At 38.0% G+C, this 144,179-nt stretch overlaps 2 protein-coding genes across 6 annotated transcripts; one reads left to right on the top strand and one right to left on the bottom strand.

Moving 5' to 3' along the window:
* Positions 1 to 44,471: 44,471 nt before the first annotated feature.
* On the bottom strand, positions 44,472 to 80,686 carry LOC124157956 (ninein-like). Of its 3 annotated transcripts, XM_046533065.1 has the most exons (24): positions 80,525 to 80,686; positions 79,725 to 80,013; positions 78,766 to 78,926; positions 78,558 to 78,678; positions 76,470 to 76,783; positions 75,935 to 76,063; positions 75,626 to 75,765; positions 74,765 to 75,058; positions 73,188 to 73,328; positions 72,131 to 72,293; positions 69,449 to 69,562; positions 68,763 to 68,953; positions 66,235 to 66,371; positions 66,063 to 66,154; positions 62,381 to 62,509; positions 61,719 to 61,781; positions 56,758 to 56,834; positions 55,704 to 56,379; positions 52,207 to 52,363; positions 49,936 to 50,045; positions 49,727 to 49,843; positions 48,918 to 49,002; positions 48,374 to 48,474; positions 44,472 to 46,397 (listed from the first exon to the last, which is right to left on the bottom strand). In XM_046533065.1, exons 2-24 carry the CDS (start codon positions 79,984 to 79,986, stop codon positions 46,302 to 46,304), a joined length of 3,870 nt encoding a protein of 1,289 aa, XP_046389021.1. In that variant the 5' UTR covers positions 79,987 to 80,013; positions 80,525 to 80,686; the 3' UTR covers positions 44,472 to 46,301. The 3 variants fall into 3 exon arrangements, with proteins under 3 accessions (XP_046389021.1, XP_046389022.1, XP_046389023.1); XM_046533066.1 differs by lacking the exon at positions 61,719 to 61,781; XM_046533067.1 differs by lacking the exon at positions 48,374 to 48,474 and having other exon boundaries at positions 46,310 to 46,397.
* Positions 80,687 to 85,361: 4,675 nt separating this feature from the next.
* LOC124157954 (trafficking protein particle complex subunit 13) lies at positions 85,362 to 135,271 on the top strand. 3 transcript variants are annotated; one of them, XM_046533064.1, is made up of 11 exons: positions 85,362 to 85,624; positions 85,763 to 85,931; positions 86,016 to 86,100; positions 87,801 to 87,943; positions 90,913 to 91,030; positions 116,452 to 116,548; positions 118,127 to 118,362; positions 129,671 to 129,771; positions 132,735 to 132,767; positions 132,913 to 133,027; positions 134,370 to 135,271. In XM_046533064.1, exons 1-11 carry the CDS (start codon positions 85,582 to 85,584, stop codon positions 134,472 to 134,474), a joined length of 1,245 nt encoding a protein of 414 aa, XP_046389020.1. In that variant the 5' UTR covers positions 85,362 to 85,581; the 3' UTR covers positions 134,475 to 135,271. The 3 variants fall into 3 exon arrangements, with proteins under 3 accessions (XP_046389020.1, XP_046389018.1, XP_046389019.1); XM_046533062.1 differs by adding an exon at positions 105,550 to 105,558 and having other exon boundaries at positions 132,735 to 133,027; XM_046533063.1 differs by having other exon boundaries at positions 132,735 to 133,027.
* The last annotated feature ends 8,908 nt before the right edge of the window (positions 135,272 to 144,179 follow it).

Below are 144,179 nucleotides of genomic sequence, written 5' to 3'. Positions count from 1 at the left end.
CTTAAATTTGGTCAGTGAAAACCACTTACACATTTACAGGAGCGTTGAGCAAATTATAGACGACAGTTTTCCAACTATAGGCCAAGTTTACTTGGAAAACTGTAGCCTATACCTCGCCTATACTTATATCTACGCTGTATTTGGGGAGTATTTTTTCCCAGACGACTTGAAAGACATGAGAGTCCATCGTTTACCATCGTACTGCGGTAGACGTGTCACGAGAAGAAAATGAAGGAAGTAGAATGCAAAACTCAACACACTTAAAAAATGTCTTTATTTCCTCTTAATACTAAGGATATCAACGGTGCCTCGGTTAATAAAATTATAGGTGATACTCGCTTGGACGACTAATTGCATGTCTATATTTTCCATTGTTCTATCCTCGTATGGATTTGCGGTAAGAGTTATAAATCGTTGGAAAGTTTTGCCTTTGCATGAATATGGACGTATATTCTGTTACTAAGCGTAATATTTTAAAGACAGTGTGCTGTGTAGGGATCCTCTTGCAAGCTGGAGATTAATCACCCCCTTCCAAAAACCCTAGAGGTGGCTCGCCGGGTATTATGTAGATGTAGAGTATAGTCTGCGAGCCCCATCCAAGGCCAATGGGCGAGTAATTTTATGTTATGTTCCCTAGGCTAGGCGCGCGGCTAGGAATCAAGGCTAGGGGGGGTTTGAGGAGCAACTAATACCGGGGGACCGAAGGAAATTGAATACGGGAGTTGCGGGTACACTCCCCCAGAAAATGTTTAAGATAAATGGTTTTTATATAAATACTAACTGACCCAGCGAACTTCATACCGCCTAACAATCAATGAACTTACAGTTTAGTTGCACCATTTATAAATCAAGAGCGGTTGTATCATTTTTAATCATATTAATTTATTATAATAAAATAAGGATACAAATTCAATAAAACTACGTAAATGAGTATCAAAATTGCTTGTCAGAAAGGCATTTTCGTTATTGAATCTACATTGGGTGGATCGGAGCACGTTTACGCGGACTTTTTTCAATGAATTTTCTTATGTTTTAGCTTAAGAAATTTTGGGCATTGTGGTTTTATACAGCAGTTAATGAAATAAAAATTATACGCATTCAGTTGCTGGCTATTTGCGTTATTAACCGTAAAAAAAATATTTTCAGGTCCAAGTCTGTTGCGTAAACTTGGCCCGTTCACGGGGCAGGTTAACGCAACGCCAGACCGACGCTTGACGGATGCTCAAAATCGTGTAAGAAAGTCCCCTATGAAGCAGCATTCGTATCAAATGACTTTAGGCGCGCCAGTTATAGTAGAGTTTTACGGCTTTCTGAGGGATATTTTATTAATTCTTACACTATTGTGTAAACAACATGAATGCAATTGAATAAAATGGATTACATTTTTTAATTAAAATTTATCTGAGTTCTGAGGGGGGGTTTATCCCCCAAATTCCCGCCGCTGCACTAGACTATATGCTGCATAGGATTCAATGCTACCACAATACCCCGTGAACATGCATGGCGGAGGTTGGCTTTCGCCACGAGAGCATGATCTCCTCTATTTCAAAGCACTGGAACGCTAAACAGAATCCTGATAATAAGGTGAAGGACCGCAAACAGATTCGTAGACAGTATCATAACTATTTTTCAAAGAGAAAGTTGAGCGTAATACCGCGGTCAACAAGTCAATGTTGAGCTATTTGCTCGGATGGATTATTATTGGTGTCTATGGCCTTACAACGGATGGATGGGAATAGAATCAAATAAAAATGAATGCGCCGAAGGAAAATTTAAAAACTTACAGATTTGTGACAGCTGTACTACATTTTCCAAGTTCCTTTCGCTGCCATCACGTGACAAGGGGACAGCATTTTATAATTTTAATAATCACAAAAAAGAGAGGTCTCGTGGTTTTCTTGAATCCATTTATCAGTATGAAACTTTTCTTCACATCTCAAATTAATGGTAAGTACTGAAGTTTTAATGTTGGCCTCAGGCCTTTGGTCAACGAGAATCGCTTCTGTTTCTATTTATGTACTTTGACTTTCTCTGTGTGGACCGCGAAAATTTTTTTCGATGTCACTATAAATGTGATCACGAAGCAAAATCAAATCGACGCACACTGTATGGAAATCCTTAAATCAGGGCACATCAGATAAAATAAGTTTTTTTTGCGACAATTTCTCGCAGTTCGTCGTATGAAGAAATTTGTGCTCATGAACAGTGTATGAGACGGTGAGATGAGTGAACAATTGTATGTTGGCAAGCGTGCGTCGCCGGATTAACTCGACGACCGGCTCATCACAAGAGCCGCGTCAGCAGGGGAGCCAACTGCACATTTCGTCTCGTAATTGTTGTGATCGTAGTTGACGTTTTTTTTCTCGATTTTTTTTTTACTGCGATTAAGACTAGACGTCATGGCACGAGTCACGTGATCCGGCGAGTTAACGTTCGCGCGCAGGCGCAGTAGAGGAAAATCTTCTCCCGTCCCCCAATGCCATCGCAGCACCTCGTTCGGTATTTCCCGACTCTTTGGGCGACGACCGCGACTTTCACGGTTGGCGGATACGGATGCAATTACAAAGCGCTTTTCTCTCTCTCTCTCTCTCTCTCTCTCTCTCTCTCTCTCTCTCTCTCTCGGCGCGACTGCCCTTGGAACATTCGAAAAAAGGGAGAATGTACGCGAATTATTTTTTTACCTTCTGCGTGTAAGAGAAGGAAGGACATGTAATTCAAGGCCACGGGAGATTATTCCAAAAAAGAACGAAACCGAGTTATGGAGGGAAAATGGAAAATCGAGTTTTTATCAATAAACTGAAGCGCCAGAAAATATTCCGTATTGGCGCGTAAATGAAGGCGGGATTTAGTCTGGAGTGCACGTGTGACTAGGCGTCTTGAAGCGCGCTAAAATTCTTTTAAACTTCCTAGTCTATCCCGTCACCGACTTCAATGGGACATAAAATTAATTTACAATGCCACTTTGACAGTCTTGATATTGTTTTCTTCTTCACCGTGAGAGTACCTTCCCGCCGCACCCGTTCGACCTCCCTACTCCACATGCCAATTCCCAGGCTATCATTAATTGAGTGCTCTCTCTATTCTAACGACTTCCGTCCGGATAAATCTCTCCTGACTAATATTGATCCGTATTTGATGTCAATTAAAAATTGTACTTACTTGGAATCACCCCATTTAACGCATAATGATCATATTACAAATGCCTTAGAAGTGCCTTGTCTAAATTTTACTAGCTACGAAACAAATGTCCGGTAAAAAAAAAACATTTGTCATGTTCTTTTTCATTAAAAAATTTCTTTAAGGTATAATCTGCTGGGCAGTGCATGCATGAACACATTCACGTGTGCACTCGTTTTGCAAAAAAATAATAATTCGGGTAATATTGTCTAAAATATATTATGAGCACTCATTTCCGTTGTTTTTGGCCCTAAAATTGTTGACACTAAGGCATTTGTATTAGTTCAAAGTGCTCAAATTATTTTTGCCAGAAGTGGAAATATGTCAAGTGGATGTGATAAATATAAATATAATTTAAGGAGTGAGTCTCAGTGCTCTCATTGTCGATTCTCTTATGAGATAGTAATCTTTTAGCATATACGTCTTTCCTCTCTTTCTCATACTTTATCATCTGTTCCATACAGTCGATTCCATCCTTGGGCTTCTTCAGCCGTTCTTCCCTACCACTTGTCCGTCGAAGTTTGGCTTCATCAGGCCATTGTAATTCAAGGTGTGGCCGATTAAAACTTACCACATCAGTCAAGCTCGAAAAACCTTAACTTAGCAGCTATAATGAACCAGTCCGATGCTTGAAATATCTCACCAATCATGCCTCAGACTACACTTCAATCGATTCGAGAGGACTTTCGTGAGTATATGTGACTCCCGTTGAACATTATCGCTGTGGTTAATTTCAAAATAGGTTAGGACTGTTCCCAATCAAGGACTAGGCACTATATCAAGTTACGCTGTTTGCAGTTGATGGGATTCAGCAGACTATCCTTTTCGCGTTTTTCAACCCCTTAGTCAAGACATGTATTTGTGAACAATGCTTAAGCTGCTCTGTCTTCTTCTTTACTCTATCACTCTCCTTAGAACTTCCTCGCATGGTCGATCCATTCGATTTTCGTCATTTCACGTCAATTAAACATACTCACCAGTAATTATGTAGGTATGCTTGAAACCTAACTAACAGTTGAGACAGGAATTTCTTTATAGAAACGAACATTTACCGACTTGCGTGGGAATAAAATCCCGAAAAGCTCATAATCTTGGGGCAGATTATTGTAACTTTAATGGAAGTTTTAAATTAAAGTATAGTAATGAAAGTATGAATTAACTGTAGAACTGAGACATTGTCCCTTACGTGCAACACTAACATAAAACAATTAAATTTATTTAAGGTTCTATGGTACACAGCAACAACATTTAAGTTGTACATCCAAAAATATGTTACTAAAATTAATTAAGAAAAGTGAGCAATATTATTCACACTGACGTCCCAAAATGACAATAGGTTGTAGAATTGACAACAAAATTGAGTTATTGCATAATATCTGAGAGAAAAAAGGATGCTCACTGGCACACCAGCATACCGTGAAATATTTCTAAAATATATACTCTCCATACATATTCTTTGTACTGTCCGGAAGAAGTTCCACAATTTATCTCCAGCAACTTGAAATTGATTGTGGAAGCTAAGATGAAATTGGTCACGTGCGGCTAAGTTTAAGATGAAATGCATTCCCTCAATGTTGGTGATTCTTATTCTTATTGATTTTTATAACAATTCTTGATTCAAGAACTCACACAATTCTCCATTCATCACGCAGAACAATTTCCTTCTCCGTCGGGCTGCATCTGATCCGCATTCAATGTGTCACGCAAGTCGATGCTGGCCAAATATTCTATAGAAGGTCCTGTGTTTGTCTGAAGGTCCGACTCAGTACGATGTAAAACGTAGAGTTTACCTCTCTTATTACTCATTTGTGTCAGTGACAGTGCTCCTTGCATATTTTTCTTTTATCATTGGAACGAGATCAATTCATGGCTTCAGTCTACATTTTTTCATCCGTTGATTGGCAACGGTATTGGAGCTTACTGAAAAGATCGCCAAATTAAAATGCACCAGCGGGCTTCCCCCGCTCTTTTCAATGCAGATCCACAGAGGGATAGGAGCGCTTCTAATTTTAAAATGTAGAAAAAATGCAGGGTCTTACGTACAAATTTTATTGGAATGTTCATGTACAAATCGATGTCAAAGGACCTCTTTAAACACAACATTGGAAGTAATTACACTATCCTCAGTTAAACGCACATGATGACTCATACTTACGTATCAACAGGAGACTTGAATGTGGAATCAGCCGCATTTTGATAAAAGTTATTTTAAAAATACGAGATATTGTTGCAAATGAACAAATGTATCAGTTTGTGCGCCGTTAACGTCAGGAATATTTAACGGTTTTTGTTTTTTTTGCTTTTTTTGTTTTTTTTATTATTTAAAAACCAATTTTAGGAAACAATAGCAATATTTAGGAAGTAAGATAATTCGTCGCATGTTCTCTGATAAATTCTGTGCTTTTCGGTACCTCATTTGTAGAGTTTGGTGGCGTATAAGTTGAGAAAAATGTATCTATACAGTAGAAATAGTATAAAAGATTTTCTGGAAATGCACTTGTCTAGGAAAGCCAAACTATTTCGAAAATAGATGAAGAAAGGTAGTAGTGTGATTTGATTCGCTGTGAAACATAATCAAGACCGCCCATCACTTTAACTTGAACAATCTAATTTCCAGAAATATCACTTGTTTCAAGCACACGATATCCACTGAAAATTTGCACGTTATACAAAATTTACCCTTTTCACGGACGATCTGTTTCTCGAACATGAAAATTTTACATCCTTATTTTCTTTGATGTAAAGTTTTAATCTACAGATATTTACGACACTTAAAAAATGTCGATTCTAAACTCCCTCAAAATTTCGAGATGAAAACGTGTGTTTATTTTCTGTCACTGCGCGTCTAGCATAGCCATTGTTTACAGTTTCTCCAGTGACTCTCCTTCGCATTCAATTCAGGTCGAAGGTGTTGCTCTACAACTCACTCTCACTGGCTGGATCTTTCGGCTCGGATGTTTCTTCAACTGCTCAGGTTAGAAAAATTCCACCTCTTACGTATTTCTGATTGTGCCGTAGGAGAATGACGCAATAAATGTGCATAGACCAGGGAATACTTTTTCAGAGTAATTGCAGGACTAAAGTCAACCGATGAGCGCGTGCAATTAACACTAAATTAAGAAGACAAATGCGAATATACAGAAAAGCAATTTGCCCTAAAACATCAATTCAATCGAATGCTAAAAACTCACACCTAATCGGCAAAACGCTTGTACGTGGCCAAATGTCGTCCACTGGGGAAAAGTATTAAATAAAAATAAAATTGAACGCAGTAAAATGCTGAAAATATAAACTTATATTGGCAGGATTTTTTTTGCTTTTGTTAATTTTTTATGATCTTATTGGATTGTTTTTCATACTTTTTGCTCATTTTTTCCGTTTATTTTTATGATTTTAAGTATAATTCTTTAAATCCATTCATCAATGAATATATTTACTTTTTTCGAAGGTGCTGCCCTGCTTTTCTCTCTGATTATCTTGTTACATTATCATCGCATTATTCGTCTATCTGACCGCTTGTTGGCTTCCTCTCTGAGCACTTTCTTCCTTGACTGCTGGAGAGGCTTCCCTGATTCTATGTTTTAACCAATTAATGCATCAATTAGGAAATCAGATGGGTCAAGCGCTTTTTTATTATTCTCAGTCCGTGGTCGAGCGGCTCCTTAACAGATCAGAGTGCTCAAAGTATTGAGCTGACGCGAATCGTGCGACTTGCTCAAACTGAACCAAGGCCTATGATCTATGCCCATGAGTCACAGAATTGCAGACGTGCATTCTCATCGCGAACTCCAAGGCACATGACCAACCGGTCTTTTCGTTGGGTGACCACGCGGCGACGGCGGATTGAAAAGGTCAAAGGCCACAGAGCCCAGGCAACAGACCACGTCCACCAGGTGAATCACTGTCATGAATCCGTGGGTTTCCCTTCACCCTCTTCTGGGAAGAAATTTTTGTCACTCGTGGAAATGAGTCTCTCTTCTCACAGACGAAGAGCTGCTCATCGAGTTCAAAAGCAAATTTCAGTGTAATATTAGTTTTCCCAGTGGCGCATGTCCATCTGGGTCAAGGTACTGTCGTGGGCAGCAGAATTTGCATGTTTTAAGAGTAAGTTGGTAAGTGATCGAGTGAAAGTAATCGGATTACTTGTAACGATCACTCTCGAGTAATTTTAAATTGTAACGATTAATTTTTACGAAATTTAATCTTTATTTGTAATTTTCTCATTGCGGTATCTTACAGGAATCGTTGCTTTCGATGTAATCATAACTTGCTCGTAATTGACGATTACTTTCCTGTGTTCACTTATTTACATAGGCCGACATATAGAACTTCGAGTACCATAATTTGCTTGTTCATTTGCTCAGCCACCCTTATGTTGTAGCCTGCTTATGATGGGTACCAAATATGACACCCCTTACACCAGTTGTAATTTTATACAGGGTGTCCCATTTATCTTGACCACCCGAAGTAACTTTATGTCCAGATGCAAATTCAAAAATGTGTCAAGCAAATGTTCAAATCTGGACAAAAAATTATTTCTGGTGGTCAAGATAAATGGGACACCCTGTACATATAACACAAGTGAAATTGAAATGAGCAATTTCTATGACTTGATTTATTGTTCCAGATTTTGACTGTTATGTTCGACTGTTTCCAGGTGTTCTCTAAAGTGGACGATCTTGCATGAAGTAATTGTAATTCTAACTGTAACTTTACTTATTACTTACTAAAATCTGTAATTTGTACTCGTAATCAATTACTTTTTGTACGAAGAAAGAGTAATTGAACCCAGTTAATATTTCTCAGTACTTTCAACAACACTGTTTAAGAAAGGCAACCTCGCACACGTAACTAATTGCGCGTACGATCGCCACGGCACCTACATGTGGCTTAACTCAGTGACGTAGTGAGGTGGGTTTTGGGGGATAAAACCCCCCTAGAGCTCAGAGAGATTATTAAAAGTTTAATCCATTTTACTTAATGGGATTGATATTACTAATAAAATAGTGTAAGGAATAATAAAATATGCCTCGGCCAAAAAGCCGTAAAACTCACCATTTTGAACATTTTATCTTAAAATTCCGCAATTTATTAATCTCGCACCTACCGCTTATCCTGGTGGGTATTCCATACCCCCACACACCCCGGTATTAGTTGCACCTAAACCCCCTCCAGCCTCAATTCCTAGCTGCGCCCCTGGCTTAAGTGAATGGCGGGGAGAAATCATCACTCCCTGCCGTACACCTTTGTGGTGGCTCGGAGGGAATCATGTAAAAGTCGATTTAAAACAGAATGTAAATCTTCTCTAGTCAGTGGATTCAAGTGAGTAGCTCTCTAGTTTACGCGGTGCCTGCAATTCTCCGTTTGAGAAACGAGGGTTCTCTTCCTCGGGAAAGTCATCGGTGGGTCCAAGGCATTATCAACGAATTCACTCACCTAGTTTACTATTTAAATCATAGCTCTCCTTGTGAAACCACGATAATTATAACAATTTTCCCCATTTTCTGAAGAATTACAGATTGCGAGGTGGGGAAGCTACTACATTAGTTACCTCGCAAATACTGTTTAAACTGAATGTGTAACACATTATATAAAGCCCTATATCCATTTAACTATTTCCATGATTCATTTCCGATTACGACAAAAACTTGTGCTCGAGCATTTATTCCGGCTGTTCAAACTGCTAAATTGTGTATTCTGATTCTACAGACGATATAGAGAGAATATTAGAAGGACTATAGCCTTTAACCACTATCTCATTTATATAAGTATTTGTGAACGTACATGAACATGAACAGAGGTGATGCTCGTCCAAATTAAATACGAAGCAAGATATCGTTGGTATTAGTCCAGGGACGCCGACTTACAAAAAATATTGGGGGGCCCAAACCGGGGATATTGCCCCGGGAAATTTTATAAGTAGTGACTTTTAAGTTTGTTTAGCATCTTAGAAGAGTCATATGATCAACATTAGAACCCTGATAACTCGAATCTCGATATCTGGGCACTCCGGGGAAAATCGACAAGCCTGACACATTTTTTCCACACACCCATAACGAATTTTTGAGGGGGCTCGGGCCCCCTAAAAGCCACCACTGGGTATTACTCTTGGTTGCACGAAATACTAATTCAGTTACTCATTTATCTGCGTGTCAATAATAAAATTCGGAATGAAATGTAACGATGGAATTTTACTATTCCTAAAGTTCAATCATCATGTAATGAGTCATCATAGGTTCAAGGAGAATTAAACCACGACCGAACAGTTCCTTTTTCTTAATATTTCTAGTTTGCTGAGCACCTGCTGGTAATTGGCCATTGTTAAACCTCCCTCTGCGGTCGTTCTAGTTCAAATAACGGTCTCCTTTATGCTCAGCTGCTCCGATTAATTCCATCGGCGTCGTATGACCACTAATGATCCAAGATTCGACCGGATACTCTCTTCCGAAGCAGACATTCATATGGAATGAGCAATACACAATTATTCTCTACGCGGTTATAACGCTAAATTTCATTTAACTCTCACCCAAAAAATACTATTTCTGAAATTTTTGATTAATAAAATCAGAAGAACCAAGCGTGATGGATAGGAATTTTTCCATATTAAAATAAACACTTGAAATATTCCACGATTATTAACTTTACGACCTAGTTTTCGATGTTATCACATTGCCTTCAAAGTACAAAATATTACTTTGTACTAAAACCATTTTGACCACACGTTCCAGAAAGCGTCATGTTCACTTAAAAATTATACTACTATATGCTGTTAGAAATAATAATAAAATTAAGAAACTTGCATTAACTTTTACATAGGTTAGTAGGCTACACTACAAGTCATGCAATTTATTTATGAGTTCTATCGCTGCCGTTATAATCTCTTATCGATCGTGGAAAAAATGGCATTCTGAATCTGTCTGTTCTACAATCTATCTCTCTTATTTTATTTTTATGATCTGATATTCCGTAGTATGTTGGCGTCCGTAAGATATGGTTAACTTCGTCAGAAAATGACACTGCTCTTGAATTTATCTAAAAGGTTTAGTATATTTTTCAATCTACAGAGATTCCCATCCGAGTTTATCTAAGAGGTCAGTTACACTAACAAGACTATCGTAACGACCTTTCACATACCTGGCAGCTCTTCTTTGCACGCGTTCTAACTCTGTTATTAAGCCTTTTTCATGAGGGTCCCTCACACTGGCAGCGTATTCTAAATGTGGTCTAAGAATTAAGTCATTTCTTTGCGGGAGATACTGTCTAGTATCCGTGGCGCATCGGAGGTGTGCAATGCTTCTCATCAACACTGTGTCGTCTCAGACAAGTGGCTTTTATACTCTCTCCTGTTGTCTTTAAACATTGTTTGTTGAACGCGCTCTCCTCAACTTTTTTTAGAGTTGAAATATTACTCGGTGTGTTTTTATTACAAGTTATTATTTACATTTTATTATCAAATATTTTGCTTTGGTAACGAATGTATGTATGCAAAAAATTGATAAAAGTGTTATTTGACAGATTCCCTTGAGAAAGCGACCAGCATCGGTCGGGAAACGTTGGGGCCACCCAAAATCTGACGCGGCGACATAGCCCAAAAGTTTTAATTCAACATTGTTTGTTGAGCTGGTCAAATAAAAACTTGCGTTGGATAGCCACCAAAATGATCATCATCTTTTATATTTTGCCATAATTCGCGGGGGAAAAAGCATAGAGAGAAAAAATACCATATACCAGTGACGTCATGGCAAAATTAGCTGCGCCGGAACGCGCTCTCCTCAACTTTTTTTAGAGTTGAAATATTACTCGGTGTGTTTTTATTACAAGTTATTATTTACATTTTATTATCAAATATTTTGCTTTGGTAACGAATGTATGTATGCAAAAAATTGATAAAAGTGTTATTTGACAGTTATGTCTTTTGTAAACCAGTGCCGGAACGCAAAGACATTCCATTGGAGACGAAGAATGGCTGCAATCATGAGTCGATTTAATCGTCTAGAAAGGCTGGTCATACTTGAAAAATTATAGTCTCTCAAACGTGACGAAGACGAAAAGTGCATTAAAAGACCGAGTGGCAATCATCTCCTTTGAAACGTATTCCCCCGCGGAATCAATTTATATCAATACGCGATCACGAGTGCATTTCCCAGGTAAATATCGAGAGAAGAATGAATTGATGGAAACCCTAATTTCTCAATCCCTTGCCCTGATTAAGTGATTGTCATCATAGCACACATCTGTAAGAAGATCCCTCTTCATGTCTTCGGAAAATATTATCTTCTCCAAGCTTATTAGTAAGGCTACTCTGATATGAACGTTAAAAGGAAGGAAGAGAATAGAATTTTTAGATAGAATGGAATAGGGGCGCAGCTAGGCGCAGAGGGTTTATGCGCAACAAATATTTAAGCGTGTTTGGGGTATTGCATACCCGCCAGGGTAAGTAGGAGTTGTGGGTGCCCTCCTACAGAAAAATATTAAGAATAATGGTTCAAAATGGCGAGTTTTACAGCTTTCTGAGGAATATTTTATTTGCCCTAACACTATTCTATAAGTAATACTAATCCAATTAAGCAAAATGGATTAAACTTAAAAATGTCTCTGAGTTATTGGGGGGGGGGGGGGGGTTTATCCCTCCAAAACCCCCCGCGCTGTGCCATTGGAATGGAAGGCAGTAGGCTTTATAGTGAATTGAAGAGGAAAGTCCATCAATGGAGGGAAGACTGCCAGAATAACTTGTAAATACTCCATGAAAACTTATGTTAATCGATAGAATACGTGAAAATGATAATAAATAATATCAGAATCGAAAATAATAAATAACGAGCGTGCTGCGCGCGCTCCCAGCGGGCTTCCCCCGCTCTTTTCAATGCAGGTCCACCGAGGGATAGGCGCGAATCTAAGTTTAAAACGTAGAAAAAAAGGCAGGGTCTTATGTACAAATTTAATTGGAATGTTCATGTACAAATTGAGGTCAGAGGACCTCTTAAAACACAACATTGAAAGTAATTACACTATCCACTGCTAAACGCACATGATGACTCATACTTACGTATCAATATGAGACTTGAATGTGGAATCATTCGCATTTTGATAAAAGTTATTTAAAGAATGCGAGATATTGTTGCAATGAACAAATGTATCAGTTTGTGCGCCGTTAACGTCAGGGATATTTACCGGTTTTTGTTTTTTTTTTGCTTTTTTTGTTTTTTTTTTTAGTTTTTTTTATTATTTAAAAACCAATTTTAGGAAACAATAGCAATATTTAGGAAGTAAGATATGCCGTCGCATGTTCTCTGATAAACTCTGTGCATTTTGACACCTCATTTGTAGAGTTTGGTTTCGTATAAGTTGAGAAATACAGTAGAAATAATTAATAAAGAATTGGTGTAGGTGAATTGCGATGGGGAGTATCGCTCTCTCCTCAGGAAGGACTTGAATGGCGTCAGCGCTGTCGAGATCTCATTCATGGCTTCGCGCGCTATTCCATTGAGGCGTCTCCGAACACGCGTGGCTGCAAAAATAGCGCGACTCCTCGAACTTCCTGCTCACCCGTTCCCAAATGGAGGCCATCGAGGAGGGACGTTTGCCTCCGCTAGAAATAATAATTGAAAAAAATAAAATAAAACAAAAGAAGAGTTTGACTGCGTGCTCGAGGTCGACGACGCTCTCGCGGTGACCGTGCTGACCGCGTTTAAGCCGTGCCGAGTGCATTAAAGCAGCGTCGTGATAAAAACGTGATTATAGTGGCGCTTAATGCTGCGCCAATTTGCATTCGTGACTCGGCGACGCATTCGCATTGCATTGCGGGCGATTGCGAAACGGGCGCGTCTTCCAGCACGCAGGCACGGATATTGTTCACCGCTGACGTTTTCAATTTTTTTTCCTCGAGTTTTCAGCCGATGTATTGCCCACCTTACGAGAACGCAAAACTCGCTAAAGCGGTCGTATTTTTTCATTATTCGTAATGTATTGCTTATTCCAAACGCTTCGAATTTTTTCATTACTCGTAATGTATTGCTTATTCCAAATCGCTTCGAATTATCTTTAAATGTTCAGGATGTATATAGTGGTCAACTTTTACTTCTATCTCAAATATGAAATGTTTCATCTGGTAAAAAAAGAGAGATAAAATTTTCAAATTTGAGATAAAATTCTCATCTTAATTTACACGATACCCAAAGAGCCACCTCTAGGTTCTCCTCAACGTGCACTCAGCTACAATTAAGTGTCACCTTGGGCGTACCCAGCGAGGGGCAAGGGGGGGCAGCTGCCCCCCTCCTAGAGGCAAAAATCGCAAAAGTCTTAAAGCAAAATAGGCACTGAAATGAAACGAAAGTATTCAACAAATTTTCTTTAAACCCACGAAAAATGATACGTATTAGTATAAGGTATGTAACTAAAATAAAAGTGTTTTTTCAAGGAAATAATCTCATAAACTAATAAAGCGCTGTTCTAATTTTCTTAAAATGTTGGTTTCATTCACTTTTTCTAAGCTAAAATGTCACAACTTGGCTTACACCCCCTCCTAGACCACGGCATGCCCCCCCCCCCCCTAGTTATAATCCTGGGTACGCCCTTGAGTGTCACCACAATTGCGCCTGCAAGTAATAGACAAGGATCTTACTTTCATACCCTCATTTTTATAATGATTTCCAAAGTCTTGCTTTAGCAAAACCTCCAAAAAAAACATCACTCGAGTTTGTGGTGTCAGTAATCAGCGCTATCGTAAGTTTAGTTCTCCGGGAGTGTGCTTTCCATCGTCAGATTCTTCGATTTGTTCTGACGTGTTAGAGAATCGGCGCTTTTCACTGGGAAGTTGGTTTTCTCATCCCAGTCCGAATGACTCAGCCAGAAGGCCAGGATCTCTCTTCTTCACTCGCGAGACACTGAAATGGATGCGCACGGAACGCCGACCAATACGCGATCGCGACGTCACAATGAATCAATCGTTTCTTCGTCATGTCATTCGCGGTCCTTATAAGGCGGTCGGTCCGAAAAACGAAAAATTTTCATTCCCTTTAAAATTTCAAAACGCTTTCTTCCGGCGTCATCTGCATGACAGTCACGAACTACATATCCTCTGCATCGAGTTGTTAACAAATGAATGCTGTAAATGATGACGAACCACGACAGCTACATGAAAATGGTCTCGCCTATGATAGTGAAAATTTGTGTTTAAATTTTTTGCGCAGATTTTTTAATTTATTTCTAATCCCACTGTCGCGAAACCTACTCGCGGAAAGGACCTCGGCGAAAAGCATCGCTGCAGATTATCGCGATTTCGTCACCGATCATTCGCCGTGGCGTACTCAGTTTTCAGTGTATACTAAGAAAAAAACTGAATTCGTGCAGCCACATTACGAAACATTACTCATTTTTAGCGCTGGATTTGAGGAAAATAGGCGCGTTATTTTCAGACGCGTATTTAAAAACTTACATTATTTAAGATTCGTATGGATATTTTTCATCGAAAATTTCACGGCGTCATCGAAAATATTCAAAATATGCTTTAGTACGTTTTGTATTTTTCTTTCTCATGCCGTTCACATGGCACTCAAACAAGCGAATCTCATCTGCAGTTTTCTTCATTTCAAAGAGAAGTTGTGATTTTCTGCCATTAGTATTCTAATTTACTCTGCTTTTTGAGAAAATGTACTTGGACTGGCGATTATCGTACTTAAAGCGAGGAATAAGAAAATCAATGTCACTAACGCTGCAGTTTAATTCTTCGCCTCCGTGATTGAATGAACGAGTACGCGGTGGTATTTTTTATAGAATGTCATCGTGAAATCGGTGTACCCATGGAGAACTTAAATCATGCCCATCTCAGCCCATGTGTTAATATCAATGACACAGTACCCATTCATAAATTCAGAATACGGGAATTGTTGAAATTTGATAGAAATTTTCCATTTAAGCGTTCAGAATTAACTCGTAAAATAATCGTGTAAAAATATTAAGAGTTTGAATGAGAAATGTAATTGATCAACAGATCGGAAAAAGCAGACATTCCAACAATTGATAACAATGAAATTGCGAACATTTATACCTCAGATCATCTTTTTCTGCCATATCATCCCCACAGAATTTATCAAATGCATCCTTTTATTCATTCGTTCCTCCAAATTTTGAGCAGACTGCCGTCGCATGGAAAATCTCTTTATACCCCCAACCAGTTGAAGCAGTAAAATATTCATTTTTTAAAGGAATCAAAAATTTGAACCGACTTTACATCATTACAATGATATTGTAAGCTGGCTCTCATCGATTACCTGAATTGCTTGTTGAAATTAAGAATGAATGGATATATTCATCCCCCGCTACCCACAGACCGTATCCATCTTTTCAAAGCATTCCTGTTTCATTCCTATATGCACGCATTCCAGCGGGAGCCAATGGGGCAAATAGTTCGTCCAGCTACGCTCTGAAAATCGGCGACGGAACCGGAAATGCCGAGACGCGAATACGATGAAAGACGGCCGGCTGGTGGGATGGGCGATGCCCTCTCACGGGCGCAGGCCGCAGTAGGCCTGAGAGACAGAGCAGCGGTCCTCCGAAACGTTGTTAATACTTAAGACTCATCTCTCCTGCTATATCGGTCCCTTTTCTTAAAGAATTAATAGGGTAGTTCCCTTAATCGAAGAAAACGAAATGCATTGATTGCGATTCGTTACCCACCATTAGGGTTTTCATAATATACAAATTATTTGGTTTTAGAAATCCAAGTTTAAACGAATGGCAATGGTCAATTTTAACCTCATTTGAAAAAGGCCAGATAGCTGCCCATGCGATTCCACTCCACGTGACGTCGCAGGGACTTAGTTACTATAAGAGTAGATAGCAGTTTTACATCGTCTGAGATTACCAATGCATGCATGAGGCAAAGAGCTCAGGGAAACATGTATTAAAAATCACCTATTAAAACTGGCTAAGGTCGGAAAGTTTTCTTCGTTTGATAAGGTATTAATAAACCTTTTTTAAGCCAAGAGCTACCTGCTAGCAGGGTACTATGCTACCTGCTAGCAGCCTTCGTCGTATCAGCGCTCAAGCCTCGCCTCAAGGTCACCTCACAGGGCGGCAACGGGAACCAGAAATACGCCACACGGACTTTTCCCAGCATTCATACTTAGCCGTCGCGTTTTCTCGCGCTAGAAAAATTTCACTTTTCGTTTAATCGCGAAAAATAGATATCGTCATTCGAAAATCTAAGACCGGGGAATGCGTACTCCAGGAGTAATTATCTTTCGATTTAGGCAATAAAAAAATAATAGGAAACCACCCTATTTATAATGATTTAAATCACAAATTAGATTTAGAAATCCTTATTTTCCGCGATAATTAAGAGACTATTACGGCAGCGTTAGGACTTACAAATAGTTAGTTGACTTTAAGGTATCCTGCGAGCTTTTGTATTCCTTAATGCACGTTTATTGAATATTTTTAGTATTTATTATGGGATCAGTTCTAGCTTTGTAGGCAGATAGGCTTTATGAGTAGTTGGCAAATTTTTCCTTTGCAAGAATGTGGAAATATAATTTCTTAGTATGTGTAGCATTTTTATGGGCGTGTGTTGTGCATGTGGGAATCCTCTTGCATGCTGCATGCTGGTGATTGATCACCTCCTGCCAAACATTCTAGAGGTAACTTACAGGGAATTATGTAGTTGTAGATTTTATGCATCGCAATTACAGAATTGTTGGTATAAAATTACAATGCGATTTTGTTTGCGATTCAATGCGAATGCTTCTCTCAAACTATATTTTTTATTACATTTTTCCAAAAATCACTTCTTTTCTCCATGAGAATTTCATCGCTAGCACAAACTAAACGTATTTTAAAATTAACATTTTTTCAAGCATTTTTGTCCTACAATATTCATCCGAATACACTGATTTTACGTAAGGCATTGCCTTATGTTAAGAAATATTTGTTTGCAAGAGAATATCGGTTATTCGATGCTAGTATTAACTTTGAGGAACTCCCACAACATACTTAGTTTTCTTAAAATGGATCTGACGATGATTGCCAACTGTTACTCAAATTTGGAGAATCTATTTGGCTCCGTTATCATATTATATTTTTAATGAAACAATACGTGGGCATCCTTTGATAATGCTTGTACCCATAAAATTATATGCATAGTCTCCATAAGATTCGTAAAGATTTCCATAGGCTTTTTAGTACAGGTATAGCGCGTACATAGTTTTTCCAGTGCTATCATTGAGCCTAAATCGATTTTTTTTGCTATAATGATACAGTGTAGCTTGCAAACGAAGCAGGTTACTGCTTGAGGCCTTCTTCTTCTTCTCTGCAGACGCTGAGGTGGCCACGGAGGTAGGGGGAGGAGGAAAGGGTGTCCCCCAAACACAATTCCCCCCTCTCCTTTCGCGTTAACCGCTCCCTTCATTTTTTTCCTTCTCTCTCTCTCCATTCTTTTATTTTCGTCGGCGGCAGCTCTTAACAGAGGTGACTCACTCAACTTCTCGCCGACGCCTCTGACGACAATAAATGAAACAGCGTTGCCGTGTCTCCTGAATGGCCCGCCTCTCTTCTTGTCTGCGACGTGTTTTCCTGAGTTTAGGTACTTGAATACTGCTGTAATTGAATACTTTTAAAAAACTGTTACGCTCGCCTCGTTAGTGTGAACAGTGATTGCGAATCGATCGAGGACTTGGTCGTTCTTGATTCGATATAGGTATCAAGGCTGTTTTTCTCGGGACACGTAACTGTATTAATTTCTCATTATGGCGTGGAATTGCGCGAATGAGCGAACGAAATCAGAGCAGGGGCTATTTTGCCATCTCACCTCCATTTTTGGGATTGGAAGGACTGCAGATTTGAAATATTCTTTAAGTTGATGGGGAGGAAATTTCATAAGTTTGTTGAGCTTACGAGGAAGGAGTGATGGTATTTGAGAAGCGATTAATAGTTGTGTTGAGTCCGCCTCAAAGAGGAGCAGTCATTATAATTTTCCCGTTTCCGAGGATATCCGCTCAAGGCCCTCTCCGTTCGTGTTTTCGGTGGCGTCATTATGCTGGACAGAAGGGAATTTCCCATTCGGCCGATGCGACAACAGTTCGTCAAGAGAATTAACCGCCCATCAATGGCCGACTTAATGAATTAATCCGGAAACTACAGCGCAAAATTAATGGCGCTATTGGCAGTGCTGTAGTTGGGCCGGTGCGGCGTACCCCCTAAAATCCAAACTCGTTATAAGCGCACCGGTTAAACTACCTTTTTAAGTCTGTAAAAAAATAGCCCTACTGTAAATTGTCCAATGGATTTCAGAAAGAAAAATCGAATGATAATTTACTTGCTCAGAGTTATCTCGTGGCACAACTTGGAACTTATATAAGAGTTCTAGTTTGAAATTTCAATCGCGGCCGGATGTATAATACATGTTCAGCTGTTGGCAAATTTTGGTGAGTACCGCCTAAATTTTGTTCCTAACTATAGCACTGGCTGTTGGCAGACCCCTTGTACAAACTAATACACAAGTGTTCGTGCTTATGACCGATTGAAACACCGTTGGATTCAAATGGAATGTTATAACTTGATACCAAATATTTACTGATCTCGGTATCCACTGGCCTAAACAATGGTGTGGTTTACTCAAGGCTAGCCTTTCCTTCTTTCCTCTGAAGTGGTATTATTTTCTTAAATTTATATTTTCCCTCGTTATTTCAATATAATGATCAATTCATGGTCCAGATCTCCAATCTTTACAGTTGGTGTTAGATTCTTCCTTTCACGATGTATTTCATTGACCATGCATCCTCCGCCCCACAACTACCCTACTAAAACGGTCTTGTGTTACTAGGGTATTGAGGCACCAATTGGGCTAGTACGCATACCCAGTAATTGGGCCTACCCAGAATCAAAACTGACGATGGGGGGGGGGGGGGTCAAAACTAGCTGTGGTCGTTCAAGTTGTAACTTTTTTGCACAGAAATGGTTAATGAAACCAAAATTTTTTAGGAAATTATGACAACAATACATTAGTTTTTATTATTATTTGCTTGAAAAATAACTATTTTTACTACCTATACTTCCATGTCTTATTCTAATATCATTTTTCTTCAAAAGGATAATTTGTTCATAAATTTTGTTTTGAATTAAATTTATTTTCGCTTCTGGGGGGGAGGGGGCAGTTGCTCCCCGCTGGGCACGCCCATATTAGTACATACGTAGAAGTAGGCTATGGCCTTGACCGAATGACAATCCACTTTGTAACATATATGTACTAGGCGTATTTAAATTTTCCTGTTTCTGGAAGTGACGTCACGTTTTTGAAATTTAGACGAACTTCACGACCAAACGCTTATGCCTCGTTCACATTACGATTGTCCGAGCAGTCGTCCTAACGACAGTTGGCCGAACTAGCCGTGTGAATGCATGTCCTGACAATAGTTGACGTAGTTCCGAACGTTACCACTTTACGATGGTTAGACGCTGGGAGACCGGAAACGGAAGCGACAAGAGAAGACGAAAAGTTCGTGAAGCTCTCTTCTCTCTATTTTTTTCATGGATTTGTCCTAGGAAGGAAGAATATGGGTGGAAGAAAAATTATTCGGTAAATACACGTTGAACACAGTAATATCTTGACCCTGCATACCTCAACAGCAGTGCTGCACAGGTTTTAACTATCATCGTGTGAATGCACGATAGTTCCGACAATCGCTGGAACAATCGTAATGTGAATGAGGCATTACTGAGGGCGTGGTACGGCCTGTAAAGCCAGGCGTACAACGGAGCTGTAAGGCACAGCCCGTACTAGCCTTACTAATGGAACATGGCGGACACGGCCAAATGTATGACCGCATGACTCGAACAGGAATAAAATAATCGGTGGAAATCGTGAAAAAAAATTGTGAAAAGCAAGCTTCTGTTTAAAAATAAAGATGATAGAAATTACGAAAAATAAGTCCCGCAGGCGATTCTCGATCTTGTAATCTTGACGTGGGAGTTGGATACCGTAGCCACGGGACCATGGCAACGAATGTTCTGATGAAATTCTGAAGGAAATTCAAAGAGAAATGCATTGACGCCTATCGATCCTCGCGCCCCTGGTGACAAAAGTTGGAGTGCGATTTAATGCACGCCGACTGGGTTCACATTAGGTCTACTACTCCTACCTTGTAATAAAAACGCCTACGTAGTAATAAAAACTCGTGATGGTGATATACTTAGATTGGAATTCGGCCTATGGAAGTGAATATGGGAAATCTTTTGTGGTGAAACATTGTAGACGTTGCAAAAAAAAGATCGACCGGGGACTCACGACGCTGAGTTGTCGAAATCCAGTTCGGTTTTTATGAAATTAGTGTGGAGCCTTCGTTTCACTATGAACGCGTTTAACGAGAGGCATAATTTTTCACGGCCAATTGATCCCTGTTTGTGCGAATCTTACGCCGCCAGCAGCCCCTATCTCATTGGGCCATTAATCCCCCCCCCCCCCCCGATACCAGCGCCGGAAGTACGCGGCGGGCGGAACGCCGACCAGACCGAAAGGGGTTCCCGCGAAATGATGACCACTTCCGGTCGAAGGAATTCCCGTCTGCCTCCCACAACGCATGCTCACTTAGCCATTCTCCTCGGAGACGACACACTACTCAACGTACCGCACCAACGGTTCTGAAAAAGCATCCTTCATATTTCGCCAGCAGTAGGGTAGTTTCCTTCATCAAAGAAAACGAAAGGCACTGATTGCGATTCGTTACCCACCATTAGTGTATTCATAATATACAAAATATTTGGTTTTAGAAATACCGGTTTAGACGAATGGCAAGGGTCAATTTTATCCTCTTTTGAAAAAGGCCAGATTGGCGCCCATGCGATTCCACTCCATATGACGTCACAGGGACCTAGTTTCTACACGAGAGGATAGGAGTTTTACATCGTCTGAGATTATCAATGCATGCATGAGGCACAGAGCTCAGGGAAACATCTCTTAATAATCACACATTAAAAATACCTGAGTTCGGAAAGTTTCCTTCGTTTGATAGGGGAATAATAATCCTTATTTAAGGCCAGCGCTACCTGCTAGCAGGGTACTCTGCTACCTGCGTCGTATCAGCGCTCATAGCCTGGCCCCAAGGTCACCTCACTTGCGGCAGCGGGAACCAGAATGACGTCATACGGAGTTTTCCCGGCATTCATACTTAGCCGTCGCGTTTTCGCGCGCTTGAAAATTTTCACTTTTCATTTAATCGCGAAAAATAGATATCGTCATTTAAAAATGTAAAAGCGTGAAATACATACTCCAGGAGTAATAATCTTTCGATTTAAGCAATAAAGAAATAATAGGAAACCAACCTATTTGAATAGTCATCGCTTTCAGTTGCCGATCACACCTCAGAAAAAGTATGAACACGAGCGAGTTTCGGCTTTTGCGCGTGCTCCCAAAGATTGAAACGGGAAATATCAGATAAATTGGGGGAGGACTGACTGATTCTGAAGACAACGTTTGTTCAGGGTTGCCGACTTACAAAAAACATTGGGGGGCCTAAACCGGGGATCTTGCCCCAAGAAATTTTATCAGTAGTGAGTTTTAAGTTTTTTAAGCATTGTAGAATAGTCATATGATCATCATTAGAACCCTGATAACTCGAATCTCGATATCTGGACACTCCGAGGAAAATCGACAAGCCTGACACATTTTTTCCTCACACCCATAACGAATTTTTGAGGGGGCTCGGGCCCCCTCAGGCCCCATGGAGTCGGCGCCACTGCGTGTGTTCAGGAGTTGGAAACTTAATTTATGTTAACTTTCATTCTCACAAAGAAAATAAAAAATTCAGGATTTCTATACCATGTATTAAAAAATATTCCCTCCGCTAATTTCTTCCATTTCCGATAACTAACCTGACTTTCAGAGCTTTTAATGATGGCCTTACGTTTCGTTTAATGCACAACCGTCTGAAGTGTTCTCGTTTGAATTTTATCTGGGGTTCACAATTCTACCTTTCTTCGTTCATGTTTTTCTTCAATTTTCACCGAAATTATGATTTATTTTCCTGCATTCTCTGCCATAAAAGTTTCAGTTACGGTATTATACTAGTGTAGGCTTTCGCGGTGTGGTGAGGCTTCAGCAGACTGGTTTTCGGGGTTACTACCGCGTGGATTCATTTCTGCAGACGACAGTTTCGCCGGCATTGCAGCAGGCTTCTTCATGTCACTTCATTGACCTGAAGATGCCTGCGAACCGAGATGCCGAGATGAATCGAGATGAATCTACGCGGTATTAATCCCGAAAACCAGTCTGATGAAAGGTATTATACTAGTTTCACAATACGTACTACATCAGTCTTTAGTCCAATTCTAGCTCACAAGCTATCGAGTCACATTTTTTTTGTTTTTTTTTCCGAGTAAGAGAGATCATTGCTGTGACAATGAATCAGGGAACAATGGACGGGGAGAAGTGGCGGATACATATGGGGGCGCTGGGGCCACCAGGGGCCGCCTACCATTGCAGAACCACAGTAGGGTGGTTTCCAATTATTTTTTATTGCCTAAATCGAAAGATTATTACTCCTGGAGTAGGCATTTCATGCTTTTAGATTTTTAAATGACGATATCTATTTTTCGCGATTAAATGAAAAGTGAACATTATTAAGCGCGCGAAAACGCGACGGCTAAGAATGAATGCTGGGAAAACGCCGCGTAAAATGCATGTGGCACAGAGCTCAGGGGAACATTTCTTAATAATTACCTATTAAAACTGCCAATGGTCGGAAAGTTTCCTTCGTTTGATATGGTATTAATAATCCTTATTTAAGCCAAGCGCTACCGGCTAGCAGGGTACTCTGCTACCTGCTAGCATCCTGCGTCGTATCAGCGCTCAAAGCCTCGCCCCAAGGTCACCTCACACGCTGTCAGCAGGAACCAGAAATACGTCACACGGCGTTTTCCCATCATTCCTACTTATTGTTAGCCGTCGCGTTTTCGCGCGTTTGAAAATTTACATTTTTCGTTTAATCGCGAAAAATAAATATCGTAATTCGAAAATCTAAGAGCGTGAAATGCGCACTCCATGAGTAATAATCTTTCGATTTAGGCAATAAAAAAATAATAGGAAACTACCCTATTGAATATGTCAGTGGGATCGCCGGCGAAACTATCATCACCCCATGGCGACCACGCAGTAGATAGCCGAAAGATAGAGAATACTTTTCTTCTGATTTTCACAGCATGCACTCTAATCGACGATTAAGCCTGCTTCTTGACGATTCCAAGTATGTGCCCACTGGCTCAGATCCGAATGGCCTTGGTTCCTCTTCTCCTCCAGTTCACTTCTGCATTCTTCATCGGTTGTTCCCACGATATCCGTCCATTGGCTATTCCTCGTATTACCAGAGTGGCATCAGTCTTCGCAGAATGGGCATCTTCGGAAATCTTCGCCGCCAAGAAGCGCTCTCATTTTTGATCCGCCTTGTACCGCCGAGAGTGAATCTCAACATCCTGATCTTACTTAAAACTTATCTCTCGTACCGTCCTTAATTTTCTGTTTATAGTGATCTGATTCCAAGGGAAGCTTTTTCTAATATTCAATGAGAGTTTCTGTTAAAGGCGCTGGAAAATTAAAGCAGATAATAATAGATCTATGAGTAAGATTGAGAAATAAGGGTCCAGAGAAGCAGTGGCGCAGCGAGGGGGGGTTTTGGGGGATAAACCCCCCCCCCCCGGAACTCAGAGAAATTTTAAGTTTAACCCATTTTGCTTAATTGGATTGATATTACTATTAGAATAGTGTAAGAAATGTCCCTCAGAAAGCCGTAAAAACTCACCATTTTGAACCATCTATCTTAAAATTCCGCAAGTTATTAATCTCGTACGTACCGCTTACCCTGGTTGGTATGCCATACCCCCACACACCCCGGTATAAGTCGCACCTAAACCCCCCCCCAAAATTAATTCCTAGCTGCGCCCCTGCAGAGAAGTTTAAACTTGAAACTGGAGTAAAAAATATTTCATTGCTTGGAGACATGCTAAAGCAAGGTTGGCGTTGCCCGAAGTTAATTGAAAGAGCCTTCTCATGACAACTCATACGTATTCAGTCAGAAATGGTTAAAGTATTTTCTATGTTTTGCGTGTTTAATATTAGTTTACTGTCGATTATAAGCATGAAAAGATCGAAATTTGGCTCATAAGGCTTGGCAGCGAAATAGAGACTCGACCTCACTGTTTTCTCCTGCGACTAGTCCCGTAATTCTTAGAATACTTACCTAAGATGGTGTTAGATTTTCCGAAAGGTTACGGAAACGTCTCGCTGGGTTTCGCCGCGACAAGGTTAGAGTATGTTTTGGAAAGGATAATCTGTGGAAAAAAGTTCAGTCAATCGAAAACACCATTTCAGAACTGAGGTCGATATCAAAGAATGACCATTGCCTCTCTCTATGAAGCAGTGGGGGGAAGCATTGCCACTCTTCGCTGCTGCTCAAAGGGTCCTGGAGATGGGTGACCCCCCCCAAAATCCTGGAAGATCTAGGAGGCATAGAGAAAGCAACCGCCACCTCTCCTTACCCCGAATGTATGGAACTCAAACGCCCCTGGCTTGTTGTTTGTCTGGGTGAGCTCTACCCTCACCTAATGCTGAATCACTGAGCCAGTAAAAGCGTGTGCTCGCTATCATCTATTTTAAAAATGAATACCGTTTAACTGCCATGGCCTGGAAGAATTAATAGAAATCCTCACAACGGCGGAATAATCATGCGATTCCACCGGATAATTATTCTGAAGCTGCTTAATGTGAGCTATGGTTGCAAACAAAATCAATGAAACATTCTCATTTTTTCAAAGGCGTGGGAATGACATAATTCTGTCACTTCTTTAAAGAATTCGATTTTATTGAATCCGTCCAAATGCTGATGAGGAATTAGATGGTGAAATATGAAATGAGTGCAATTGCCTTACTTGGCAAATTCTCATCAAATTATGCGCAAGACTATTTGAGAAGTTCATAAAACATGTATTTGGTCGATTAAACATTATAAGAGGCATTGAAAGTACATTTACTTAAAGTGGATTCGACTTCAGAGCATGGGGGTACCCAGCGAGGGGCAGGAGGGGGCAGCTGCCCTCCCCTAGAAGCAAAAATCGCAAATGTCTTTAAGGAAAACAATATATTTTCGAGCATATAATTTTAAAAATTAATAAAGAACTGTTACAGTTTCCTTAAAATGTTGATTTCATCCACCTTCTCCCTGCTTAAATCTTACCTACAACTTGAAGAACCATGGCTTTCCCCCCTCCCTCCCCCAGTTTTGATCCTGGGTACGCCCTTGCTTCAGAGATTTTCTGAGTTCAATTGTTGATAACGTATGACTGACCAAGCTTTCGAGTAACACATTCATTTTCAAGATGCATTATTCAATTTCGCTGTATGCCTTGAAAAAATAATATCAATACAAAAATTGAGTAGTGTGCATCATTGGCGCAGCTAGGAATTAAGGCTAGCGGGGGTTTCAGACGCCACTAATACTGGGGGATTGGGGATATTGCATACCCGCCAGGGTAAGAGGGAGGTGCGGAGGTCTTCCAACGGAAAAAAGTTAAGATAAATGGTTCAAAATGGTGATTTTTACGGTCTTTTGAGGGATATTTTATTAATCCTCACACTATTCTATAAGCAATATTAATCCAATTAAGTAAACTAGATTTAACTCAAAATTTTCTGTGAGCTCTGGGGGGGGGGGGGGGTTTATCTCCCAAAACCCCCCCTCGCTGCGCCACCGGTATGTACTAAAAAAATCTTGCCGATTTTCACGTTTTTTGTGAGAAGCTTATGAGCTACGTTTTTCAACCTTCTCTCCAATTTTTCGGAAGTGCGACGTGGACACATGTTGTACGCTATTATTCGAGGCAAACGGAGCACGCATAGCTACGAGGGTGGGTTGGAGAGGGGAGGGGGAGGGAGGTGGTTGAGGAACGTCCGGTCGCATCAGTGCCCTCTCGGAGGAAGGGAGGGAGGGGGTGAGTTCTCAGAATTTGAACTCTTGAATGCCTTCAAACTATCTCTCTAGCTTTCCTTCCATCGTGAGTAACTGGCTCTCCGAACTTCTGCCTCCGCCCCTCAATATTCCTTTACATCTGCTCATAGCATCTTCCTCCCAACATGTCCCCCACATCATTCCATTCAGTGGCGTGGGTGGTATTCTGGATTCTCGAATATCGAGAATACAGACAAGAAATACGCCAACTATTGGCCGAATTCGGAAGTCGAGCTCCTAGGATACCTAAGGAAACCAAGTTGACAACTCATAGGTATTTCTGGGAATTTACTGATTTTTATAATTATATTTTTGGTATTAAGCCATCATAACGTCGCAAGTAATATATTTTAAGCATTTATTCATGTAAAATGCCTTTTCAGTAGCCCTTTTTTGCTACAATTCATCATTAACAGGGACGGTGGTTTGTTCATTTGATGCACTTGGGGTAACCGACGTATTGCAATTTTTCTTTTCTAGCCGGCTGAGAATAATGTTATTTTTAAAGCAGTCACTCATTTATGATCTTTAGGAAACCTTTGAGTAATGTCCGTGAGATAGTAGAGGATATTTCAGCTAAAATTTACTAATTCCTTAATCTTAACTGCTATTTATCGTTGCCCGTGGGGATTGTAATACCTCCTCAAAGCCAAGAAAACCTTCTTAGATATTTTCTACTTTAATTATCGCAGTGGCTCAACGACTTATCCTATTGTACCTATGTTATCATCACAACAATATCCTCGATGCGTCAGCCATATTGGCAAATTACGTCACTGCTTTCAGCGCCGCCATCGGTGATTTGAGTCTCGACAAAGCCTCAGAGAAATAAAAATAATATTAAAAACTATTGTTTAGTTATGGCTTATAGTAAATTTTAGCGTAACCTTTTAACGAAACCCAAATTTTAAGTGTTAAAATTATGTAAAATGTAGTTGCAGGCAATTGTAAATTTTCCAAAATTTTCCTAAATGGTGGTTGGTGGGAGGTCGCCCTTCCCCATCCCCTCTCATCCCCCCCCAAAGCATGCTCCTAGTTACGCCACTGATTCCATTCCTTTTCCTTAATCCCTTTCCATTTACTTTTCTTTCAACGAGTTAAGAAAAATTCCTTCCTAGTATATGCCATAGTTAGAAAGAGGGAGGAGAAAAATTATGTCACAAAATTTTAACCCTGAATGGCTGATGCCCGTATGAACCAAAATTACCGATGAGATTTCGGTCGAAAACACACCATTTTTAAACTGCAGAAACTTTGAACAAAGCGCTGCGAATGGCTGCGAGTTTGCCTGGTTACCGCAAGGTCTGAATGATTCAAAATGATTTCGGATAATTTGCAGGCCGGAGATCGCGATGTATCCAAGGCAACCCAATGGGACAGCAACCCACTGGATCGCCGTAACTGTGTAATTGATTCATCCGACGTAATTCTATAAGTACGGATCCTCAGCATACATCGCGAAAGTTATTTATATAAGAGAGAACTGAATAGACCTAGGAAATAACCGAGGAATAACGAGGGGGAAGCCAGGGGCGCAGCTAGGAATTAAGGCTGGGGGGGGGGGTTAAGGTGCGACTAACACCGGGGTTTGTGGGGTATGGTATACCCACCAGGATAAGCGATATGGGCGTGATTAATAAATTGCGGAATTTTAAAGATAAATGGTTCAAAATGGTGATTTTTACGGCTTTCTGAGGGATATTTCATTAATTCTTACTCTATTCTATTAGTAAAATCAATCAAATTAAGTAAAATGGCTTAAACTTAGAAATTTCTCTGAGCTCTGGGGGGGTTTTATCCCCCAAAACTCCCCCTCGCTGCGCCACTGAAGGTCGCCGTTAGTCCGAAAATTCCTACAGGAAAAAATCATTTCCATTCACCAGGATTTGAACCTCCGGTTCTTCAATCATTTTCGCCAATAAGGCTTCTTATTTTACAATTGGTAGATTTTTAGTCGTATTGTCCTCTTACTCCACCAAAAATCCACTGGGCAAACTAAGATAAATAGGGACAGGTAAATTCCGCGAAAAATATGTTTGAATTAGATAATCGAATCCATTTACCAGACAATAAATTCTCATCCAAAACCTTGACATCACCGAAAGTAACATTTCGTACAGCTATGAATACATAGCCAAGAGCACGCGCGGTAAAAATGGCGCTGAAATGGTGAAAATAAATTATTTCGACCATTTCATGCAAATGATGTAAGTTCATATGGTATTTTAACATTGCCTTCGAAGTATTTAATAAAGGACGAAGTAGTAAAATTGAAGATGGGCTAATCTCAATTACGCCTTTTCTTTCATGAGCGATTGTTCTGTAAACGTGCATGAAATTTAAAAGAATATTTATCCAGTGTGAATTATATATATACACTAAATTTCCCTATTCCGATAGGAAGGTTAATTTTTCCATAGTTAAAAATATCGTTTTACAAGACCGGTGTTCGAACCTCGGTCTCCCGATTTCAGCTCAGCTACCAGTTTACAGCCTCTTTGGATTAGAGAATTTAAGTTTACGGGCAAGTGAAGGAACTGGGTTCGAATCCTGGTCCAGTGAAATGACATCTACTGTTTTCATGGCCACTCTCATCCTTGGTGTCTTTCAACAGCGCGCGTGGCTTCGTATACCATTAAGTTTGCTCCATTTGACTTCCCATTGCGCGTTTGTCGCATCAGAACCCTGAAGTGGTCAGTGAAAGTACCGACGCACAGTGGGCGGAAATCGGAAAAAGCCGGACAAAATTACAAAATGGCTTTTTTTAGTTATAAACTTGAAACTTCGCAGGTATACTCAAAAGTGATTGAAATTTATGGTTATGTACTTCATTTGACATATATCCCACCCGTTACTGAGATACAGAGGCTCAAATGTGAGCAAATTTCCATAAAAACGCCCGTCTTCAATTTTCTCTGAAAATCTTCCAAAGTAAATAGATGGTGAAGTTATAGGTGGATTCTTGCGGAATAAAAAACCACATAATCTATTGCCATGGTGTTTTTTCTTTAATTTCCGAAATCTTAAAGAATATCATCGATAAATTCTTACCGTGCGGTAACAAAATGGCGGATACTGTTTTTCGACAAAGTTTTACATTTAGGTAGAGTTTCAAATGTGTTTTCGGCAAATTCACGCAGAGTAACTTATATGAGAGCATTCTTTGAAGATTGTTTGAGGTTTTTATGCAGTTATCTTTGAAATTAGTTTGCGACGCCGGAAATAACATTGATTTTTCGATCGCGCGGCAGGGTTCATCTCCACGCGTGGGGAGTTGGATTAGCCGCGACGCGGTAAGGTTATTGAAACTGTATGGGTTTTAACGCTAAGCATTCACCGTTTTTATGTTTTGCTTCAAAACACCGATTCTCAAATGATCAATGGTGAAGACTGTGGAGGTTTTTCAGCCGAGGTAAGTGCACGTTTCATTGAAGTTCGTTTCGTTTTCTTTGGATACGATCGAAGACCAAGCGGAGATGGAGCATAGCAGAGATTCTGTCGAGAAAGGTGCCCAAATTTACCACTCTATAAGGTAGTTAGTTTCCAAGCAACGCAACGGATTTCGTGGGAACGAAGCGGAGCTGTGGAACCCTTGGCTTGGGAGCAGCAAACATCGGTGGGCCTCCGACAACAGTAAAAAAAAAGACCGTCCGCAGACGAAAAACATCAAATTAAAAAGAAACTGACAGGTAAGGGCGGGCGAAGCGGGTCGGGGATTTTCGATAAGACTTCCGCTCATTTCGGCGCCCCTAGCGGGATTTCCGATAACTGCCGCCCGGGAGGAGGGGGAGGCCGGAAATGACGTACCTCTGCGGAACGCTGGGATAGAATGGGAGGCGGCTCTCGACACAGGAATCGTAAGGAGAAGTCTTCCAAATAAGAAATACGCTCCAGAAATCATCAGGTTCTGGAGCCGTAAATTGCATAGGTACTACATAAAATTAAATTTACATGCACTGAACGTTTCTCGGGCTTTCGCTCGGGTTTTAAATTCCTAGGCAACGTTTCGAAGAGCGTGTTGCTCATCGTCTTCAGGAAGTCTGATTCAGCGAACGATCGTTCTTAAGGCCGTTTTACACGGAACACGGAATTGCGCAATCTGACGTACGTGCGAAGGCGCAATCAAAATTGCGTCGTACAAAAGGGGTGAATTGCTAGAACACATGCGAGAATGCGTGGATGCGAGACGGTAAAATAGCCCCTGTACTAATTTCTTTCATGCATTCGCGTAATTCCACGCTATTTTAGAAATTAATGCAGCTCTAACCTGCGCAATTCCGTGTACCGTGTAAAACGGCCTTTACACATGGCAATCGTGTGCAGCGGCGCTACGAGGGGGAGTTTTGGGGGATAACCGCCCCCCCCCCAGAGCTCAAAGAAATCTTTAAGTTCAATCCATTCCACTTAATTGGATTAATATTACTTATAAAATGGTGAAAAATATTAATAAAATATCCTTCAGAAGGCCGTAAAACTCACCATTTTGAACCATTTATCTGAAACATTTCCTAGGGGAGAGCCTCCGCGCATATCCCGCTTACCCTGGCGGGTATTCCACACCCTCAGGCACCCTAGTGTTTTGCACCTGAACCCCCCTTAATAGGGTAGTTTCCTTCATCAAAGAAATCGAAAGGCATTGATTGCGATTCGTTACCCATCATTGGTGTATTCATAATATACAAATTATTTGGTTTTAGAAATACCGGTTTAGACGAATGGCAATTATCAATTTTAACTGCATTTGAAAAAGGCCAGATTGGCGCTCATGCGATGCCACTCCACGTGACGTCACAGGGACCTAGTTTCTATACGAGTAGATAGGAGTTTTACATCGTCTGAGATTACCAATGCATGCATGAGGCACAGAGCTCAGGGAAACTTCTCTTAATAATTACCCATTACATTAGCCTACGGTCGGAAAGTTTCCTTCGTTTGAAAATGTATTAATAATCTTTATTTAAGCCAAGCGCTACCTGCTAGCAGGGTACTCAGCTACCTGCTAGCATCCTTCGTCGTATCAGCTCTCAAAGCCTCGCCCCTTGCAGCAGCGGGAACCAGAACGATGTCACACGGAGTTTTCTCCGCATTCATACTTAGCCATCGCGTTTTCGCGCGCTTGAAAATTTTCACTTTGCATTTAATCGCGAAAAATAGATATCGTCATTTAAAAATCTAGAAGCGTGAAATGCGTACGTACTCCAGGAGTAATAATCTTTCGATTTAGGCAATAAAAAAATAATAGGAAACCACCCTATTCCTAGCAGCGCCCCTTATCGTGTGTTAGTCCGGTTGTTCGACCCCTGCATCAGACTGCCCTGAAGATGGTGAGCAACGCACTCGTCGAAGCGTTGGCGAACGATGGAGTTTTCAACCCGAGCGGAAACCCGAGAAGCGTTCGGGGCTCATGTACGCCGAGAAGGAGTTTCGTCGTTCATCTTACGTCTTATTCATAAATAGCCCTGGGAATATTTCTCGTAACTATGATCGTAGAGTCGGTGAGAATCATAGGCGAGGGTGTGCGACAAGGCTGCCCGATATCCCCATTGCGGTTGAACGTGTATGCGGAGGAAATAGGGTGGTTTCCTAATATTTTTTTTATTGCCTAAATCGAAAGATTATTAATCCTGAAGTACGCATTTCACGCTTTTAGATTTTTTAATAACGATATCTATATTTCGCGATTAAATCAAAAGTGAAAATTTTCAAGCGCGCGAAAATGCGACGGCTAAGTATGAATGCTGAGAAAAGGCCGTATGACGTCAGTCTGGTTCCCACTGCCGCATTGTGAGGTGACCTTGAGGCGAGGCTTTGAGCGCTGATACGACGCAGGATGCTAGCAGATAGCAGAGTACCCTGCTAGCTGGTAGCGCTTGGCTTAAATAAGGATTATTAATACCTTATCAAACGAAGGAAACTTTCCGACCTTAGGCAGTTTTAATAGGTGATTATTAAGACATGTTTCCCTCAGCTCTGTGCCTCACGCATGCATTGGTAATCTCAGACGATGTAAAACTCCTATCTACTCGTATAGAAACTAGGTCCCTGTGACGTCACGTGGAGTGGCATCGCATGGGCGCCAATCTGGCCTTTTTCAAAAGAGAATAAAATTGACCATTGCCATTCGTCTAAACTGGGATTTGTAAAACCAAATAATTTGTATATTATGAATACACTAATGGTGGGTAACGAATCGCAATCAATGCCTTTCGTTTTCTTTGATGAAGGAAGCTACCCTATTGTGAGAACGCCGTGGAAAAAGTGCGAGAGTAGATTTGAACTCGATAGATTTCAAAATTGTTGATTAGCTAGTTAGCGAAAGGGTTGCAGGCATTCGTGTTTGCCTTTTGCCATAGGAAGGTAGCATGGATATCAATCACTAGAAGATCAAAGCAATGCGGTAAAGCGCGTTTGCAGTTTTGCAAGCAGCGATAAAAATAAATGGTCACAGCCTTGAACAGGAAAAAGTTTACCTATTTGGACAGCACATTAGGGGAATGCGGTTATATTAAGGGTATCAGGAATGGAACTGCATTGCCGAAGGAGGGATTTATGAATAGGAAAGATCTGATGAAAGAATCGTTATTTAAGAGTTTAAAGAAAAGGTAAGTGAAGAGTCCGTTCTGGAGTGTCGCGATCTCTAGGTCGGAAACGTGGGCTTTCAGTGAGGAGTGCGAGAAAACACTGGATGCATTCGAGAAGTGGGTGTGGAAGTGAATGGAGAGGAGGAGGAAGGATTCGGATTTCATGCGATGCAATGAGAGAAAAAAGTGGAAAAACGAAGCGCGTTCCATTGTTGAATACGACTTGAACCCGGTCTTTTGACAGGAGAAAACCTTACGACTCATTCCACGTCAAATCAACGAAAAATATTTTAGTGTTGTGTTTCTCCTAGTTCTTTCGCCTTTAAAATTTCCTTTACATACGAGTCCCTTCTTAGCAATGAATAGACAGCAATTTTCAGGGTTTAATAACATTTTTTTTTTCAAATCTCTTCAGCTCCAAAATTTCATGAGCAGTACCTACCTCCATTTACTGACTTCGAAAGATGTAGTGTTTTATCTTAACTAATCCGTCATGTAAGAAAGAGATCGTGTTCTTTTCTTCCATGGAATGAATGTAACCAATTTTGAAAATTTTATTACGAGTTTCAATAATTTGATGGAACCGGGAAAATCTGGAATTGCCAGTGAATTTTGAGATTCTGGAAAAGTCAGGGAATTCTCATTTAAGACAGGGTGAAACTTGGATAGGATATTTTTCGGCGATGCATTTATTTGTCAGCCACTACATCCTACATTTCACCCACTAGAACTAATATTCGTCGCGTACATGCATAGACTATGCCTCATCAATTCGTGGAACATTCAGTTGTCATTCCTATCACTTCGATTATCGTTTATTTATGGTGGTAAGTGTAAAGATTTATTTTATAAAAATATTCTTACGACAGAGATATAAATTTAAAACAATTCTACTTTAATAAGATGGTCTACTATTAATTGCAGAAAATGTTTCTGCGAAAAAAATCATGGCCTATTCCATTCCTTTGTGGCATTCATGGCATTACGCCGTGACTATAAGGAGAATATCTCTGAACTGTCTTCCTCCATAACCTCAGATCCAAAAAAATTCTGGACCCTTCTCAATAAACGCCGTAATATCCCTCGAATTCCCGATGCTGTGTCACTCAAAAATTCCTGTGCCGTAGGAACAGACAGACCAAACTTCTTCCTTGAATATTTCACCGGAAGTCAAGCACCGACGTCAAATTTCACACTTACAGACGACTTTTCCCTCTCCCCTGTCAACAGCCACTGCCTCTCAGAAATTCGGACAGATCCCAAGGAAGTTGCAAAATATCTATCTAAGATTCCCCTCTGCCGCTCACCTGGCCCTGATGGTCTCAGTCCTATATTCGTTCGCAACTGTGCTCAGACTCTCTCAATTCCCATTGCCCTCCTTTTAAATCGCTGCTTCCACTATGGCATATTTCCCTCACAATGGAAAATAGCAAATGTTATTCCTATCCATAAAACTGGCCCTAGAAATGACGTCTCTAATTATCGGCCCATCTCAATACTTCCCGTTCTTTCCTCTGTCTGTGAAAGGATCATCCTTAACCGACTTTACTACTTTACTTCTCCCTTTCTCTCCCCTGATCAGCACGGCTTTCTTCCGGGTCGCTCTTGTCTTACAAACCTATCCATATTTCTGCAACATGCCGTACAATCGATGGCCGAAAAGTCCCAACTTGACGCCATCTTTCTTGACTTTTCCAAAGCCTTCGACACCCTTAACCATAAACTTCTCCTGCATAAACTCGCCTCCCGCTTTAATATCCATGGCAACTTCCTCAGTCTCTTGTCCAGTTTCCTCCGTGACAGATCCCAAAGAGTAATACTCGCTGGTATCTCATCTTCCTGGTCTAACGTTACCTCCGGAGTGCCTCAAGGTAGCGTTCTTGGACCTTACCTCTTCAACCTATTTATTGATGACCTTGCCCCCATTGTCCGTTCTTCCCAAGTCAATACATTACTCTATGCTGATGACTGCAAACTATTTAAAAAGATAAATAATCTCGCAGACTGTAATATGCTACAGGATGCCGTAAAAAAGACCACAGAGTGGTGCATTCTCTGGAGGCTGCAATTGAACTTTAAAAAGTGCACCACAATGACAATATCTGCGAAGAAAACTCCTATCCTTTTTGATTATGCAATTAACTCCTTGCCTCTTAATCGTGTGTCATCCATGAAAGATCTTGGAATTATTGTGGACCAAAAACTTCTGTTCTCTGAACACATTCATGCGATCAAATCTAAAGCCATGTCACTCTTAGGACTACTCTACCGGTTCACGGATATCTCCAGTACTAAGGCCCTCCAATCCTACTTCTCAACCATAGTTCTTCCCGTGATCAACTATTGCTCCCCAATTTGGTCAATGTCTGCCCCCACTAATCTTGCCACCCTTAACAGTGTTACAACTTTTTTTGCAAAAATTGTAAAATTTAGAAACCCAAATCTCCGCGAGTCACCTACAAGTGCAGTTTTATCCTCTTTATCCGTCCCTAGTTTATCCCTTCTCCGACTTCAATCAGACATCAAATTCATTTATAATACCCTTAACTCCCACTTCGACAGTCCTGACATTGTTTCCTTCCTCAACATTAGAGTACCTTCCCGCCACACCCGATCTACTTCTTTACTCCACATTCCTACACCCAGGCTATCTGTAATTAAGCGCTCTCTTTTCCATAGGCTTTCCCTTTTAATAAATACTCTGCCCAGTGATATTGATCCGTTTGGTCTGACACTTAAAAATTTTACTCATCGGGCATTAACATATTTATCACATAAATGATTAGATAGCCGGATAAATGTTTGTTTTTTCTTTTTTATTCTATTTAAATTTGTAATCAAATCATTGTTATTTAATTATTTAATATGTGTTGTTATAAGTGCACTTTAAATTGGCAGTATTGCTGTATGTGTATCTCTTTATTAAAATAAAATAAATAAAAATAAAATAAAATTTCTCCAAAATAGTCACACGCAGGTAATTTCAAGACGGTGAGAGAGCAACCGGTTTACATCATGCAATTGCGAGAGGAATTGTCTATCCGCTCGAAAATTTTGTCATCGAATACTTGATATTGGCACGTTTCAAATATATTGCGGCGAAAAAACACTCCAAAAGCCATTAATTGTCATGATGAATCCATATTGTTTCATTTTTCTGGGGGAAACTCCTTTTCGGGATTTTGGGGCCGCAAGCCCAAGAACGTCCTGCTGCACGCCCATTGAGGTGACTTGCGGGTGCTATGCAGATGTGGAGCAAAAATGAAATCCCAGCGAACAGTGGCGTAGCCAAGAATTTCGTTCGGGGGGGGTCCAAAACCAGGGGGGGGAATTTTTGAAAAACAAGGAACTAAGTAATGGGTTTTAAACTAATTTTAACACTTCTCATAATCGAAAAAACTTCATTTTTTAAAGAAAATTTTTTAATTCAAGATTTTTCAATATTTTGTTTTCTTTTGCGAGGGAAAATGATTGCGTTTTTATATTTGGGGGGAGGGGTTCCGGACCCCCCCCCCTGGCTACGCCACTGCCACCGAAAGAACTGACGCTGAAAGTTGGCCGCTTTGGTAGACAACATCCGTTGGTGAATTCAGGCCAGCTCTTGCACACCGAATCAGGGGCGCAGCTAGGAATTAAGGCTGGGGGCGACGGGTTTTCGGTGCAACTAATACCGGTTTGTCTTGGGGTATGGAATACCTACCAGGATAAGCGGTAGGTGCGGAATTAATAAATTGTGGAAATTTAAGATTTAAATTGTTCAAAATTGTGAGTTTTACGGCTTTCTGAGGGATATTCTATTAATCCTTACGCTATTCTATTAGTATTATCAATCCAATTAAGTAAAATGGATTAAATTTAAAATTTCTCTGAGCTCTGGTGGGGGGTTTTATCCCCCAAAACCCCCCCGCGCTGCGCCACTGCACCGAATACCCGTGAAGAAAATGAGTCAACTGATGGGATAGCATCCGTGAGACTGAAGTACTACATAAATCAGCCATCAAATATCCGATCGGTCTCAATCTGTCAGTCTCTCCATAACATGCAATCGTTTCGAGGGTTGCATAAACGCGCAGGATTTACTGGAGTGTGGTGGGTTGCATAAGGATTCCAATCTCTCGTTATATTTTTTTAACGAATTACATTTTTTTCCATTCACTAGGTAAACAAAATTTGTTTAAAATTGGAAACAACAGCCTAGTTTCATGAAATTTAAAAGGATTTTACCTAGGTATGAATGCATGTAAGTTCTATTGATCATCACCTAGGTAAATTTACCTACTGACCTCTTGGGCGGAGGTGTTATATTTTTCATACCTCACTCATTCCTTTAATAATAATAATAATTTATTCACTGAAGGCAATACAATTGCATAGTTTCGTCAAGTGGAATACATTACATAAAGCATAAAAACACAAACAAATGATGGCAATAGAACACAGTATGTACACAAATGACAATTAAAGATACATCAGGACAATATTTAAATCAGTGGTTAAGGCATAATACATATAAATAATATAGTTACCATTATTCATTTAAGTTTTTCCTTACATAGAGCATAAAATTCATCAATAGAATACAAAGGTTTTTTTATTAAAAATTTTTTGAGCTCAATTTTGAATTTATACAAATTGCTGATTTTCTTAATATTTTGAGGGAGTGAATTGTGGAGTTTGGCTCCTTTGTGGTATGGACCCTCAGTATTTAGTGTGGTGGATCTAGTTTTGATGTGGATATCTTTCACCAACATCTTTTCATCCAACTCATGAAACCAATTTTCACAACTTCCACTAGGTACCTCGTTCGAAAAGTAGTGCTGCCCAACACTTCTTTCAAATCAGTGAAAAGATAGTGTGACACAGATGTGAGAGATAGGTGAGCCATTATGTTCCATCCAAATGACAGCGTGAGCTAGGTCCTGAGTGAGTTGGCTAGAGCAGTGACGCAGCGAGGGGGGGGTTAAAATCCCCCCCCAGAGCTCAGCGAAATTTTTAATTTCAATCCATTTTACTTAATTGGATTGATATTACTAATAAAATAGAGTAAGGATTAATAAAATATCCCTCAGAAAGCCGTAAAACTCACCATTTTGAACCAATTATCTTAAAATTCTGCAATTTACTAATCTTGCACCTACCGCTTATCCTGGTGGGTATTCCATACCCCCACACACCCCGGTATTAGTTGCACCTTAATTCCTAGCTGCGCCCCTAGGCTAGAGCATACATATATTAAGGTCTTCTGGCCTAGTCATTACGGGGTGAATCACCACAAACCTACTCTCTCCTATAGCACCTACCTTTTTGCTCAACTTACTTCATAATCCCACAATATGTTGTGGGATTAATGGAACTCCGTTAGGGCATGGAGTAGGCCAATGAAATCCTTTTCCTGCTCCAAAACGTTGATGCCATGCTTCATGCATCTCTGAAAACTAAACATTGAATTTTTGGCCAATGGGATATGGGCATAGAGTGCCACTTTTTTCTTCGACGTGGGTGTCTGTATGGCCTTCCTCAAATAAATAAGCCAGCCCATTCAGTATCATTCCTGTGACTAATTACTTTGGATATCAATGGCTAAGTTCTAACGACACTATCTCAAAATCAGCCGGTTTGAGACAGTCTAAACAGAGAGTAATAACATTAAAAAATAAATACAAGCAAATACAACTCTTTGTTAGCAAATAAATGCTTCTCTTTCAGTTTTATGAACTTTTGGTTTTTGATTTCAGTGTACAAGTAAAATAAATTCCATAATAGTTGTTTTGCTATCCTGAAAAGTTGCTATTTTTGAGATACAAGTTGTTAGAACTTAACCATCGATATGTAGGTTTCTACTGGCTGGGAATTAAAACTTGCAGTCAATCAGAGGCATTAATTGAGGGACAAAATGACATTAGATCTTGCAGTAGTGGTAGGCAGAGCAAATGTGGGATGAATTGCTCATCATACTAGACCACTGCAACTCTTTTTCATGATTGACTGCGGTATTCAATTTCACATTTTTACCATTAAGAATCCTTCTAATGGCTACAGGTGCCAAATATGAAAATAACAACTCCTATTTTTAATCAGCCTTTTTGTATTTCATTCTTTCTGCATGTCCCTCATAACAGCAACATAGGGATTACACATTCATTTTTAAATTTGGACTCAATATAAGATCATTTAGCAACGACAGACACTGAAATTTGTATAATTTTACTATAAAACATACTGGTTTGGAGAAGCATAGAGACTTGAAGGCTTCAAGGTTGCTAGCCTAGGTTGCTTGAGCATTCAGTACCAGATAACTTCCTTAGTAACTTGGATAGCACTGTCTTATAATCACACTGCAATTCTAAGTCTGACAGAGACAGCACAATAAGGGAAGTTCTTTGACGAATAGACAGGCATAGGAATTCACTCCTACTCCCAAAAATACAGGACTTAAATGAATGCTAGGTCATATTCAAGTCACCCAAGCTACGCACATCTTAATTTGTAATACTAACAACAGAAGCAAAAGGCCGATGTCCTAACACCTCCTGTCATATCCCTATTGATGCAGCAAGTGGGGTAGCCCATGGATACAGTTAACTTTAAGATAAGAAGTTTAAAAAAACACCATCAAAAATTAATACTTTATTAATACAACTTTAAGTTACAAAACTTCATAAAAAGAAATATTACTACAATGGCAAGTCATACCTTGGTATTTATTATCATTGTACACAAGTCAGTAAAATAAATTCCACTGCCTATTTATTTTCAGAAGGCACTGCCCCTTTAGTAAAGCACCATCAATATAATTTAGTAAGGCTTCCAGTCGGTTAGAATGAGTTTCAGATTGCAAAAACAGAAGAGGGTGCAAAACAATATGACAGCATTTCACCAGATGATCTTGCTCCATGCAAAGTTGATTACTTGATTAACTAATACAGAAATACTCATTATGCACGTTACCATTGATGCTCGAATATTGGCAAAGAAATCTTCAACAATATGTACTCCACAATTACATCATGGCCACTGAAAAAAATGCAACGTACGCATTCGTGCAGAGATGAGCCTGACACCATAAAATACCTCATAAAATCATAAACAGCCTAGCAGCAAGTTACTTAATACATGAGTATCACTTATTTTCTTTATACTGACAAATTAAATATGCAGTCAGTACCGAAATGGTTTTAAGTTATATTTTTTAAATGTTTTACTGATGAATTATGCCTCGAAAAATTAACAATTGGAAACCTAACTTTTCATCAGGCACAAAGAAATACAAAATTACTTGTATTTCAAATTACTGACTGTAAAAACATAGGTATTTTTACAGTGCATAATCAAGGCACAAAAATATAAGTATGCTCACAAGACAGGCATTTAAATTTGACTTATCGTGTGACAACCACGTTCGCAGTAGGTATCTCAATAATAGGCTAATTATGCATCATTTAAATAGTATAAACAATTATTACTGTAGAGGAACTGGAAATATTTTAAACAGATGCCACATTTCAAAAATGATACAGTACTCAACTATACACGGAAAAACACAAAATGCTTCAAATGCGATTGAAAACTTTTGACTTAGTATGTATTCGGAACTTGCAAGAAAAATTTCGAACAAGTTCATGAAGATAATATTTAGCTTTGTTCTTCCAGTACAATTTTAATAGAACATGTAATCAGTATCTTTGGTTTAAGGTAACAAATTGGTGTTGTTGAAACAATCGACTTAGAAATAAAATGAACTACAGAGAGCAAGTCCCATTGACAAATGCCACTGTTCATTTCTCATGGACACTTATTTACAGAGGGAACATTTTTTTTGGTAGCTCAGTCCCATGAGATAGATATGTGGCAAAAAATGAGAGATTACGAAGACAAGGAAGTGATTAAATAATTGCCAATATGGCAATGAGTAGTAAATTAAAATGCAAAAATATTATTTACATTAATAATGTTACCCATAGAATGTGAACTCATACACAACAAGGCAAAATATCACAAAAATATCCCAACATCACAAGTTCAAAATACATATATTAGGTAGTTTCTTATCACCATATTAATTATTAACACTTTATAGATATTAACAATTACTTTATCCCTTGATAATGATGGAATGGTAGTTACATGCGTCATTTATAATATTATTTGAAGAGCAATTAACAATCTATTCCATATTAACTTTCATAGATCTATAGAACTGGTTTTATATACATCCTAATGGCAACCATCAATATTACTTCATTCTCCAATGCAGCCAGTGCATTTGCATAAAAACTGACGTGCTCAACAACAACAACATTTTTCTTCTTCGAAATAAGGAAAAGCATGCATCACTGAACATTTCCAAATGTACACACATTTGATATGGCTGAAAACACAACAGCATATGTCCACCACTTTCAATACTCATTACACATATTGATAATGAACAACATCATCATTGACCAAATATTAACGCAGTATGCTAACTGCATCACTAAAATACCGATATTGAAAACAAATCAATACTCATCTAAATTTCATGCCACAATTAAACAATAGTAACTTTCAACACAAAAATATTTTTACGCTCAAGAAGATGCATCACTCCTGCTAGATTGGTGTATTTTCATGCTAGTTCAACAGTCGAGCTATCACGATGATATTTCCAGGGTAGATAATATAGCAGGTAGGTCAACAATAGCCTGTATCTCAAATTTGAAAACTATACACTAGGCCGGCCCTTATCTTTCAGAATTGCGAAAAGTTATGTTTTCCTGGTCTCAAAATGATCCAAATGGTGTTCATATTCACGTGTTAAAATTTGGTTACTTTAAAATAACGGCAACCCGTGCCCCAAGGGCCCTAAGTACTAAGGACCCTCAATTGAGTTTTTTGGGGCCGAAAAAGCACTATTTCTATGTAAAACGTAAAAGTAAAGCCCTTTAGGGCCGATTTTCTGTTTGTTTTAACCTATCTCTAATCGTTTAGGAGATATCGCCCGTCGTAATGCAATCTCCCCCCTAGGGCGCCACCCCGCACCGCGGCACCGCTGAGGTATGTCCCGCACCACTTACTAGAGACTTCCCCTCAACCCCCTCCCCTCCCTCGGCAAAGACTTTGCTCCTGATGACAAGATTTACATGCTAGTGGTACAGTATTGAATAGGTTGTTCCTCTTGTGTCATGATTAATGTTGCTAAAGCCTATAATGTCAATTTTAACCCTTCAACGCCGTCCTATGTATTGGGTACCGACCCCTTAAACCTTGATTTTTTGCCGCCAAACGGCCGCGAACCATTCCAGCAGGCTTTGTTCCAAAGTGCTTTTTATGTACAAAATATTATAAGCATGTGATAGAAATGTGTCTATGAATAATAAAGGAATGAAGGGATTGAGCAGGGCTTCCAGGGCTCCAACAGTAGATAGAAATATTCAAGGAGAAGAAAGGAGGTAGTAAGTTCACGGATGTAGATCACTGTGGATAGATAGAGATAGTTCTTGTGTATAGTGTGCAAAGGATAGGAAGAGCTGAGTTTTTTAGGATGTAAGGAGAAAAGTGGTGAAATAAATACTTTATCATGAACGTGACGTTCATTTTAAGAATAGACCAACAAGGAAAGGCATGTAATCAAGGCTAAATCCAGGCATTGAACTGGTTGGAACAGAAAGTGAAGAAATACTCGGCTCAAATTTACCGACAGTGAGAGAAGTACCATGTGTTTTCTCTATCTCCTAATGGGTTCGAAATTTGTAAGACTTAGTGCGAGAAAAACCGTGAGAAATGCGTCTCATACGTAGTATAAAACTAGAATTCCTGTTGTTACGGAAAATAAGGCGATTGAAAAGTTAGAAAAATGACGCAAAGAATGGATGAACGTGCAACGGCACAAAGAGAACGCGAACTACGGTGGATATGAAGAGAAGAAAATCTTTCGTAACAAAACTTGATGATTTGCTTGACATTACAAGGAGCGGTACCATTGAATTTTTGACGCGCGAGGAGGAAAGTGCAGTTAATCTCTCGGATAAATGTGCTTGGGCTGAAGAAATAAAGTTCTTACGCAAATAAAGAGGAGAACGAAATGCAGTTAATAGATTTCAATATATTCAAGAAGAAATGAAAAGATGTGGTTCTCCGCTCCTTTTGTTGCATTAGCTCCCATCAGAGACCCGTAGTTCCTACAAAGACTTGTTAATTACGGAAGTGTTAACCAAGACATAGCGAAAGCAGCACAAAAGAGGTTTTCAAACTACTTGTGGTACATGAGTGAGGAGTTCGTAGGCCTGTCCTCCTTTGACGGATCCATTTCTAGGTGTGAAAAAAAACGTGATACGCCGTATGTGGTCTTGTGTAGGAAAATATGATCCACCGAAGAAGGCATTATATAAACGTAAAGACATGACTAAGGTATCTATACCAAATTTTGTCACCACTAATTCGAGAAAGCTATTTAATGTATTGTAAATGTGCATTGCATTCTTTGATGTGAACATACGAGAATGGGATGAACATGCAAGAACGATTTGCAAATTATTCGGGGTCATCAAGTGGGAAATGATTGTGCAGCGAGAGGAGTGAAACTAATTCAAGATTTTTGGGCAGTCACGTTGAAGGAAGAGAGCTTTCAAAATTTATTACTAAGAGTGACTTTTCATCGCAATACAATCCTTACGTGCGGAAAGGCACTTTCATTTCCAAATGTAGGATGTCGGTGAAAAATTAGAAATACAATGAAAATCTATTTTATTTTGGTTAATGTACCGAAATTCATGGACAGAGTGAAAATAAATTGATCTCTTGGATTGGAAGTATTGTTATGGCATTAAATTCTTTCTAAGGTAAGCACATTTCTTCAGAGGCTAGATATTGACATAAGGAGCAAAGTCTTTGCCGAGGGAGGGGAGGGGGTTGAGGGGAAGTCTCTAGTAAGTGGTGCGGGACATACCTCAGCGATGCCGCGGTGCGGGGTGGCGCCCTAGGGGGGAGATTGCATTACGACGGGCGATATCTCCTAAACGCTTAGAGATAGGTTAAAACAAACAGAAAATCGGCCCTGAAGGGCTTTACTTTTACGTTTTACATAGATATAGTGCTTTTTCGGCCCCAAAAAACTCAATTGAGGGTCCTTAGTACTTAGGGCCCTTGGGGCACGGGTTGCCGTTATTTTAAAGTAACCAAATTTAAACACGTGAATATGAACATCATTTGGATCATTTTGAGACCAGGAAAACATAACTTTTCGGAAATCTAAAAAATAAGGGCCGGCCTACTATACACCTCATTATTTTCTCAGAAGTAACATTTTAGTTTGGGACACAGGTAAATGTGAACAAAAGTTTACACTGTAAACCCCAAAAATTACAAGATGAAAATAAAATTTTGAACCAAGCAACAAATCAGAAAAAAATAAAATAAAATAAAATATAACCGGTTAAGTGGGAGTGATGAATCCTCTTGACAACCGACCACAACGTCACTCGCAAGTGCATTTAACAAGAGGAAACACATTTAGAACACTCCTTCACGTTCATACAAACTCTGAATGGAGAAAGAGGAGGAATCTGAGACGAGGCAAGATAAAGCATGGAAAAAGTGAAAAAAGATGAAGGTGAGGTAGCATGGTCGGCATAGATTCAAGAGAGGTAATCTAGAGTTATTAAGAGAAAGCTGTAGCAAAATTAAGTCAGGACAAGAGCAGCACACATGACATATAAAAGAAATTTGTCCAAAAATTTTACATCGAAAAAATATTTTTGCGTGACAAGATACCATTGTTTAATTTTGGCATTGACGAGAACAGCTTTTACGAAGTCATGATAATATGCTTCTATAATTCCTTCTAGAGACCCTTACATCAGTATGTAGTTTCATTGCAAGTTAGTATGCCAACACATGTAACTGGATTACATGCAAGGAAAGCAGCATAACTAGGCCAACGCAACTAAAATGATGAAGGCATCAAACCCTACAAAAATGTCCTCTCTTTCTTAGATACTCATATTTTGAGCCAGGATGAATGAACTCCTTATATTGCCTTATGAAGACACTTTGGCAGAATACATACTTCAACCTAATATTTAAAAATAGAAGAAAACCAAATTTATATAATATAATGAGTACAAGCGTGTAATGGGATTGAAAATAGCAATTCTCTAATCACTAGCTAATTCAACGATAATTAACTCTTATGTTTTGCAAATGATTTTGAGCCACGGTCAACAATGACTCAACGAATACTAGTGTCTCCGAATCTTACAATGAAGAAGAGCAGGAGAAGAAAATTAAAAATCTTTTAAACTAATAATGCCGGTTGAGCAGCCTATTACACGACAGCATTTCGCGCTATTACCCCAGCAAATTTCTCAGAAAATTATTGAATTCAATTGAGAGCACAAAATCTGTTATCAACTCGATGTGGGAATCACGACTAAATATAATCCAAGTCTTACTCCAATACACAAAGTAAAATCCCTAACACAATGGAAGAGAGGCATCTTGCAGCATTGTAAACGTAATACCCGAGAGCACTGTAAGTTAATTGACTCCTTAAACATTCATTTGGTATATAACAAGCCACTAACAGACAAAATCCGAGCACATGCACAGAGTAATTGAGTAAAGGATCACATACCCACACTAATATCCTAATGTAAAAAAATGATTTGATGAGCACTGACAGAAAAAAGCCAGTAGATTGGAATGCAGTGACGATATGGTGAATATTATGGCCAAAAAATGCCACACTAAGAGAAGGCAGTTGAACGTGGGACAGACGCGTAAGTAGAACTTACAATACTCATGCCAAGTTCTTAAAAAAAAAAAACTATAAACACTGAAAACTCTTTAGCATTCATCCATCAACACTGGACATATCATTCATTTATGACTCGTGATATTTTTTTAAAAAGCTTTTCACACAAGGCAAAATTCCTTTTCCAAATCAATTATATTATTAAAAATATGAGTTGAAAATCCCCATTAAAAATAGATTTTTACATTTCTGGTAACAGGATAGATCCATTCCGAAGGCAACTGGCTCAGTAAAAAATCCCAGGCTTGACAGCCCAACACAATTCCAAGGCTAGAAACAATATGTAGTAGCACAATGTTGGCCAACCTATGTCCAAGTGCTCACTTATTACTCTTTTCTAGCCCAAGCGTCAGTAAAAATTGATGGAAATGGATCTCTCATTAAGAACTATAAAACTAGTATTGTTACATTCGTACTCACATGTGACTTCACTATAGAAACAACAAACACTTTTATAACAGCAAAATTTCAAGACAGAAGTTCAATGCACATGTACTAGTTATTTTTCAACAATAATTCCAATAGGACAAGAAGAAATTCAAACAAGAGATATGTCTCAATATTTGTTTCATATCTAGTTTAGGTTCTTAGCGATAGATTATAACATTTAGTTGATTACTTTTCAATAATAAAATATGAGTTTCACCCTTTTCCTATAGATAATTTGGTATGCAAATTATTCCTCATATCCAAATATTATACGATGCAATACTTTACTTCCACAATTTGAATATCCTTAGGAAATAATAATTATAGAGTAATTCGCTAGTATTCTTGACACTGCTGCAAATAATTTCTCAAAAAAGCGTTCTCAACATACAGTTTCTGAACCAAGATATCAGACTGCACCAGCCTTTCAGCCTGGAAAAGAAAGTTATCATCATTGAAATCAAATAAATCCAGCTGCAATACTCATCACTTTTTTAAGAAGTGGAAACCCATCCAGAATAATAATAATATGTACACGTAAGAGAAGCTGATATATTATTCATTGAAATAGCTTAGAACGATTAACTGTTTGACAATACATATGTACTTTAAATATTTGTTCAACATTGACTTCTGTTCATAACAAGCTTTCTTTCAACAGAGCAGCTGTGAAAAGTAAGTCCAAGGACAGAATAAACAAAATAATGTGACCGGTAGCACATCACCGTTTAGAAAAATGAAGAAGATAGTGGTAATTTGGGCCACATTAAGAAGGAAATTAAGATAATCAACCATCTGCCTTTTAAAGTAAAAAATGTATACTCTTCAATTGGTAATGGAATATTACAATTGACAATTCCATTGTTGTGGAAGAGACCTCATGTAGTTGAATGTGAGAAATATAATCATTATGTATTATTTTTTCACGGAAAGCAGAAAAATAGAAAGCTTGTAAAGATTTTATGAAAAATTAAATCATTGATACAGCAACAAACACAAGATTTAGAGACATGGTGCACTTCTCAAGTAGTAGCATGATTAAGGGTCACCACAAGCAACTCCCCAATTGAGAGAATCATGCAAAAGCAAAAAACAAGGTAGCTTACCATCAAAAACCACAATTTTACAAAAGGATGAATTTAAAATGAGGAAATCAAGGAACACAGCTGAGCATAACAGTCAGAAAAATGCCAAGACATGTAACACAGGTGAATGAACAATTTACCACGACTGTGATGCGAGAAAGAGCAATGTATTTAATATTGGCATGACTTTCATCCTAACTACATATGTATTCCCTTCTCCTAGAATAATTTAGGGACCTTCAGTTGCTGCTACGCATTTGAACCAATGAGGTTACTGAGTGAGTAATGTGAATTAACTGATTCTATCCATACTTTCTTCTTTCATGATACACATTATTAAGCAAACAAAGCCCACTCCTGAAAAATGAACAAAAATGTTAAAACTTAAGGAATCATTATAGATTTTAAAAATTCAGAAGATCTTATAGTCTTTGAAAGCTGCCCAAAATATAATGCTTAACCTACTTATACAGTAAAACCTCTTTACATCGTAATGGAGGGGACCAAAATTTGGGCAATTTGATGTATGGAGGTTCACTATAGAGAAGTTTTAGTGATAAGCACCATTTTTTCCATATCCTTTGGAAATGAAAGGCACTACTGTCTTTTAAACCATCATATTTATGTGTTTAAACAAACATGCATGCATTAGTGAACATGTATTTATCGTTTAATAACAACAGATAGCGAGCGCTATCACTTGATTTGAGAGAAAAGGATGTGATCCCATTTAATTCTACAGTCATATAAAATGATTAGGATAGTTGGATACCTTTTTTCTTATTTACTGTTGGGTATGCTCTCATATTCAACAAAATGGCCATAACTAATGTGAAAATTACAGCATATTAAAGGTGTAAAAGAAAAAAAATAAGTGTAAAGCATTTATCACTAATAATTTCATTCCATGTACGTAATTGTGGCTACGTTAATGGTCTCTACTTGTCTCGGTACAATCTGCGGAGGTAGTTAGGCCATCTCTGGGGTATCTCCTTGGTATGATAAGTGGAGGTTTTATGAGATAAAGAGGTTCATCACTACAAAGAGGTTTGCCTATAAATGTACATGTAAATCTGATGGGACTGTAGGGGTGGTATGAAGTATGGAGGTTTAAGATGTGGAGAGGTTCACTACATAGAGGTTTTACTGTAGTTTGAATTGAGTGTATTTCATTTACCACAATAAGTGATTTTCTCTGAAAGAGCAGCATTAACTTCACCCAAACCTTTTTGCAGCGCAAAGGCAAAATGAATCATCAACACCTACTGAGCGTCATTCCTCTTAAGTATGCCATAAAAATTAAAACAGTAGTTCAATTATTACCTGGTTTTGACAGAGCATTGTCTGCTTATGAAGCTTCTCTCTTGTGCCACTAAGAATAGTCTCTAAACTCTCCACTTCTGCCTTAATATTTTGTAACTCATCTGGAAATGAAACATCACTATAAATGCGAGGGGACAAAAAATTACACTTTCATTATTTACCACTAGAAAGCTATTTTAAGTGCTGTGCCCAAACTTAACTAAGAGGTTTTAGAATTTCTGAGGCTTTTAAAAGATTTCTCGGAAAAATTTCCTCCACAACTGTACGTGCACAGGCACATTTGAAACATCCTGGAATAACAGTGTATGGAAACACAGGCACACATGAGATGAATTACATTAATCACATACCAACAGAGGAAATTAATAATATGAGTAATATCAATTTCAAGCATGCACAGATTAGTTTTGGGTCATATTTTGAGTTGATCAGAGTCCACTAAACTAAAACTTCCACAGCAATGTATACAAGCACAAGTATGTTTCTTACAGAAAACAAAACTGGTAAAACATTAGGTCAACTCTATCTTTAAATATGGCCTTACCATTTTCTTCACTCCCCAATTCATTGACTTTCCTTCGAGTGCTTGCATGAGGCACAAAATTTCTATTTCTACTTCCATCCTCCACCTGAAAGGAAACAAAAATACTTTAGCATTATTTTTGTAAGTCAATTTTTTGGACAGAGATAAAGCAACACATGATATCCTTTGGTAAATGACAGTATTGAAAAAGAGAGACCTATTGATGGTAGTATGGTACGTTATTTGGAAGGGAAAACCAACATATGAGGTTATTAGCGCCATGAGGGAAGAAGGGTAGGGAAGGAAGGGTAGAGAGAAACCCAGCATTGATATAACCCTGCTCTTAATGTAAGGTAATAAGGGAATCATGGCTTCATCATCTCTAAATCTTTTAAAGCCCCATCCGACGGATAGGACAGACGGACACACAGGATGAAAAGCCAACAGGCTGGCCACCACGCCAACCCAATCCCCGACATATTGATAGAATGCAAGGACATGCTATACTTTGACTCAGGGGCGCAGCTAGGCATTAAGGCTAGGGGGGGTTTAAGGCAAAACTAATACTGGGGAGCTTGGAGGTATAGCATACCCGCAAGGGTAAGCGGGAGTTGCGGAGGCCTTCCGCCGGGAAAAAATTAAGATAAATGGTTCAAAATGGTGATTTTTATGGTCTTCCGAGGGATATTTAATTAATCCTCACACTATTCTATAAGCAATATTAATCCAATTAAGTAAAATAGATTTAACTTAAAATTTCTGTGAGCTCTGGGGGGGGGGGGTTTTGTCCCCCAAAACCCCTCCCTCGCTGCGCCACTGCTTTGACTCACCTCTCTCCCAAAAATTGAGGTATCAGAAGAACTTTTACCGTGGCACGGGTGACGGGGGAAATTGGATAAGCTGTTCGCTAAACTAAGGCAACTAGGACTACCACTCTTAGGAATGCCCTGAAATAACAGAAAGGAAAAATAATAATAAGATTGAGCCACAACAAACAGCAGAGTTTGAGTCTGATAAGTGGAAAATAGGAGTCGCTTACCTTGATTCTGCTTTTGGAGGTACTCTTGTTGGGTCCTTCACCTCTATGGTGCAATCCATTCTGCTGTTTGTGATCCAAAGTGCACGCCTGCACGGCAACATCAAGGCTATCTGCAGGGGATAAAAACAATGAGAAAATAATAGCCATAGCTTGTGCTAGACACACAAATTGTTTTCCACCCCGAACAGAGAAAGGGCCGCATTACAGAGCCTAACTCAATATTGAGCCCCCACTCCACTTCGGTGATTCACATCTCAAACTCAAGTTAAGTTTGAGTTTGTATTTCAGAAACTAACTTCGGCACAACTCACTTGGGCTACATTAGAGTCTGTTCACTTTATGTCTGCAGGTGAGCTTTCGTGAGAGCTCGGACACTTTCGGATGGCTTTGCTGATAGGGGAGGGTTATTACCGAGAGAGAGAGAGGAGGAGCGAACATAACATTGCCAAATGTACGTAGCCGCCCTACTTAGTCACTGAAAACGTGTGAGTCATAAGTGTCCACAGGTATTTTGGCCCCGGCGCCGAGACAATATACCTCCTCATTGGGAAGGCATGGGTGATAATCCTTTCACAGAAGCCCATGACATTGTCAGCTACCGTGCTTAATGAGGCACCGTTGGTGGAACGCATACGTAGTCACATAAGGAGGTCGCGTGAGGTTTGGCAATCCTGCTCCACGAGTAGATTCACGAAGTTCACTCACCGGAGGTCGGAGAGCGACTCACTGAAGCCATGCCTACTGTTTGCTGATTGGCAAAGGCAAAGTCACGTGTCGAGAAACCTTCCCTTCCCTCATCTCCACTTGCTTTGGCCACACCAGCTCACCCGCAGAGATAAAATGAATAGAGTATAACTAAGGTAAAATTTATAAAATAATGCATTTACCTACTCTACTTTCACACATGGCCTCCTGCTCATCAAAAACTAGCTCATTGGAGGACAATATCACAAACAGGCGTATTTTCATGAGAGATTTTTCATTTTATATACCTGAGGCGATGCAGGTGGACGTCTTGAAACTTGGCAATCCACTTCGAGTCAGGACTTGTGTGATATCTCATAATACCAATGTGGCAACCGAGTTGAGTTTGCGTCGGAATCACGATTCGAGTAATGTCCAGGAATACAGGGCCTTAGTGTGGTTTTTAGTAGTTTAAAAATGACTTGAAGTTGACAGTAGCACCATAGCAAGCAAGTTATGCACCATTTGCAGCATTTTTATGCCATAAAATTGAGCAGAATGAAACTTAATTCAAGCGTACCTTTCTATCAATACAATTTGATCTCATTTAAAATACCCCTTTTTATGTTATATCACACCAACATTGTCTACCTTCTGCTATCTTTGTTCACTGAATGCCCACACTGCTTTCTGAATTTTGATTCCAGAGGCATCATATAGACAAAGTTAGAAAGAGCACAAGGTCACATTGACTAGTAGTTACTTCCTCACTTGCAGCTATCAGCAACAGCAGTTTATTGACTATCTCAAAGCCTTAAATGTGCTACATAGCTACGTACTGAGGTGGCTTGTCATGGTCACAAATGTAGTCTGTTATCTGCAACAGCCATTAGAAAGTTGGCACATTAACTGGAGCAAAATGGAAAAGAAGGCATGCCAAGAACACAACAATCAGTTTCGGTACACACTCACATGACTAGTCTCTTAATTAGCAACTGTAGTTGGGAACAGCTGCAGTTGCTTCTCTCAGATCACACTCAATTCCACCTCCAAAACTCAATTACAAATATTTGCTACCTGCATAAGCTTGCTTTAAGTGATGTGCCCTAACCTCACCAATTTCCCAAGTATACACATAAGGGCAGGCGCGCACTAGCGCGACCACGGCCACGACCACAACCTGAAGCACACAACCAGTTTTAGCATTGCAACAAATGGAGTGACACGCACTAGGCCAAATGCGACTCGTTGGTCGGACCCGAATCGTCCGACCAAAATTTTTGAATTTGGTCATCCCCGACTCAGCGGTCATTGCGGCCAGAAATTACACACATTGTAATGGTGCGCCGTGCACTGACTCCGACTTCACTCCAACCCGACCATACCGACTGAGCAAGTAGACGGTGAATGTGTTTTGCTATCGTTGGTGTGGTCGTGCTCTGGTCGCAAGGTGTGCAACAGAGATCTGTTGTGGTCGTGGTCGTGCTAGTGTGCGCCTGCCCTAAGGTACCATTCTTTACATCATATGGTACTACATACACAAAACACTGACGAGCAAGTCAGTTCACTGTGACCGCCTTCACCCACCTTTCCTCAGGGACTTTTGCTCTTTCAAAAGTCTCTGTTCCATCTCTTGCAAGCACTTTGCTATTCGCTCTTTCTCCTCAAAATGCTTCTGCTGCAGCGCTTCGGCCACCTTCATCCGGGCCCTCAGTTCCTCACACTCTTCTTCCAAATCAGTCACCTTAATGAACAACAAAACAAAAACAAAGCATTAAAATATGTATTCTCAACCCCCTTAAAAAAGACCCAACATAGGCAGTCCTTGACACTCATGTCGTTCACAATTTTATGAACTACTAATGGATAACTTTGAATTTACATAAGGTACTAAGATAAGAAGTCCATTATTTTTAATGCTAAAATTTCATTTTAAAATTGCTTATGCACAGATCAAAATGAAGAATTCATTTCAAGTTCCGCTTTCCTTTGTGTTTCTTTACCACTTTCCACGGTGACTACAAACCTTTATTGCCTTTTGGCGCTTACATCAGCGGCGCCGACTCCATGGGGCCTGAGAGTACCCGAACCCCCTCAAAACTTTGTTACAGGTGTGAGGAAAATAATGTGTGAGGCTTGTCGATTTTCCCCAGAGTGTCCAGATATGAAGATTCGAGCTATCAGGGTTCTAATTTTTATCATATGACTCTTCTAAAATGTTTAAAAACGTAAAACTCTCTACTTATAAAATTTCCCGAGGCAAGATCCCAGGTTTGGGCCCCCCCAATATTTTTTGTAAGTCAGCATCCCTAGCTTGCATAATGGCAGTGGCGGCTGGTGGTAATTTATCTAGGGTGTGCATTAGAGCAGATATAGGATGATTTAATTATACAGTGGAACCTCGTTAAAGCGAGTACGGGCTATAGCGACACTCCCGCTATAACGAGAGATAGCCGATGCACCGTCAATTGACCCTACAATAAGCGTGTTAAAAAATTCGTTTTTACGAGACCCTTTTGGTGTTGGCTCTCGCCATAGCGAGGGTTTCACCGCCGGAAGAATTTCATCAAGACTCCTTAACCTCTGTAATTGCTAGCGATCTGTTAGAAATGAAGTTAATGGAGTGCTCAGTCTCAAAGTTATGTGGTAAACTGTCGTTCGATAAATAAGTAGTTAATTTTGGTGAAAATATTGTGGCATTAGCATTCGCGAATGCTTAATCTTCTTTTGTTCCTCGGGCGGCAGAAAGCAGTCGGCAGCATACCCGCACGTCCGTGAGTTGCGTGAATAGAAAGCATTTGATGGCAGTCACCATGGCCAAAAAACACCAAACACGTCTAAGCGAGAAAATAAAAATAAAGGAGTAATATGAGTGTCGAAATTAATTTATCTTCCTATTCGCTCTGCAAAATTAAAAAAAACAAAAGCGCCCAAGGAATGCAGACGATGAAGAGTTATAAGGAGCTTTGTTCGGGTGGTTTTGCTCATTCAAATCTGCGGGAACTTCTGAGAAAGGGGCTACGCCCAAGCCTGAAGCGGAGTATTTTAGGGATAGATTGCGAATCGAGAATTTTAAGAGTGCGGAAGGTTGATTATACTAATGCGAAGCACCAAATCGTTATCTCCCCTCACAACTCCCCTGGTGATGCCTGCGGTGTAAACCTGAAGTCGTGGAAGAGAGGACTCCGATCATAAGTATCTTTAGAAGTATTCCCCGCGTCATATAACATAGACGAAACGGAACTTTTTTTTACATACAACTCCCCGACAAAACCCTTGCAGTATGAGGTATTTCTTGCAATGATGCCTCTAAAGGTAGGTAGTGCGCCTTAGCAATGATGTAGGATGTACGAAGCAATGATACTCAGCGTGAATTGTCCGGATGGACGTATTTATTCTCCGTTGCGGATTTACAAGGGTGAACTATTCGGGTCATTGGTCTGAGTCGTACTGGCGCTCTCTTTTGTTACGTGGGTAGCCGAGCATCCCCTGGTGGCCGCTGGAAGAACTCACAGAACAACTAACTCTCGTTTGCAGTGCCGTGGTAAACTCGGTGTATCATTTCAAATACGTCGCGAGCGTAACACTCAAAAAGAAACTTTTTTTCAACAACGGTAATTTTAATCACGTCATTTTTCAAGCTTAGCAAACTTTTTACCGTAGATGATGAAGATATTACATTATCTGATAGAAAAAGTCTTCCAAGGCGGGAACGTTATACAACCTTCCACCGGTAGAAACAAATGTAATGCGTTATTTCACTTCACTGCCGGTTAACGTACAGAAACAATAAACATACACCAATGGAAACCTTTGAGGCATTAAATAACCGCGATACTGTTTTGTCAGTTAATTTTTGAATTTTCAGTGGAAAATACCAAAATAATAGAATGATCACGTAAATGAACTAATAAAGTAGTAGTAGTAGTATTTGGATTTAGGGTGCGTCGACGGCAAGGTCATTTTGCACCACAACTAATAAAGTGCATAGAAAAATGACTTCGTCGGTTGTGCATAGCATAATGATTGACGAAACAATGCTTTCCATGATTTTTATTCAGTGCGGCGCTTATAAATGGTTTGAATAGTTAGTCGTTGTTCGAGTAAGGAAATTTAGTGATGCAAAAAACATCGCCTTTCGTCTGGATTTATGCTTACGTTTATCGGATAGATGTTTATCTGTCGCCGCACCACTCCTGTTTCTGTATATCTGTCCGCAACAGGTATATTGGCTATTATTTGCTCCACCTCCGGTAAAGCGACAATTCGCTATAGCGAGTGTTTATTAGTGCACCGTGGGGTGTCGTTATATCGAGGTTGCACTGTATTATGTTAATTCTAATCCATGAGCATCATATTTCGTCGTAATAGAATACATAGCAAGCAAAACATGTCACTGGTATATTCTACCCTTAAAATTGCATGAACAGAAATAATACTAGCAAGCATGAAAATAACTATTCTAAACACGCCTTTACAAGTGACGGTAGGTGAAATTCATTCTCCTTTCCTTACACCCTATGAGGAAGTAGTGTAGAAAACGGCCATACAGATGACTCTGTAGACTGACTAGGATCCTGGGTGCAGGTAGTGTAGGTGGCGGCTACATCACTACACTACCTGCGAGTCACTCACCAAAAATATGCCCGTGCGCACTCGCATCGTTTTGAGTCTGCTCCCATCGCCCCTTTGAACAGCACATACCCCCCCCTTACTTCATCTCGCCAGAGCACCCTCAAGCAATCGCACAGATTGAAAATGCGCCTGGTGTGATGCCACGGGATCGCACACTTGTAGAGCGGTGAATTCGAAAAGGAGATAGCTGTTGCGTTCGGAGCTTCATGTTTCTTGCATATGTAGACAGGATTTTTATCCATCTCGTTGCAAAGGAATAGTTTTCTTTTATAATTCATTCATCTTTGGGTGTGCACTTGCTAACATGCGTATACGCACGCGCCGCCACTGCATAATGGTATATTTGTGTGAAACCCACGTTAGTTAAAATAGAGTAAAGATTAACACAAAGTTATTTACATTGTGAATATTTTCACGGAACCACAGTCAAAACTTCAAATGAGACTCACCTGTCTCTCGAGACTAGAGCGCTCCTCGATGGGAGCGAGGCGAGTTCCGCACTCGTTCTTTTCACTCTGGCAGAACAGTTCGGCATATTCACTGATCTTCTGCTCCAGGCTGCTCTGCTTCTCGTCCATCAACTTCTGAGATTCCTCGTAGAAGTTCCTCTCCTCCTCCAGCTTCTGCTGCCAGTAGTCCTCACACCTCTCGTACTCCACATTCATCAGCTCAAGACTCCTCTCCAGCTCCTTGCACTGCTCCTGCAGCGCTCCCTTCTCCCGTCTGTGGCTCTCTTCCGCATCCCGCACCCGCCTTCTCAATGCCTCCACCTCCACTTCCAGGGCTGCCACACGCTCCGCACCCGACGCTGCAACTGGCTCCGAGTCTGTCGACGAGATGGATGCATCACCGTGGCCAGCCCAGTTGAACATGCGGGATCGAAGGACCGAATTCTCGGCTGAACACGCCTCCTTTTCCGACAGGATCTTCACAATCTCCAGCTTCACAAAGTCAAGCTTGGTCTTCAGATCTTTACTTGCCCTCCCTTTATACTTATCAGGACTCGGTGGGAGTGCTTTGCTCATTGCACTTGCTTCCTCAACTTTACTTTCTTCATCCGGAGAGACAGTGGAATCTGGAACCTTGACTGCATTTGAATCCAAAGTCTTTTTGCCCTCAGCAAACCTATGATGCAACAAAAAAATAATTAATACCCAACATTTTTAACTCTTATTAAAATGTGTCTCCCGCAAAAATTGACTACAGCTACAAATGTTCTTAATGACAAGTTTTTTTTTTTCAAAATAATCACCAACAAAAAGATTATTTGGGTAGGATAATTGTCTCCTAAATAAGAATCATGAGGAAATCACATACAAGTCACTTGATCAATTAAATTTGCATCACCACAAATAATATTAATGCTGAACTTACAAAAATTAGTGGCTCCCAAGTATGCTTGGGCAAGTTTAATTTTTTTCTGTGCTCTTTTAAGTGAGCAGAAATCAAATGCATTTGCTCATTATCTTATTACTACACAAAGATAGTGAATGCTGAACATACCGTCCTTCAGACTCAGCAAATCTTGATATATGTTTCTCAGCCTCTTTTTCAAATTCTTCCAACGCTTTGGTCAACTGCTGTTTAATAACAATAAGGGAATTAGTATAAACAGATATCAAATCAGGCCATTACAACTTGAAGCATAAAGATAGGAAGAGCTACAACATGAAGGACAGAAACACATAAGGAGAAGGAAGACATTAAGACTCGTAAACAAGGGAACCTTAATTGGTCCATCCTAACAGTGAATTACCCCTCAGATTAAAGATGCCACGAATTTTCATCCCCATTTTATTGAATTCAAGATAGTTTGGTGACAATCGTCATCTACTCATATTCATACAAATTGATTTTGTAGGCAATTTGTAAGATGACTGTCCAAATTGCTAGCATGTAAATTAACATTCCTTCAATCCAAATACATATGTACATATATTGATTATGTGGCTCTTGAAACTGCATTTATTGTATGTGCGGTACTTCATAATATAATAAATAGTTTTATTATTGCAGCAGTACAGGAATTTAAACAAGTAAACTGATGAAGTTGAAATGTGAAATGGACCAGAGATAAAAATTGAAATGTATAAATACTAGCCTACCTTCAAACAAAGAAACCACAACTAAGCCGTAAATGGCAATTACCTATAAACAATTTGGCAAGGCACGAGATAAACTAAGTCCGTAGTTGAAAACATGAGTTTCCTTCCTTTGTGAAAATAAAACACTTGTTTTCATACTTAATACAATTGACGACCTCAAATTCGGAAAGCTTGGGACCAAGCTGGTCTTCACGGTATATTTTGCTAATTAATTAATTTATAAATGCGTTCAGGCTCTTGCACTCCATATTTGAGATCCCTATCTGTCCCTGCCTAGGTTGCTAGCGTGTGTTCATAGCGTGTGCTAACTTCCTTCTCGTCCTAGAACAAGGCTTGGAGAGTGGTTCCAAGAGTTGGCAAGTCGAAACACTATGCAGAGGAATTTTCAAACAATCCGGATTTCTGGTTTTCGGGTTTCTGGATTCCGGATTTGAGGTCCTCAACTGTACATAAATTCATTAGCATGAGGAATACTTTAATGTTTTTATTGCCATTGTCAACCCTGTGGCAGGGCAATTTTTTTGCATTTAAAATATTAATCATACCATGATGCTCCCAAGTCCTGTTTTCACTATACTATTCCCATCAATTGGAATACATATTAAAAAATTAGCTTTCATACTATTAAATTATATTACGATGAACATGATTAAGAATAGAACCCATTGGATTGATGACCTAAACACAGTTGACACCACTGGGAGAAAGCTTAGTGGTAAGTTCCGTTTAAAAATTATTTTGTAATAAATGTAATTAATAATTTGCCAACTTTCATAATAATGTAGAACCCTTATAGCCACACAGCACGAACACCCATCATAGCTGGTCCAAGTCAATCAATTTCTCTGTTCACATTCTCCCCATGAATGTAATCCTTATCTCCTAAACTTTTGAGGATTCAATTTTGGAAAGAATGAGTCAAATGTGCTCAAATATTCAATATACCTCCCTCTATTTCTTTCCTCATTCTAAGATTTTAGGTAAAAAAAAGGGGAAATACCACATTCAGAGCAACGGAGGGGTATTTTTGTGGCAAAATGATTCACACCACGCACAATAAATCAGTAACAGAGGAGAGAAAAACATTATATGGCAGCACCTTCAGCAAGACAACTTCAACATTGACCAATATTTGCTTAACCACAAGTTGATAGCCATCACTCGTAAAAATGAGGGTGAAAGTTATCAAATAGCATGTTTTAACGCAAGAGGAAAGCAAAGCCAAGTAAAAAGCAGTCAAACAGAGAAGTCAGGCAGGTGCAGCTAATTTCCATGCATTCGAGATAATTTTCACACATAAGCTACCATCATAGATTCCACTGTCACCAATAAAATCACTGCCAACAACGGTCCCGTAAAAGATGATATGATTACTCAGAATATGATTAAATATAGGTATAATTACATGTTGGTTATGTGGTCTACCTTACGTACGATACAATGCGAAGAAAAAACAGTAGGTGTTAATTGGTCAACAGCCAGGCAGGACATGCTGAATGCACGTATATGTGTCTTTGAGTTGCCAGTGTTCATTCATCAGAGATTCTGTAGGAGGGAAATACTCAATTGGCCGTATAACAGGGTAGTTTCCTTCATCAAAGAAAACAAAATGCATTGATTGCGATTCCTTACCCACTGTTAGTGTATTCATTATACACAAATTATTTGATTTTGGAAATCCCAGTTTAGACGAATGTTAATGGTCAATTTTAACCTCATTTGAAAAAGGCCAGATTGGCGTCCATGCGATTCCACTCCACGTGACGTCACAGGGACCTAGTTTCTATACGGGAAGATAGGAGTTTTACATTGTCTGAGATTACCAATGTATGCTTGTGGCACAGAGCTAAGGGAAACATCTCTTAATAATCACTTATTGAAATTGTCTAAGGTCGGAAAGTTTCCTTCGTTTGATAAGGTAGTAATAATCCATATTTAAGCCAAGCGCTACCTGCTAGCAGCCTGCGTCGTATCAGCGCTCAAGCCTCATCTCAAGGTCACCTCACAGGGCGGCAGCAGGAACCAGAAATACGTCACACAGACTTTTTCCTATCATTCCTACTAAGCCGTCGTGTTTTCGTGCGCTTGAAAATTTTCACTTTTCGTTTAATCGCGAAAAATAGATATCGTCATTCGAAAATCTAAGAGCATGAAATGAGTACTCATCTTTCCATTTAGGCAATAAAAAATTAATAGGAAACCACCCTATTCTCTCCACCCACCTTGCAAGTCAAAAATGTCACTGTTTTGGTGTGCGGGAATGGGGAGAAATTCACTGCAGGGACCAAACACCAGCCTCTCAACCGGAAAGCCCAAAACACACACACACGTTGATGCGTAGTTTTCCGCGGCATTGTCTAGATTATGTCTCCATGCTTCTGGGTTTCACCGCATGGATTTTCTTTGTGACGACAGTTTCTCTGGTATTCCAACCGGCGTCTTCAGGTCGATGATGGCGATGTCCTTACTGCCATCATCGACCTGAAGACGCCGGTTGGAACACCGCAGAAACTGTCGTCACAAAGAAAATCCACATGGTGAAACCCAGAAGCATGGAGACATCACACACACACACATTCACTCACAATAAGATCCTTTGTGGGGGCTGTAGGGGCCTCCACTAAGGATTCTTGCTCCACAAAAAACTGGGAATCTTTACAGGATGGGCCTGTTGGGGATAGCCAGTGATTTGTGGAAACACACGCACTCAACAAGCATTCACTAACATATTCACTCACCTGCAGATGGCTTCACTTTTCCGGGAGAAAAAATATTGCTCCAAGAGAGCATCTACGGGGATCGGCAAGGGGACTTGGAAAACACAAGTATACGTATTTTGGCTACAAAGTAGCCCTCTTCAGCGTGCTGAAGGAAGAACCAAATGCACTTACAACACGAGGCTAAAAATCTGAATTTCTCCCCCTTCCCACACACCAATGCAGCGACCTTTTAGACTTGCAAGGTGAACAAGCCGTGGGAGAATTATACGGCCAATTGAGTATTTCCTTTCTACAGTTCCGAGGCCGTAGAAGCTCAAGCCCCATTTTTGCATCAGAGATTCATTGAGGACAAAAATATATCATGGACTTGACTTCCTAGTTTAAAAATTCAAGAGATTATTTTAAAATGAGATGGTTGGAAACTTAAAAGAGTTAATCAATTGCATGTCAGACACAAGGGCATTAATTTGACCATAGAAACAGAAATGGACGTAAGCATTCAACAAAAACCATTGACAAGCAATTTAGCAGTATGATTTCTACACACCAAAGGCAGTGGAAATGGATAAATTAAGAGTAAGTTTCAGGGTCAGTTGAATGAAATGTTCAATTAATGGGGAATGAAGAATTATTTTCAAACCTAATGACTGATGGGACATTCATATTTAATGAAAACCTGGATGATTGGGGTTTGGTACTTGGTTTCAATGAATACATATATGGATTTGGATTCAGGATTCAATGTCAAAAACCTACATCAAACCCAAGGGACCATCCACCAGAGATTTGATCCAGAACTACAGAATATGCCACAATCATAAGACTACATGCAGTGACGACGGGTCCTCAGGGGGAGAGGGGGTGAAGGGGGTTATAAGTTTTTTTTACATACCCTCTCCACTTGGGTCCCAATGAACACGAGAAAAGAATTCAAATTTTTGGAGGGTACCACGTGGTACCAGGGGTATTTTCCCATGTCTCCCACCCCCTCCTATTGTTCCAAACAGAGATCAGCCACTTGCCAAATAAGTAATACACGGTACTTGGCAGTAAAATTTGCAGAATTTACTTTCGGAAAGATTTGGAACTCATTACATGACTAGAATGAGCAATTCAGCTGGGAAAAAATCCAAGTATAGGCAATCCCCGAGTTGTGGACTTATGGCTCTCCACTCACACAAACACGCTCTTTCAATGAAACTGAAAATTATTTTTTTTTTAATTTTGCTTCATAATATTATGACAATATTCTATTATCTCTTTCCACAGCAAATAATCCCCTCCTGGTTTGTGTGCATCGTTCAAACATTCAGAATAAGTGTTTGCCTCCTAGGTTCAAAACTTCTCCAACCCATGGATACATAAGGTGACTGTCCATTTATTAGTACGTGGTAAATTTTTCCTTTCTAACCTACTGCACAATATTTTTCATGTTGACTGTTTAAATAATGTAAAATAGATTTTTGGGATAACATTGCTTATATCACAATTATTCCAGAGTGCAGCAGGAATCTGAATAATGGACATTGGTGAGAACCTAACTCCTCTCTAACCTAGGGACTGCCTTTTAACTCTGAAATTAATGAAACTAAAGGAAGGAAATAGGTAAAGATACGTGTACACATGATGGAGGAATTACCTTTGACTGCAGGGCAACACCATGTTTCTCACGGCTACCCATTGGACTGATGACTAGGTCAGCCTGGAAAGGATACTGAGGTAAACAAAAGCTATGCACATAATTTGAAAATGAAAAAAAAAATTTGCGACAGTAATAGCCAAATTGACTAGCTACCACAAGGCAAGCAAGCAAGGAAGCAGGCAACAGAATGAAGAAAAATAATTCAGTTTTGAAAAGAGGGAATGAAAGGGTAACCAATGTACGACTTACCCATTCAGGAGCTCTTGGAACCCGTAAAATGACAACAGGCTTGAGTGTGGACGCGAGGGCTCTAAGATCGACTATGTATTGTGCAAAACACGTGTGATACATACTTCTCAGGGATAGTGGAAGGGGAATGTTTGCAATGTAAATATCTATGGCCATCTCATTGTGTGATAATTTATTTTATTCATAAGTTTCATAATAATTGTTCCAAAAAAATAATATATAAATATTTACAAAATATTTCACTGTACAAACGTAGGCCATGCATACTGATAAATCATTACTTAAATAAAAATGGATAAAACTTTTACAAAGTGCTGAATATATACACAACAAATTCAATCACTCACACATGCACACACTGAGAACTGGATAAAATAAAACTTCTGTGACTCAAGCCAGTGCTAACTTACCTGCAGCTGTTTTGAATCCAGCTGCAGAGAATGTTCAGGAATTCTGGCTTCTTCAACTTTTTGACTATTGTCCTTAGAACTACTCCACAATTCTTCACCTTCAACTTTTAAACTAACTCCTAAGGCATCCTAAAACATAAAAAAAATCATGAAAATAAAAAATTCAAGCATACAAACGTGAGGCAAATTCCCAAGCTTCAATTGGTGGAAGTTAATCATGCCACTCATAATAACAGTTTGTACTGGGTTCTTCCCACTCTATTTAACATGCATTACACAAACAAAGTTTCAGCAGTAGTTGCCATCAACAGAACCCATTGGAGACATGATTAAGAGGGTGAGAGAATCTAGCACCTTTCATTAGGAGTTGAGCATACAATTCTCAGAAATTTAATGAACCCCAGAGCCAGATTTCAGTCTTATAAATCATGCATTAATAATTTTTTAAATATGATGGTCTTTTCGTCTAGAATTATTTAATTTGCAGACTTAAGGAATTTCATAATTCAACTAGGATATGATATCATGGATCGGAGAGAAAAATGATGCCATCAGTAATTTACATTGGAAAAATACATACGTAGTAAACATAGTATAAGAATTAGAAAATACAGCGGCTAAAACATAACTTGAAAAAAATCTTATTGCTGTAGATTTTAGTCAAAAAAAAGACCTAAAGACTTGACAAATTATGACATCAATATTTTAATGCTAGAGGCCCTGAAAATTGCTAGCGAGTGAATTTTAACTAACATTGAGAGGAAATTGATTAAGTCTACTTTTATGATTTTCTTCCGCCATTTAGCCGATTTGATGAAGGCCAAATTAGAATAAAAAATTTGTAAGGGTGTAACATTACAGATGATGCATCAATAAAAGGTACAGCAAGAATTGAGACAACAATTAAAGAAGGTAAAGCATAAGAAATACAAATTCAATCTGGTATCTAACTGAATCCCTAAAAACATGAGCTTACGTAAAAAATAAAACACTATTATCAATCGTCCACACTGAATAAGAAGGTGCTCAAGTGCCATCTTTACCATCACAGGCAGATTTAGGGGGGTCACGTGCCCCCCAGATGCTTAAAATATAGACTGGATTTTTAATACTGTTTCCATAATGTTCGTTTTGTTTTGAGTGTTATGGAATCTTATAAATTTAGTTTCAAACTTTCATATTAAATTAAAGAGAATATTTCGCAGAGTAATTGTTGCACATTATTTTTAATCTAAAATATGACAAGACAGGTGGCCGGTCAGACCCTTGTGCCCAGAAAAAAATCCTGAATCGCCCTTGTGCACCATTATTATTGTGACTATATGAACTAAAATTGCAGGGTAATCAATATCAATGACAGAAGAGCTTTTTAGAATTTGAAAATGTCACAAAGCTAAGCTTAGGAGAGCAAGAATTGAGCCTTATGGAAATTGAAAAAATATTTCTCAAGTATAACAGCTTAATCAATACCTCCACAGCACTAATGCTAAACAATCGCCTACTGAATCAAATCCGCTCATCTAGGACTACTACTGCTAATAGATGAGTGGATGTGATTCGGCAGGCGATTGTTGAGCGTTTGTGCAGTGGAGGTATCGTAATATACAAATATGTACTAAGCTGACAAAGAGACTAATAAAAAAGTTTGTGGTCAATGATTACCAGTAACTCCTTTTGGGTAAACCCTCATCATAGTTTAAAATATATATCGAAGGTATTGTCTCCACTCTTGAAGAAAAAACTGTTGCTAGATATTTTAAACTTATGTGGGTGTATTCAAGAGGAGATTCCTGGAAATCAAGACTTTAGTTCTCTAGGTACATAATCTGTTTTGGGTCTCCAATAATAAAATGCATTTAATTTGGGAGGCGTTAGGACAAACTGGCACTAGTAAGAGAATTTTGAAGAAATAATGTGCGAGTGTTGAAAGATTTGATTGTAGCCTAGCTTTAATTATCGTCGTACATAGTTCAAGGAAAAAATAAATAAATTCCCACATCTAAACAATTGGCGAAGAATCCTCTATATTATTTCTACTGTATAGACACCTTTTTCTCAACTTATACGCAACCAAACTCTACAAATGAGGTACCAAAATGCACAGAATTTATCAGAGAACATGCGACAGCATATCTTACTTCCTAGATATTGCTATTGTTTCCTAAAATTGGTTTTTTAAAATAAAAAAAAAATAATCGATAAAAAAAATCGATTGCGGCAAGATTGTCCTCATCCCAAGAATACAGTTAACGCCGTCGGATCCCACCATGCCTTTTAATTTGACTCGCAGACAATTTCCCATTAAGGTTTCCTATGCGATGACTATTAACAAGGCTCAGGGACAGTCTTTGCAAAGAGCTGGCTTATTCCTGCCTGACCCTGTATTCTCTCATGACCACCTTTATGTAGCATTCTCTAGGGTAAGATCTTTTCAAAATATTTTTGTAAATATTAAGGAAAACGCTAAACAAGTATTAACAAAGGATAGTGTAATTACTTCCAATGTTGTGTTTAAAGAGGTCCTCTGACCTCAATTTGTACATGAACATTCCAATTAAATTTGTACATAAGAGCCTGCCTTTTTTTTCTAAATTTGAAAATTAGAAACGCGCCTATCCCTCTGTGGACCTGCATTGAAAAGAGCGGGGGAAGCCCGCTGGGAGCGGGCGCATCACGCTTGTCTTCCTTATTTCATTGTTTCTTGTCGGACATGGAAATATACTGCAGTTCCAAGATGTTGAACTCAATATCACTCTGAAATATATCTGTTCTTAACTGTTAAAGCAATCGCAAATAGCCCCTTAGTCTTCAGCCTCTCTTAATCTATAAGGCAAAAAAACTTGAGTCTTGCTTTCTGTTTACTTTTAGTAGTTTTTGATGAATTGTGCCATTCCTATTTGTATCTTATTTAGTTCATGAATTGAATACCATACGTTTGCTGCCTATTTGAGGTGTGTCCACCTAGGTGCAAGGTAACACCTCTCCTTCACTTGCTCATCCAACGACCTTCTTACAACACACTTCACAAATCCCACCTTCCTTCATGCTCTACCACAAACACTTCTTCTATCAGTTCCCCAAGATAGGTTTCAATCCATCATAACTAGCAGATATTTGACATCATCAGATGCCTTTCTTACTTGACCCACAATGAATAAATTGATATACGTTTTAGATTTGTAGGAGCTGTCCTTGAAAAAATGAATCAAAGTATGATCTCTCATTGAAAACTGGCACGTCACCATTAAAGAATTTCAGAAGGAAAAAATGGATCGGATGGAGTTTTAGATAAGACAATCGGGTGGAATTCCAGGGGCATACAGTAAAAGATAGAATACAAAGATTGACAATATGAGATTCAAGGGATGTGCAGAAAATGGATGATTTTTAAATCTTATAAAACCATAGTAAATGCAGTCTGAGGGTAAAAAATGAATAGGGTAGTAATGATACGACATTTAACTTCCAGCAACTAACAAAATTGAAATTTAACTTTTCCCTCTTAACAGCTAAGAACTTTCAAATCTATACCTAGCAGAAGTCTCAACAAAATTGAGCAATAAAAAAAAACTAAAGTAAACAAATTATTTAGCATCTAAGATTTCAAAAGCTATAATACCAACAATAACATAAATTTAAACTCCTTTTATCTTGTTTTCTAAGAGAATGTAACAATACATACCCCAGAAATGGTTTTCGAAAGACTTTTGCTTTCCTCTTCAGCAGCCATTTCACTTTCGATGTCTTCATAAATAACAGATTTCACTGATGAATCTGGATGGAATGCAAATTAGATTAAGAGCTTATTTTGAACGAGAAAGATTTGATTCAAATCCATGAAGCACTCCACTGACCTTCAATCTGCACACCCACTAGGCTTTGGTCTGAGCTGTCTTGAACTGCTTCATCATCCTTCAGGGCTGCTCTCGCAAATGGAATGTCACCATCAGCAGCCAATTCCGATTCCAACCACGAGAAGTTACTTCCCTCACTGTAAAAGAACAAGGCCACCAATACATTATTATTATTATTACAGAATACAATGTTAGAATGTTTAAATGCTTGTTTAAATGAGCACAGCATATAGCAAGAATGTTGTAATAACGAGTTTTTAGCAGTGTACCATCAAAAGGCCTATGATTTACATGTAAAAAAAATGGATTTAGCAAGGCCAAGAAGTCCCTACCACCGTATGACACCCTCTATCGCGAGATATATATCTACAACAACTTACTAACTGAATAACTAGTTCACTTAAAAGAAATTGTGGGCACCTCTTTTACTGGTGACAGTAAAATAATATATCCGGTAACAGGTCTACAATGTTTATATTGACAGCCACCAAACACCTAAGCATCAAAAATACAATACACCTTACTTCATCGATAAAATTACAAGGGAAAACTCAACTGAATGACTACCTAGCTTGCTGGCACAAAGTATCTACAAAAGAGCCAAGGCCAGCATATCTTCGGTCAGGGAGAAGACTCAGGCTGCGCAAAAGGCTTCGTGTCTTCCATTGGGAGCAGTGTCCACAGTGAGCTGGGGCAGCACACCAGACTGATCAGCACCGTACCATGCTGATTGATACTGTGCTTTTGCTACGTAGAGATCGCACCACTAAGGGGTTCTCCAGCACTAATGTTCTACAAGTTCAACAGCAAAATGAGCCACGTTTGCATTATGAATATAGAGCATTGCCTTAGCATCGAAAGTCGTCCATCTGTGGGAGTATGAAGCACGATGGCACAATCGCACAATCGTGCACTACTAGCATTCACGATAGCTTATATTCATTATTTCTGAGTGTCGCAAATGGAGCGACTGCACTGCTACCTTGCATGCAACTTAGTGCTATGGGACTACATATTTGGTTTGGTGTCTGGAATATCGTAACAGTCGTCACATAATGATTGGGCATATCTCATCAATCTTGAACAATTCCAAATCCACGATCACGTTGCTACACATGGTATGACAAAGCTACTGCAGCGTGGTTTTTGGAAACAAACTCCAATAATTGTTTTGCAATATTTAATTTTCAAAGTTATGCTAAAATATGCAATTTAATGCTTACGGAGGTATTATTCTTCATTGGAATAGCACCAATAGGAAATAACAGAATTGATTAAAGGTGAAAATGCGAATTAATGGGCTCCCATCTTCACCTGCAGATACAACAAGCACCCGACATAGAGTGAGATTGATCCCTTTGGCCACACGCTTTTCACCCTTGACAGGAGAAGTGCGACACACCTCACATACGCAGAGGAAAATATCAGCCCTGAATTTCATTTTTGCTAAGTTTTCATTTATTACAGTATAACTCATATGACTCATTGGTGATTATGAACTATGCTGTAAATAAGGATAATAACGGATCATTCAAGGAACAGTTAATTGAATGAGAAACAGTCTCTGCTCCACTTCATTGTGAAAAATTTTAACAGAGTTTGCCTAGGTGAAATCATGTACATACATCCATACCTCGCCAAGGGCAAGGGATGTGTTCCTTGGGATCATAGCGCTAATCGAATTTGCATTATTTGAGACCATTTTAACATTGGAAAAACAGAGATGTGTTCCCGGTAGCATAGGTATGGGGAATTGAATTGCCTATAAATTAAATATTTTCCTATACATAGCCTTAGAAAACCTTATTTATACAAACATTTAGAGTTTAAATTATCTTTAAAGATAGTAGGCATGGATTCAAAGACTTTTTTCTCATTACAAAAAATTTGTACGTGCTTTTGATATTCCCTCTTTTCATATGGGGGGGATTAACATCCAAGAAAAAATGCAAGCTATCTCAGGGGTTCATAATTAATCAGCAGTTGATGAATTTTACTGTTAATATCTGATGAACTTGAAGGCTTTAGGGCGGACCCTCTATATGGAAGTCAATTCGACCGATAACCTCTGATAGCAAAATTCTGTCTCAAACCGTATTGCTTTAAAAAAAAACTCATTTCCACTAGCTACAAACTTAATTAATGATCTTAATTAGCTATTGTCATTCTGTTCAGGAAACGCGATAAATTACTACAGTAGGTCGGCCATCCGGACCGTATGACGAGTGATGCTTTTGGTTATTATTGCTTAGGATTTCGAAGAATATATAAACAAAGAAGAAGATTTGAGGTAAGCAATACTATTTTTTGCGTAAAATGAGAGCAATTTCATGTGTACTTCATGCAAGTTCACATTTATTTAAGAGATTGTTTTGTAAGTTTTTTGATTAGGCTAAGCAGCATTTGGATGTTTCCCCGAGGAACAAATTTGCACTATATCGAAATTGCACTAACCTAGGCATGGGCGTGTGTACAATAATAACTGCACCCAGGTTGGGTAAAAGACATGCAAAACCAAGCCAACTCACTTTTTACTAGATGTTGACGCGGACAATTTTGACATTGCCACTTCCAACTCCATAGTCAGTTCATCATTGCGGTCCCTTAGTGATCGGTTTTCCTCCTGCAGGGCTGCCAACTTCTCAATTACAGCACCCATCCCTTTCTCCTCCTTGCCAAATTCCCACTTTTTCACAAACTGTTCTCCACTTAACTTTGGCTGCAGTTGAAAAACATACAATCATCAGATAATACACAACAGGTACCTTAGTATTACAATTCAGAGTACATTCAGAGGCCCAACATTTTTAAAAGAATAAAAAACGACTTGGTAAAAGAAGTAGCAAAAGAATTATTGATCATAATTAAAATTTTAAACTAAAAAGCTTCCCAGTGAATAACAAAAAATGAACGATTGCACTTTAGATCTTATAAAAGGATCTTGATACAAATACACAGCAAATCCATTTTTTACAAGCCAAATTGAAAAATCAAAGGGCATAAAATAAATGTGTGATAGCTCATGCAAAGAAGTTTGCTTTTAACTTTGCTTTTGCATTTAACATCAAGATTGTGAATATGTATTTTCATCTGCAATAACCTAGTCCTGCAAAGCTACAAGTACATATTAACACATCACGGAAGCACTGATAGAATTAAAAAAGACCACAAATAAATGAGATTTTATCACTTCCCTCAACAATAGTTTACTTACATTTTGATCTTGAGATAAAATTTCAATTTCTTCAGAGAGTTTTAACTTATCCTCCTCACATTTTGCAACATGGTCCAGTAATGACTGGTTTTCTTTTTCCAAAATTTCATTTTCCTGAAATGAGAAATAAAACAATAAAATACATTAGATTCCAATGGCTAAGCCACTTAAAATAATTATTTTTCCATAGAAATAGGGTAGTTTCCTTCATAAAAGAAAACAAAAGGCATTGATTGCGATTCGTTACCCACCATTAGTGTATTCATAATATACAAATTATTTGGTTTTAGAAATACCGGTTTAGACGAATGGCAATGGTCAATTTTAACTGCATTTGAAAAAGGCCAGATTGGCGCTCATGCGATGCCACTCCACGTGATTTCACATGGACCTAGTTTCTATACGAGTAGATAGGAGTTTTACATCGTCTGAGATTACCAATGGATGCATGAGGCACAGAGCTCAGGGAAACATGTCTTAATAATCACCTATTAAAACTGGCTAAGGTCAGGAAGTTTTCTTCGTTTGATAAGGTATTAATAATCCTTATTTAAGCCAAGCACTACCTGCTAGCAGGGTACTCAGCTACCTACTGGCAGCCTGCGTCGTATCAGTGCTCAAGCCTCGACCCAAGGTCACCTCACAAGGCGGCAGGGGGAACCAGAACTATGTCACACGGACTTTTCCCATCATTCCTACTTAGCCATCGCGTTTTCGAACGCTTGAAAATTTTCAGTATTCGTTTAATCGCGAAAAATATAATGGTCATTTAAAAATCTCATAGAATGAAATATGTACTCCAGGAGTAATAATCTTTCGATTTAGGCAATAAAAAAATAATTGGAAACCACCCTATTCAAGAGAAAATTATTTGCAGGCAATTCAAAAGAAAACAGGATTAGACCAGAATCACACCATTTTCATGGACCATAAAAGCAGGCATTTATCAGGAAGGTTTGCTTGTTGCTACAAAATTATGGTACTGTACTTAAAAAAAGGAGTGGGTGATATTTTTGAACATCATAAGCCTGCTGAGTGACTAATGCAAGCAACCATCCAAACAAATGGGAAAGAAGAATGTCCGCTGTTTAAAAATTCACTACTGAGATTTCCATGGGAATGGCTTTGTTTTCCATTGAAGTACATACCCAGTCTCAAATGAAGGAATTTTTGGGGTAAATATTATTCATGAGTATAATTACTCGGTCCAAGATTAAATGATATTTAATCATTTTAAAGCCAAGTGAAATATCTTGATGCACTGGAAACTTATCAACAAAAGCAATTTACCCTAATATGATGAGGTTTAATAAACTGTTTTTGTATTCTTGTACTTTCTCCTTACTTAAATGTGTTCTAAGACGTCATCTGTGATTCACTGAATTTTCTTGACAATTTTTCATCTCCCAAGAGATTCCTTTGCGGCCTCCTACCAGCCACATGTTCTCCACTGTTCCCTTCAGTTTCTTCAATTTTTGGGGGCATTTCATAATCAATAAATTGTGGTCGCTATTGATTTCTGTTACAGGATAGCTTTAGCAGTCTTTCAACTGATTTCTAAATCTCTGCTTCTCCAAGATATGATGTATATGAAAGTTTTTCACATGACCTGGCATAACATTTCACATGATTTTTAAATATATCATTAGCAACCACCGAGTGATCATTGAGTTCAGAATTTCAGTTACCTTTCTCCTCTTTCATTTTATTTACCTAATGGATATTCTCTTCCATCTTGACCTTCTCTGACAACAGCATTTCAATTTTCTAAAACAATAAGATTCTCACCCCCGAAAAACACTCCCAAAATTCCCTAATCTTCCATTAAACTGAAATTCTGTGAATATACTAAGATTTCCAGGTTGGCGGACACCCTGGTTATGACCCATTTATAGACCCTATGATTAACAAAGCTAAGAATTCTGGAACCACACAGCTTTGAAAGTTAGGGGTTCATTATTCCTCATTCTGCTCATTAGAAAACTTTGATACAAGATAACCCTACAACATGATAGCATGAGGGAAGTAGCTAGCTATGAGAATGATTTACTCAATGAGTGTTCCTTTGAATATGAACCCTGGTTACCATCACTTCCATGGAACAACTAATAAGAGATTTACCGCATTTATTCGTAGAAGCCATGCACCTTTTCCCTGAAATTCTCAGGTTAAAAGGGAGTGCGGGGCTTACACGAATCCTACATATTTTAATATCATAACTGCACTCATCGTGAGCATCGCCGTTAAAACCTTTGCAGAAAGTACATTTCTGACTTATTTAACTACAATGAACATGGTATCATAACTTAAATTTATTGATTCACCAATAAATCACGAATTCCTATATTAGACCGCATCCAAAAAGCACTAAAAAGTTTTTTTCTCACGAGCCAGCCCAAAAATTCTAAATGGGAGTGCTCGGGAAACACGAGAAAATACGATAATTAATGAAGATTTCTTTCAGTTCTATTGATACTCCAATTTTATCACTTTGAAACAATTATGCGCTCAATTTCAAATTAACAGAACTTGGCTCAAAGTTGATACATTTTCATTTACGGTAAAAAAGAAGAGATAATTAACCAGAGGAATCTTAACAAAACTTAAAACCATTATCTGAACAATTCAATTAAATTCTAAGTAGAAAAAAAGAAATTTTGTACTGCTAAAACAGAAACTTACATTTCTTAAAGCTAAACATTCTTCTCGAAGGCGAGTTTCCTCTTCCTGGAGTCTAAATATTTTTTTCTCCATCTCTGTATTCTGGGCTGAGAGCGCATCTCTTTCCATACACGACTGTTCCTGAAGTTCACGTATTACTTCTGCATGTCTTTGCTCGAGCAATCTATAAGACACAGCAGGATTAACATCACCACCCTTATAAAAGTGAAATCAATAATGTTGGTGTTAAATTGTTAAAATCAAGTTGAAAGTAAGTTTATTGTTTGATGCAGAGATGGCGCTGCGACGCCGATTTTGTAGTTATGTACGTTACTAAGAGAGTAAACAAACAGAGAGAACCTAGAAAAGGAAAAGACTAGCATCTGCAGTTGAGTTATTGTAATGTTTCTGTAATGAATTAATGTGCTCAAGAATATATAAAATACAATAAATAAAACTCAAACACATATAATTAACAGAGAAGAAAATTCTAACCTCATGGAATAACACCATCAACAAAGGAAACCAATTTCTCTGGGATTTAATTTTATTCCAAGTAACTCATGACTAATAAAAATAAAACACTGATAGAGTGACTAATTAGCAAGAAATTAGGCCATCCTACAAGCATTCTATTTTGCATGAAGAAAACCTTTGAAAGTAGAATCTACCATACAGTAATTACTCATTTTTGAGAACTTGATTTCATTAACTCTGATAAACTTTTTACGAAAAAAAGATACAGATACCCTGATATTCGTTGAAATTCCCAAGCAAAATTTTGCCCTGAAAAAAACAAAGCATGGTAATTTTAAACATAACTTAGCAGAATTTTATGGTTGGCAAAGATATCCCTCACCTTCCATCACAAGTGAATTCTCTAATTACCAAGTGATTCCTAAAATCCCACCTAAGCCTATGCTGAAGGTTCCCTTCATGCCAAGTTTCTCAGTGTAACCGAAGCTCCAGACCTAAGAATTTCACAAATTCAGGTTGGAGGCCAGTCATCCCTGGGTTGCCTCACAGAGAAAATGATGTGGGCTACATCGATTAGTCATATTTAATGAATCATACTCACTTGACCTGAAGTTGGCTACTCTTCTCAAGACGTGCATGGTGATCATCCACTTCCTGAGCCAATAGCGTTGCCCTGTGGTTGGCTTCGGCTAAATCCAGTTGCAGTTTGTCCCTCTCTTGATGCATCTGATCCATTGATACTCTGAAAAAAAAACATCAGCAAAAATCACAATGTACATTCAAGAGCTGCTTCAACAAAGGCACCAATTATTGATTGTCATGAATATTACTGCTTCAATTTAACATTAGCAACAAATTGGCTTAAATTGAGTTTTTCCAGAGAAAGCATGCAATGTATCTAGCAGTGGGTTGTTCGCAGGGTTGAAGTTTCACACCGAACCCGTACATTGCAAATGAAGCTTTCTCCTTGCTTTCTCTTTTCTTTTTGAACAGGCAAACATTTTTTTGCCTTTTCCAATTCCAATTGATGAATTATTCCAGAGTTTTTATTGGGATTCTGGGAATTCAATTCAAGAGTTTATATTATGGCTTTTTATAAATAATATGTTTGGGTAAATAAGTTGTTGACATTGTTGTTGCTGAGCAAGTTCAAACAGGTCCAAAAGAAGTAGATGAGATAGCAGTTGTTCTAAGAAGACATAGTAAGTACAAATTAAATTTTAATACTCCCGGTTATGGGCGAAGTGCAAGTCCTTGGTGTAACAAAGAAGAAGAACAGAGAAAATCATATCCTAAAGAAAATATAATTAACTCTAACTCATCGACTCTCATACTTGACACGATGGCAACTGTTAGAGAGAAACTTAAATAAATAGAAGTCTATACAGGGACAAGCTATTATGTATCCCTAGTCAAGAAAAATTCAAGCAGCTCTCTATCAGGAATGCTGGTAGGAAGCCGTGGCCCTGGGATGTCCTGATCAAAATGATCCCAAGGAAGAAGAGTGGACGACAGTGCAGCATCAACACCACAAAGACACATTGAAATCTCCATTATGCCTCGTTCACATTACGATTGTCCGAGCGGTCGTCCCAACGATAGTTGGCCGAACTGGCAGTGTGAATGCATGTCCTGAAAACAGCTCACGTAGTTCCGAGCGTTGCCACTTTACAATGGTTAGGCGCTGAGAGACCGGAAAAGGAAGCGTCAAGAGAAAGACGAAAAGCTCGTGAAGCTCTATTTTTTCATGGATTTGTCCTAGGAAGGAAGAATATGGGCGGAAGAAAATTTATTCGGTAAATACACGTTGAACACAGTAATATCTTGTCCCTGCATACCTCAACACCTTTGATAACCGTCAATTTCCCGTTCACTTTAGATGTCAGCACTAGAGGGCAGCACAGGTTTTAACCATCGTCGTGTGAATGCACGATAGTTCCGACAATCGCTGGAACAATCGTAATGTGAATGAGGCATTATTTTGTTCACTTTTAACTATATGAGATAAATATTTCCTTTACTACTGGCTCTAAAGAACAAATTCATAATTCCGCTTCGTCAGCATTCATTAAGTAATGAGGAGTGCATAAAATAACATACCCACACAAACATTTTCGGGCATATGTACTGTGAACACGATCTCCATGTGGAATCAATATTAATCGATGCCACACTTACTTGAGCAATTTGGTTTCCGTCAAGTAGAGCCCCAATGCTGCACGCAGTATCTGTGAATCCGGACCAGAAATAGGAGGAAGTTTTGCATCTGTGGCAGGCTCCACCCTGGAGCCCATCTCATCTTCTTCCGCTTCTTCGACAAGCATGGACTTGAGCTCATTTTCCAAAGTAGAGTGCAGCATGGAAAATGGAACCTGCTCTTCCCGACCGAAACCGAGGTTTTCAATAAGTCTCTCCGGCTCTGACACACCCCATGAGCTCCACAACCCTATCACAGATTCAAGGCTCATACAACTGAAAATAGGTAGGAGTGGACAGCATTATAATAGACAGTTTCATGAAAACATACATCATAACTAGAGATGCGTGAAAATTGCAAATGCGATATAGATGCGATGTGCGCAAATAAAGGCGACATAGATGCGATGACTGGACTTTATGATATTTTTACGCAAATTTGCCTTTTCGACGGCAAAATTTGTACATTTTGTGCCGAGTGCAGTTTAAATGCTCCGCCAACACTCACTGCTTAAAGCATGTGAGCGACTGGCCAGCTGCTAGTTGGCTGGGACTCTACGCGATCGCAAACTACAAGTGGGTGCGGGCAAGCTACACCCCCGCCACTATTTGTCTTATTCCTTCATTTATTTTAGTTCTATAGCATAATTATTAAAAATATTCTGTATTTTGCCATATAACTGTGTTTCCCTACATTTATCTTCATCTACCTCATTATGAAAAAAAAAATAGACGCTACAAAATGTGATTAACTGTTACAGAAAGTGCGATAAAATGTAAATGAAAGTGCGATTTTCACGTATCTCTACTCATAACAAGTAAATTTAGTATTTAATACATTACCCTGAATTGCTTATATCAAGAATACAAGGCAATGAATCCTTTTCATTCCCAATGATGACTGTATCTCTATCACGTGAGTCAGTTCTAAGGGCACTGTAGCCGGATGTTACTGTCGGATCATCTCTTTTATCAGGCAAATCCTGAGAACATGAAAAAGCATGCGTTATTGAACACAGTTACATCAAGGTGAAACAAACGATCAACAAGGTTAAAGCATAACAAATACCACGTTATTTTTATAGAGAGTTCAGAAACACAACAAAAATAAGTGAAATCCACCAACCATACAAATAAATATAAAATACTCACATCCAGACCGCCACTGTCATTTCCTTCTGATGTACCCACATCCCCACTTAAAAATAATGATAAAAATTCTTCAAAACTGATTTTGTTCTCCATATCAACATCCAACTTCTCAAATAACTCTTGAACGATCTGGAAAAAGAAGTAATGTTATAGAAAAAACTTAAAACTCCCTTCACTTCAAGCATAAAATTTAATTCAAATATGTTCCAGTCCCTTACAGAATATTTGCACCAGATTTCCCCGATTATAGTCTCCCTTCTCCCTAGTTACGTTGTATTTAAATCATTTTAAGAAAGTGGTTATGTATTTTTTATTTCAACGCATTCTACATGAAAGATTTGTTTACAGAGGATACGAAGGTGGAATTTTTTAGTTTGTTAGAGATTTGGAATGTTGTGTGAAAACACTGTATGTAAGTGTCCTTGAGTTATAACAAATAAAAATTGAGCGAAATACTCCACAATAAATTGAAAATGCTCAAAAATTACATTCATGGAAGGTTAATTTCAAGACCAATTATTTAAAAAATACTCACATAGTCAGCCTTTGTCTCCATTCCGATGCATTTACACAAACGAGTCAACTGAGTTTTATTCAAAAAACCATCTTGGCCTATTCCTAGCTGCTTACACACACTGCGCAAGTTGTCAGCTTCTTCACTAGCTTCAAACGTCATGTTTATAAAAGTTTCAGGTGACGGGAGTGCCTCAGGGTTGAAGGGTAGGGGACTGCTATGCGTCACCTTGACCACCTCATCTGCAACAGGGAAGCAGTCCACTTCGACCAGCTCATTCTTGTCTGGACCTTCCTCATCCGACGATATCCTGGACACCCTGGCCTTGTTGAAATCTAGACAGAGAGGGGAATATGAAATGAAATGTGAATTATTACAGCTTGGAGGTGCTTTGGTAGTCACTAATCCTACTTACACTCCTAAAATTAAAATATTTTATTCAGAACATGTTTAAAAACAAGATGAACAGCACTACTTGAGAAATTGTTGCCAATAAATGTAATGGTTTTATTAACAACAGTTTTCTTGCGTTAGCTGCTTAGTCTGGAAAAACTAATCATCTGAAATAATCAACGCAGAATGATGAATTACTGTACAAGCGGTCCTCAACTTTTGTACACTCGCCCTGCGTACAATTCACAGAGGAAGAAGAGGGGAGTGGAAGAAAGGGGAAGAGAAGAGAAGGTGGTGAGCGAACATTTAAAATGCAACTAGGTGTAGGTGACAACTTGAAAAATTGATTTCAAATCAATCACGTATTGCATAATCACAATGTTTAAAAGGTGATATAACTGAGGAACCATTTCTGCCGATACGTTGTATGGAAGACAGTAAATCTATTGTCTCTTGTGCTTAGAGATGACAATAATTTAAATATTCTGTTGTAACAAAATATTCTCCCTGAAACTATATGATCCTGTAAACAATTCATAATGAATTTCCTCGATTAGTCTTAGTTGTTTGTTTTAGAAAAATTTTTAATTTTTGTCTCGTATTATTTTCATAAATTTGCCGTTGCCAAAAACTTTCACATGAGCACCTTCCACCATTTTTCTTTCACGATGCATGGAACAAGAGGAAGAGATAATTACGTTAAGGGTCACGTGAAATTCTTTAGAGTAATACCCAGAAAATGAATCAGGAGAAACTTTCAAGCGGCATGAAAAGGTGAGCAGTGAGCAACCTGCAAAACCTGCCATGTGCTCCCTTTGACCCGCCAAACGTGCGACGAGCCTCACACGGAAAATGTCTGTGGAAGGAGTCATGAGCGCATGGAGTCCGACTTCCACCGCTCACGACTCCTACACACACACACTGCGCGCTGAGAGAGTCATGGGCACCGGGAGTCTGACATCGCCTAGCACATTTCCAGCACACAGTGTGCAAATTAGGAGTCGTGTGCGCATGCAGCCGACTTCTACCGCTCTCAACTCCAACACGCACAGTGTGCATAGAGGGAGTCGTTTGCGGAGGGGAGGGAGTCGCAAATCACCAAATAAGAATCTCTCGCCTCATAGCTCTATCTGCTGAGTCGCACATTTGAACTGACTCACTCACACAGTGTCCACATGGTTCGACTTTCGTACATGTTCTCAGGAATACATTATGTGCGAAAGTCAGGGACTGCCTGTATTTATCTCAATATAGTCCACCCTTTTTTTCCAAAAATGCCCACGGTAAAAGTAAAGAGCGGACTACATTCAAACACATTTTTTAAATTTTTCCGGAAACTGAAGCCTCAGACTTAAGGGGGGGCACTATATTCAGAGGGGGACTATATTTGTAGAAATATGGTAAATCATCAAAATAATTACAAAATAAGTAAATAAATACATGCTTATTCCACCAAGTCCACTTTTTCAAGAATACGGAGCAAAGGTGAAATTTTTATTTTGAATAGTAATGCTTTGTAATTGGGCTTCAGCCCGTTAATTAATAAATTATAAAATAAATTATGAATTAAAACTGCACTAATAAAGTACTCAAATTAGGTGAGGAATTCTCCATTGTATGAAAATCAATGCAAAATGTCATTGCAAGCCAGTTTTCACACTTCCACCAAAATCTAGCACGACACTTAAAGCCACAAGAGATTTTAAAACAACTCACTTTCTTCTGGGGATTCACTGGATGAAATGTCCTTGTCAAAGATCAACCTACGATCAACACTTTTTCTTCTTTTCTTGTAAACTTTGGGTTTAGGAGGTTCTTGGGTCTCGGCCGACGGCCACTGAAATGTAAATTATAATTACATTTGCGTCAGATGAAATTTTGAGATAGTGCATTTAAGAATCCACATCACAAATACTGATCATACCAATAAATTATCTTTCTTGGGTACCGGATTTTGCAGAAATACTTCAGACTCTGATTCGTCTGTGTTGCAGGCCTCATCTGAATCTTGGTCAATGCTCTCAGGCCGTGATCGCCTCCCATATTTCTTTTTTCCAAACACATACTTAGGCGACACTTCCCGTTCTGAAAATAGATTATATCAATGCAATTAAAACAATGATCAAAAGCAACAGAGCCAAAGTAAAAAATAATCAGTGATATTTCTAGACAGAATCAATAATCCTTATTTTCTCATAGGTTGATCTAGCACATTTATAGTCATTACGTAAATACCATTTCTTTGTTCACATCATTCTGATAATAATTCAAATTATCATCAGGGCTTCAGAATATTTTTCCTCCATTCAATACAATCAATACATACATCAAAACAGATGCTGCACCTTTGATCGCAACAGAACAATTCTTGGAAAGAGTAAGTAACATAAAGTGGAAAAATCAAGACCTAAAATTAGGGATGAGTCGATTCCACTTTTTTTCGATTCCGATTCCAAGGAAGAATGCAGAATGGGACTCTTTGAGGCTTTAACACCATGACAGCTACAATACTAAGGGACCAATCTGAGAGAGAGTTCCAACAACCCATTTACAAGGATATAACTTAAAACTCTTCAGCCTGGGTTGAAACCACTTTAAAATGACTCTGAACTGTTTTCACCTCTGCTTAGTATTAATGTCGCAAATAACAGCATTGAAATCACCTATGTATAGGTACATTATGAACAAATAATGCATGAAGTCTTTTTTTATACACAGGTAAACTCGCTTTTGAAAGTTGGAGTACAGTCCCCACCCAATATTCTAAGTATTATCTGGCAGTCTGTAAGAATAATATTTAACAAGTCAATTACAAGGCTACTTCAACCACAAGTGAACTGTGGGCTTAACCTAATTTTAAATACATAAGTTCAAAATGCTTACCAGGAGATCTCTCAAATTTCTTCTGCTTCTGTCCTTCACCCAACAGGCTCAACAAACCTTCACGGAATTCTACAAAGGTAACTCTTCTCTGAGCATTATTGGCCAAAAGACAGTCAATCAGTTTAACACCTTGCTCCTCTAACTGTAATTTATCACAGAGCTGAGCTAAACCTCCACAATCAAGTCTGCCAGAGCCATCGATGTCGCAACTTTCGAAAACATCCAGTAGTTGCTTCTCATAAGGGTCTCCTCCTCCTTCCATTGCATGACAGATAACTTAAAAAAATAACTGCAATCAAGAAAATAAGCCAGCGATTACACTTATGAAACCATAAAAGTAAACACCCACACATATTTTCAGAGGTGAGAATTGCATTTTCCGAATCCCTGATTTCATTGGTAATCATCCGATAGTGAACATACTAGCACGATTTTCCATACTTGCAAAGTATTTAGCCAAACACCCACCTTTGAGGTGAAGATAAACCAAATATTTGTTCCCAATTCAATGGATTATTGGCCATTGTCTACAGTTAGCAGTAAATATAAATTGTAAAATGAAAAATAAAATATTACTCTGATCACAATAAAACCAATTTTACTAGATAACATTTAATTAATTCGGCATTTAATAAAACAAATAAATACTTTCCACGTTAACTTTCTGTCGAAAACAGACAAAAACAAAATTGAAAATCACATACACCATAGAATTTACTCTCACTTGTACAATACTGGCGACTGAACAACTGCTACTGTGTACTTCCATAATCACACATTTTATACACTCATTAACTTACGGTTTCTCTTAGCCCATTTAAGAAATGCAACTATTCCGAGGAGAAAGGCACATTACTGTTACGGATCATTCACGGACTAATATATCATCTACATGTTTAAATCGAATTCAGAACATTCAATAAATACACATCCGCTTCGCACAATCACTTGTCAACGATGAAAAACTAGCAACGCAATACGTCCATATTAGGATATTGGATCAGTTTTTTTCGAGCGGCAAATTCAAAAGTAATATTTTGGTTACGCTTGGTTATTTAGATGTAAAATGTTAGAAGACTTTCTTTTACGGTAAAAATAACAGTTAATATTGAAACCAAAACTTCCATTTTATTTTTAAAACTTAAAATGTTTTAGTCGTATTTTTTCGCGTGTATATTTTTCCTGATAAAAATATGCGCGTAACATCACACACTTTTCACTTTTTATGACAATGCTATTATTTATCCTGAAATGGCATGAATGTAATACGAGTAGTCATGTGATAATTAGATAGTATATGTCCTGCATATCGCTACTGTGGGGAACAAAACTGACCAACTCTGGCTTCGCAATCTCTTCTCCAATGCTTCAGATCTCTTTCTAAGTTAACTAGTACCTATTCCTTTACTAGGTCATCATAAACTCGTTATTTGGGCACAAAAAAATTACCTTCAAAAGAAATAAGTATCTCATCTACAAGCTGCTTCATTCTCAGCCACCATAGGCAGGACTTTGTTCTTCCTCCTCCTTTACGACCACTTCATCTTCTTGAGTCTACTACATAGCCACATTTCAAAGGTCTCCATGTCTCTTCTTGTCATTCTTCTGAAGCAGGGGCGGTCTGATTAGGTCGGCTGGTCGGTGATCGCCGAGGGCCCCAAGATTAGGGGGCCCCATAACACTCACGACTATCTAGAAGCACATATGAAAGATGCACACGTAATAATAAAATAGTATTTACATGTACAGTTGGATTCAAAAGTATTGCAACAAATAGAGCGGTGCCACTTTTGCTGCAGTTTGGAAATTGAGTTTCGGTATTTTCTATGGTACCAGTGGGAGGGAAATTTGAGCAACATTCCCGCTTCCCGCAATATTTTTAGAACAACATCATTAAAGGGAAATGTATGTGGGATATGTGCAATGTTTAACCCTTTCGCTGTGTTCAATCTCCAAAAACCTTCTCCTCACATGCGGCGAAAAGGTTAAAATGTGTTTTGTGGGCCCATGGAGCAGGTACTTCAATACTGGGTGTGGTACACCCTCCAAAGGGTCGCTAACCCGGGACCTTATCCTTGACGAGTTCGCCCTTGCAGGACTGTCTCATCGACCCTCCCACCGGGGGTCCTCCCTCCCGAAAAGTGACCGCTCTGACTGCAATTTAAAAATCAATCAATCAATCCGATCATCAAATAATGATTGTTTTCGTCGCACTCCTGCCAATCAAGCAATCAAGTACGTCTTTGAACCGTGTTTCTGCGATGAAAAATAACGATTTTGTTAACTTTGCTCAAAACGTGGCTATGGACCACTGGAAAATGGCCATTTCAGCAAAGTTAACAAAATCGTTATTTTTCTTCGCAGAAACATGGTTCAAAGATGTACTTGATTGCTTGATTGGCAGGAGTGCGACGAAAACAATCATTTTTTGATGATCGGATTGATTGATTGATTTTTAAATTGCAGTCAGAGCGGTCACTTTTCGGGAGGGAGGCCCGAGGGAGGCTGGTAGGGTCGATGAGACGGTCCTGCGTGGGTGAGCTAGTCGAGGAAAAAGTCCTGGATTAAGGACCCTTCGAAGTTCTTTTGCGAAAGTACGTTCACAGCAGTCTGCCATGCGAACGTACTAGGTAATTTCACGGCAGTGAAAGGGTTAATACCACATAAATTGTGCAGCTCATGCTAGATTATAAATATACGTCCAGAACGTCACTTTACTTCCTCTTGTAAATTGGCCGATCCGTCGAAGTATATTGTCTTACAATTAACACTGAAGCTTTTCGATCAGCGATAGAGAACATAACATACATATGAAATATTCCCCGCAACATCACAGCAAATAATGCCACTGAGAGTTAAAATTCAGTTTGATTTAGTGACACTATAGAAGACTGGTTCATTCCCTTTCCTGGCAAAGCTCATAACGAATCCCCATTAGAGTCAACTAGTTAGATGGACTTGTGGATAAGGAGAAGACTTACCACAACAGGTGATTCGAACCTATTCGCAATAATTTTTTTTCAGTTACATAGTATGGCAGTAACAATTTTTTAAAATCCAATTTAATGCAAATAATCATACTTTTTTCATTTTAAACTTTTAAACTGTCGACTTTGGGACCTCAGCCACCATTGAATGAGAAGCTGAGATATCTTCAATGTTTTAATTAAATCTCATAAATGCAAATTGGGCTTTCAATCAAAAATTATTTTTTGTAGATACCTTCTGCGCTCAGGTTTGAATGGCACGATAGCATAGGTGTAAGGCACGTTTTCAGAGAGAAATTCAAATGGTTGAATGGAAAGGAGATAGGATTGATCAAACTAGTGGCGGATACAGATAGGGGGCGTGCGCCCCCCCCTTGCGGGTCCGCATGTATTGCCGAACATTGCAAAACCACAATTGTAACTTTTTTATATCATAAGATGGCATTGTCTTTTACATGTTTATAATCACTTTAAATAAAATTGCGTGGGAGGGGAGAGGGATTCTTGTGACTTGATTATATTTTATTACGATAAAATTAAAGACAATTCAAGATATATGTTGCGTCCCCCTTGAATTTTTTCTGTATCCGCCACTGGATCAAACTATGTGAAATCAGTATAGCGAGAGCCTTTGGCTGGGAGTACGGCCCTGAGACCACCCCAGGATCATGCACCCTTTGCGAGGAGGTCTTGAGGGTAGGTTTACCCATTGAGGGAGTCTTTCACCCAGGAAATTATTTTTAGTTTGGACTACAACCTTCTCACAATGCTTGCAAGTTCTTATAACCATTTGAGGGGCACTTGGGGGAGCAATTCTCAATTATCAAACTAGTCAGTTTTGTTTTTTTTCCTGGCTCTATAGTTCAAGGAATTTCCTGGAATGATGTAATTTACTTAATTTTTCCATGTTACGCATTTCAATTTGGTCCATTTGCACCATCCCAAATTTACCACATCTGGCCAGTGTGGTTTCAGAGAAGAGGGAGTTGGGGTCACCAAGAAGAATAGTTAAAATGAGTAAATGGGTACATTCAAGATCTCAACCATCACAGACTAGCTAGACTAACTAGAGATATTTTTGGAAATGCTGTAGTGTAGCAATACTGGCAATACCACTAGAATTTTCTTCTTCCAGTACCTTGCTAGAAATAATCTGGCAATGAGAGAGGTATAGCAGCCTCATATTCATAACCGTGGCAGATACATATGAGTGTGCAGGGGGCGTGCACCCCCCCTTGTGGGTCTGCCCGCATTGCCTAACATTGCAGATCCACAATTTTAACTCTTTGATATCTTAATTAGATGGTATTGTCAACTATTAAGTGAATAATCAGTTTAAGTAAAATTTTCTTAAACTTTGCATATGACTTGATTATTTTTCACTAGGATAAAAGTTAAAGGCAGCTCAAGATATCTTTTGCAAGAATTTTTTTTATATCCACTGCTGGTTCATAAGTGGAAGATGTCACTTTCTAATGCCACCTTAAAATAGAGTTTGACAACAATATTTTAAAGCAAATGGTATTAGTACCTTCTATGTGATGTTGCCCAAGTGCTTCCACTCAGGCCTCGCAGTTTGATGCCCAGTCAGCAACTGGTCTCACTAACCAATCTTTTGCAAGCGGAGGAAAAATCACCACATGCATTAGGTGAGCAGCTATTAAGTGTCAATAGGAAAATTTTTAATCAGTTAAATGTTTTGAAATTTTTCTGCAGGTATACTCGAGCATGTGCTAACAAGGAGACTTTGCGTAAGTGATGTCAAGAAAGAAGATGAAACCTTTTTTATTTGAAAGATATAGGCACTTAGATAGGAGTACTGTAGAAGAGTTTTGCCCATATAAACCCGGGTTTGAGAGAAAAAAGCATTTTACAATTTTAAAACACGCTCACGTTAATGAATTTAATTAAAACATTTCACCCATTGTTTCAAGGTGGATTTCGAAACGAAAACGCGGAACGCTAAATATACGCTTATACCACTAGGCCAAATCCACCTTGAAACAATGGGAGAAATGTTTTGATTAAATTCAAAGTGAGCGTATTTTTAAATTTTCGAATGCTTTTTTCTCTCAAACCCGGGCGTATATGGACAAAACCCTTCAAAAGTGTTTCTATATTTGAGTGCCTACTTCCAAATGAAAAAGGTTTCATCTTCTTTCTTGACTACACTTACGCGAAGTCTCCTTGTAAGTTAGATATAATGAGCAGGTAACTAAATGAAAAAAAATCAAAGACTTTGAGAGCTGAGGCTCAGTCAATCACATACGTAGTTTGATCAATCCTATCTCTTTTCTATACAACCCTTTGAATTTCCCTCTGAAATTATTGGGCCAATCGGAACGATCGGGACCGGGTTCGTGAACGAATCATTTGGAATGAGTTGGTGAATCAAAAATAGCCCACGGAGCAGATTCAGTGCTGCCAATATGTGTCTTTTAAGATGGAGCATAGTGATATTAATATTGTGATAATTAAATTAGTTTTGAGCATGATCCACAATAAGATTACTTTTTAAAAGAAAAAAAAGTGTTGATGCTTTGAAATGTATGCATGTGCATCCACTACTAACATATTTTGAATTTGTATCATGTGAATAAAGTATTTATTGTATTTTGTTTGGTATCTCTGCTTTTCTTCCAACAGCGGATTTCGGACTTGCATTTCGGGGGCACTGGCAGGCTCTCTGTTTACGCATGTTGGTGTTGTTGTGAATATTTGTGGGTGGCTGTTTTCGTGGAGGTTGATGTGATTTAATTGTGCATTCTGTGACTGGTACATGGAGTATTTAGGATGAAACTCTTTAGTTTTTGGGAATTATAGAGCTACCAATGAAAAACGGATAGTTGTGGCTGCGAGAATCGATAATAATGGAAGGGAGAGAGAAAAGTGAACACCTTCTAGCTCTCAAAGGTAAGGCTCATAAGACTTGTGTGTCTTGCCATTCAGTTAAATTAATTGTTGTGAAAAATAGGCGAACTAAGCTTTAAGTGTTCGTTTGAATTGTGAATGTTCTATATGTTGTCAGCTGTCACCTGTTGTTTTTTTCAGTGATGCGCCTTACAAGACCTACACTCTTTAGTCCAATAATCGTTACCTGTGAACCTAGTGACTTACCAAAGAATTTGTTGAATGACGATTTAAAAAACGATATAACTTCTGTACCTGGTGCGGAGACATTGGCCGTTGGTCAATTTTTGCTACTTCCACAGAGTTTTGGGTGAGTTGATGACTAAGATTTTTCGCTAGAAGTTTACTTTGCTGGTTTAACGTTAGTTAAACTCATTATGAATATAATTTTCAGGAGTATATACCTGGGGGAGACTTTCTCCAGCTACTTGTGCGTTCACAATGGAAGTACTCAAGTTGTCAACGACGTTACTGTGAAGGTTGGTATTTTATCTATGTTGAGTTATCGTAGCAGGCAACATAGTAAATTAATCGATGATTTTATGGAGTTTCCCTCATCACTAGCTTTTGATGAAGTGATTTTTGCGGAAATTAGTGATCCAAGTACGTACATAGAATTATCCTATCGGTGAAATGGGCCCGTTGAGGTTATTTTGTTTTCATTTGTCTTCAGTTATGGTGACTAAAGTTAGACATTAGTAAATTTTTTTTTAATTATGAGAAGTCTATCTCTGTAATTATTTTGGGACAATGAATAAGCGAAGATTAGTAAAATCATCTGTGGTTGGCATTGTCATGAATGGGAATTCAATTGCTTCAGCAAGATTCAAAGTGTTCTTTGAAATATTAGCATTTATTTCGTATAAGATCGCTATATTGCCAGTTTGGTGGTTTTAATAGAATAAAAGTAGTGTATAATATTTGTTGGAAAAAGTATATAATATTTCAATGGAATAATACAGCGATGTAGGAGTTTAATGTTCAAAAATATACAAATCAAAGTAAAATCACTTCAAAAACGCAAAATAAAAAAAGGCTCAATTTTCATTTTGTTTTATGATGTAATTACGGATCTCCTGCCATAAGTCAACGTATATATTTAGTATCATAATGCTCTTTACAGTAATTAACAAGTGTAGGAAATATTATTTTCAAATTACTCTGATTGCAAATGTACATTTGTGTTGACATGGTTTAGGCTTATGGTAACTTTGAGTGCTCAAAATAAAATTAACTTCCTCAGGTCTTTTGCATGGTTTTTAAGGAACCATAATGTTTTGTGACCATTACTAGCTATTGGTCCTCAGAGAATGGTGTTGGTTGATGTAAGATGTAGACGTGTACTTCAGGTCTATGTCTTATGGTTTAGAGTTGAGGTTGAAGTGTGCATGTTTGGAGGAAATAAAGAGCAACTCTAAATAATAGTATAACGAGTTTAATGTATGTTTAATGACAGCCAGTGTCATAATCATCATCACTGGTCAACAATCCTAGGATTGGTTTGACGCAGCTCTCCACTCAGTTCTCCTATCAGCTAATCTTTTCACACCTACGTATTTCTTCTCTTTCACATCCTTCTTTACTTGCTCCATATATTTTGCTCGAGGTCTTCCTTTTCCGTTCTCGCCTTCCACTTGTCCCTCGACCATTGTCATCTTCAGGCCATCATGTCTCAAGATGTGGCCTATAAGGTTGTTCCGTCTTCTTATTAAGGTTTTCATGAGGCTTCTCTTCTCTCCTACTCTTCTTAGGACTTCCTCGTTACTAACTCGGTCGATCCATTTGATCTTCATCATTCTTCTGTAACACCACATTTCGAAGGCCTCTATCCTTGCTTTCTCCGCTGCGGTCGTTGTCCATGCCTCACTTCAGTATAGGAGCATACTCCAAATGTAGGTTCTTAAATATTGTTTCTTTACGTCCATATTTAAGTTTCCCGCTGTAAGCAGGTCTCTCTTTTGGCAGCCAGTGTAGGCTTGAAAAACTAAATTGACTCCATGAAAACTGCGGATTTTTGTTTATGCAAGAGCAGGCATTGGCAGTAATGTAGTAACACCCCTAGTGACCAGCTGTGGGTCATGGAACGTTAGGCCAAATCCAGTTCAACACAGTGCATACAATATTATTCTTTGGCATTCCTTGATTGTCAGTCTAAAAATCTTTTTTCCTATAATGTTAGGCTGATTTGCAGACCAGTTCACAGAACATTCAGTTGTCTGCCCATCAAGCAGAGAATTCATCAGGCACCACCGCTGAACTTCAGCCGGAGGACACAGTGGACCAAGTTATCCACCATGAAGTGAAGGAACTGGGAGACCACATGTAAGCATTTATGGTGTTTATGCTTACTTTTCTTTATTGTCTATGTTTTATGCAGTGCTGTTCTTAAGGCCAGGTTACACGATACATTAACATGTACGGGTTAATGTCTAAATGTATGAATGTGAGAATGAACGCCAAAATGCACCGTGTAATCACGCTTGCACAGAAAATAGAAACTGTGTTCTAATTTGGTTCACGCATTCGCACCAGTCCACTAGAGTCATTCACGCAAACATACATTAACTTGTACGTGTTAATGTACCGTGTAACCAGACCTTTAGAGTTCAGCAATATACTTGTGTGTGTGGTAGCATCAGGTGCTGGGCCACAGGGGGTACCAAAAGTACTGAAATGTAGAAGAATCCAAAGCTGCAGACACATTTTCAATGAAGAAGTGAATTTTTAAAAATTGGGCTAGATTGATGGCACTTTCTCCTGCTGATTTAACACCAAGATTGATTTGGATAGGTGTGGGTAGAGCTCAACTTAGGCTAAGCTACAGAGAAATAAATATGCAGCAAATTCAAGGTTTGGGGGAAAGATTCCCCTAGGTTCCTGTGTGCTTGATTCCCCATCTTGTGCGCTTGGTAGATTAGAGCGCTTGCCAAAAGTCTACCTACAATCCTAACATTGGTTTGAAGAAGCTCTCCATTCTGATCTCATATCTGCTAGCTAACAGAATAATATTAATAATAATTATTATGAAATCGTTATATATTTTTATTTATTTCTTCCCATATTTCATTGATATACTTACTGATATTGTGCACTTGATCAATGAAATGAACAAGGTTCTGAAAAATCGGAATTATGAAAAAAAATTAGGTTAAGGATTCGAACACATAACATTCGGCTTACTATTCCTGCCAGCTAACTACCTTGGTCACCTCGCCATTCGGTTGATGGAGCGGACGCATGGTATTATATACTGTAGGACTGAAACTTTCGGAGCATTTTTCTCATGAATGGCTGGCCATCTAAGCTTATGTCTGGGGCATTGTAATACTATTGGGGTAAAGCTGCAAACAAGCACCGTCCCTCTCCGAACTTCATTTCCCAACCCTAGCACTCCCCTTGTTAGTCGTAATATGCTTGTTCAATGAGAGCCAAAATAATAATTCATGAAAAGAAATCTGTTAAAATCAACGGTAAAAAAATTCTTGAACAAGCCCATTTCTCACACAACGTTTAATTTTCTTTTGTAAATACTTACTTACTTACTTACTCCTGTGGCCATTGTAAACCTAAGTGGTCTATGGCCTCACCAACCATGCGCCTCCATGCACTTCTGTCTTCTGCCAGCTCTATGTCTGCTCCCATTCTTCTCAAGTCCTTCGTCACCTCGTCAATCCATCACATCCTTGGTCTTCCTAGCGGTCTCCTACCCTCTGGCTTGCCTCTTAACACTTGTCTTATCATTTCTCTCTCATTTCTGCGTTGAATGTGGCCCAGCCACCTCAGCCTCCTACTTTTTACTATGCCCACAATATCTGGCTCCCTATATGTACAATTCTTTCAATTCTCTATTCTTCCTTATCCTCCATTTATCTCCTTCTTTTATCGGTCCAAAAATCCTTCTCAATATCTTATTTTCGAAAGTACTGAGGCTCTTCTGAGATTTTTTGGTGAATGTCCACATTTCTGATCCATATGTAACTACAGGTTGCACTATGGTTTTATACATTCTTATTTTAGTGGTTTTTGATAGAATTTTGCTTTTAAATAATTTGATTAGGCTCCAGTATGATCTTTCAGCAGCTGCGAGCCTGTTTCGAATTTCAATGTCTTCTCTATTATTGTTTGCTATTGTTACTCCAAGATATTTAAAGGTATCAGTTCTCTGGAACCTGTAGTTTAAGACTTCTAAGTACATAGTCTTCTTCATCGTCTTGTCTACTAATTTTCATGTAGTTGGTTTTACTTTCATTTATTTGTAAGCCTACTTTTCTTGCTTCCCTTATTAGTATTTCTGTCAGACCTTGAAGATCATTTTTGTTTTCAGCTACAACGGCTACATCATCTGCAAACGCTAGAAGGTTTATTTTATCAGGAATTCTTGCCCCTCCTTGACTATTTCTTGTTTTCTTAAGTGCTATATTGAATAGTAGTGGCGATAGACCATCACCTTGTCTCACTCCAGTGTTTATATTGAATGTATCTGTATATTCCTTTCCTATTTTTACTTTACCTTTAGATTCATTCAGACACATTTTTGACAACTGAATTATTTTGTCTGGTACACCATATCTTTTCATTACCTTCCAAAGTCTATGTCTGTCTATTGAGTCGTAAGCTTTACTAAAGTCAATGAACATTAAGAATATATCTTTGTCATATTCCCAGTATTTTGAGGTCAGTTGTTTTAGAATAAATATTTGGTCTGTTGTTGTTCGCCCTTTCATAAAGCCTGCTTGATGGTCTCCTACTATTTCTTCTGCATGACCTTTGAGTCTATTTAAAATAATTTTAGATAGTATTTTACATGTGGTATTTATTAGAGATATGCCTCTATAGTTCTTACACTCTAGTTTGTCCCCTTTTTTGTGCAGTGGAACTATAATTGCTTCAGACCACTCCTTTGGCATTTTTTCAGTTCTCCATACTTGTAGAATTAGTTTGTGTATATGCAAATAGTGAAGCAAAATTAAGTCTTTGTTCATTACTAAAGTTAACTTACTTATCATTAATTATGTGGTGGTAGGCTTTCAACTCAATAAGTTCAATAGATTCAGGCTTCAATCGGTGGAAGTTAGACTTATGTAAATAAATGAAAGATTGTAGCACTTTTTTAAATGGAAAAGTGATGCAATCTTTTATTTATTTAAACTTTCAACTCAACATACATATCAATTCTGACAATTAATTGGTAGTTTTAAGCAATGGCATGTATGGAGCTGATGCATATGATAGCAATGACATGCTTATTTTGCTGTCAATGTATGTTGCTATTCTACATCAATTATTTTCAGACTTGTTTGTGAAGTTGCATACACTGCTGCAGGTGTTGGGCGTTTGTCTTTCCGCAAGTTTTACAAGTTTCAAGTGCTGAAACCACTTGATGTCAAAACTAAATTTTATAATGCAGAGGTAAGTGACAAATTTTTTGTCTTCGTGTGATTGTGTCAGTCACTTAGTAAATTTAATTTTTGGTGTTGCATTTATAATTGATATTTTGAGATTTTTAGAAATATGTTATTTTCTTACAATTTTTGGGTCTTACAGATATATTTTTAAGGATATATTCATCTGCCATGTTTGAACTTATGAAGGGGGAATAATAGATTTAATGAAGCTAATAGATAACTCCAGAAAATGTTGCAAATAAAATTGGAAGTACATTTATATATTTTGAAGGAATAAATTACAATGGACTCACTAATAATGATATGACTGATACTTACTTGCACATGTGTGTGTTCAGATTTGATGGATTTAGATGTAAACCATGCTTCTTCAAATACTCCTATGGGCTAATATGTTTTTTGTGTTGTTACATACTGTGTTTTATTCATATTTAATGCTTCATTTGACTCCTTTAGTATAAATTTGCAGTGAATACTCATAATTTGGACAACCTTGGCATGAAAAGAAGATTTAATGTCAAAATTGATGGAAATTGTAAATTTGTGCTTAAATAATGCAGTTTAATTGAGAAAATGTGCTGAATAATTTGGTAAAATATTGGCCAGTGAATATATTTGTGATACATGACCAAATATTCTGAATTTTATTAATTTTCAGACTCTTTAAGTCTTAATATGAAAAAAATGCTTTGTGAATCTGAGGAATGAACTTTGTAGTACAAAATCTTAAATGCAGATAAATAGGCTAATTGATAATGTTTACTAATTTACCATTGTTTTGGAAAATACAGCGTGTGTCTATTTTTCATTATTTAGCTCTCTCCTTAGCAGTGTTTGCCTTTACATACATTCATAGCGATAAGTAGTCTAAACAGTCCATGGGTACTTCTGAACTAAACATACATGCCAAACTATTCTTCCACAGAAGTCATTAGGTATAATTTCTTTGTTGAAGATTGTCTGCAAACTCAAATTTTGATAAAAATATGACAAAATTATGACTTCTCATTCTGGCAAGGTAAAGGGTAAGTACATATTGTCTTTTAATGATTCTTGTAGCATTCCTCATGTACCTCTTCAGTGAAATGTTTTCAATTAATCTGTGTTAATTAGAATGATACATAGCAGCTAATTCATGATATGGAAACTGGAGAAATAATTCTTGAGTTATACAGCCAATTTTCAGAAGTTTATTGCAATTTTTTTGTGTATGTGAGAAAAGGCTAGAGGATTGGGGATGCATCTGTTAACTTTGTTGGAAAACTTTGTTTTTGAACAGCATCACTTGACATATGCTGTAGTGTCCCAATAGAATATTGTTGTTGAAATAAAAACAATTTTATGGCCAACTTGGGGAGACTGGTAGGTTCTGTATGTTTTCTGTTAATATTCCAATATCCAATAACTATGTCATGGCGGCAATTTTTTAAATGCATTTTATAGGTTATATAGCCTTTATAGAAAATGAAGGTCACCTTACAGTAACTTTAAGCTGTGTTTTATATACTATGAGTAGCCCCAAGGACCTATATGTATTTGGAAATTAATTTTGGAAGGAGAACGAATTATAGTAAAACCTCTTTATAACGAACCTCTGCACACCAAAGGTACTCTGTATAACAAAGTCCTATCCGTGGTCCTAGACCCTTTCCTTTGGAGAAAAACCTCTTGCAATGAAATTCACTATTGAGCTCTAGTTAGAAAAAATACCTCTCTATTGTGACAATTTGCTTTAACAAATTATTTTTACATGTGCTAAATGCAATTTTACTTCCAAATTCCACTCCACCCTTATAGTCTCTCTCTCATGACCTAGAGCCTTGGTTTCACTCATTTAATTTGGTGCTGCCGTAAGCTGTACAGCTTATTGGAAGCAGCAGCCTCAGCATAGCCTACAAAGCCTTCTGATGTGTCATCTTTCAACCCAGGTTATCGGATCTGCCTTGGGACTAACAGTGTGTTGTCAGGCATATTCTTTCTGAATCCCTCAAAATTCATAATGTAGCACTTGATTGTACATGCTGAGGGTTGGTAAATTTATTGGCTTAAGACAACCTTACTCAAAGGAATGCCCAATATGAGATTGCATGGCCACTTTCGGCGTTAGAGACTGTTGGCCAGAAGTATCACCACAGGAATACCGAATGAAATGCAGTTTGAATACTTTTGAGGAAAGGAGGGAGAATTTTGGGATGTTTAATATCTTTCCCGGAAAAAATTTGCTCAGCATTTTTCATGTGAAATTCCAACTCTGTGACAGACCTAGGAGTTGCCGGAGGAAAATTTCTATCATTATGTCACTCAGATTGCATACACTTGTAAGATATTTGGATGGCATGTTAAAGTTCGGGTAAGAAAGCTCTATAGATTCAAGGGGTTATAGAAATAAAATTTCACTAAACAAAACACCAAACCTCCACCTATACGTCACAGTGGTTGAAATCTCCTGAACACAATTGGTGTTGGAGAAGATCAACCTAAAGTGTTCATAGTAAAACTGGAATTCGTGCCATTTTGAATTTTTTTGGAGGCCAAGGGTGCCGAACGTTGGTGTTGTCACCCACACGTTATTTTGAGTCCCCACCTCGAAAACTTTCAGCTGTATTGCATTTCCGGGAGTGGTTGGAACATAGTTGGTATCCATCTGTGAGTGAGTCAGTTAGACATGAAAGGGGTTGTTTATGTTATGAACATGCTTTAGTAGTTACCACTGTCAGATTTTCTCATCCCTTTATAAAAATTGCGAACAGGATTATCCTGCAGCTGCTAAATTTGTGGTTTCCCTCTTCAATCTATGTGAACTCTTAGCTCATTCAGTGAAATTGCAACCGCCAAAGCACATCTGTTTACTGAACCTCCTTGCATCAGAGTTACCATTTTTCTGGTTGCATTGCATTTGTTATGTGGAGGTTTTACTATACATACATGTAGGGTGTAACATCCAAGTATTTGGGTGCAGATGTGTATGATTTAAATAAAGTAAACATGAAAATTTGGCCTGCAATCTGTAGGTACTTTGGTTTATGAGGTTTCTAGTGTTTTTTTCATTGTGAGTCATTATATTGAATGAGATAGCATTACTATTCTTTAACTTAAATTGCAATTATTTAATTTGTCTTATAAAAGTGATAATTTGCAAGTATATAATTCTTCTTAATTGTGTATTACTAACCCTATAATCAATTAGAAGTGAAGCAATCTTAAGTATGTATTACCAAATTTTATTGCATTCTTTTGGCATTTGGATTGTGGTTCACATAGTCTAAAAATAGCCTGTTTTAATTACGGTTTTCATCTTCAAAGTTTTGATGCCATATGTGCGTTGATATAGTGCTTAAATGATTTGCATTCATGGTGTGCACCAGCTAGTTTGTATCTGAAATACTGGAACTGCATCAGACCAGGGAAAATAACTTTTAAATCAGGAATTTCTTGCTCTTTTCTCAATCAACCCTCTAAATTGTTTTAAACAGATTCCATAGTTAATTTAAACAGTGCTCTTTGAAGCATAACATGGTGTAATGAGTAATGCGACATGAGTTAAATCATTCCGATGATTTTACATATTACAATTACGCAAGTGTGAATTTAATCAGGCTGGGAATAGTTTGCTGATACTGTCTGTAGCCAACCAACCCAGTAGGTTTTCTTGCAGCAGCCAATTCAACTACACTCATGACTTCTAATTGAGTGGAAAATTGGATTGCAAGATTTTAATTTTAAATTCCAACTTGAACATCTATGCAAAAGCCTGGAAAACACCTTAAGCGGTGTTTTTGAAATTAGCAAACATAACTTCCATGTAATAAAAAAATTAGCTAACTAAACAAACATATATTTTGTGATATTGGAAGTCGTTGCAATGAATGAAGCTGAAATTTTTCTCACTTATTGCATTGTTTGACCCTTGGACCACTTTCATTGCATAATTTTCAAGTGAAAAGAATTGTGGAAATTACTAGGTTTTAACATATGTAACTAGTGAACCTGAGTTTTGTGTGATGGAATTTCCTGGTCTGATGCTATTAAAAATCTGTAGGATCAATATAATGAAAGGTTTGATGCTAAATTTTTGTGGCTGTAATTGTGTTCCATGTTGAACATTTATTATACCCTAATCAACCATTAAAAAAAATATTATGCTGTCTTTTTTTTGGAGTATTGGTCAAGAAAAATGTTTAATCAGAGCAAAGCCAACATATCAGTTAGTTGTAGGTTCGAAGATTTTGGCGGTTTTGATCAGATGATCTCTGCATTCTCTTCGGGTTTTCACCACGTCCGTTGGGTTTTGGTGACAACAGTTTCTGAAGTCCCAACTGTTTCTGAAGTTTCAGTCAACAGTTTCCTTCGACCTGAAGACGCTCACTGCAATGTCAGCAAAACTGTTGTCGCCAAAACCCAACGGACGCGGTGTAAACCCGAAGAGAATGCAGAGATCATGTCAGTTAATTTATTTGCCAACTTCATAGTTAACAGCATAAAACAAATCTACAGGAATAAAAAAAATCATCCACTAAAACTTCAAAAGAAGACTCTTCGCAGTAGTACCATGCTTAGTTAGATTTTAGTAATTGGTGTTTTCTGAAATTTTGTTCAAAATAGAGTGAAAAACATTAATTTCCAAGCTTTGAAAAAGTAGATGTTGACTAGTTTTGTCGTCAGTAAAAAATGTGTATCTGTTACTTTTGTTGTTTTAGCCGTAGTGCCACCAGAATCCTGTCTTAGATATCACCATTCATATTTAGGTAATTATATAATGTAATATAATTAGGTATGATAGAATATAGGTAAAAACCCTATTACTGTTAATTTTAATGAGAATTTCTTGTGGGAAGTATGAAATTGGTTATTTGTTGTCTGTGAACTTGTGTGCTTGGTGAGTGAAAATATAAAAAAAATACATTGTTTTATTGTAATTATGTACCTAAACTCTGGATCCACATATTTATTGGTGGATGCTAAAACCACTAAGTTGTTATGGTTAATTCATTATTATTTCATAAGAATTCATCATTATTTATAAAAATTCAATTTGATGGTAGCCTCTGTGAGCCTATACCCCTCAAATTAAGCATGGTATTGGCAGAGAATGGTGCTGGTGATTTGAATTTTATCTGCAACAAAGAAATTATGTGGAAGATGAAAGGAAAGAAAGATTTCAGCAGTAGAGTATGAAAGATTCAGCACTCTCGTTTTGACACTAGATGATCCCAAGAAGAATCACATTTTGGTCAAATAAACGGCCGATGTCCGATGGCATATATAAATTTCCACGAAATGCAAGGAGATACTCGGGGCGAAAAACAACACATGATGGTTCAAGTAATGCCTTCCTTTTGTCTTCTATGTAGCCTCTCCCTCTTTTGGGTGTATCAAAGCCCATGGGCCGTCTCGTGATCCATTTTCTGGAATACTGTTTTTTTTTCTTATTTAAACCCCACCAAAATCACTGGCTGCTTAACGTAAAAACTTGTAAGTGGTGTGAGTAATCGGTGTATAACTGAAGAGTCAATATGTACATTAATTCTCAGTCTAGGCAAAATGATCTTTGAATTTTTGTGCATCTTTTCTGTATTGTATGAATGATATTGTTAAAACAGTCATGTGCAGAGATGGTAAAATATTGACATAAGCACACAAAAGGTAGAGAAAAATCATTCTTGTTGTGAATCAGACTTGTAGAGTTGTATGATTGTTTAGGAGCTTACTTGGCTGCAATCTAGGTTCAAATATCTCCTGAGTCATATGCCTAATTTTGTGTTAGCAAATTTCTTCCATTGTTGAATTAGTATGTATTTTTATGTCAAGTCGTTATACCTTGGAAAATATTATTATTACAGAAGGGTTTATTTGGTCCTCAGTTCCTCTGGTTCTTGAGTTTGGAACAGGTATTATTAGAACCATAGCCAAAAAGAATTGATAACATGGTAATTTGTACAAAATTCAATGTGAAAACTTGTCTTCACAAAAGTTTGTGTTACATAATTTAAACAGAGATGTGTTGTGGATCCAATCACTTGTTAGATAACTTGAGGTAATATTATTTTAGGTAGCTTTTTAATAAGGTAACAAAAATAATTAATAGCATTTGTAAACTAAGCAATGAAAAATAGCAAACTTGATGAAGAACTGGGACCATTAACTGATGGCAGGAACGCAACTAGAGTCAGGACTGATAAGGAAGTGGAAGGGACTCATACTTAATTTTTATTGCTTATTTTGATTCTGGTTTGGTCAAGTTGTTAGAGTATAAAATCGTGCAGGTGTACTAATTGTGATGGTGGGTTTAAAAGAGTGTGTCAAGCAATTATGCGAGTTTCAGGTTGTGAAAACTCGCTGGCCAAAGATGATATTTGGAAAGGAAGTGGACAAGATTTTATATTTAAATGGAAAATGTGTGTTTTAAAGTAGGATATTGTTAATTAGCAGTAATGATATAGTTCAGGATATTTTTGGTACATACACTTTTTATGTAACTAGGTACTTTTCACATGATCGCCAACCCATTGAATCCATATGCTGAGTCATTTGACCTCCTTAATGCCATCTGCAAGTCCCTTCCCCCACTATGAACCTTTTCTCTGCACCTGGTCATCCATTAAATATTTAATTCCTCCCCTTTTTATGATGTCAATTCCATTTCTTTTTTTATTCCAATGCTTTTTGTCGCAGCAGTCCCTTTCATGTTTTGACCCTATTGCCACTTCACATGTGCAGTTTAATGGAAAGGGTGATAATAACCATTGGGGTTGCTTTTTAGCTGTCAGTATTGAATTGAACTCATTAAATTGATCTGAAGTAGTCGCATTAGCTCCATTTTCTCTGTAGATTGTAGTTTTACCATAGTTTCCTCTTAGCATAGACGTATGCTTCATGAGGTAGTGTTGAGTTTCAAAGCCAAAGATCCACTCACATGGACAGACTAAATGTAGATAAGAGGGAGTTTGTATCATTTTAGGTATTTTGTCTTTTGTTCTCAATATTAATTAAGCATTATGTATAGTTAGACCCTTTTCCATGTTGAATTTGAAGTTTCTTAACATCGTTTTTCTCTAAAGCTAATAATGTTGAAGTGATTCGGTGCTTGTGTTCTAATCAAAACACTCAGCTTGTATCCATTGCAAAGAAAACAGCCACTTGTACAATTTCCGCACGTTTAATGGCCATACCTCTGACCATAATTTCAGCACATAATGCTATCACCATCATTGAAAAAAATTAGAAATGTGGAAATATTACCAGTGATCATTTTATTTACTAAGGATATCATTTGTGCTCTCAAATTAAATGCTGACACACTTTCACAGACACTATTTGAAGTTACGTTTTCCTGCTGCCTAGACTATAGTCTCAAAATCTCCATTAGACTTTATTTTAGGATGCACACTCCACTGATACATATTTGCACTCAATCCAGATGTCCTGTTCACAGAATCTCCTAATGAGTTTTGAGTTGCATCTTCGCTTGAATTGAGAGTGGAGAGAATTGAGTGAGAGCATTGTGATTGCATATTGATGTCTCCCTCCCCCTGATGTTTTTATACATTGTGTGCATGAGAGAAATTGTCAAATTTCCCCAAATTTTCCTTTTGTTGGAGGGAAATATTTTTGGGAGAGCTGCGTACCCTTCAAATTTCTGTCTGCTAATAATATATACTATGTTCTTGATGTTTTAGAATAGCCAGGTTTTGATAAAGTTTGGGTATGAGCTAATTATTGATGCCATCGACATGCATGGGGTAAGCAGAACTAAATCTTGATTGAGAAATAATCAAATTCAAATTCCTGCAAGGTTCTTGAAAGCCAAATCATTGTGGTTTTGTAGCTGTGACCTTATTTCTATCCAGTGAGTGTGAGACTAATTTTCCTGGTATTTAAAATGGCTGTTTGTTAGAAAATTTTATATGAATATTTTTTATTTTACTCGAACATTTCAAAGGACATGAATTCCGAGCAAACAATTTTTAAAAGAAAATTTTTATTCTAAGCATATGTACTCTTGAACCTTGTATTTTATTTTTAAAATTCTATTTCTTTTATTTTCCTACATTTAGTTGGTGGTTGTGTTGTATGCATTGTTTTAATGTGTTTTTAGGCTCACAAAAATAATGCACCTTTAGAGGAGCAAAAAATTGTTGGTTTGCTTAAATGTGATCAATGAGGCTAATTCAGAGTAATTTCTGAAAATTGGAACATAGAAATTAGTGTTTATTGGAGGCCTCAAATTTATTGGGCAAGTTAATAAAAATTTCAGTGCATATACATATCATTATCATTTCTGTATTTGTTGAATCAATAATTAGGAGAAATGCGATGGTGGTTGGTGTAACATGGTGAAACTCCTTCATGATGCACAAAGGTTAAGAAAAGACTTCGCTGTTTCACAAAATAAAATATATTTGCGACCGGTTTCGATATAGCGTATCATCATCTGGTACGCTGATGATGATACGCTGTATCGAAACCGGTCGCAAATATATTTTATTTTGTGAAACAGCGAAGTCTTTTCTTAACCTTTGTGCATAATAATTACGAGAATATGTTCATCTTGTTCAGTCAACATAATTGCAAATGGTGCATTTAATGTTAATTTTTCATATAAACATTGCATTTGGAAAAGAGTAAGTATGTAACATGATTGTTCTATTTTTATAGTTCCCAGTATTTTATTTGTGTCAAGTAGATTGAGGTACATATCTATTTGATGTCTGGTATTGGTGCGAGAAAATAACTTTGGTTGTATATTGAACTATTTTGTGCATGAGCACACAATTTTTCCTCAGAAGAATGAAGTTCTGTCATTGAGGATCAATCTAAGAGTACAAATCATAGATTGTAGCATGCTGCAACATGTGTACAACTTATCAAGCCAGGAATAGCAACATAGGAGCAGAAGGAGAGGATGAAACCGTAGACAAGGGCATTGAAAAGAGTTCTATAATAGGAAAGGACTTTGGTCGGAGGACTATAGACATACATACATACATAGTATTATTTACACTGAGGGTGAAATTCATTGAGAAAAAATCACTTTGATCGACAGGATTCAAACCCAGATCTCCCAATTCCTGGTCAAGTATGCGTGCAGTTACACCACCAAGCCATCTTCACCCAAGTCCAATTTCATGCCAAATTATAAGCAGTGCTTTTTCAATGACAATAGGGTGGTTTCCTATAATTTTTTATTGCCTAAATCAAAAGATTATTACTCCTGGACTACGCATTTCACGCTCTTAGATTTTCGAATTACGATATATATTTTTCGCGATAAACGAAAAGTGAAAATTTTCAAGCATGCGAAAATGCGACGGCTAAGTAGGAATGATGGGAAAAGTCCATGTGATGTATTTCTGGTTCCCGCTGCCGCCCTGTGAGGTGACCTTGAGGCGAGGCTTGAGCGCTGATACTACGAAGGCTGCTAGCAGGTAGCAGAGTACACTGTTAGCAGGTAGCACTTGGCTTAAATAAGGATTATTACTACCTTATCAAACTAAGAAAACTTTCCGACCTCAGTCAGTTTTAATAGGTGATTATTAAGACATGTTTTCCTGAGCTCTGTGCCTCATACATGCATTGGTAATCTCAGACTATGTAAAACTCCTATCTACTCGTGTATAAACTAGGTCCCTGTGACGTCACGTGAAGTGGCATCGCATGGGCGCCAATCTGGCCTTTTTCAAATGAGAATAAAATTGACAATTGCCATTCGTCTAAACTGGGATTTGTAAAACTAAATAATTTGTATATTATGAATACACTAATGGTGGGTAAGGAATCGCAATCAATGCCTTTCGTTTTCTTTGATGATGGAAACTACCCTATGAAGTTTTTCTGTGCCTGTCTTACTTTTACTCGTTCATGAGTTTACTCATGAGAAAATGAGGGCATTTTTTTATCCCTACTCTATTCCCATGACTGGTCTGAAATATGCAGTATTTAGTAGTGCTAATTCAGTGCTAGTTTTTAGCATGTGTTCACCACTATCCTTGGGACAATTTCAGTATTGCTTTCCCCCTCCTCCTTGTTAGGAGAACTTTGGTACATGTCGACTAAAAACCTTGTGTAACTGAGCAAATATTTTTCACTTCTCTGTTTTTCTCCAAAACCTTTCTGCCACTTCTGCATGAGGAATATGTTGCCCAAGAAAAGAGTTGTAGAAAACATAAGAACAAACCTAGAAGACAACAATGATTGGGTACTTTATTCTAAAACTAAGTCTAAAGTGTCATGGTGTAGATATTATATGTCAGTTAACCAGAAAATTCCATCAACAAACTCTCCTTGAAATGACTTGGGCAGGGGATATGTTGTGCATTATATGTTCAAAGTTAGGAAATGAGTTCAACAACTATTTTACTGTTCCACCAACAGTTACCCCCTGGTCTTACCTCTCCCACTGCCTCATTCCACAGTGTAGTCCTCAGTCTTCATTTTTCATTTGACCTTGCACTGAAATTGAGTTAATAGTCGTAATTTCAACATTCACTAACAAAAGTTTCTTTAGTTCTGATAATATTCCAGTCAACATTTCATGCATAGTTATAAAAATAAGCCATGTATATTTGCCATTAATGAATCCCTCATACTAAGGAAACTCCCATCTTCTCTCAAGCATTCCAAAATCTTCCCTTTGTTGAAAAAACAAGGCCGCTCAAAAATTTAAACTATAGCTGAGCAGTTTCACAACAAATTGTCCCATTTTCAGTTCTTGAAAAAGTGTTCTGCATCCAATTTATGTCATTCTTAGGAAAATATGCCCTATTGTATTCAAATCAGCTTGAGTTTTAGGAAACCAATCCTCTGCATCTGTTTTATTTCAAATCACTTGATTCATATTGCCTACACTTAAATAAAAAAGTATGAAAATATTTTATGATTTTTCATGGCTTTTTGCTTTTTCAATCACTCTTGCCACCTCAAAACGTTAATGTTTTGAGAGTAAATGAAATTCCAAGCAACTAGCCTGAGTTATACCTAAGTCAGTAATGAAATGCTAACTGTTTCAGGTTCTTTAGATTATCTTCTGAATGTACTTCTACCGTTGCTGGAGTACCTAAAAGGTCCATTTTAGTCCCAGTCCTATGTCTTATCTATATTAATGATGTACATAGTAATATCCTGATGCAATAATCCTGGTGCATCAGTAATACTACATTTATGGTGATGACATAAATAATTTACTAACTCTCTAATAAAAATATCTTTGGTATAAACTTCAAAACAACAAATGAAAGCTGGCATGTTGACATGTATTCAGTTGAATTACAAATTCAAAAATTAAATACTGTTCAATTTGGTTGTAAAAGTTAAGTTTTTTTTCATTTGTTATTTTTATGTAGGTAAACTGCTTGAAAAAACTTGCTTAGACTACATCAATTGATGATGTGCTCCTAGCTAAATTTCTTGGTACCTACTTTCGTGTGTCTTCGGGGATGATTATTGAGATGCTACATAATAAACTCTGCAGCTGTATTATTTGCTATGCCACCTAGAAATGCTGTGAACAGGATTATCGTACTTACCTTGTACTGTGGTATATTTTATTCTCCCATGTCTTGCAGTGTTATTTTTTTGGGCTTAATCTTTTGCTTTCAAGGTTTTTATTTTGCAAATTCTTGCGGTAAGAATTATGTTTAGAGAGCCTCATGATGCACCCTCCAAGCTATTTTTAAATACACTCACATTCTTCTTTTATCATATGTCTATCCATATGTATTTGTTCTTAATTTTTGTAGGTACATACACTTAAGGGTGTAGCTATTTATCCTAAATTCATTGAAGCTAAGCACTAAGTCATTGCTCTACCACCACACCCTAGTACAGACTCTCAATGAGGAACCACCAGAATAATCAGGAAGACCAACTGACTCTAATGTAATTTATGTAATAAATTTTAGAAATTATGAATGTTTGTATCAGCTACTCTTTTTACCTTTTCCCAGTTACTTCTTTTTGAATAGGACCAGGTAGTCTCATAACTCTCCGATTTTAAGAACTACATATGGCATAAGTTGCATTCAATTTTTTGTCAAATTTGTGATGTTATGCCCACATAGCAACGAGCCTCTCAGAGACGTCTCACTGTGGTCTCGAATGTCTCGAATATCGCGAATGTCTCGGAGATGTCTCAGAGATGTTCTGGAATTAAAAAAAAAAAACGTATTTAAAAGCCATCAGTGCCTTCCATATATATTTTTGGGTGCTACTCTGCAGTTGTGGTTATTAAAATCACGGCATTTAAAATGGGTTTCTTATTTTCAAAAGGTCATCCATCAAAAATTTGTCGCTAAAAATGATCGAGAAAAGTAGGCCATAATTGTATAATTTGCATTTAATTACTTTTTTTTGCCTAAATTTAAAGCATACCGTAGTACAAAGTCTAATGAGACATCTCAGAGACTTATCTGAGACGTCTCTTGAGACATCTCAGAGACCATTTTTTGGACATAGTGACATCTCAAAGAAGTCTCTGAAGTTCTCAGAATGTCTCTGAGACGTAACATGTGATATTCGAGACGTCTACGAGACATATCCGAGACGTATTTCTGCTATGTGGGTGGATCCGATTGCTCAGCGTCATGGTATTCTTTATAATAACTGAAGGGAAATCAAATCAATGAAGTGGTGAAAAGGAAAGAAAGGATTAAGAATCAGTGTCAATGACTGATGGTAGGAACTGAACTGATGTCATAACTTTGGAACAATCTATCCAAGGTTGAGGAGTGATTGACAGTGGTACGGAGTGGTCACGCCATGGGATATTGAAAAATGCCATTTAACAATGGAAAATACAGGTATGATTATTATTTAATGCTGTATTTTTGGTTAATCGTTATGCCAGTGTAAAGGAAAAATTTTTCTGAAACATAAAATGAAATTGACGATGGTTGTGAAATGCAAAAATTTGTTGATTAACCTTTGCTAGCTATAGTAGGATGAAATTTGTTGCGGTTTTGCATGTTACATATTTATTTCGTTGTAATGGTGCATTAGGAAGGAACATTCATTTTTCTATCTAAGTTAATGTAGGTTTAATAAAATGGTGTAAACTATATGAAGATGGCTATTTGTCAATTTTGGCAAAACTATGCATCTAATTATGATGCAAGTAAGTGAAGAATCAATTAGTGTGCTTGGTGGTGTTTTTCTCAAATGTGAGTACTGTGCCTGACATGAACTCAACGTCATTGCTATAGGTGGCTGCCTGAAGTAATCTCTAATTCATTCATTTTTGATGTCTTAACTATCATTGCAATTTTAAAATCATTTTAAGATGTTAAGGGTTTTCAAAGGGTAATCCTGTGGAGCTGCATCGTTAAATAATTTTAGGTAAAAGCTGTGTCTTCTGGCAGTATCTTGCATAAAAATATATATCTACATTGGTGGTCCCATAATCTGTGTTTGTATTGTATTCTTTGTCTTTTAAGCCAATGAGACCTATGTTCACATATTGTGTCAGTCAAGAGTTCAAGTGTGAATTTTGGACATGATTTTAGGGGTAGATGTTTATCTAAGAAAAATGTTCGTAGCATTTTATTTTTCTACTGTAGAATAAGGGAGTTGAATGTACATGTATCTTTTTTTGCTCTGTAATTACATATAAATGGGAAATAGTATGTGTTTCAAGCTGAATAATTCTGGTGTCAATAATTTTTTCTTATGTTAATTAAAAATTTGAGTACACCAAATCTTGTGAGTGATACTTTCTTATTAAGACTTATTTATTTTCAACATCATGCATTGCCTATCAAATCATGTGGATAAAAATTAACAATACCCAACTAAGTCTTTTCTGTTATTATGTAACTTAAATAGCATGTGCGTATGGATTTCACATAGGCAGCAATTTGCGAGATGTGACTGTGTTATATTTTTATTCCAGTACTAAGGAGGCTTTTGTCTAACTGCAGATATAAGTTTAAGATCCCCAATATAACCTTTGACCTCTTGATATATGCATACGTACATATATTTCTCTTGAGTTGTGGTACCTAATTACTTGTCATTTCATTCTGCTAGCAACATTTCGGTAAATGTATTGCACTTGTTATTGTGTTCCAATTGGTGTATCATCTTCTAATCTGTTAATTTAAAATGCTTGAGTTCTACCAGGTTTCTTAATGTTGTTAAAATTTGCAGCCATGAAGGTGGAGGTTAAACTTGCCGAAAATTTGGCGTGGAACAGTTTATTTTGAACTCAATGGAAAGACACATTTCGCAAGTCCATTTATGTCACACTGATAAGAGGAAAAAAAAACATAGTGCAATATTTTTTCTGACTTTCCAGTGATTGGTGGTGTTTTTTTTTGAGCGTTTAATTGGTGTTGAAATTTTTTACCAATCTCACTCTCTCTCTCTTTCTCTCTCTCTCTCTTCTGTCTCTTTCTTTCTCTAACCTCCCTCCTTCCTTCCTCCCTCCGCCCTCACCCCTAACGCCCCCTCCCAACCACCCCCACTCCCCCCTCCCCACTTTCCTCTTCACTGCATGAACATTGATGCTGGTGCGTGCATGCTGCATGGCAGGAACTCATTGTAAGTTTGCCCCAGCCCCCCCGTGCGTGTCTGTGTTTGAGCGTGTGGTTGTGAGATCTCGATTACGACTTGGGTTTGTTTGCAGAATCTCATGCTGATCAGTCACTCACATTACTTTAAAACGGTGAAATTTTCTCTCTATTTGGCTGCAAAAGGTAAGATAATAGCATGCTATTAGAGAGGGATTTTTAAGGTCCTCTAATCTCTGGCTACTACTCTAATAATTATTATAAGTACATATGTAGTAGTAGTAGTTATAAGTAAAGCATGCCACACTGCATCATACATAAAATAATAATTATTACGTACTGTTTTATGTATGATGTGATATGACATGCAGTACATACTTTTAACATTTAACTGAGTTTTTCCCCTGAGATCTAGCATCAAGCCTTCCCTCCTTATTCATCCACAGGCCCTATTGACTTCCTCCCTTAATAATGCCTTCTACGGTGTTAGTTGTCCCTGGGCTTAGCAGCGTCAGTCACCTATTGGACCCAATTTCACTAGATACCCAAGTCTCACTCTTTGTATCTATCTCAATGAGATCATGATATTATAATTACATTATTATATCATTATATATAGTAATTTTTGCCTAAGTTAGAAAAATGAGAACTAATTAGTCATTTTGTCTTAATATAGGCTTGTCATAATGTTTAGTTCACCCATTATTGTGTCGATATAAAAATTACCTTAACTATGATAGAAATTTGTCATGATTTGTGCTCTGTCCTCTCCATAAAGTCAGTAAATATCTACTTTTGTAATTGCATTTTGATAAAATGTAGGGAAATAAGTTTTGGTTTGATGCTGTTGAACTAAATGGAGTATTTAGGAACAGAGCACTCGAGTTGACTTTGATTCAGTCCAAAGCTGGGGTCAGCATTGGAACTCCAGCTTCTGTATTATTATTTAAACTAGAAAAAGTTAGTTAAATCAGTTGATAATTTATTGATTTCATTCAAATCCTGATACCTCTCTCCTCTAGTTCACGTTTAGTAAATGGAAATTTTCAATTACAAAAAAAACATCATATCAGCTAACTCACCACTACCAGTCAAGCAATAGGGTGGTTTCCTATTATTTTTTTATTGCCTTAATCGAAAGATTATTACTCCTGGAGTACGTATTTCACGCTTTTAGATTTTTAAATGACAATATCTATTTTTCGCGATTAAATGAAAAGTGAAAATTTTCAAGCGCGCGAAAACGCGACGCTCAAGTATGAATGCCGGGAAATATCTCCGTACGTCTTATTTCTGGTTCCCCCTCCCGCCCGGTGAGGTGACCTTGAGGCGAGGCTTAGCGCTGATACGTCGCAGGCTGCCAGCGGGTAGCTGAGTGCCTTGCTGAATGGTAGCGCTTGGCTTAAAAAAGGTTTATTAATATCTTATCAAACGAAGAAAACTTTCCGACCTTAGCCAGTTTTAGTAGGAGATTATTAAGACATATTTCCCTGAGCTCTGTGCCTCATGCATGCATTGGTAACCTCAGACGATGTAATAATCCTATCCTCTCGTGTAGAAACTAGGTCCCTGTGACGTCACGTGGAGTGGAATCGCATGGGTGCCAATCTGGCCTTTTTCAAATGAGGATAAAATTTGACCCTTGCCATTCGTCTAAACCGGTATTTCAAAAACCAAATAATTTGTGTATTATGAATACACTAATGGTGGGTAACGAATCGCAATCAATGCCTTTCGTTTTCTTTGATGAAGGAAACTACCCTATTATCTTGGTATCAGCCCATCAGCAATCCTTCCAGACACTTGAAAATCATTGTGATCATGGAGTGGGTCACTTGATCGTGCTTTTTCCCCTTCAATCTTGATTGCATGTGTGAAAGCCAGAAATAGATCTTGTTTATAGCGATGAGGTGACCGACCCATTGTTGGTAGCGGAGAGACTCCGATGCAGAGTTGACAGGGGATGTTCTAGACGATGACCCTTGCCAGCGTCTGTGCATTAATGGAATGGGAAGGAAGGCTTTCAGTTGGACAAACTGTAATGTATCCAGTTAAATTTAGCTGACTTCTTTGGCTGTAGTCGGGGCTTGAAAAAGTTTGTCATGTGTATTTGATGTTAAGCACAATGGCATCATATAAAGACTAGTCATAATCATAGCTTTAGTCTTAGATGATACAATTTTGCCCGTTTTTAATTTTGATGACGCATTTGAAGATAAAATTATTGTTTTCTCAAGCCCTGCCTTTGTCAACATGGGTATCTAGTAGTAGTGTGTCAAACTTGGTAGTCTTTTTGTAAGCTGAATAATCATGCAATCTTAACTTTTATTCTCTGCTAGCTTAATCAATATTCTATTGAAGATGTTGGGGTGTATGACTAAAATCTAGAATTAAAAGGCAGTGAGTGTAGGATGGGATAATACAAATTGGTATGGTCACAGAGTAATTATTTATAATGCAACTTTAAACGGTCATCTGTTGACCCTTAATGTTGAAATGAACCCAGATTTTTTTTTACTTATAGTATGATTATCGAGAGAGTTTGAGTGGATAGTGGACACTGGACTGTGGTTGTGTGCGATGGTGTTTCTTTGTCGGCTAGTAGATATGGGCAGTTGTAACGGAGGAGGGAGAGTTGTGTTGGTTTAAACAGACACTCATCCATCTTGCAGATTAGAGTCATAGAACACGTGGAGACATATATATTTTAGTGACCTGGTGTAGCTAGAATGTGATATGCATATGTAATCTTATTTTAATGATTCAGGGGATTAGATACCTCATTTCTTATGTAGTAATCATTAACAGTACAATTGTTTACTAATTTTTATAAAAGTGAATTGGGTTAATTTTTTAATCTTTAAATTCTGATGCATGTATTCATTAGTTAATTGATGGATAATAATCTATGTATGTGTGGTGGAAAACCAGCAGCTTCATCATGTCAAAGTAACCCTCGTAACTAGTGTTGTGAATCATGTTTTTCTTTGATTCTACTTCATTCTTCTTATGCTTATCGGTTTCTTAATCACAGTTTGTCTTTTACCTTGTGCAATGTGCATTGTGTATTCTTCGAACAAACCACTCATGCTCAATAATTCCATTATGGATTTTCATTACCATTCGTATCAAGTGACTGTTTCTTTGAGCAATACATAATTTGCCCATGTGTTTGATGTATTTCATTTGTCTCAGTTTAGCATACAGTTAAGGTTTCATTCACATCTGAATATGGACAGGTCTTATCCTAATGCAGCCATTGCAATTCTTGTCAGTGAAATCTTATGGGAATTAACTGTTTTGTCCATTGATGCTAAATATAGTTTACATATCCAGTGTCAGTTCAAGTCTGAGTGCATGCTATATTCTGTGGCAATGGGTTTATTGAAGTGGAATTGCTTGTAGCTTTTATCTATTGGAAATAGCTGAAGATACGTTTTAAGTAACTTATTGATTTTTTGAAATTGGAAGCACAGAGATGCCATGGTTAGAGTAGATAGCGTGCATATTTTTATGCTATGTTGGAATTTTTCCTTAGCATTTCAATTATGCTGATGATCCCTGAGTTATGGACAAATGTGAGTGATAGTGTTCCTAATTTACAAGTGGGCAGTCCTTTTTAAATATGTATACATATATTTTTTGCAAGATTTTGCTTGGTAAAAATTATGTTGATTTATTCTTCTGTGATGCCACTAATCCCCATCTGATTTGTATGCTGTGTCCATGTGTATTAAATAGACAGTAATAACTGGCTCAAACTGTAAGGTCCTTTTCCATAAGTAATTATGTTTATATCACTTTCCTGAATCTGGTATACCGGAATTGACAAAGCATTTTATTTTTTGTTTATAAGCTGTTACTTCATGTAACAATTTTCATAAAGTTATCCTATCTAACCTTTTGTACCTTTTTTTTTAACATTACCTGTTTTAATTATATGAAATACATTTTTGGCAAAATGATGCAGTTATTTGAGTGTGCTATTCATTAGAAGAGTTGAGCTTTGTACAAATGTGACTTACGGTTATTTTGAAAAATTGAAATTGTCCATAACTCTGGGACTACGTGTCGTAATTTTTTCCATCGTGGTAAATGAAAATAATCATTAAGCTGAAGTTAAAATCCACTGCTGATCAAATGGCAATTTGTAAAGAAAATTTTTCTGTGTGTCATACAAACTGGCGTAAATTTCCTCTGGCCTAGTTATGATATTTGAGTAATAGATTAATTGGTACTTTTGCAGGTGTTGGAAATGCAAATGAATTGATATTATGTATGACTTGATTGTTGGATTTTTAAACAAGTAATTTGCTTTGAAGCTATAACACTGTCAAATTCCAATTGTCCAAAAATATTGTTCATATATAATAATACAGCTGTAAAACCGAGCGTATGTAGCTTGGTGGGGTTAAAGTTTAGGGTTGATAAATATTTCTGTTTTAGTGTCAAAGAAACAGTTTTTTATCCCATTTCAAAAATACTGCTTTTTATGTTTTATTGTAAAACTCTCCTTTGGAAATCTGTTCATTTAGATTCTGAAAAAGGTCATTATAATTTTAAACACTGCTACCATGATTTCTTATTGTTTTGCAACTGCTTTGTGTTCACTTTGTGTATGTTCCACCATGGGTTTCCTTGGTGCTCTTTTTATATTTGGTCTTGTTGGTTTTTTCAATTGTTCTTGCTCACCTGTTTTCTATTTTTGATTATGGTAAGAGTTTGAAGAAAAAGAGACCTGTTTTTCCATCTGTTGCATACTTCTCTAGCTATTTGTGGCATAAAGTCAACCACCTAAACCCTTCCACAGATAAGTTGATAACTCCTACTGTGTGGGTCACCTTGCCTCAGCTACTCCTTGCCCTTCTGTCGGCCTTGCATGTTTTTTTTTGTTTACCCTCTGTGACCCATTTCTATCTTCAGTGAGTGGTTCTCTCTGAATGATTTAATGAGTATAAACTCTAATGATGTCACTAAACTCGAGAAAAGTGCACAGAATTTTTTTTTTAATTTTAACATAATGAGAAAATGGCTGGTTGAGGAAGAATTTGTTTCCTCATAATTTATTTTTCCCTTCCATCTGTTGAGTAATTTGAATAATGAATTGTGATTTTGCATCCGAGGGATCGAACCCATTTAGTAAGTATGTTTTTCCTGTGTGAGTACAATTTGATTGCAGGACAATTGTCGCTCAAATTTTGGAATAGATCTGCAGAGTAAGTGTCTCTTCCATGTTATTAATCCGAAACCTTTAGTGAATCATGCTCTTATCTTGTGAGAAACTTATCTTCTGATGTCTCTGTGAATGTGAGGTGCTTAAGATTTACGTAGCAACTGTTACATTAGATTTACTCAGCAATCGTTAGTAATTGCCAACCTCTGTACCTATTGAAATGAGACACTCAACACAGCTAGCGAAGGAGGTACATTCACACTCTCTTGTTTTCAAATTAGAGAAAGCAGATTGTTGCGAACTCGGGTATGCATCACTCTCCCCAAGCACTTCTCAGGGAAGAGGACCACGCTGATGGTCATTAATGGATGACCACTCTCCTCTGAATCAACAGTATTGTGGTGTGGCGATTACTATAGGGCTGCCTGCAAACCATTATCCTCCCTGATCTCCCTTGTATGTTAGTATTTTCTTGGGGAATAAATGGCAGGAGATCAATCACAAATCTAAAAGGTTGAAAATCCAAAGTGATTTCAATCTTCTATATTATTTCCACTGTATAGATACCTTTTTCTCAACTTATATGCAACCAAACTACAAATGAGGTACCAAAATGCACAAAATTTATCGGAGAACATGCGACGGCATATCTCTATTCCTAAATATTGCTATTGTTTCCTGAAATTGGTTTTTAAACAATTAAAAAAAAAACCCGTAAATATTCCTGGCGTTTACGGTGCACAAACTGATACATTTGTTCATTTGCAACAATATCTCTCATTCTTTAAATAACTTTTATCAAAATGCGGCTGATTCCACATTCAAGTCTCCTGTTGATACGTAAGTATGAGTCATTATGTGCGTTTAACAGAGGGTAGCGTAATAACTTCCAATGTTGTGTTTAAAGAGCTCCTATGACCTCAATTTGTACGTGAACATTTCAATTAAATTTGTATATAAGACCCTGCCATTTTTTTTCTACCGTTTAAAATCAGAAAGCCTGCTGGGAGCGGGCGCATCACGCTCGTAAAACATTTATTTGCTTAAAAACCCACTTCATGTGTCCGAGAGAAAAAGGAAAAACAAAATTTATTGTTAATTGCCATTCAGCACATAGCATTGTAACCAATGTTGTATATAGATCTTTATTCTGGAAATACCATTACCAACTCCAAACATTGGTTTGGCTCTGATACAGATGGTAACCTCGGTGATGAGAGGTAGTACATAGTCACACCTGTCAGGACACTTCAGGAATATTCTTCAAATTCATTTGGCCCTTTGAGTTTGCCTCACTTTATCTCGGGAGCACGCAACAATGCTCAGTAATAACTTAAAATGATGGAGTGATTTTGGTAGGGGATTTCAAGGTCAATATCAGGTTAGGTTAATTAATTTTATGCTAGGAAATTATGATATTTTTTATTTGATTATACAAATATGAAAGATTTTTGATACGGTCCCATTATGATTGCGTTAGTTTTGTATTACGAGGTATCCTTGTTCCCCCTCAGAACAAAATCCTGGATAAGGCCTTGCTTGTGCCCCCCCAGAAAGAAATCCTGGATCCGCCCCTGTCGAGTATAATATACATATGACACTATTATGATTATAGGGTGATTAATTTTTATCTTCCTAATCTTTGTGTTAGGGGTGGAGATATGTACTGCTCTGATTGAAATGTTTTGTAATCTTGGGAGTGTGGCTGCCTGTAGATTTTCAAATGAATTCTAAAATGCTCATTTGCCAGCATTTCTCTGACTCCTCACGATTCTTGAACTCTGGTTGACCTCTGGGTCTTGACGTTGACCCATAGTCTGAAAATATTTTAGAGGGTTTTTTGATGAGGAAGTTCTCTCACTCTCTTATCATGTCTCTCTTATCCCTTTTCAACCCCTTCCCTGCCGCTTGCTTAGGCCTTGCGTTGCCATTGCATTTTCTGGCAGAGGCATTTCATCCATGCATACTCATGACTCACTCATTCTTACGTCTTCAAATTCAAATGATTAAAGAATAGATTTCTCCTTTTCATTTATCCCTTTAAAATTTCAGTACTGAAAATTCTTGAGGTGGATTCTTTTCTTCAGTCAATATTGAAGGATCTTTTATTTTGGATAATGTGATTTGATTTGATATATAATTCAGTTACATATTTGGTTTTAATGGTTGAGTGAATATTTAAAATGTGTAGTTCTATTATTATATTGTATTGATTTAAACTAGTGATTTGGTGGTATGATTCTCTTTCCCTACTCTTAATGATTTTATTCACAGCTTGTATGCTTCTTGAAATCACTTACATGTGTCATGAATGTTATATGTACATGTACTCATATTGAATCTTCTGTCGTAATCAAAATATATTGTTTTATTGTGTGTTCTTTTGTCTAATCAGTGCAATGTGTGCTTTATAAATACAATCTATTGATGGTTATGAACTACATTCTACACCTTTACTTATAATTGCGGAAATTTTGAGTGATTTTATTCTTTCTTAAGTGATTGATATTACGCATACTATATTAAAGTTGTAAGTTATGTGTACTGATTACTTTAGGTTGCTTATACCTAGTTGAAATTACAGTAGTTGCCAGAGTTCAGCATTATTCTAGTTCCCCTAAGAACCATATGTATGTACTTACGTACCAAGTAATTCAAGAAAAAATTAGCTAACTTGTCTTCTCCTCTATAAGAATCTTGAAATGGCTTTAATACCTCTTATGGCATGTTATTCTGCAAACGCCTTGTTGCTCGTCCCTTATAATGCTTTCGTAATTTTTTAATGATTGTGCTGACACCAATTGAAGATGCAGCCTTATTGCTTAGAATGAGCTCTCGTAATAGCTTTTTATTCGATGGTAATCTTCATATTACCTCTTTAGATTTGTCAAAAATAAATTTTTGGTCTTTGATAAAAAAATTTTGTGTTGTAATTGGGCTCTTCTTTATTTCTATTTTCAAAGGTGTACATATTGCAGCCCTGAATAAGCTGTGGCATTGCCAGAAGTTGGGGAAAGTCATTATATATTCTGCACACAGCCACTTCTCACTCTACCAACCCTTATCGCCTTGCCTCCAGTTTTGAAAGAAATGTCTGCATAAATAGTAATTTATTAATAGCAGTTCCTTCAAAAAAGTATTTTCTCACACTCCACCTTCCCACATAAATTCCTGCATAAACACGTCTTGGATACATCTCGAATATCACATGTTACGTCCGAGAGACATTCTGAGAGCTTCAGAGACATCCTTGAGACTTCTCTGAGATGTCACTATGTCCAAAATAATTGTCTCTGAGATGTCTCATGAGACTTTGTACTATGGTATGGTTTAATCCTTAACCTGCTTCCATCGTCTATAAGCGATCGCCTTAGCAGACTGCTCCCACCGACTATTGACGATTTGAACTATTCTTCTACTCTCCCAGTCCATGTGCGCTTAGAAGTTCTTCCTTTGGCCAGTAGATGTCATGCGGACATCTTTTAGACCTCTTTTTATTTTTATTGCCCTAAATATTTTTGAAACATTTTTTTCCTTAAGTAAAAAGTTATAATTAATAAAATTATGCAAAAATAAAAAAATTATTATTATTATTATTGTGCGCCTCTGGGGAGCTTTCAGCTTATTTGCGCAGTTTAAGGGTTAAAGTTAGGCAAAAAAAAATAATTAAATGCAAATTATAAGGTTATGGCCTACTTTTCTCGATCATTTTTATCGACAAATTTTTGATGGATGACCTTTTGAAAATAAGAAACCCATTTTAAATGTCGTGATTTTAATTATCACAACTGCAGAATCGTACCGAAAAATATATTTGGAAGGCATTGATGGCATTTAAATAAGTGTTTTTTTTTAAGTTCCTGAATGTTTCACGATTACATCTCCGAGACATCTCTGAGACATATGCGATATATGAGACTTTCGAGACCATAGTGAGATGTCTTTGAGAGGTTCTTTGCTATGTGGGAATTGAGCATTTACTTGTTCCATTTTTTAATTACATTTCATTTAAAAATGCATTCCTCATTTCAGATAGTATGTTAAAGACTTCAGGGACTAGATACAGTAAATGCTATTTATGTTACCTACCCTTTGAATCCATTCAAGTTAAATGGAAACAGTAACTTTGTAAATTTTTAACTCGATAACAAAAATTGGCAATGGTTTCATTAGACCCTACTGATATCATGTTCCTATTGTCCTCTGTTCAGAATGTGCTCTGTGCAGAAATACGGTGACCTTAGGTCTATTATTAAAAAAAAGGCCCTAGTATGCTTCAAAATTCCAAAAACGTTTTCTGTTACGCCATACGCATGTTCCGTTTTCTGTTTCTCTGCATTTAATTTCATGAGCAACTAAACAATGTATTTAACTGCATATATTTACTGTTTGACGAGGGGTTAGATGGAAGATGGGACTTTCTAGTCCCAATCTCGCCCAATAAAGACGTATTATTATTATTATTATTATTATAAATTTTTGTTCCTTTTAATGAAAAAATGGTTTCTGGTTAAAATGAAAAGTTCCACTCGTACTGAAAATTGAAAGGCTTTTTTTTACTCTTAGTATTGATGAAATGTTAACAAGCGCGAAGATCCCTGCAAAAGCTTTCTTATGAACATTAGGTATTTGCACATTTGGTGGATTAAAAAAAAAAAACAGCTATACAATCATTGCGGCGTGTTTCTTTGGGTAGAAGTGAAACTTGGGCCTGAAAAAGCAAATTTCGCATCAGTGTGAAGAAGCATGCTGGTAAAGTTGTGAAACTGTTGCCAAGAAATCGATCAAATTTAGGAGATTAGCTCGAAAGCAAGTGATTCTCTTTCTTGTCCATTCGCCATTTTTTTTATTTGAAACAATTGGATGAACTGCTAATACCTCGCCTTGCTTGTCTGTCATCTTAAATTGCTGGGAACAGGCACATACCATGTTTCAGTGCTCTTCATACCTTAACCTGAGAAAGCTGATAGAGTTACAAAAACTGTGTGCAGCATTAAATATGAATAACGTTGTATATATTAAATGCTTCAATTCTTCTGGCTTTGCCACCTAAGCTTTTGTATTGCCAATTAGTTATCCATGCCAAAAAATTGGAATTCCTCTGATCCCGAATAAAAAAGATGGAAACCATATTTTTTTCCTTTTCTGTGTATTACCTTCTTTTTAATTTAAATTGAAATATTAATTGTGGTGTCTTTTGAGAATAATCATAATTTTGGATGTAAATATTTGCAATATTTGAGCCTTTTATTTTCCCTCCAATTTATTATCCTGGTGCAACTTTTATACTTTTGGTTTTCTGAGTGCATTACATCTTAGATCTGGGAAGTATGATTGATGCAGTGTTTATTCATAGATTTATATTTGAGGTTTGATAATGTTTGTACTGAAAGAGTGGTAGTCACTGTTGTAGTTGGTACGTAATTTGTGCTCTTCAAATATTAGCTGAACATGAGTTAATCCTATCTAAATTCAGTAGTTCTGTTGCTCTAATTAGAAAATGCATAGCATTATTGTTCTATTGTGGCCTAGAATGGTAGTGGCGGAGAAGAATCAGATATAAGATAGCATTAATGAGATTTGTGGAGGATGTATTTGCCAAGTACATTATTTGAACAAGGATCTAAAATATTCATAGCCTTCTCTTTCATAGAAACTATTAAAGAAACTTAAATACTTATTATAAATTAATGGTTTTTCATGTTTGATGAATATTATTCTATTTTTTTGTCTCTTGTTCATTATTTTCAGTCAGATGAAGTTTACCTCGAAGCTCAGGTCCATAACATTACCTCTGGTCCCATCTGTCTCGAAAAAGTTTCTCTGGAATCGTCACATCTGTTCACTGGTATGATATATTTTATTGAAGCTTACAGTTACAATTTGTTTCCTCTGACTTGTCTGTAGTAAGTTCCAATATCCTAAATAAATGTATAAATGAAAATCAATTAAATTTTACTAGCCAAGTTCCTAACTATACAGGTAGGCAGTTGCCCAGCAAGGGGGGGGTTTTTGGGTTTTTTTTGTCCCCCCCCCCAGAGCTCAGAGAAATTTTTAAGTTTAATCCATTTTACTTAATTGGGTTGACATTACTAATAGAATAGTGTAAGGATGAATAAAATATCCCTCAAAAAGCTGTAAAACTCACCATTTTGAACCATTTATCTTTAAAATTCTGCAATTCATTAATCTTGCACCAACCACTTATCGTGGTGGGTATACTATACCCCCCCACACACCGGTATTAGTTGCACCTAATCCCCCCCAGACTTAGCTGCGCCCCTTCGGATAGGTCATACAAAAGTAGCAGGGGCAAAAAGCGGGGCATAACAACTTTCTATCTAAATTTCCACGCAGCGCACGTGTTGAATTGAAGCTCTTTTTAACTTAAGCTGGGTCTTCTCATTTTAAATGATCTGATTAGCATATGTGCAAATGCTCTTATGTTGCATGAGGTATTCATCCTACGCAATGTTAAACCTGAGTATCAAGATACCAGTCTGTTGTTTGTTACTGGGTTCCTGGGAATGACTCGGAGAGGGCAAGACAGTGCAAGGATATATCTATAGGTATAGGACAGTTGAAGGGGTCGTGTTAAATGAGACCCAACCATAATTTCTAGTTTTTTTGAGATATTCACATTTTAAAGTTTGGTTAAGTCCATAAATCGTTGTTATTATTTAACAACCAATTTCAACACATTAGTAATAAGTCTATATATTTTTAAATGTTAGATCACATAATAAGTTTAATCCTAGCCAAACTGATATGGCTCCTGTATCATTTTGCCAATCCATTTTGGCCAAAAATGATGGTTGGCACTCTTTTAACCTGACTGACCCGATGGCTCTTCAATTGAATTCTTGTGAAAAATGTATTAGTGATGGTGAAATTATTAGTAATACCAGTATGTTATTCATGCATAAGTTTATTATTTTGCACGTAGTCTCATCAAGTGTGCAAATCGTTTTTAAGTTAACAATTGGCTTGAATGCTCCTTAGATTCCTTTAGCTCTTCTCCCAGGAGCTACATATGTATATAGGTAAATCAACTTTAATGTATTCATGCAAAGTATGTAGTACATGCGTTCAAAAGTGCTGTCGGTAAAAGTTCATTGGTGCATTATCTGCCCTTATCTGCCAGCTTCAATCAAAAGAAGTCAAATAGTGTGTATTTAAGGGCCGATTTTATAATGTCTAGTTAGCGTTAGCCAGAACATGATACTGTTGTGACCTTAACTTACAAATATTTGAAAGTTAAGTAATGAAAAGTAGTTCAGGATAACGATTAGCTAAATAACAGGTGGCCTCAAGTTGAAGGCATGGTCAATTATTGTTTTTAATGCAATGAAAAAAAACTTAACTAGACATGTAACCAACCCTAAGGTGCTCTTTCTACCATTCAAAATTTTCTTTCTGCTTGCAGTGACTGCCTTGAATACGGCAGCCGATGGGAAGTCTGTGTTTGGCTCTGTTGGGAGTTCGGGGTCGGTGCCATCTGGATCAGGGAGGCAGTACCTCTACTGCCTCTCCCCCACCCCTGAATTAAGAGCCGACCCTCGTCTGCTGGCGGGAGCCATCAATGTGGGCAAGCTGGACATTGTGTGGCGCTCGAATCTCGGCGAAAGGGGAAGGCTGCAGACTTGTCCTCTGCAAAGGATGGTGAACATAGCGCTTTTGATAATCGCTACGACTTCTTCCAACACCCTTCATGTTTTCTATATTTTGGTGGCTTTGCATCGCAATCAAAATGTTTTTCAGTCTGTTTCAAGTTCATTGTTGTCGTTTGAATGGCCATTCGAGTTTTCCTGCCATGTCCAAAGATAATTTGACATCCTAGCTTGTAGCTTTAAGGGTGTTCTATCCTAATTCAAAAATCCAAATTCAACCGTCGCCGGATTTTAGTTGCGAAGTCGGCCGCTACGGCCAGTGGAATGGGAAGCCTCCTTGGGTGGAGGGGAGTGTTCGCTGATCGAAGGAAAAAAAAAGGAAAGGAGGAGGGGTCGAGCTTCGCTCCGACCGAAAAAAACTAGAGATGGGTCGAATAGCAGATTTCTCGAATTCGAATATCGAATTCGAATATTAAATCATTGCTCGAATATTCGAATACCTCGAATTTCGAATACCTCGAATACTAAATGATGAATGCTGGTATATTTGACTCGATTGCCTATGCAGCAGGCAACACAAGATTTTGGGGAGTAATTCTGATTTCCTTTAAATGATTCGAACAGGAATTTAGCTGATTAATGAATATTTTAATTTTATGGAAACAATTGGGCATATAATTAATTCAATTAACATCGCTTTACCCCCACTCCTGCTGCCAAGTGCTAGCTGACAATCTGAGGCATTTTGCAAAATACAAGCTCTTTTCCACCGGATTTTCTTCAATTATTTTCAGCCCATCTTTGGGAGTTCTCACGAGATAAGAAGACGAATTGGAAATGCTATCAGGGAGAAACCAAATATTCTGAGAAAATATCCCTTTGTCTGGGACTGTAACAATAAAGATTTATAGCACCACTCATAAATTGAAACTTGATATATGATTTCGAAAAAAAATACCGCATCAACTTCCGAGAAGATCTGCTGCTCATATCGAGTTTCGCCAGAATGCTAAGTCTCCGTCGTATTTTGACATTTATTTATTCGCGTAAAATGCTTAAATAAACTCAGAAATACGTCGTGTTTGGTCTTATTCTTTTTGAAATTACGCGCACATTACTAATATTTCAATTCAGTAAAGGTGTAACATCAATTGACGAAAGTCATTCTTAGACACCTATTGTGCTAATAGATGACTCATTCAGTGGTTGACCTCCACAGAAATGGGGAACTTAGAAGCTGGTAGAAAAAAAGGTCAGTGGGGGAGAAAAGGGGGGGCCCGAAACACGTTTCTATTGTTCTCGTGTAACTTGGTATTTTTTCGAAGCTAAGGTCTTCGTAATATGATCCCTGCGCGAGTTGTGACCTTTTTTTATTTGGAAGAAGAGGAAAGACTCAGAGGGGGGGCTAGTGCTGAATGGAGAGGGATACCGGATCTTGGGAAATGCGCTAATGTAAGTATCCCACGGTACTCACACAGCTGTTGACGTCCAGAAATGGGGAACTTCGAAGCAGGTAGCCAGAGAAAGGTCAGTGGGTGAGAAAAGGGAGGAGGGCGTGAAACACGTTTTTATTGTTCTCGTAACTCGATATTTTTTTCGAAGCAGGGGTCTTCGTAATGCGATCCATTTTTTTTATTTCGGAGAAGAGGAAAGCGTCAAGAGTGGGTGAGGCAAAGGCTGAATAGAGGGAGATAGCGAATCGTGGGAAATGCCCTAAGGTTGCTATCCCACGGCACTGAGGTTCTCCTGGTGGGGCGAATCGGGGATTTTCGGATTTTTTCACCCGACCATTTTCGGTTCCCCTCGTCGAACTCTTTTTACCGCCAAAATCCACGAATTTGATGAAATTCGTCAACTTGCGTAAAATGGCGCTGCGAGCACTAAATGACTACAGTTCTCTACATTTTTCCGAGTCAACTACCAACGACGTGCGTGCGACGGTGTATGACGCGAAATTCAAAGTATTCGAGGTATTCGAGTTGGCACTTTTCGCATAACTATTCGAAACCTCGAATATCGAATACTTTCTAATATTCGAGGTATTCGAGTATTCGCGGATACTATTCGCACATCTCTAAAAAAAACACCCGACGCTGTATCAAGTTTCACTGCGGAGGGGCGATATTGAGAGTGGTCAGGATTCGGAGGTTGATTTTTGCTCTCTGGCGGCATTAGTCCCACCTCAGCCACTCGGTTGCCGTTTCTTGGAAGAATCCAAATACGCACGCTCTCGACGAGGCTGGGAAGTGCGGCCGGCTTCTATGAAGAAAGGCGATTACTTGCATTGTTCTCTCCTTATTCGACTCTCCTCGAAGGGGAGAGCTGGTCAACGTTCATATCACAAAATTGCTAAGTGCTATTCAAAAAATCGTAAAAGTCAATTACGCTAGCCGAAATGCGCGTACTTCGTGAAACTTTTTTTTAAGTACAACTTTATATTTTTACGTTATTCCTCAGTATGAATGAAATAGTAATCACCCACGTCCATTTGAAAACGTGTATTCAATACAGTTACTTTCCGGAACATGTTTATTCAGGGAGAACACTAATGAGACAAATGACAATTAATGCATGAACGAAAATTGATTTTCTATCATCTTTAATATTTATTGATTTAAATGGTAGGAATATCATAAATTGCATATTGCATCAGACATCACATACAGCTTTAATAAGGCCAATAACCCTGAATAGATCGCATCGGGTCATATTGACTTTTTCTTCGATGTTTTTTTAATAAAATGATGCCGTTCGAACTAGAGTTTTTCTGGTCTCTAATTTCTTGTAATTCTAACTCTAAGTAACGTTTAATATTCAAAGTGTTCCCTAGTTTTGCTGCAACCGAAGTTTTGACCCGATGCGACCGAAAGTGTTACAATTTATTCTCGCTTCCGATCCATCGTGAAGACGATTAAAATTCATTCGCTCGCATTTGGCTTGATGAAATCGCCGATGACTCATCTTCCTGGAATACACCCATGTGCAAAAAGTGTGTGTGATGAATCATCAGCATTTCGCCTCTTTTTGCGCAGAATTATTAGTTATAATTGTGAAAATCACAAATCTCTACTTTAATTCTGTTTCTGGAAATTATGCAAGAGATCGTGATACTAGGCAGTTGAGTGAAGATGAACTAGCTCTTATTAGTCCCCTTTTTCTCTCAGGTGCGTATAAAATTTCCCGTGTTGATATTAGGGAGATTTGGAGCAAAGAAGTCTTATCAAATTTTTTCCCGTACACTGGGCTATCGGATTTTTTTTCTACGGTGCATCAGTTTATATGACCTTAGCACTAGACTACAAAATAAGAAAATTGACTAGTAAGTCGCAGTTACTGAGTTCATTAATAAAATATCCAAAAAAATTTGAATTTACAAATACACCATCAGAGTACATCACGATCCTTGACCAACTTATACCATTTCGAGGCCGATGTCCTGTAACGCAGTATCTATCCAAAAGCAAAAGAAATATGGTATTGAAGTCATTGCTATGGTGGATGCTAGGAAAATTTACCTAAAAATTGAAATTTATATGGGCACGTAGCCAGATGCCCTTTCAAAGAATCCAATTCACCTCATGAAATTGCCAAACGCTTAGCAGAGCACATTGAATGCAGAGGAAGAAATATTACCAGTAACAATTGGTGTACCAGCATGCCTTTAACAGTAGAACTTTATCAAAAAAAGATTGAATATGGTAAGGACGATGAGTAAGAACAAACATTCTCACTCATCATTTCTCACTCAAACGTTATGAGCAGACGTTCCTCCTGAATTTCCCCCAAGAAAAAATAGAACCTTACATCATAGGCGAGGGGCAGGGGGGGCAGCTGCCCCCCCTCCAGAGGCAAAAATCGCAAAAGTCTTTCATCATAATCAGTACTGAATTGAAACGAAAGTATTCAACAAATTTTCTTTAAAACCACGAAAAATGATATGCATTAGTAGGTATAAGATATGTAAGTAAAATAAAAATATTTTTTCTAGGAAATGATATCATAATCTAATAATGTGCTGTTATAATTTTCTTAAAATATTTGTTTCATTCACCTTTTCCATGCTAAAATGTCACAACTTGGCTTGCGCCCCCTTCTAGACTATGGCTTGCCCCCCCCCCCCTAGTTATGACCCTGGGTATGCCCTTGTCTTACATCCTTCCCTTTTTGGCTTTACTCCCGACATTTCCGCATTGTAATACCTACGTTTCAATAAAATCCGTATAGTACTTACTTCTGCCATTATCCATGACGCAAGTATTACTGCCTCAAGTGGTAACAAAATGCTTCCTGACATTATATCATTTTACAAAACTATGAAGGGGGTGTGGATTCAAATGATCAGCTTTGCTCAAATTATAATTCCTTCGAATCCACATGTAAAATGACCTCCTAAATCCAAATATGAACTCTGTTTTTCTCCATCACCCACCATTTTTGGGGGAACTCCCCCCCCTCCAATTTTTACCACTTTTCGGTCATTTGGAGAAATTAAAAGGATTATTTTAGCATTTAAATTTTTCCTAGGGATTTTGAGGGGTGCAAAATTCTGAAAAAAATAATGTTAATGGTAAAGATGTAGATTTGAGGGAAATTAGTCTCCGTAAATTGTGTAATAACGCATTAAAATGACCAATTTTGCCATTTTTCGCAAATTTTCACGTATTTTAAAACATTTCCAGCTTCTATTTCACATCATCCTCCCCGAAAGATAATAATACATTACAGCAAGAAACTGCAGTATTAATAAAAATATTTTGCTGTATAGCATAGCAACAATAATTAAAATATGTAGCAATAGCTCGGAAGATTCACTTTACTACTCTGGCCCTCGCAGTGCCTCTCCCGCTAAGGATTGGACGGCAATTCTCTTGATTTCGCAGCTAAAAAAAAAGAAATGTAATACTTTCTAGTTCCATGCAGAATATAAAACTGAGATTTTATATTTTCATTGGATTAAAAAAGATGATTTTTAAAGTGTTTTTTTTTAGTCATTAACGGAAACTAATCCCCCTAAATGTACATCCTTACCATTAATTATCATGTTTTAGAACTTTTATACTCTCAAAAGCCAAATAAGAAATATAAATTCTAAAATAATCCTTTCCATTCCTCCAAATTATTGCAAAATTGATGAAAATTATAGGGGGCCTTCCCCCAAAAAATGGTGGGTGATGGAGGAAAACGGATGTCATATTCGGATTCAGGTGGTCATTTTATATAAGAATCAGCAGGAATGGTACCAGGGCTCGAGAAAAATTATTTTTTCCGTCCAGTGTTACAGTATCGGCCGAAGAACGAAAATGTGTCCCTTTCCATGGGATATTGTCTCCCTTTTCCGACGCAAAGCGACTGATACCCTTCCAGTATTATGTTTAATTTCTTTGCGATTTCCCTCCACCTGTTCCAGTAGTTGCACAATAAATGATTTATGCACTCTATTACGGTATCAACTGCCCAGTACTGGGCAGTTGATACCATAGGGTGGTACTTCAATCAATTTCTTCGTAACGCTGCTGTCGCCATCACCTACGAATGAAATGACAGTATTATAGTATCTTCCAGAACAATAACAATGAATTATTCCGTGCCTTATATTATCGTACCAATTATCCAATGATATTTTAATTCGCGCATCTTTATACCTGTTTCGAACCCTTCGACTAATATGTCAGCTTCCATTGCTGTCGAGGATTTGCTCCAATTTTTGTAGCATTGCTCTTTCACCTCCGATTTTGTATCGCTACTTCTCGCCCAAATACAGCAGTATCTGTTCCTCACTTCAATAAACAAGACCTTCTGAGTTCGAAAGCCGACAATACGGGCCTGTGAAATGAGAGAGAATTTTAATTTTAATGCTATCAAAATGTAGTTTAAAATAAAAAAATTACATCCAATATTGTCCTACAGAAGAATCTCTCTCTTATTCCAATAGTAGATATTAATGCCAATGTGTTGACAAAATTCATACTGCTACATTTGGGCAATAGTAAAAATTGTTGGACTAGTGTGCTTCTCAATATTTCTGCTCTTCTAGGTACCGAGGGATTATAGGTATGAGATCATAATTATTAGTCAACAATCCTAAGATTGATTTGACGCAGCTCTCCATTCGTCTCTCCTACCCGCTAGCCTCTTTATAGCGACATATGTCTTCCCTTTTGCATCCTTTATAACCTTTCCAATGTAACTCATTCGGGAGCGTCCCTTGCCATTCTTCCCTTCCACTTGTCCTTCTATGAATGTTTTCATCAGGCCATCAGGTCTCATAATGTGGACAAGTAAGTTGTCCCGTCTTCTGCTTAAGGTTTTTAGAAGTCTTATTTTTTATCCCACTTCTTTTGCACTCATTCATTATTTACACGTTCGATCAATTTTATATTCATCATTCTTCGGTAGCAACACATTTCGAATGCTTCCACTCTTTGACTTCTCTGCTGCTATCAACGTCTAAGCCTCACTTCCTTAGAGAATCATACTCCATATGTAGCATATGATGAATTGTTTCCTTACTTCTATGCTTGTATTCTCAGATGTAAGAAGATTCATCTTTTTGTAGTAAGCCCTCTTCGCCAGCGCTATTCTACTATCTCTTTCTTGCTTCGTCCATCGTTGGTAATTCGGCTTCCCTGGTAAGAAAACGCTTTCACCTCTTCTAACTTTTGATTTCTTAGCTTAATGTTTGTCCTAGCCTCCTCTCTTTTGCTCCATACTAATATCTTAGTCTTCCTTTTGTTGATTTTCAACTGATATCTGGCCATATTCCTTTATATATTTGTCAAAGTCTTTAAAAATTCTTCTCTGTCTCGGCTATGACTGCTATGTCGTCAGCGAATCGTAGCATACTATTTTCTCTCCGTTAATATTGACACCCAAAGCCTTCTCCTTACAATCACCTAAAATTATAAGGTTTTCTTCACCTGTTTGATTACTGATTTGATATCTTCATAGACGTCTTTAACTTCTTCATCCTAGTAGTCCGTCGTAGGTATGTTAACATGTACCACTACGGTATCTACCGGCTTAGTCTCAAGCTTTACCATAATTATCCTTTTATTTAGCGCGGAACCTTTTTCCATGAATATCGATCGTATGATCCTTATCTTTTACATAATTAACGGAAGGAGGAATATTTCTCGCAGTTTTTCAAAGGAAATTAGTAAAGGCATTAGAAATAATTTATCCCCTACGAAATTAAAGCGGGCCAAATGTTGGCAAAGTCGAATCCATTAGTTCGTAATCAGACATAGCTTAGTCCCAAGAAGATACATTGAATGAATTACACACGATTTGTACGTTGAAGATGTTGTTATAACATTGAAACTTCACACAGCATTACTGCTGGTCACATTAACTTTTCTTATAATCGTGGAAAATTGCAAGTGTTTCTTTCAATATGGAAAAATTCCGCTCCATCACGTTTGAATCTTCGGATTTTATTTGTAAGTTGAATTAAGTATATGTTTTTATGTAGAGCGTTTTGAAAATCATTAATCATTCTACCAAATAAAGTTGTTAAGCATGGAACGGCAACTAAAAATTATCTACCGTGTAGTGGTTAGAGTTATTCGTAAAAGAGGATATTCCAGCGTCACATGCAAAAGGTTTTGTGCTCTCACTCATACAAAGTACTACATTGAACAAGCAAATTTGTACGCAGTCACGCGCACGAGTGCATAGTTAAATACACTAGTGCATAGTTAAATAAGTATGATAATCGACATGAAAAAATCATTTGACTAACCTGGGATTCGAACCCGGATATCCCCGATGGCCGGTTAAATATGCTACCACTTATACCACGAAGCAACCTTTTTCCTTGAATATGAAATTCACTGACTCTTCAATGACTCTTTTTACTTGTGTCTAAGATTCGCCTAGAAAAATTTACTTGGTAATGTAACGGACCGGCAATCGGGAGGATCTGGGTTTGAATCGCGGCTAACATAAGCGAAATGTTGTTGAAGTTTATTCGGGATTGCCACCGGATAAGGTTCTCCATCTCTGCCGACGTTTCGATGGCCGAGTCGTCCATCGTCATCAGGGCATCGTCATCAAGCCCTGATGACGATGGACGACTCGGCCATCGAAACGTCGGCAGAGATGGAGAACCTTATCCGGTGGCAATCCCGAATAAACTTCAACAACAGCATGCGCCGGGAAAACCTCAGATCTTTCTTCATAAGCGAAATGTTTTTTTCGTGGCAAATAACAGTCTTGGTATACATGTATTCTCATTCATATTAAATAATAGTGGAGTATAAGATCTAAAATTCCCTTCGAAATTAAAAAAATGGGAGACATATTAAGTACAAGACCTAACTTCAATGCAGGGTTCCATCCCGGAAGGGTAATACAGTGTACTCGAGGGGTAGAGAAAAATTGATCGGGTAATGCACCTGAGAAATTTTAGTTTCTTCCCAATGACTACAACCGCTCTGCGGTGATGTTAGAATCATTCTAAACTGAAGAACTTTTAATGATATTACATTTAGTTGTCATAAATTTCTAGACGTCTTATTATGCCGAATAATTTCAACAGTTAAATATAATGAGTCTACCTGATCCTGCGCACTAGTATTTTACATGAAGTCTCGCATATTTATACCGCAATGTGGTCGTTTACTCTGGCACGAAATCTTAATTTTAGTTAATAACTCGGTCGATGGATGGGTAAAAATAACTAACTACCTCGTTCAGTCATTCTCACAAAAATTAGCATTGAAAAATCGCGGAAGTTGCCGCCCACTTCTGAGAAAAGTTGCATTCATCATCAGAGTTTCGGTTCATTACGACCTGTAGTGAGAACAATTCATTGAGAGAATCAATCGCTCAGAAGAGTGTAAGCAGCACGTGAAACAGGTTGTTGGTGAGAGATATAACGCGAAGTTAGTTTGCATAACTTCACTCGAGCGAAATAAATATCCCACATTCGAGTTTTATCCGTGTGTATTGTTTGTTTTCTCGTCACTCCTGCTACACAAGTAAAATTCTTGTCTTATACTTGTAAAACTGGTTTGCAGGTTCATTGGATCTCGTGTATCTAATTTTTGTATACAACAAGCATATTTACGCAAATAGTTAGATAGATAGTTAAAGATTAAATTCGGTCATCTAGACGTCGTCGCTGTATTACATCGACCAAACATCAACCCCTGCTTAGTGATACGGTGGTTCAAGTTCAAATTCTTTCTTTTGGGTGACTCATGTAATGATAAATAATAGTAATTTTAATAAATAAGAATATTTTTATAAGAAAATAACTTTTCGAAGTTTTCTCCCTCGGTTGCAAGTTATCGAGAAACATATATGTCGGAAACACGAGACAAATAAACCAATGTGATACTTTTCATATCGTGTTTTGATGACATAACGGTTACTTTTGAAAATATTTAGACACGAAATGAAGATATGCACGTTATATTACCCTACTCGGTGAAATATTTTTTCTTGGTTAGCGTCAGCAAGAACTTAAAAGGCAATGGTGCAACCTAGAATCTAATTGATAATGTGCAGTATATTCTCTGTATTCATCTTATTTTCAATGCTTGGTTACAAAAAATTAATATATTATAGTCACAGCCAATAAATTATCGAGAGGTAGGTACTTACTTTAAAGCAGTTTTTCCTTCTGTAGTGTAAATAACATCTATTATTGCAGGTTTCTAATGAATAAAATGGTTAAAATAATTTGATAGTCTATTTCTTAGCTGCATCACGTTTTTACAGATTTTACGTGGATGAAAATACGTGTCTAAAGATATACTAACTGTTAATAATGTAGCACACTTAAAAAGGATTTATACATTCACCATTATTCCTAGTACTTCTTTTCCACCTTCCCACAAAAGATATGCTTCCTCTTTGATTTCCTTTCACTTTCCATGCATAAGAACAGAAAACTTGAAAACTCGCGCTAGCCCCGTTTCAAACATGCCGCTCGCAACACAAGAACACAGGGCTTCGGATAATAACGAAAAAAACTGTTGGCCTGCTGGGGCCCGACCACGGGTCAGACGGGCAAGCTTAGGTCGAGGAAAGCATAGAGGAAAAAAAAAACAGATGTAGGGGACACAAGAGACGATGGAGGGGAGGTAGTGAGAGAGACTGCTGTGGGGTGAGAAGCTCTTTCACCGAGAGTGGGGGATCATACAGCAGCGCCATGGAAGAAAAGATCGTAAGCGCTTGACGTTGAGAAAACACGCTCGGGAAATTGAGCTATAGTGTGGTTATTACAAATATTACATTGATGAAACGTATCTTATTTCTAAGAAGAAGGATGAATGTTCTCATTTCCCGAAAAAAAAATTCAAATCGCGTTTTCTACGTGGTAGAATTACATCGAGAAAATAGGCGTTTTATTGTGTTTTTCAGCGCAAATAACTAATTAACAAATGCTTTTCAAATAATTTTTTTTCACTTGCCAATAACAATAATCTTAGCTTAAACCATATCCAAAACAAGTTCTCTCCAGAGTGTATAATAAGCGAGCAAATGGCGAGCAACCTAAAGTCTGCAGAGCCGTTTTTCGCGGAGGTATAGAACACCCTTAAGGATCGTCCCTGTTTTCCACTTAAGATGAGTGAGAGAGTGAATAGAGTATAACCAAAAGCCTTTGATGTGCCAGGTGGCCCAGGGAAAGGAACTGGCCCGACTATCTCAAATGTGTGAAATTGACACACTTGTAACATAGTTAAGGGTGAGCCCTACCCTCACCTATCAAAGTCAAATTTTGGGTTGAAATACATTAGTATAATAGTTGAAGGTAATTTTTTTTATTTAAAGAAAATGCGTGTTGAGTTTTCTCTAAATTTTACTTTAGGATCAGTTAGGTTGATATTTGTGGATGGTTTAATCTGTGTTGTACATGTATGTTTAGGATACACTCAAAGGATCATGCATTAGAACTTAAAAGCTCTAGTATAAGTAAAATTCATTCCTCACTCTTTTGTAATCATCAAGCTGATTATTGTTTTTTTGACATTGAATAATTACCGTATTTCTCCGAATATAATCCCCCTCTGAATACAGTCCCTCCCCCCTAATTTTGAGGCTTCAGTTTCAGGTAAAAATTTAAAAAATGCATTTGAATATAGTCCCCCCTTTATAATTACCATGGGCATTTTTGGATAAAAAAGGGGGACTGTATTCAGATAAATACGGTACTAACCTTTGACCCAACATTGTGTTCCACTCCTTGGCGGTATGTGCCACCAAATATGTAGAGAATACTCTTTTATCTGTCTCTGAAGCTGACAAAAATCTATTTCTTTTATATACTGCTGTAACTATGTGTATTGTTAAATTATTTTAAATTTTTGTCAGGTAGTCATCAAAAATTAATTTCCCTAATTTTTTTCCAGGCACCCAACTATGGAGACATACGGTTGCTAGTTCAAGAACTTCCCAACATCGTATATTTGGAGGAGCCTTTTGTTATGGTCTGCAAAGTGGTCAACACATGGTGAGTGAGAAATAGATTTTTGTCCATGTTTGGTTTTGAATTGAATATATTGCTGTGGTCCTTGGAGCACAAGTGTCTCATATGTAAGAGTGAATGCCTTTTAACTCAGCAATATGAACACCATTAATAGCTTTTTTGAATTGGCAATGGAAATGGAACAGGTGACGAAGACCTGGGATCAAGAACTGGTTCCAAAAGCCTGAACTTGATTTGGAACTGTCTGCTCCTTAACAAACCTATCTTCCATATTAGGTATTTCTACTGCATAGATACCTTTTTCTCAACTTATACGCAACCAAACTCTACAAATGACGTGCCAAAATGCACAGAATTTATCAGAGAACATGCGACGGCATATCTTACTTCCTGAATATTGCAATCGTTTCCTAAAATTGGTTTTTAAATAATAAAAAAAAAACAAAATCCGGTAAATATTCCTGGGCTGCTATTCTGGATGGAATAGCATTATGCTATTCTTCGATATTGCAACCGATGTTGCTATAATATAGCGTATTGCAACACCTATGCTATTTGGTATTCAGAACGGTTGCAATTCGTGTTTTTACTACACCGGAAGACGTAATTATCAGAATAGCATAGGACCGTAGCTATTCACTATTCTGAACAGCGAATTGCAACCGGTAGGCTTGCAATTATATTACGCGGTCTTCGAGGCCGAGCTATTCGGTATTGCAACCCAGAAAACGTGCGCATCGCGATGTCGAATTGTTTTTCTGAGGTTAAAGTAACCTAATCAAGCATTGAAAAATGGAATAATAGCCAAAAATAAAATGATATCAGCTTTATTTTAATTAAATAATAGTAGCATAAGTGATGAATATTTAACTAGTTAAGTGATTTGGTTAGGAATTAACATTCGAGCTTAATATATGAGGCACAAGCTTGCTTCATCGACAGTACGAAAACAATAACAATTGATGCAAAGAATTACTACCATTAGCTCAAATTTTACGTGTTTTATTCATATTTACAATTCATAATTTTATTTCATCACTTGACTTGCTACTAAAAATATCCTCAATGTAGGCTATCAGGTCGATTCTTGAAAAATTTCAAGCTTGTGTTAACACACTAACTCGCCAAATATAATAATAGTTATAGCTTTCAATGAAAACCATATATTACCATAATAATACCATATACTTTGATCAGCCGTTCATTTCCTCAATTGGACAGTATATACAAATACATGCAACGAGTCGAAATTGTTTTCCCCACTATTCGCTACCTTCTACAATTAAAACTAAAAATTTACTAAATTATAACACGGGCAGTCGACTTGAATTACTTGCTTGAAAACAAAGGATTTCTCCGAACACCAATAAAGTTTCCGAACAAATATGATTCACCACAAACGTTTAATGGAATATCCATGCACTACATCATTAATGCAATATATATCATGTGGAATTGAATACAAATTGTTTCCTCTATAGACAAGTAAGTTATTCACACAATTAAGTTTCAGTTTATCGGCACAGGTCAGGGTCTATCAAAAATTTCAGTGAGCACATTAAAATCAGCTGATACCAAAACAATGATAACTGACACAAAAGCACTTTCCACACGATTCACTATTGCTAGATTCACTTTTTCACAGCTGTTCCATCCATCCTCAAATTCACCGTCACCTCCCTCTGCTTTTTCCAAATATGCAGCTGAAATATCGATACTATTCCATCATAATACACGAAAGCACAGCTGTGACGTTGCCACCTACTTCATTTCCTAAACAGAGAATGAATACTGAAATTAGGGAGTCATATAATATATAGATAACATTAGAAACGAAAGCTTCTAGTTCTTCAGTAAAACGATATCGTCACGAGCAATACAATAAAAGTTGATACATATTAATTCTGACATGCAACAAACAGACTTCGAAGCCTAACACATTTACGAAGAAAATCAAACATATTTAGCTTTCAATGATTATTTCGCATAGCATACATGTCACGATAAAGGACCGATCGGATATAGGTAAATCATTGAATATTTATGTCCGATAAATCATCATTATAACAACGAAATTATGACCTAACCCACCGTAACCCACCTGTCTGAAGCCATTGGGAAACCACAACCACAACAAACAGCTGATTTCTTAAATGAGATTTTCAAAGCGTATTATATACTTCCAAGGTTTAATATAATTTTTAAATGTAAACAAAGCAATTATTTATAATTTCAAGTCAATATTCCGTAAAATACAGAAAAATATATAAAATATCTTCTCCCTCATTGGTTATGCAAACTGTTCAGAAAGTTTTTCATTCGGGAAGAGGCGGAGCTTCCAAATAGCTCGCGCAAGAAATAGCATGCTGCTATTCCGAACAAAATTATTACTACGCTTCATTCAGAATACGGGGTCGTTGCAATAATGACCCGCAGAATAGCATATGCTATTTTTTGCAACGCTTATCCAGAATAGCAGCCCTGGCGTTAACGGCGCACAAAGTGATACATTTGTTCATTTGCAACAATATCTCGCATTCTTTACATAAATTATGTCAAAATGCGGCTGGTTCCACGTTCAAGTCTCCTGTTGATACGTAAGTATGAGTCATCATGTGCGTTTAACAGAGGATAGTGTAATTACTTCCAATGTTGTGTTTAAAAAGGTCCTCTGACCTCAATTTGTACATGAACATTCTAATTAAATTTGTAAATAAGACCCTGCCTTTTTTTCTACATTTTAAAATTAGAAACGCACATTTTAAAATTAGAAATAAAATTATCCCTCTGTGGACCTGCATTGAAAAGAGCGGGGGAAGCCCGCTGGGAGCGGGCGCAGCACGCTCGTATATGTTTAATGTTTACTGTGCATGTTTATTTATGCATTGCCAATTAGTTGTTCTCATAATTTTATGCATGCGGGAGGTGTGGACCAGATGCAACTTTGATTGGTGCTATTGTATGTTTGTGCATTCTTGCGCTCGCAGTGACAGGACCATGGAGCTGGTGTTGGGTCTCGAGGTGGCACCAACCTCCCCCACCCCCGTCCCCAATGGAATGCACCGCAGAACAAACTCGGGCAACATCATGGTGACGCCAGCGTATCCGTTGCCAGGTCCCCCTCCCCCCCCCTCCTCCGCAGCCGGCGACATCCAATCCCTCGGCTGCGAACATGGGTCTCCTGTGGACGTCTGTTTCTGGCCGCAACCTCGGCTTGCTTCAGCCTGGGTCTTCCATCACTTTGTCGCTTTCGCTGGTGCCCATCTCTCCCGGACTGCAGGTAAATTTGTTTGTTGCTCACTCTGGTGCTGCGCAAATATCATTGAGGAAATAACAGTCCCACTTTGTAGTTTTTTTTACGGTGGACGTTGTTAACACGTTGCGTACGGATGGCGAGAATTCTCGTCATTTTTTTCTTGAACGCTCCGGACGGATGACGAAGATTCTCGTCATTTAGGCGCGTCAACCTGAACAATTTTAAAGCGTACAATACGTATTCGTTAGTACGTTTTCAGTTGTTGTTCATTATTCATAATGAATTGATGCATCATAACGTTTGATTGGGTAAAGTTGTATTCTAAACATTAGCTTTTTAACCATGTTTAAACCAAAGGCATATTTCCAATCTCAACACCTTCACCCAGAATCGGCATTCCTAGGAATTTAAATACTCTGGTACGCAACGTGTTAAGATGTGATGCATTATGTTTGCTTGCGTGTGAAAATTGCTTTGAGACTGTTTTGTGATCCAACTTGTGGCTACAGCACTCTCCCAATTATCCCAATGGCTAATGATGGAGAGCGGTGGCACAAATAACCGGAAAACACGGATTTACCCAAATTTTCACTTAAATGTCTTGTAATGTTCACAATTAACATAAGAAAAACAATACATTGTTATTCATGCAGATATTCAGTGAATTTAGGGTGCCTCCCGGACTCATTGAGAGCTTTCTTCGCCAGTCTGCGATCTTTTTGGTGGCGATAACAAGGTTGTACTCATATTATTACGACCTCTTATAAGAAATGATTTCGGAAACCACGCATTTGGGCTGCGTGATCACGGACACAGATAATTGATATGCTCGAATGCTTGAAAATCACTGCGCTACGTCGGCAACAACACTTCCAGGCACCACGCCACGTAGTCGCGTCTCGCACAAGTTGCCCGGGTTGCAACTGCTGCGGGACGTAGGTGATGAATCAGTGAAATTGGAAAAGTCAGCTAAGATTTTCTAATTGGCATTAATTCTCCAACTAACTAATATTATTTTTTTTCTCTTCTTATCTTGACCTTGTTTAATACATATTATAATATTTCCTGGAGTTTAGGTCAATGTATTTTATGAGAACAAGTTATAAAAAAAACTCGATCGTAACATTTTTATGTAAAAATATTTTATATCATTGTTATCTTTATATTTTATATTGTTCATGTTTTTTCTTTCATAGCCCCGATGATGATTTAAAATAAATTGAAACGTTGGCTATAACTTGTTTTCATAAAATACATTGACCTAAACTCCAGGAAATATTATAATATCTAACTTATATTGTAATTAATTGGCTTTTCATGAGTCTACTAGAAACTATTAAAAGAGGTGCTTTCTTTCTTTTTGCAGAACATCTCAGGAATACGATTGGTTGACACCTTCTTGAAGAAAACATATGATTATGATGACCTTGCTCAGGTGTTTGTAATCAGAAAGCCATTGTCAGATACCTAGTCCTGTAATATTTCGACTATTTTTTTCCTGTACATACATTCCACAATGGCAGTTTTCATTGCATAATGTGATGTGCTGCATTGGTGATGAACTTGTGATGCGATTCGAATTGGTGGCAAATCCCAACTTTGTGCCATGTGTTGAGTCATAGGAGCCAAACAGGTATTTAAAGTCTTACATAAATTTTAATCGAAAGGTTGTATGGATTTTATTATTACTTTGCATACTAATCATGAGCCAAATCGTGTATGGTCACCTAAGTATTGCCGTTGCTCTGCTAGAGTCCATCTGCGATGAAAGTAGAAATTCTGGCCAGTGAATGTTCAATCAACGGTCATTAAAATCATCTGCATTATGTTGAGATATTATATCCCAATTACTTCTCATTTTACTTACTTTTACTCTTGGCCATATCTACGAAGTGTGAATACCTACCCACATGCAGTGTGAAGTGTGAAATTCAGAATGAGTATTAACAGTTGCATTTCCTCAGTGGGCATTGTTCACCTATTAAATTGTGTTTTCATTGCTTTTTGTTACGCCTGGAAAATTGTGCTCTTCTGATTCTCATCCCAGGTGGAAGTGTTGGAAGAAACAAACGAGTTCGGGCAATTTGCAAATTTGTGTAAATATTCTGTGAGCTAAGTTTTATATTCTACTTTTAAAGTATGTAGTTCACTGTTGATTTTTTAAATACCTGTGCACTCCTGTTTCTTAGAGGAAAGTGCTCCTGTGCATACATCTTTGTCTTGACCTTTGGGTTAAGTTATTTATTATTAAATGAAATATCTGTTGAAGAACGTGTTTCAGTTTTTCCCTTGAGGGAATGTGGTGAATGTTTATGTGTAAATGTGTAATCCTCGTTTCCTCGTCATGTCTCTCAGCCATTTAGTCATGAAGGTCGTCGAATATGAAGAAGAATTGTGCTATCATTGTATTTTTCTCTCCCACTCCCCTCTGCATGTCTCACGGGATGCTTCTGGTTGTATTTAGTTCATTGAAAGCTTTAGGTTTTTTTGGAGTCATTTAGTATTCCAGTTTTATTTGAAGAGTGAAGGTCATCAACATGAATCATTTCAAGATTCACCCTGGCTTTCAAGGCACCAGTCTGTTCAGGTGGGATATTTAGTGGCTTTATCTTTTTACTTTACTATGGATGTAGTCATTCTCCTATCCCATTCCAACATTCCTCCATGCTACTTTCTCATAAAGGTCGATGCTACTTTAAAAAATTTTCTTTAAAATCCTTTCCATGTTATAAGTGCCTTCATAAAAATAAGATATGTAGCTTACTCTGCTGACAGAAAATACCTGTGAACTCTTTTCAACGGAATTGACTGCAAGCCTATTGTCTTGAATTGATTGTGAATTTTGCTTTCAGGGTATAATTGCAATGCCGGCTCAAATGCTCCTGGCATGAGTTGACTTTGAACTCTGCTGTCTCGAGTTGAATCCAAACTCTGCTGACAGGTAGTGACTGTGAGAAGACCACTTATTTTTCTTCTGTGTTTCAAATGACCAATATTTTATTCATTGTAGATGAAATATTCTTTCAGCACATTTAAACTGCATTCAGAGGAATGGAGAGCTGCATCAAACCAATCTTAGGATTGTTGACTTATGATGATGATGATGATATTAATTTAATACACCACTCAATGCTATTGCAACCTTAACCTATTGTTACGAGAATCCAATTATATTAATTTGAGAGAGGAATAATGGACAAACTATGTATGTATTTTCAAGAAACTTATTTGCTCAGAGTTTTAGAGATAAATCACAATAATGATATTTTTAGGATGATTATAATTTTGAAGCATGTTGCAGGATAATTATTGTCATTTAAATTTTGGTGGCTGGGGAATGAATGGCCTGAAATATCATCATATACTTTGACACTAGGGGATAATTTTCTATTGATGGAAATAATAGTTAGTAAACCATTTGTAGTTTTCGTATATTCATTCAATGCCACAGGTTACAGATGATTCACCAAATGCCATATGTATTTGTTCAATACTTATCGGTTTTGGCTATTAAGCTGCTTGCAGCATCTGCTTAAACTAATATGTAATTGTTAAATGAAGTTGAAGTTACTGATGGCCTATTATTAGCGAGTCTCATTTCCTTCATAAAAATTTTATGATGTTAAAAAGTTAGTGTTGACAAATTTATCCCAAGATTTTACAGAAAGATTTTGACTGACTGTCTGTTATGGTAGAAAATTTAAAAAAATGGCATCCTAAAGATCTTTTCATGCTCAACACACCGGTATTTTAATTATTCTGATATCTCTTAAGATAGCTTCAAAATTAAACTTTATGCAAACCATGTTTTTCATCAAAATTTGCCCAGCCGCCATTTTAAAAATGGCTGCCAAAAAAAGTATGGCTTGTAAATTCTGTCAAATAGTGTTTTGTGATTGTCTACTAGTAGGGAACCAATGATGAAAAAATTAGGATAATTGAGAATGTCGAGCAACAAATTTTATTAATATTGGGTGATTTGAAATGGAATTATCCATGTACAAGGTGGCCTAGAGGGTTTAGCACTGGTCTACTCACTGAAGGGATCTCATGTTGAGGGAGAAGTTTTTCACATCGCAAAATATAGATGGCCAAGGTTAGCTTGACCAGCATGGAGTGGGGTTGCACCCTCAACACTTGTCCGTCACTGGTCGAGTCGTTGCCCATGATTCCCCTATGGGGATGGCAGTGTCCGCCATTATTAGGCTTAATGCCCTCTCTTAGAGAATATTAAAATGCCCTTATATACAGTCTTTTAGAGAAATGGACAGATGTCATTTTTTTTAAGGTTTATGGAACATATGAAGATCATCGGGTATTCAATCAGAGTTGAGATGTTTTCCAGAACCTTTAAGAACCAACCCAGACAGCACACTTGAGGTGCAGGGGCAGATCCAGGATTTTTTTCTGGGGGGGGGGGCACCAGGGTCTAACAGGTCTTCTCATATTTGAGATAAAAAATAAAATACACTATCTGTTTTAACACTCTTTAATTTCCTTTCATGCAGGTTCTCAGCTCTTTTCTTAAAGGCAATGATTGCCAAACAAGCCTCATTCTTATGCATCAACACACTCACTTCACTGTATCTAGAATAGTCATCAGTTAAGGTTAGGAAGTAAATGCCTCCGCCTAAGGACTCTGGTTTCACATAACAAATGTCAGATTAAGCAATATCTAAGGGAGCTGGTGATTTCTCTATCCTATCTGGTAAAGGACTTTTTCTTGAGTTTTCGTTAAAACTTTCGAATGAATTCTGAATGAATTTCTTGAGAAAGCGACCAGCACTGGTCTGGAAAAGTTGGGGCCACCCAAAAATTGACACGGCGACATAGCCCAAAAGTTTTTATTCAACATGACTTTTTCTTGCTTTGCCTTTCATACACACCTCAAAATTTTCACCTGCCTTCTGCTTGCCGATCAAATCGCTGTAAGGCAAATTGTCAACATGCCCAAAACAACTATGCCATACCTCTCTGTTACAAGCAACAGCATCCACAGATTCTTGTTCACAGTCACTGCCCTAAGAGTCTGATTTTTCCAGTTCATACCAATCAACCTTCATAATATACATGTCACCTTCTTTTCTTGAATGGGCACTGAACAGCTCTTTATTTTCATCTCCTTTGTCATTAGCAGTCAGTATACCATTGGCAACGTCAAAACACACATTGGTTTTATCAAGTTGCCTAACTGACGAAATGTTATCAGATGCATCAGGGAACCACAGCACTTTCGTCAGTTTCCGAGTCCATCCACCATACTGATCACTTATTTTGAGTGTTACAGATCCACTGCCTCTTACACCACATACAACAGTTTTCTTTCCCACTTGCACTGAACCAGATACATTACTTGCAAAGTCATTTAGTTACAGTGGGGTGTAATATGATGCTAGCAGTCGTTGTCCACAATCCAGATATTAGCATTGCCTGATGTGTTGTACTCTTCAAAATCATCGTCCTCGTTACCTCTCTTCAAATGCACAGCATATGTACTTCACCTTCACGGTACTGTTTCCAATCTTCTTTTCTTCTGCTTCAGGTTCTGTAGTTTTTTCATACATGGCAACTTTATTCGGAAACTCCTTCTGTGGCTTTTTGTTTTCATTACCCTCTGAATTCCTGTTGTAACTTGTACTTGCCTCCGAGTTTCTACATTTGAACGATGGATGTCCTTCTTGACCGCTATTACTACAAATCAAATTTTCTCTTGATTTTGCTTCTTTTGCTTTGGGACATTCTCAGGCAAAATGACCCAGCTGACCACAACTGTGACAGCTTCTATCATTGGATCATCATTAGAGTTGTTGTATTTCTTCTCATAAGCACGGAATTTTCCTTTTTGGAATTTGGAATTTTTCATCATGTAATTTTTTAATTTTTGGTTTCCCTGCATGTGTTCATTATTCTCTTTTTATACTCTGTCTTTTTCAAGCAACAACTTACTTTTCACATTCTCAGATGACAATTTTTCTTTATTTAACTCCATTAAATGAGCAATGTATTAATAACTCTCTTGTTTCAAACCTCTCAGTAAATATGCTGCCAGATCTTGATTATTTATATTCGACCCATGGTTTCTCAGTTTTTCTCTGCTCAACTCGATTCAAATATTCTAAAACAGGTTCATCAACTTTCTTGATGCAACTTGCTAATTCGTCCATAGTGCTCACAAATTGAAAAGGAGAGATCTTCACGTGTATGCTTCTCAATCTGCCCCATGCATGTCTTGCTCGCTCATGCTTCGTCACGTCATTCTAATAACAATCTTTGACCAACTCTGTTAGATAACTGAGAGCCAGAGGATTCTTCTCATCTTCTTCTTCTTCTTTCAACTCTTCATCATCGTCATAATCAGGATCGATGGCTGCCCAGCACTTCTTTCTTTTTAGGAAAGCCTTTACTCTTTTACCCCTTACGGCATAATTCAAAGAATTCAATTTTTGGCGTATCCATAACTGATGCCATTTCTAAATTCTTAATTTCACAACTCAAAACGCACTAGACCCATAACCCAGGGGCGCAGCTAGGAATTAAGGCTAGGGGGGTTTTAGGCGTAACTAGACCTGGGGTGTGTGGTATACCCGCCAGGATAAGCGGGTGGTGCGGGGGCCCTCCCCCAGAAATTTTTTAAGATAAATGGTTCAAAATGGTGAGTTTTACGGCTTTCTGAGGGGTATTTTATTAATCCCTACGCTATTCTATCGGTAATATCAATCCAATTAAGTAAAAAGGATTAAACTTTATATCTCTGAGCTCTGGGGGGGGGGGGGTTATCTCCCAAAACCCCCCTCGCTGCGCCACTGCCATAATCGGAAATAAAACTCACCACGATGGGAACGTCGGAATTAAAGTGAAATTCTTTTATGGAGTTATTTTAGGTTACTGATGAATTGTCCATTTTTCTAAATTTTCAATTGTAAAATTAAAAATTAACACTACTCACCTCGACGCCTATGCTTCAGCATAGACCGCCATTAGTGCTGAGCGAAACAATGGTGCGCTTCGTCGACTTCGCTTAGTAGTTACTACGAGGCAATATAGAGGACTCTGAACGACGAGCGTGGTGGACTACCCAAGATCCATTTCGGCGCGGATTCGGAGGGAGGGCTCCCCACATTACATCCTTCCCCGCCGTTTTTTTTTTATTCGCCGCATTCCCCCTCTGGCTTCCAGATGCCTTCAGGCTCCCTTTTCCGAACCATTCCCACCACCGCAGTCGTCAGTCATCGCTTCTGGACTGCATCCGCATTCGAGTGTACTCTTTCGAGGCGAGTTATGTGTCGTAGGTCAGTTTCGTGAGTCTCTCGGGTGACTAGAAAAACCGTATACGTATAGTATTTCATTTTCATGTCGATTCTTATGCTTCAAAGGCACAACTGTCTGAATTTTGTCAAAACAACATTTAAATTGTACTCGTGAACTACGTTTTTTTCCCGCGTAGTCGAGAAATGGATATGAAATGTAACTTCCATAAAATTGAGCGTGTTAAGCCCATCTGCTTGAGCATCAGCCAGCAGAGGACGATGATGATGGGATGGCTTACATATTTTGAACTAGAGTTCACTTCGTTTGATGGTGGAAACTTTTTCGGCTTGACGAGAGATCTGGAACTCGGGAAGTGAATATCCTAGGTGAGAGATAGAGAAAGAGAGAGAGACCCTCTTGTCAAACCCTCGTATCTGTTACCTCCTTCCAACGGTCTCTTACAGCTGAAAGGGACAATGACAGTTGAGGGAGTACGCTAATTTTCACGGGCAATGTCCGTGCTGCTAACGACCTTGAATTACGTAAAAACTAGATCGATCTTCGACTTGTGCTCCCGCGACCAAGATTGAAAACAAAAATCGTAACCACGTGACCCCTGTCACTCCCCATTCGACACTGAATGGGATGATTCTGTCAAGGCCGTAGCCAGAAAATATTTCCGGGTTTATGGAATAGTAGACGAACATAAATTAATTTTTATAAGATAAATAAAATAGCGTATACGGTTAAATATACATATTTATTATAAACCCTTAAAGGAAAATATAAAAATATTATTATAAAATTGAATTTAGCTTTCTATCTTTCTTTGCAGCGAACAAATCAATTAACTCCTCGGTGTCGATGTCAATTCTGCGGTCCCTCAGGAGGCTCATAAGTCGCTCACCTCTCTACTAATTCACAGCACCATTATTTCACACACTGCACTACAACTACACACACTGCACCTACAAATTCACTTAGACAATTATTGACTTAAGTCGCATTGGACTACTAGATGTCCCTGCGCCGCTATATAATATCGTCGTGTGAGCACCAAGCGAGCATAAATTATCTACTTAATTTCTTTCATTTCGGGGGGGATCAATACCCCTTGATCCTCCCCTGGCTACGGCCTTGGATTCTGTCGATGGCGTACCTTTAAAAGAGTTGCTTATTTCGATTTTAAAATTTATTTCCATTAAAGTTAACAAACAGGAAGTAAGTACGAGAATTATCTTTAGATCGATAAAATCACCGTAAAATTGTGAGAAATAAAAAAATACTAATTTAAAAATATTTAAAAAATTAAGGCTTGTGATTTTCCTGGGCAATAACAAAGTTGAATGTGGGCCTCATCTAAGTTGCTACGCAGATACCTTAAGTGCTCTTGCCAGTGGCGTAGCCACGAATTTCATTTAGGGGGGTCCAAAACAAAATTTTTTTGAAAAAGAGGAAACTAAATAGAGGGTATGAACGAATTTTAACACTTTTCATGATGGAAAAACTTCATTTTTCAGAATGTTGGGTAAATTCATGATTTTTCAATATTTCGTTTTCTATTTTCAATACATATTTCGTATGATGGAGCAAGGTAATTGTGCTTTATCCAAGTAAACATAAATATAGTATTGTAGTTCGTTTGGAGCTTCAAACTCTTTCAAATAGGTGAGTAAGGCTGGAAAAACAATAGTGTAGATAAACGATTTAAGTTTTTCCTGGTGAATACTTCTGACAAATGTTTCTCGGGTTTGCATCCAGGTTAAAGCTTTTATGTAAGCCGACGTTTCGGAAGACGACTTGTCTTCCATCCTCAAGGCTGTGTTACTTGAATGAAGTTCAATTTCACACTGAACAGGATCGACCGTTTACGGAGACAACAATACGGCTCAGGTGTCGTCCGATTGGCTGTAGGTCTTTTGAAATTCTTCACGTTTAACCCTTATGTTTTTCATACAGCTGAATACAGGTCTCCATGTAGTGCTTAGATGAAAGCCGGTGTCCCGATTGAAATTTTTGGGATTGAGGCGGATCTCTATTGCTTCCTTAACTACGCGGTCCCAGTAACGTTGAGCATGGCAAAGGATTTTGGTGTCGTCCCATTTAATAGCATGGTCTTCATTAATGCTGTGTTCCGCCACGGCCGACTTTTCTGGTTGCGCTAATCTGAAAAATCTCCGGTGTTCTTTCAGCCTCGTCTCAATCGTTCGGCCTGTCTCCCCCACATACATTTTACCACATTCACAAGGTATTCCATAAACCCCTGGTGTCTTCAACCCAATCGGATCTTTCACCCTAACCAAGCGGTGCCTTAATTTAGGTGGTGGCAGATGGACAGTTTTGATATTATACCGTCGTAGAATGCGGTGGATCTTACCAGATATGGTTGACACATATGGGATTAAGGCTGTTGATAGCGGTTTTTCAGGCGGCTCATCCGGGCAACTCTTTTGTTTTATGTTGAGTCTGCTTAGGGCCTTAAAAATCTCTTGTTTTCCATAGCCATTCCGTAAAAATGTTTTCTTAAGGTGGTCTAACTCGGCTGAGATGCTTGTATTATCTGATATTAACTTGGCTCTATGGACCAAGGTAGATAATACAGCGGCCTTCTGCGATGGATGGTGGTGGCTCTGTCCGTTGAGATACAGGTCAGTATGCGTTGGCTTCCTATAAACGGAATGACCTAGGCTCCCATCTTCTTTCCTATGTATTAGGATGTCCAGGAAAGGAAGTCGCCCATTCTCTTCTACCTCCATGGTAAATGTGATACTCGGGTGTTGGTTGTTCATATGAGTCAAAAATTCGTGCAATGCAGCTGTGCCATGTGGCCAAACTAAAAAAGAATCGTCCACATATCTGAAAAAACATTTTGGACGGCAGGGAGCGGTATCGAGGGCTTTTCTCTCAAAATCTTCCATGAAGAAATACCTTCTGCTACCTCAAGCACCAGTGCCTCCTAGGTTTTATGGGTTGCCCAAGATTCATAAGGAAGGAACACCGTTGAGGCCGATTGTCAGCGCAATTAACTCTCCCACATATTACGTTGCCAAATATCTTACGGGTATCCTAACACCATTCTTGGGTCTCAGTGAACACCATGTGAAAAACTCACTAGAATTTGTGGACACTCTTAAGGGTATTCGTTTAGATCCTACCGATTTGATGGTTAGTTTGGATGTGGTGTCTCTCTTCACGCGGGTCCCTCTTGTTGACACCTTGAGTCTGCTAGAGAGTAAATTCGATAAGAAGACGGTCAAACTTTTTCATCATGTGCTCACTTCCTCCTATTTTTCTTTTGAGGATATTTTTTATGAGCAAATGGATGGTGTCGCAATGGGTTCACCAATATCACCGGCTATCGCTAATTTCTTCATGGAAGATTTTGAGAGAAAAGCCCTCGATACCGCTCCCTGCCGTCCAAAATGTTTTTTCAGATATGTGGACGATTCTTTTTTAGTTTGGCCACATGGCACAGCTGCATTGCACGAATTTTTGACTCATATGAACAACCAACACCCGAGTATCACATTTACCATGGAGGTAGAAGAGAATGGGCGACTTCCTTTCCTGGACATCCTAATACATAGGAAAGAAGATGGGAGCCTAGGTCATTCCGTTTATAGGAAGCCAACGCATACTGACCTGTATCTCAACGGACAGAGCCACCACCATCCATCGCAGAAGGCCGCTGTATTATCTACCTTGGTCCATAGAGCCAAGTTAATATCAGATAATACAAGCATCTCAGCCGAGTTAGACCACCTTAAGAAAACATTTTTACGGAATGGCTATGGAAAACAAGAGATTTTTAAGGCCCTAAGCAGACTCAACATAAAACAAAAGAGTTGCCCGGATGAGCCGCCTGAAAAACCGCTATCAACAGCCTTAATCCCATATGTGTCAACCATATCTGGTAAGATCCACCGCA

This window comes from Ischnura elegans, chromosome 4 (assembly GCF_921293095.1).
Source record: "Ischnura elegans chromosome 4, ioIscEleg1.1, whole genome shotgun sequence".
NCBI classification, from domain to species: domain Eukaryota; kingdom Metazoa; phylum Arthropoda; class Insecta; order Odonata; family Coenagrionidae; genus Ischnura; species Ischnura elegans.
The sequence above is the reverse complement of the archived record's forward strand: the minus strand, read 5'-3'. Positions and strand labels throughout refer to the sequence as shown.

What these genes read in the sequence shown, in the direction of transcription:
- LOC124157956 (XM_046533065.1), bottom strand. Translation starts at nt 79,986, where the DNA reads ATGGAAGGAGGAGGAGACCCTTATGAGAAGCAACTACTGGATGTTTTC. An exon ending in AGTAGCCAACTTCAGGTCAA is followed by an intron (nt 72,294 to 73,187) that starts GTGAGTATGATT and finishes TGTGTCTTATAG; the next exon opens with ATTGCTCGAGCAAAGACATG. An exon ending in ATTGGGGAGTGAAGAAAATG is followed by an intron (nt 48,475 to 48,917) that starts GTAAGGCCATAT and finishes TTTCATTTCCAG; the next exon opens with ATGAGTTACAAAATATTAAG.
- LOC124157954 (XM_046533062.1), top strand. Translation starts at nt 85,582, where the DNA reads ATGGAAGGGAGAGAGAAAAGTGAACACCTTCTAGCTCTCAAAG. An exon ending in ATCGTCACATCTGTTCACTG is followed by an intron (nt 116,549 to 118,126) that starts GTATGATATATT and finishes TTCTGCTTGCAG; the next exon opens with TGACTGCCTTGAATACGGCA. An exon ending in CTTGTCCTCTGCAAAGGATG is followed by an intron (nt 118,363 to 129,670) that starts GTGAACATAGCG and finishes ATTTTTTTCCAG; the next exon opens with GCACCCAACTATGGAGACAT.